Source organism: Papio anubis, chromosome 5, assembly GCF_008728515.1.
Source record: "Papio anubis isolate 15944 chromosome 5, Panubis1.0, whole genome shotgun sequence".
Classification (NCBI taxonomy): Eukaryota; Metazoa; Chordata; class Mammalia; order Primates; family Cercopithecidae; genus Papio; species Papio anubis.
The window spans coordinates 4504512-4648690 of record NC_044980.1 but is presented as its reverse complement, the minus strand read 5'-3'; the positions used below and the strand labels follow the sequence as shown (position 1 = coordinate 4648690).

Below are 144179 nucleotides of genomic sequence, written 5' to 3'. Positions count from 1 at the left end.
ACTATTCACAATAGCAAAGACTTGGAATCAACCCAAATGTTCATCAGTGACAGACTGGTTAAGAAAATGTGGTACATATACACCATGGAATACTATGCAGCCATAAAAAAGGATGAGTTTGTGTCCTTTGTAGGGACATGGATGCAGCTGGAAACCATCATTCTCAGCAAACTATCGCAAGAAGAGAAAACCAAACACTGCATGTTCTCACTCATAGGTAGGAACTGAACAATGAGATCACTTGGACACAGGAAGGGGAACATCACACACTGGGGCCTATTGTGGGGAGGAGGGAGGGGGGAGGGATAGCATTAGGAGATATTCCTAATGTAAATGACGAGTTAATGGGTACAGCACACCAACATGGCACATGTATACATATGTAACAAACCTGCACATTGTGCACATGTACCCTAGAACTTAAAGTATAATAATAAAAAAAAGGAAAAAAAAAAGATATTGCTGTACAGATGAGATCCACCTCTGCTAATATCAGATGAATCCTCCTTGATGTGAACAAGAAGAAAATCTGAGAAAAAATTGTTTAAATGTATTTAAAGGTGTCAGAAAGTTAATACAGTAATAAAAAAATTTACCCAGTCAAGGTTTGAGAGAAAAATAAAACATAGACAGGTGTTTCTGGCATGTGGGCCAATTTTACCCCTAAAAGCTTCTCTTTATTCTGAAATAAGCTGCAGAACAGGTGAAGATGAACAGAGCCCTTGACAGATTCCCAGAGACAGAAACTGGAATTTAAGGTACTTTCAGGTACAGACGGTGGCTCTGGTAAGCACCTATGATTTAGGCTGGGACATCAAAGAGTTATATTACAGAATTAAGAGTAACCAGAAACACACTGACTCTCAGACAAAATCAGCATCCAAGCTTTGAGACATGCCAATCCCTGAGGAGTCAAAATAATCCTGGCCTTCGAACTCCCCTAGCCTAGTTACCCTCTGGAAGTCAATTGAAACCCTGTGTAGAAAGATGGCATCATCCAGAGACTCAAATTAGCTCTACAAGTTTTCAAATACAATGCCTATGCCCAGCCTAAAATTATTATGCATAAGGAGATAAGGAAAAGTTATTTAAAATAAAGAGAAATAGTACACCCATAAGTGAGTCAGATAATGGCATTATCAGATACAGACTTTAAAATAGCAAGGCTTAATACATTTAAGGAAATAAAGGCTACACTGAGAATTCCTGTAGAGAACCAGAAACTATTTATTTTTAAATCCAAGTGGGTGTTCTAGAATTGCAATAACAGCATGTGAATGGATTTAAGAGAAAATTATAAAAAATTAAAGATGAAACTATTAAACTGAGATAGGTCAGAAAGAATTATCCAGACAATGTAATGAGAATTACAGAAAGAACAGAAGAGATGCAGAGATGTGGTAAGAAGGTCTACATTACTTATAACTGAATTTCCAGAAAAACAAGAGAAAAATACAGAGGCAAAAAATAATGATGATTTTCCAAAATTGATGGAAGCTCTCAAGCCACATATTCAAGAAGTTCTACAAACCCCAAACAAGATAAATGCAAAACACCACACCTAGACAAAATCCCTAAAAACAAAAGAAAAGAGAAAAGAAGGAAAAAAAAACAAAAGAAAAAGCAAGCAGAGAAAAAAAAGCAAATTACTTTCAAAATGGTCTCCATAAGACTTAAAACGAATGTCTCACTAGAAATGATATAAAAACCAGAAGAGAATAAAAAGATATCTTCAAATTTAAAAAAAAAACAACAAGATTTTAAATTTATTTAAGCTCAATACAAATATATCTCAAAGACGAAAGTAAAATTAAGACACATTGGGATAAACAAAATTGACAGAATGTGTCAGCATTGGAACCAGACTGAAGAAAATGCTCAAGCAAATGTACTCATCTGCAGGGAAAATGACTCCCACTAAAACCTGAAGAAGGAAGAGAGGTGAAGCTTGAAATATGTGAATAAATCTAAACAGAATTGTTGATTAAAACAATAATACAGAATTAAAATAAATGGCAATAATAATACACAAGGTGGGAGGAAGCTAAATGGAGTTAGGGCAGCCTGAATTTCCTTCACTGAGTGCAAAAGAGTGAACCCACTTATGTATATTTGACTTGGTAGGTCAAGGACACCTGTTATGTTCTCTTAGCAGGATCGCTGGTTTTAGAAGAGTGTATAACGACTGAGTAATGGACTGAATGTCTGTGTCCGAAAAATGTCTATGTTGAAACCTGCACCCCCAGTGATCTCCAATGAGATGGTACTAGGAGGCGGGCCCTCTGACAGGTGATCAGATCAGGAGGGTGGAGCCCTCACGATAAGTGTTCTTATAAGAAGGAGCATGTCTCTCTCTCCCCCGGCCCCCCAGTCTCTCCCTCTGTGAGGGCAGTGCCATGTGAGGGCACTGCAAGAAAGTAGCCACCTGTGAACCTGGAAGAAGACCCTCACCCCAAACCCAATCATGCCAACAGCCTGATCTCAGACCTCCAGGCCCCAGAACCGTGAGAAATAAATGTTTGCTCTTTAAGCCAGCCAGTCAATGATAGGCTTGCTACAGCAGCCCGAACCAACTAAGACTAAGAAATTCGACAATTAGGCCAGGCGCAGTGGCTCACACCTGTAATTCCAGCACTTTGGGAGGCCGAGGAGGGCAGATCATGGGGTCAGGAGTTCGAGACCACCCTGGCCAACATAGTGAAACCCCATCTCCACTAAAAGTACAAAAAATTAGCAAGGTGTGGTGGCGGGTACCTATAATCCCAGCTACTGGGGAGGCTGAAGCAGGAGAATTGTTTGAACCCAGGAGGTGGAAGTTGCAGTGAGTCGAGATAGTGCCATTGCACTCCAGCCCAGGTGACAGTGCGAGATTGTCTAAAAAAAAAGAAGAAGAAGAGGAAGAAGAAGAAGGAGAAGAAGAAGAAGGAGGAGGAGGAGGAGGTGGGGGAGGAGGAGGAGAAGGAGAAGGAGGAGGAGGAGGAGAAGAAGGAGGAGAAGAAGGAGGAGGAGGAGAAGAAATAATGAAATAATTATTATAAAAAAATACTCAATCAATTCAGTAAAAAGGGCAATGTTAAGGAGAAAAACAAGAAAGAAGAACATCTCTTCTCAACATCAAGACTTACTAGACCATAATTAAGACACCTTGATACTGACATAAGGACAAACAATCTTATAAAAATGGAATAACCTCTCTGGAAAACTGGCATTAGCAACTACATACAGTCATTTGCTGCATCACAAAGGTGGTCCTGAAACACAATGAGGATATAATGGTCTCTCCAGTAAATGGCGCTGACACCTATAGGGAAGTAAATGGATCACAGGACATAAAATCAATTCCAGGTGGATTAAAGACCTACCTGTGAAACACAAAGCAAAAAGAGTTCTAGAGAATGACATAGAATATCTTCATGACCTTGGAAAAGATATAAATGAAAAGACTAACAGAGCTGTGTTAAATTTAAGAAAGTGTGTTCATCAAAAAAGACACTAATAAGGGAGTGATAAGGCAAGCCTCAGAGTAACAAAAGATCTTCACATCACAGACAACCTCCAAAGGACTAGCATCCAGAAACTCCAGAAATCAACAAGAAAAAGACAACCCTGAGAGAAAAGCAGGCAAGAGATTTGGTGGGAGAACAGAATATGGACCCCAATATATGAAGAGTTGTGGACCTGAAGGTGATTAAGAAGAAGCAGAAACAGAGAAGTTCTCTGCACTCTATCTGCCTAAAAGCCAGACATAGATTTACAAAGACAAAGGGGATCCTGCCCACCCCTTCTACCAGGAAGAAACAAAGTTACCCACTGACAACAAGTAGGCCCTTATCTGCCTGGAGATGGCCCCAGAGGAATCTCGTGAGCAAGCCTCACCAGCTCGCCTTGATCTGACAGTTATCTGCCATCCTCTAAGTTGCGGTCTCTGGAGACCGATGGACTGTTTCTTTGTCTTGTCACTGCTCTAAAAATTTACTGTCCTTTATTGCAGATGCCACATAAGCTGGAATTCAAAGTCACATCTTTGAGATCTACTGATTCCCTGGGTACTTCCCAGGTACATGTGAAATGCACTTTTGTTTGTGTTTCTCTTTTGAATCTGCCTTTTGTTACAGGGTCCATTCCAACTAAGCACCTATGGGATTTATTCTTCCCCTACAGCTTGAAGTGGTATTTCACAAAAGAGCACATTTAAATAAATGGCTAATGAACACATAAAATATGTTTAATTTTTTTTAGGCATCCAGGGAAATATTTTATTAAGACCACAATAGAATACCATGACACATCATTCAAAATGGATAAATTGAAAGATTGAGGGTAGCAAGCAATAGCACAACTGCTTTGAAAATTGTTTGATATTATCTACTGATTTTGAATGAATGCCTACCTTGTGACCCAAAAATTAAACTCTTTGGTCTATACCCAAAGGAAATGCATGCACAGATTCACCAAGAGACATGGATGAGAATATTTGTGGCAGCATTATTCAAAATAGCCAACAGCTGAAAACAATTATAATGTTCATCCATAGCAGAATGTGAAATAAATGGTAGAAAACTAACACAACTGTCATGAAGCAATGAAAATGAATAGACCATAACTATGGGTTATGACATGGCTGAATCTCACAAGTGGAGCTGAATGAAAAAAAACCACTAATGAGGGAATTATACTACATGATTCCACCTATGCAAAACTCAAAACGAGCAAAGCTGATTTAAGATGTTGGAAGTCACATGGCGGGTCACAATGACTGGGGGCAGCCTGAGCCGCACTCTGGGGTCCTGACAATGTTCTGTACCTTGGTCTAAGTAGTGCTAATAAGGATATTCAAGTGCCAGCAGTTGATTGGCTATAACTAGTGATTTGTGCACTTTTGTGTACCTGTATTATATTTCACCCTGAAAAGGAAAAATAGTGTACTTTTAAATGTCAAACTTGAAAGCATAATAACTGTAAAATTTGGTAGCTGAAGTTGGAAATAAGTTTCCTGAGAACCTCGAACTTAGCTTCTGGGCCAGATTTTGATATGCTTGGTTAAAATAGATTCTGTTTATGGTACCTGTGCTTGGTGTTCTAAAAGATATAAAAGTGTATGAAATAAATAAATGGAACTTTGAGCATAAAAAAGAATACTGCTATTCTATGGGAGTAAGGGCAGGCCAACTGTGAAGAAAGAGGCCCTTCTTGAAGTCATTCACTAAGGGCCTGCCACATATTAATCATAGACCAGGTATGTCTTTTGGCCCAGAAACCAGCACCTGATAAGAGAATCCCAGGTACTTAAAAAGGCAGACTCTTGACCTCTGCCAGAGAAGGACTATGTTGAAGTACATATAAAGGCAGTTCTCAAGAAGTAGAAAAAATAACATGGAATTTAAAGTCAAAATATCTATAGTTTAGACCCAGGTCAACCATTAAACTATGTTGTTTTAGCAGATATTTTAATCTGGAAGATAAAATATAGACTATTTTATCATTCTTAAAAGCATAAAATATTAGAGTTATAGAGTTTTATTTATATAAATTTTAAATAAAATGTACATGGTTGTATGTGCAGAACTCCCATTGGGAATGGAAGTGGAAGAACCACAGAAAAACAGGTATCTGATGAGAAATCAGGTGGTTCACCCACTTTCTTAGAAGATATCCAACATTCGGCATTTCTGAGATCTTGAGTAACTGAGGATGTCTTCAGAGAGGTGACATAAGGAGACAGAATGCATCTCATGGCTCTAGGCTGAGAGCAAATATGTAGCACTGGGTCTGCTGAGGTCTTCTGGAGAATCACTGACCTGAGCATGTGCTTCTTTCTTTCTTTTTAGCCTGTCAGTAGAAGCTCTGCCCAGTTCAGAAAACAGTACAATTATGATCAGCAATATTCTTGCATCAGTCTTCACCAGTAACTCTGAGAATGCCCATTTACTTTGGTTACATAAGGCACTATCATGCTTCTGGCAAAGGCTGGGACATTAAGCCCTTTTTTTGAAAATATCTGCTCTCACCCACTTCTAAACATTTTTGTCTTCGCTCTCTACTTCTGTACCTCATGGGATCATATGACTTGGATGGAGTCCTGAGTTTATCACTACACATGCAAGGAGAGGAACATGGCAGACCCTTCCAAGAGGCCATATAATGGCTTTACCAAAAGAACTGTCCCAAACAAGAAGAGTGAGACTCCACCAAGGAGAGTTCTCAGGTCTTCAAATCATGCTAATAATAGTAAGTGCACCCCAGGACTTCAGGCTTACATTACATTAAATAAGAGGGAGGCATCCAAAACAGAGTAAACTCTATAAATGATAGTTATAGCTGTCACCATTACCATTATCATCATCATCGTCATCATCATCACTATCATCACCATCATCATTACCATCATTGTATTACCGTCACCATCATTCTCTTCATCATCATCACCGTCATCATCATCATTATCATCACCATCATCATCACCATCACTGTCTTCACTACCATAATCATCATCACCTGCACCATCATCATCCTCCTCCTCTCCACCACCACTGCCAATACTGTCATCACCAGCAACACCAACATTATCATCACCACCACCATTAACAACATCATTCTGGAATGGGTAGGTTGCTTCTGTCTTCTTTTTAAAAAAAATTTAACTCCCACACCTCTGAGTGTTCCACCTGAGACCTTTGGAACAGAATGCACCTAACCATGCCCATCATAGAGGTTCTGGTAAAGCGGCATGTTCTCTCTCTCTGACCACGTGAAATGGCAGGCATGCGTGTCAACAGCAACTGAGCACTGCGTGATCCAGACCCACCATGGACAAGCCTGGATGCGTGGCTATATGCTCAAGGGATACAGAGCAGGAGGGCCCCCTCGCCCCAGGAGGCCGTCCGACCAGATGGCTGAGAATAAAGATGTTAAGAAACTGGCTGCCTGTGATCTTGAGCGTGCAACCCACTCGCACCCCACAGGGAGCCTTTTTGAGACTCTTTTGCCTTGATGTTTTGAATGAAGCTCATTGTGATGCATGCCTGTTCCGCTCATTGATAGTGATGAGTGAGATGAAACCCAGGTGAATTATTTGGCAGCAGGGAATGCTGCTGTTTTTAATCAAAGCAAATAAAAAGACAATCTTTTTATTGAAAAGATGTATCCTCAAGGCCTTTTACAGACTGCAGATGTGTGTACCTTAATATTACATTCCTTTGAAAAGAGAACATTCTTGAAAAGCAAGCTATATGTTCCTAATTTCACAATAAAATACTTGAATAGTTCTGTTTTTTTTGAATCAGTACAGAAAAGAAAGGCAAGGACAAAGCCTGCTGGGATGCAAGAACTGCCACTGTCACACAGCCCCTGGAAGGCGATGCTGGGGGATGCTGAATGCAAGACCACCAAGCTCTAAGGCTGCCAAGAAAAGATTTGGTTCTACATTATAAACACAAGAACATGTCTGTAGGAGAAATATAAACAAAACAATTACTAAAACGTGAAAACACAGCAGGATGAATAGAATAGCGAAACCCAACATCTGCGGAGGTGATATGGTAGGTTTTCCTTCTGTCAGAGAAGACATTCTAGCCACACATAGAGGCTTAAGTGGCCGGCACCTAGTAGATCCAACACGACAGCAATGGATGTTTAAGGCAAATGGATAATGGTGCTTAAGAGACAATAAGGAACATGCCAGCCTCTGTGAGTGCTCTCAGGGAGAAACCTGAAAGACAAATGCCCACAGAGAAACTCCATTCCAGGCAGAAGCAGAGCACAGCCAGCACATCTTTCATACCAAGCAGGGGAGAGAGGTTATGTGTTCAATGAGATTGCTAAGAAAAATCATTCAAGTTCCTAAAATATTCAGATTTCATGACTTTTTTTTTCTCTACTCCTGTGACAGATAAGGTTTCATGACTCTATAAAAGACAGATAATATACAGAAAACGTATATTGTCACTGGGTTTCTAATGTGATTTCTATACCCAATTAGACCCCCAAAAAAACATATTTCCAAGTTACTGATTGCTTATGAATAATTTTATTTTTTCAAAACTGGTTTGTGTGGGTGCAGACATAACTTTGCCATGTCTTTAGCTGTTTTGTCGTTCTCTCTTTTTTTCCTCTTCTAGATATATACTCATATTTTACCATTCTCAAATGACTCTTACGACCAAAGCCATTCATGCCCTAAGGAAGTATTCTTTTTTTTTTTTTTTTTTTTTACGAGTGAAATGCAATTTTTAATTCGGCTTTTGTCCTTGGTAGGAAAGGTGGACATGGAACTGGATAGCACAGAAGAGACCCCTTTTACAAGCCCTATACTAGAGCAGACACTGAAGAAAATCTTAATTGCAAAATGGGCAAATGAGACCAGCAAGGTGAGCAGAGCAGAGGGGTGTCAGGACTCAAGACGTGAACTTGAGAAGTTAAATACTTACGAGGTCTCTTCCAGGCTGAAGAGTGTCTCCCTGAAATTCTTGTCCACCATGAACCTCAGAATATAATCTTGTTTTAAAACAGGGTCTTTGCAGATGTAATTGGTTAAGATGGGGTCATGCTGCATTAGGCTGGGTCCTAACCCAAAGACTGGTGTCCTAATAAAAAGGCAAAACAGACACAGAGACACACAGAGAAGAATGCCACGTGTGGACAGAGACAGAGATTGGAGTGATGTGTCTACAAGCCAAGGAATGTCATGAGCCACCAGCGACCCCCCAAAACAGGAGGAGGCAAGAAGCCCCCGCTTGGAGCCCTCAGAGATAGTATGGCCCTGCCCACACCTTGATTTGGACTTCCAACCTCCAGAACTGTGAGAGAATCCCATTTCCATGGTTTTAAACCATAAAGTTTGTGGCACTTTTTTTGTCAGTCCTAGGAAACTAATTCAAAGCCCCTTAGTCATCTAGAGAATGGATTCCACAGACTCAGCTCCCTTCCAGCAACTCACAATCACAGAGCATCTGAGTACCCTCTGAATCTGTGAATGAAAGAAGCTGTGGCAGTGGATTAAACACCATATCCTCGAGGGAGATCACTGGGGCATCGGAACTGACAGACACTGACTCCTTCTGCCGTGCAGCCGCATGCATTCCGTCACCCTTGGCATGAATGCCTTCCTTTTATTCTCAAAATGACTTCCGGAAAGCCTCATGTCTTTCATCATCAAGCCTGGATTTTCAAAGGCCAGGGATGTCCTTCACTGATGGTAAATGGCATTTAGTGGAGATTCTGGAATTTTCACCTCATATCTCAGGCCACCGCTGCCTCCGTTATCACTTCCATATGTCTCCCTCCTCTACCCATAGCTTCTCTCACCCGCAGCCCTCTCCACTCAGCCTTGAACACAGCCCTGCTGTATATCCCTGTGGGTGAGGCTTCCCAGAACCCCCACACCTTCCTCCTTTCATGCCTTTTCTTTGCCATTCCGAGGTAAATGCATTAGTTCCCTGCTGCTGCTGGAACTAAGTTTCACAAACGGAGAGGCTAAAATTGCAGAAACTTATCTTCTTGCAGCTCTGGAGGCCAGAACTCTGCAATCCAGGTGCTGTCAGGGTCCCCAAAGACTCTGGGAAAGAGTCCTTGGCTCGGGGCTTCCAGTGCTCCTAGCTATCCTGGCCTTCCTTGGCTCACGGCTGCATTCTGCAGATTGCTGCCCCCCGTCCCTTGGCGTTCTCCCTGTGCCTCCTGCTCCCTTTGCGTCTCTCCTTATGAGGACACCAGTTCTTGGAATAAGGCCCACCCTAATCCAGTATGACCTCGTTTTTAACTCGATCCCGTCTGTGAAGATCTATTTCCAAACAAGGTTGCATTCCAGGCACTGGGAGCTAGGACTTCAATAGATCTTCCTGGGAGACCCGATTCCACTGACAGCACCCACCTGTGGAAGCAGCTTGAGTTGGCCTCCTTGTCCTCCACGGACACCGCCCCAGCTCTATGCCCATCCGCCCACAGTGGTCTGGTGAGTATCACACCTATTTCTCCACCTTCTCCCCCTGTCATACAGCCTGGTCTTGGCTGAGGTCCTGATGGGCTCCTCAGCCTTCCTTCTTTGCTGTCCATTGTCTGTCCTCTGCAATGCAGCTGGAGGGACCTCTCAAAGCAGAGACTCACTCACCTCCCTCACCTGCTCAGGAGCCAAGGCTCCTGCTGCAGCCGGAGAGTCGGAGCCTCTGAGCCTGATTCTCACCGTTCTCCCAAGCCAGGCCCTGCCTACCACCTCTCGCCTCATCTGGAACGACATCCAAAATTACACTAATGATCCGGGACATGTGGAGACCCAAGCCCAGGGCAGCGTGTTTCATTTGGTACGCGTTTGATCCTTTGTCTTTATTTCGAGAGTGAGGGCTAGAATGCTCTTGCTTTCACTCTTCATTCACTGTCATCAGACCACATGCAGGGCTGATTGCAGGAAGCCTCTCGTCGCTCCTGCCCTGACCCAGGCCGGGCCATGTGGCTGCCTCGGAGTTCCCAGAACCAGGACACCTTTCATCATGGCCCACGGCACAGCCAGGTGGAAATGTCTGTCCATCTGCTTCTCCCCTCGGCTATCGGCACCTGCAGAGTTTCTGCCGCATCTTGGCACTCCTAGCTGCTAACAAGACCCTCACACTGACCGTGCACGGAGCACAAAGGTGTGTGAATGGCAGCATCTCTTCCCCTGCCTGGCCCTCCACCCTGACACGTCATCACAAGGGTCAGTGACCAAACAATTTCACAAAGGAGGCAATGTTTGTACGTTTCGAGGCTGAGATTCTCAGAGAAAAGTGTCTACTGTTTCTGACGGCACATTTTGTTTTTCCAAGTGAGAAGATTGACTATCCAGAACAGACAAGAAACCCCAGCCAGTCCTGGCCACATACTCTCAGCTCCTTTCCCCTCGGAACACAGAGGTGCCCCTCTGCACCTGGAGCTTCTGAGTCCTCAGGTCAGGGTTCCCTGGAGCCCTCAGACTGTGGTGCCACAGAGCGGCTAAAGGAGATTCTGCCACAGGCTAAACAGCCCCTGGCTTTAGACTTCTGGGAGGAACAAATCTACATTTCAAAACAAAATAGTCATTTAAGATGCAGGACCTCCCTCAGGGGGAGCTGTGCCAATGCAGGCTATGTCCTGGCCATGCCTGCCCCACCTCCCCCAGTCAGTGCCCACCACAGCCTCCGCCTCCAGTGAGTGCGGACAGGGGAGGGAGGCCCCTGGCCCCTCAGAGATCTTCACAAAGGAAGTAGACTTAGCCTGGGATGAACAGCGTTAGTCTGAGTGAAGCCATGGGTGACTCCTTCATGCACTCTACTCAAGGGATGACGTCCTCCATCAGCTTCCACAGCCCCCAGCCTCCCTGACTCCCACCATCCCCGTCTCCCATCATCCTGAAGAAGGCATCTCCAGGCTCAGACACAAGACTGCCCCCGAGGCTGCCCCTGTGCACAGCCCAAATTTTGTACAGTATTCAGATGATCATACAACATAGACAGTCATCCAGGACAAACCCTGTTTGCTCCTTTGTGAATCGGGAAGGCCGCCCACCTCTCTCTTTTCTCTTTTCCCCCAGTTTGTGCTTCTAGGCTAAGAACAGATTCTATTCAGTGCTGCTGCAACTGGGGAAAGGAGACTTCAATATGGAGCTGAGCTCCGCTCCAAATACAAAACGAGGTGGGGCTCTGCGGCCAAGGGGCTCAGTTGGTCCATGGAAATTAGAGGAGACATCAAGGTAGGGATTACCTGCTAAGCCAGCTTACCTAGATCCTTGTTGAATGCAGGGGGGTGTGGGAGGGATCAGGTATCACTGTGGGGGCTGGCTTAGCAGGGTCCTTTGTTAAGACTGGCAAGGCAGCCTGAAGACAGGGTTGGTGGAAAAGAATGCTCAGAGGCACCTGTCTAAAGTTTGGTCAAGCAGAGAGTCTTTGCCAATGTGCAATAGTAGATACTAAAATCAGCTTCCAGTGATTAAGTGTTCATGACTGCAGGGTAATGTCACAACGTCACAAAGACCTGAGCACACACCTTGGTCAGACTAGTGAAACCTCACGACAGCCCGGAGGTGGGCCTGTCATCCCCTGTGGCAAATGAGAAAACTGTGACTGAGCAAGGTGGAGTGACACCCTCAGGTGCACGATGAGGAAGTCAAGGGCAGAGCCGAGGTCTGCAGCCAACTGTTTGACCTTGCAATATTCACGCAATGCCTTCTACACCTGAATCCCCTAAACATGGCCAGCTTTGGGCACTTCCCATCAGCATTGTTTCTAACAGTCACAATATCCAGTTACTAACAGAGCTGCCATTTCAGCTGCAAATCCCTCTCCTCTCCCTGCACATGGTGCACACGTGCTGGCCAAGCGTTCTCTAAGGCAGGAAAGGCTGCTGCAGAAGCCGGCGCTGATGGTGGGAGTTGGATCCAGCCTGCCCTGGAGCTGCAGGTGGGGCCTCAGGACCACAGCTGGAGCTCCTGGATAGCTGGGCTGCCCACTGGTTGCTTGCCCCAGGTGCCGGTGACCATGTGGTCTCAGCACGCTGAGCCTCAAACCTGCCAGTTCAGGTGGGGTGGGGAGGCTGCTCCCGTGGCAGGTGCAGTGGTGCTGGAGTTGCCATTGGCTTCCCGAGGAGCTGCATCTCACACCACCCACACTGCATGCACCTGCTTTCTAGAAAGATCAGGGAGACAGCCAGCAGCAGCACCCTAAGGACATGGCAAAGGCAGTCAGTTGCTCAGGCACTAAAACCAAGCTCTATGGGTCCTCCTAGCCCTGGGGACCTTGTCACCTTTCTAGGCCTCAGTTTCCTGCAACGTGAAATGAAAAGACTACACTGTGTTTAATTGTGGGACCTTGAGGCTTTATTAAATTTTTAACTAGAAAATGTCTATGTAGACCAAAGCAGGCTTTGCTTCCAATGCGAACAAAGGCCCACAGTGTGCAGGGGTCAAGGGGTCAGCTGTAATCCTGGGCATAGAGTGGAGGAAGGATTTTCTCCTGCAGAGGGCACCGGCCCATGCCCAAGGCTCACATCAGGTGGGTTCCATGGCCCCAACCACTCTGATGTTTCTCGAGGTAAGCCCTCGACGTCACAGCCCAAGTCACCGCCTTGGGTGAGCAGAACGGTTCTGGCAGTGAGGAGCCCCTGCTCAACAGCCTGAGGGAAACACGTTTCATTTCTCAGTTTGCCAATTTGGCCATTAGAGTCCCGGCTGGGCCACTGAGGGTCTGCTGACACTGTGCCACCGACCTCCCCACAGAGCCACTGCTGCCATGACACAGAGTGGACACTGGTGCTCGCCATACTTCCTGCTGGGGTAGGGGTGGAAGAAGCGCTAAGAGTCAGGACCATCAGTCACTGTAGCCCAGCATACTCAGCTCCCATGGATGTGCTGTGAGGAGGAATGGAGAGCGGAGAGGAGGGAACCCATAGGTGCCTTCTATGGCTAGGACTTTGCAGCCACCCTTCATCCCTCAACACACACTTCCCAAGCAGCTGCTGTGTGCTGCCCTCTCCCTGGAATTCCAGCCTGCAGCCAACCAGAGGAAATGCCCACCCTGATGAAGTTCTTGTTCTAGCAGGACAGGGGAGACGATAAAGAACGTAAATTTAAACCTCCATCCTGTGTTACCTGGTGAAGATGGGCAGGAGAAAAGTAAAGCAGGGAAAGAGAACGAGTAGGCAGGGAAGTATCACTGGGAGGGGAGGCCAAGTGGAGACGGAAGGAGAAGCGGGTGGAGGCGGCCGTGATGCTATCTGGGGAGGCATCCCAGGCAGATGGGAGAGTGGAGCCCAGGTCCGAAGGCACAAGCAGAGCTGGAAGGGCTGAGGACCAGCAGGGAGACTCAGGGCCGGAGAAGCTGGAGCAGAGTCAGGCAGGGAAGGGTCACAGAGGATGAGGTCAGGGAGGGCATAGGTACTGCAGAGCATCGTGGTTCAACTTGAAAACGTCTGTGTTCATTCCAAGTGAGACAGGAAATGCAGAGGTTCAGCAGCCAAGGGCGGGCGTGACCTGGGTTATGTTTTAACGCTCTCCTGGCTGCTGGACTGAAATGGGTGAGGAGTAGGGGGCAGTAGGAAAACCAGGCAGGAGCTGCACAAGCCTGAGTGACAGAAATGCTTGCTCAGCCCAGGGCCGTGGAGGTGGGCCTGGGGAAGTGTGGCTGGATTTGGGATACGGGTGAGGGGTACAGCTCTCAGGATATACTGAGAACCAGGATACAGAGGGCAAGAGAAAGCACTGAGCAATCTCCATGTTCTTGACCCTGGGCGCTTGGAAGGATGGAGCTGCCATTTACTGTGATAACAAGAGCAAGGTGAACAGGTTGCAGAAGGATGATCAGGAGTTATATTCCAGACATAGCAAATTTTAGATCGAACATAGCAAATTTCAGACACCTCTTAGGCTTATAAGTGAAGATGCTGCATGGGAAGTTAGATACAGTGTCTGGAGTTCAGGATGCTGATCGTGGCTAGATATGTAAATTGAGAAGCAACAGCAAACCTAGGATATTTAAAACCAAGAGGCTTTAAGCGTGGATAGAGAAAGGAAGACATTCAAGGATAGAACCTGAGGTGTATCAAGGTTTAAAGAAAACAGAGAAGGAACCCTGCAAAGGAAACCAAAGGGGAATCCAGGGAGGTGGGAGAAAAGCCAGTTGTGTGCTCTGGAAGCCAAGTAAAGAGGATGCTTCACAAGAAAGGAGGACCAGCTATGGGCAGTGCTGCTGGGGGAAGGAGGAACACTTAGAATTAACCCCTGGATATAACCTTGGGCCTATCACCTGTGACCTTGACCAGAGATCCCAGGAGTGGTAGGAACAAAGGCCTAATCTGAGTCACTTTGAGAGCAAAACGAGGGCAGCTGCTGCAAGGAAAAATGGAAAGAAAGGAAGGTCATTTTGTAACATGGAAGGAAATAATGGCATGTTCATTTCCTGATGGAAATGACCCAAGGGAGGGGGAAATTGATCACGAAGGAGAGAGGAGGGAATTACCCAAGTGATGTCCTTGAGAAGCTGAAAGGGGATAGGATTTATCCTTAGTAACAGGAGAGGAAACGGAGGAGTCGACACAGCTGGGGGAGGTGGGTGGATGACGGGGAGGGAGCTGGTGACAATTCTTTTCTGATCACTCTGATTTCCTCCATGAAACTAAAGAAGCAAACAAATCAGCTGATATAAGGATGAAGGAAGAGTTGACGCGGGTTTCGAGAGAGGAGAAGGTGTGAGACAGTGATCTATACATGCAACGTGATGACTAGGCAGCTCTCAGGGCCCATTTGTGATCAGTGGCCATAAATTTAACAAGAGCAGAGTCAGCACAATGGTGTTCTTCTGTCCAGCCTCCCGCTGCACAGGAGAAGGGGCAGCATGGCCAGAGGACTGGGGCCTTGCCAAGGAAGTGAGATGCAGACAGAGAGGAAAAACGGAGTTCGGTTTATTGATTGAGAAGTAGTATTCTTTCTTTAAGACAAGAAAATGAGTTAAGTTACTTGCCCAAGGTCACAGAGCTAGTGAGATACCTACTTGGGATTTAAATCTCAATCTAGCTGACTTGAAAGCCATTAATCTTTCCATCACTTGATAAGGAATTGCATTTTAGGCCAGGCACTGTGGCTCATGCCTGTAATCCCAGTAATTTGGGAGGCAAAAGCTGGGAGATTACCTGAGGCCAGGAGTTCAAAACAAGACTGCTCAACAGAGCAAGAACCTCATCTCTACAAAATTTAAAAAAAAAAAAAATTAGCCAGACATGGTGGCACATGCCTGTCTGTAGTCCCAGCTGCTCTGGAGGCTGAGGCAGAGGATTGCTTAAGTCCAGGAATTTGAGGCTGCAGTGAGCCATGATTGTACCACTGCACTCCATCCTGGATGATGGAGCAAGACCCTGTCTCAAAAAGAAAAAAAAAAAAATGGATTTGACATATAGCCATTATATCTTACAACTGCCCTAGAGTTTCTATGCCATTGTATCACGCATACCACTTTGAATCACTTTGTTTTTACTATTCACCATTGGTTCTTTCTTTTTCCAGTGCCTTGCAGTTGTTTATTTTTAATAATTTATTATGGCATGACCTACATATAGGAAAATCAGAGTTGAGGGGTATACAGCTTGATAAATATCACAAAGTGATCATTGCTAAGGAGCTTCTTGTGTCTGGGAATTGATGTCTTGCATTGGTTTTAGAAAATTCTCAGCCATTTTTCAATAACCAAGACAGCATGGTACTGGTACAAAAAAAGAAACATAGCCCGAGGGAACAGAATAAAGAGCCCAGAAATAAGGTCCCACACCTGCAACCATCTGATCTTCAACAAAGTTGGCATAAACAAGCAATGGAGAAAGGACTCCCTATTCAATAAATGGTGCTGGAAAAACTGGTTAGCCATATGCAGAAGATTGAAACTAGACCCCTTCCTTACACGATATACAAAAATTAACTCAAGATGGATTAAAGACTTAAGTGTAAAATCTAAAACCATAAAAGCCCTGAAAGACAACCTAAGCAGTACCATTCTGGATACAGGAATTGGCAAAGATTTCATGATGAAGGCACCAAAAGCAATTGCAACAAAAGCAAAAATTGACAAATGGGATCTAATTAAACTTAAAAGCTTCTTGCACAGCAAAAGAAACTATCAAAAAAGTAAACAGACAACCTACAGGATGGGAGGAAATATTTGCAAACTATGCATCTGACAAAAGTCTAATATCTAGCACCTATAAGGAACTCAAAACAAATTTACATGAAAAAAAACGCATTAAAAAGTGGGCAAAGAACACGAACGGATACTTTTCAAAAGAAGACATATGTGCAATTAACAAGCATATAAAAAAAAAACCCAACATCACTGATCATTAGAGAAATGCAAATCAAAACCACAATGAGATAATTATCTCATACCGGTCAGAATGGTTATTATTAAAAAGTCAAGGCCGGGCATGGTGGCTCACGCCTGTAATCCCAGCACTTTGGGAGGCCCAGGCGGGCAGATCACGAGGTCAGGAGATTGAGACCATCCTGACTAGCACAGTGAAACCCCATCTCTATGAAAAATACAAAAAATTAGCTGGGTGTGGTGGCAGGCGCCTGTAGTCCCAACTGCTTGGGAGACTGAGGCAGGAGAATGTCACGAACCTGGGAGGCGGAGCTTGCAGTAAGCCGAGACTGCGCCACCGCACTCCAGCCTGGGTGACAGAGCTAGACTCCATCTCAAAAAAAATAAAAAGTAAAAAAATAAAAAATAATTTAAAAAATCAAAAAATAACAAATGCTGGTGAGGTTGTGGGGAGAAAAGGGACTACTTATACACTGTTGGTAAGAGTGCAAATTATTTCAACTATTGTGAAAAGCAGTATGGCGATTCCTCAAAGAGTGAAAAACAGAACTGTTATTTGACCCAGCAATCCTATTACTGGGTATATACTGAAAGGAATACAAATAGTTCTCATAAAGACACAGGCACACATATGTTCATCACAGCACTATTCTACATAGCAAAGACATGAAAGCAACCAAAATGCCCATCAATGGCAGACTGGATAAAGAAAATGTGGTATATATATACCATGGAATACTATGCAGTAATACTATATAGGAATACTATAAAAAAGAACAAGATCATGTCCTTTGCGGGACCATGGTTGGAGCTGGAGGCCATTATCCTTAGCAAACTAATTCAGGAACAGAAAACCAAATATTGCATGTTCTCACTTATAAATGGGAGATAAATGATGAGAACACATGGACAGAAATAAGGGAGCAACACACACTGGGGCTTACCTAAGAGTAGAGGGGCTTACCTAAGAGGGAAGAGGGAGAGGCTCAGAAAAAATAATTCTTGGGTACTAGGCTTAGTGCCTTGATGATGAAAGAATCTGTACAACAAACCCCCATGAAATGAGTTCACCTATATAACAAAACTGCACATGTACCCTTGAACTTAAAATAAAAGTTTTTAAAATGAAATAAAATAAAATAAAATAAAATAAACATGTGGGTGAATATTTTTTAAAAAGAAAATCTTTAGCCATGATCCCTTTTAAGACTGCCATTGACTCTGTTTTCTCACCTTTGGGGACTCAATTCTATGAATGTTAGATCTTTCATTTTTGTCAATATTTCTCTTTATTCTTTGCCACATTTTTCATCATTTATGTTTTTCTACGATTCATTCTTTTTATTTTCTTTTACCCATTCTCTGGTTCTCTGGTGAAATTCTCCAACTTGACTTTTAATTCTTAAGCATATTAATCATAGTTACTTTAAAGTCTGTTTCTGATAATTTTGATATCTGGATTTCCTGTGCTTCTGTTCCTGATGTCTAGTATTTTCTCTTTGATTTTGGTCTATTCTTATCTGTTTTTATCTGTTATTTTTAACTTTATTTAGGACATTATGTATGGAAAATTAGAAACCATGTGAGGGACTGATCTATGCTATCATTCCCTAGAGAACACTTATTTTTGCTTTAGAAGGGGAGTCAGGGTAGGGCAAGATGACCTTAATCCAAAAGAGGACTGAGCTGATTCCCAGCTGGGCTTCAGTCTCTCTGGGGCCTGATCCATCTACGGTTAATCCTTAGTCTTACATGTTATTCTACAAGATTTCCAATTGAAAGCATGGCGTATTTCCCAGAACCTCTTTTTCACAGTGGTCTCTGGTATCTGATATTTGTTTTTTCAGGTCTGGGAGCCTGCTGAGAGCTCTGTTCAGATTCTCAAAATTTGGTTGCAACAAATGCCCTGAAGGAAAAAGTGGCACCTAATGTCAGGGTTTCTTCATTGCAATCACCTTCCCAGAAACTTGGTGTATTAGTCCATTCTCACACTTCTGTGAAGAAATACCCAAGATTGGGCAATTTATAAAGGAAAGAGGTTCAATTGGCTCCAGTTCTGCAAAGCTGGGGAGGCCTCAGGAAACTTACAATCATGGTGGAAGGGGAAGCAAACACGTTCTTGCCGGCAGCAAGAAGAGACAAGTGAAAGGGGAGAAAGCCCCTTATAAAACCATCAGATCTCATGAAAACTCACTCGCTATCATGAGAACAACATGAGAGTAACTGCCCCCAGGATTAAATTACCTCCCACCGGGTCCCTCCCGTGACACACGGGGATTATGGGAACTACAATTCAAGGTGAGATTTGGGTGGGGACACAGAGCTAAACCATATCATTCCACCCTGGTCCCACCCAAATCTCATGTTCTCACATTTCAAAGCACAATCATTCCTTTCCAAAAGTCCCCCAAAGTCTTAACTCATTCCAGCATTAACCCAAAAGTCCAAGTCCAAAGTCTCATCTGAGACAAGGCAAATCCCTTCTGCCTATGAGCATGTAAAATCAAAAGCAAGTTCATTACTTCCTAGATGCAATGGGCGTACAGACATTAGGTAAATACATCCATTCCAAATGGGAGAAATTGGCCAAAACAAAGGGGCTACAGACCCCATCAAGTCTGAAATACAGTGGGGCAGCCAAATCTTAAAGCTCCAAAATGAACTCCTTTGATTCCTTGTCACATCCAGACCATGCTGATGCAAGTGGTGGGCTCCCATAACCTTTAGTAGCTCCAGCCCTGTTGCTTTGCAGGGTATACCCCTACTCCTGTCTGCCTCCTCAGGTTGGTGTTGAATGCTTACAGTTTTTCCAGGTGCACGGTGCAAGCTTTTGGTGGATCTACCATTCTGAGTTCTGAAAGACAGTGGCCCTCTTCTCACAGCTCCACTAGGCAGTGCCTCAGTGAGGACTCTGAGTGGGGCCTCCAACCCGACATTTCCCTTCTGCACTGTGCTAACAGAGGTTTTCCATGAGGGCTCTGTCCCTGCAGCAGACTTCTGCCTAGATATCCAGGCATTGCCATACATCCTCTGAAATCCAGGCAGAGGTTCCCAAACCTCAATTCTTGACTTCCACACACCTACAGGCTCAACAACACATGGAAGCTGCCAAGGCTTGGGGTTTGCACCCTCTGAAACCATGGCCTGAACTGTACCTTGGTCACCTGTTAGCCATGGCTGGAGCTGCTGAGATGCAGGGCACTAAGTCCCCAGGCGGCACACAGCAGAGGGGGCCCTGGGTCCAGCCCACAAAACCATTTTTTCCTCATAGGCCTCCAGGTTTCTGATGGGAGGATCTGCTGCAAAGATCTCTGACATGCCCTGAAGACATTTTCTCCAGTGTCTCAGTGATTAACATTTGATTCCTTATTACTTATGCAAATTTCTATAGTTGGCTTGAATTTCTCTCCAGAAAAATTGGTTTTTCTTTTCTATCACATCATCAGGCTGCAAATTTTCAAAACTTCTAAGCTCTGCTTCCTCTTACATGCTTTGCTGCTTAGAAATTCCTTGTGCCAGATACCCTAGATCATCTCTCTCAAGTTCAAAGTTTCACAGATCTCTAGGGCAGGGGCAAAATGCTGCCAGTCTCTTTGCTAAAACATAGCCAGAGTCGCCTTTATTCCAGTTCCCAACAAGTTCCTCATCTCCATCTGAGCCCACCTCAGATGGGCTTTACTGCTGAAATCACTGTCAGTATTTTGGTCAAAGCCATTCAACAAATTTCTAGGAAGCTTCAAACTTTTCTTCTGAGTCCTCCAAATTGTTCCAACCTCTGCCTGTTACCCAGTTCCAAAGTCGCTTCCTCATTTTTGGCTATCTTTACAGCAGCACCCCACCACCTCAGTACCAATTTACTGTATTAGTATGTTCTCACACAGCTAAGAAGAAATATCTGAGACTAGGCAAGTTATAAAGGAAAGAGGTTTAATGGACTCCAGTTCTGCAGAGCTGGGGAAGCCTCAGGAAACTTACAACCTCGATGGAAGTGGAAACAAACATGTCCTTCTTCACATGGTGGCAGCAAGAAATGCCAAGCAAAAGGAGGAGAAGCTCCTTATAAAACCATCAGATCTCATGAGAATTCACTCAACATCATGAGAATGCATGAGGGTAACTGCCCCCATGATTAAATTACCTCCCACTGGGTCCTTCCCATGACACATGGGTATTATGAGAACTACAATTCAAGGTGAGATTTGGGTGGGGACATAGCACCAAACCATATCAGCCGGCCTTCGAGTTCTTGCTGTCTTGGAAGTTCTCCAAAGTTTTAAACAGATAGGTAAGCTTTTTTTTTTTTTTTTTTTTTTAATGTTGTGTTCAGTTTTTCTAATTGCTCTTGGTAGGAAGACTGGTCTTCATTATCTAGTCTCCTGTTAACAGAATTAGAAGTCTCTTCTTAATTGCTTACAACAATTTTGCAGAGATTCTCTTATTTGCTTCCAAAGCCCAGCAGTCTGTGGCAGACACCTGAAAAGACACAGGAGAAAGACTCATTTCACTGGGCAAACGGCAAATGACTTAGTGCAAAGTGTTAGTATGTTCTCTCAAGAATGTTACTCTTGCGTTAATCTCCTTAACAAACTTTTCTTTGGTTTTGAAATTACTACCTCTTTCTGGCCAGACATGGTGGCTCATGTCTGTAATCCCAGCACTTCGGGAGGCCGAGGTGGGTGGATCACCTGAGGTCAGGAGTTCAAGACCAGTCTGGCCAACATGGAGAAACCCCGTCTTTATTAAAAACACAAAATTAGCCGAATGTGGTGGCGCATGCCTGTAATCCCAGCTACTCGGGAGGCTGAGGCAGGAGAATCGCTTGAACCCAGGAGGTGGAGGTTGTGGTGAGCCAGGATTGTGCCATTGCACTCCAGCCTGGGCAACAAGCGAGAAACTCCATCTCAAAAAAAAAAAAAAAAAAATTCTACCTCTTTCTGTCAGAGAGGGCCTATAGAGTTATTTTTTTTTTTTTTAACTAGGAAATCTCTCTCAAGATACATCCACCAACACATTTTGTTCTTACAAAATTTCCATTTCTCATGAAAGCATGCCAGGTTACTTAATTATAAGTTTTCAAGTAGTGGTTGGGGCAGAATAAAGGGTTTCAAGATGTACAACCTAACCACAAATGTAATAATGTGTTTTTAGGGGGAAAAAAAAGAACTTTAATTTAAAAAACAAAATGGCAGATTAGAAAAATGTAATCAAGCAAGTCAATCTTACAGAGACTTATTTATAACCCATTTCCTCTGGAGATTCAGCTAGGAGCATGAGTAGGAGATGAAACCTTGTTTAGAAGCCACCTGTGCATGCTCCTTCCGACCCCAGGCTGTGTCTGTGCTCTGGACTCCATCAATGAGCCTGAGAGGGAAGGTTGGGTCTCAGGGCAGGGAGAAAGGGCAAGAAGGGGAAGCCTTTTGTAAAAACCAAACAGTGAGGCTGAGGGACTGGCCTCTGTGTGAGTGAACAGAGATGTGCTCGTAGACGTGTGTGGGCAAGGGCAGGGAAGAAGCCAGGGAGCCCTCTGCATAGAGTATTCCAGCTCAATCACATTGGACATCTCTTGGGTCGCCTAAAACATGTTCTCTAAAGCAAATTTACCTCCTGTGCAAAATTTAATCTCTTGGCACTGTGTTGAGAAAGCTGAGGCTGAATCAAGGTCCAGGAGAAGGTCACTGTGAGGAGTGGGGTCAGCCACAGCCACAAAACAGGGCTTGTGTGTTTGCCACTTCTCTCCTTAGAGGAAGCACGTAATCATAATCATTCCAGAATGTGCTAGGGCATGTCAAAGTACGTCGTTACTTTTTCACTTTTTCCCAAAACAACTTCATGATGTAGATAAGACATATAAATCCCATTTTACAGGTGAGAAAGTGGCAGCAGGGAATGTAACAGGATTTGTCCACATCATCCACAGGTCCTCAGTGACCATGTTACAGGAAAGGGTTTCCAATCCAGACCACAAGAGAGGGTTCTTGGATCTCACACAAGAAAGAATTCAGGGACTCCACAGTGCAAAGTCAAAGCAAGTTTATTAGGAAAGTAAAGTGGTGAAAGGACAGCTACTCCATAGAGAGAGTAGGCTGTTCCTGAAAGTAAGAGGAGGACGCGTCCACCCTAGGTACAATGCTTGTATCTATGGGGAGATGTGCTCTGCTACAAGGGTTTGTGATAAAGGATTAATTTTCTTAACTACTATATTTTGCAAGATTCAATACTATTATCTTTAAAGCAAAATTAGGAATGCCTTTGTTGTCCAGATATCAGACAACACTTAGTAAACATTATTAATTTGTCCCCTTAACCTTAAACATATAGAGCCTCGGAATGCCTAACTTTCTGAGAATGCAGCCCAGCAAGTCTCAGTTTCATTTTCCAGCACTCACTCAAAATAGAGTCCAGTTTCATTTTCCAGCCCTCACTCTAAATGGAGTCTCAGTTTCATTTTCCAGCCCTCATTCAAAATGGAGTCTCAGTTTCATTTTCCTACTCGTCACTCAAAATGGAGTCTCAGTTTCATTTTCCTAGCCCTCACTCAAAACGAAGTCACTCTTGTTCTAACACCTATGATGCCTTCATGATTGAAAACTTTAGCTGCTAATCATTGTGCCTGTCTAAAAAGAAGGCAGGAAAAAGGGAGCTTAATTCAGTTAAACAAACATTTACTCGAGCCCTATCCTAAGTGTGCAGAATACCATTGAAGCATATTTGAGCTAGCATACAATGAGTTAGATAAGTGGACAAAAACAATAATCCAAGACAGGATATGATACATGCTATTGGGAAAACTCAATATTGAAACTGCCTTTCCAAAATTATAATTGGCAAGAAGGTTGTGACAATGGGGGAGATCTGATCTAGCTCAACCCAGCTCCTAGCTTTAGTCTCCTCACCCACCCAGCTGCCTTTGATTATTCCTGGGTTCGCTTTGGGAGACTTTTAGTTCATAGTTTAAATGATAATAGCCCTCCCCACCAAACTCAACCGTCTTTGCAGAGCTAATGAAAGGCTGCCAGGCTAGAAGGAGCAGAGGAACCTGAACCCTGCTAGGGTGCAGACAGAAATGATTGTCAGCCACGTACAACTGACCTAACTGCTCCTGCAAGTAGTATCAGTATCCTAGAACCTAAGATGGCCTTTTGAGATATCTTTTCAGGTTTTTTGCATGTCTGACACCCATGGCTCCACCTGGACCCACCAACCCCACTCCTGTGGCCCCACCCAGAAGCAATTCAGCCTGCAGGAGGACAGCTTCCATTCTCTATGATTTCATCTCTGCCCCAACCAATCAGCAGCAAGCACCTGTTACCTGGCCACTCCAACCTATTGTCCCAAACTGCCTTTGAAAATCCCCTAAGCTAGGAGCTTTGAGAGACTGATTGAGTAATAATAAAACTTCCATCTCCCAAACAGCTGGCTCTGTATGAATTACTCTTTCTCTATTGGTTTTCTGTCCTTGCATCTGCTTAGGATTATGGCCCCCTCTCTTGATAAATCAGCTCTGTCTAGGCAGCGGGCAAGGTGAACCCACTGGGCAGTTAACAATATCATGGGAGAACATGGAATCAAGAGATTTGGAAATAAACATTCTGGATGATTACTGAATGAGCATGGATTTCGTTTCTAAAATACTTATAATTTGCTCTCAAATTCAAAAAGGCAAAAAAGGGAGAAATAATTCTTTCAAAATTTCATGTATTGACTGATCCTTTATATTATTTTTTTTCCTGGAATCCTCAGATAGATACCAACAATGTCTATAATATATGCAGGTCCATTTCCTGGACCCTTTCTGGGATTGTATATAATGAGCAGTCAATGGTAAAAACAATTCGTCTCAAGAATTGTGGCATGGATTTTAATTTCTGGTTATAAATCTTCAAAGACTAAGAAAAGAGAAAATGACTTCTATGAGTGAATCACAGAAACCAAGAATCTGATGCAAATTCATCCAACTTTAAGTGGAAATATTTTCAGACTATCCAAGATGGACTGTTTTACTCAATAGCTGTCCTGGAATCAAGGTCTTGTTTTTCCCAAAATTAAAATGTTTCTTTTCATTGTTTATTTATTTTCTATGTTGTAACCTTTACTTAGGTTCAGGGGTACATGTACTGGTTTGTTATACAGGTAAATTGTGTATCACGAGGGTTTGGTGTAGAGATTATTTCATCATCCAGGTACTCAGCCTAGTACCCAAAGGTAGTTTTTCAATCCTCTTCCTCCTCTCACCCTGCACCCTCCAGGAGGGCCCAGTGTCTGTTGTTCACTTCTTTGTGTCCATGTGGACTCAGTGTTTAGCTCCTATTTATAAGTGAGAACATGTGGTATTTGGTTTTCTGTTCCTGCGTCTACCTAGGATTATGGTCTCCAGCTCCATCCATGTTGCTGCAAAAAGGACATGATCTCGTTCTGTTTTACACCTGCATAGTATTCCATGGTGTGTATGTAACATATTTTCTTTATTCAGTCTACTGTTGCTAGGCATTCCAGTTGATTCCATATATTTGCTATTGTAAATAGTACTGCAGTGAACACATGCGTGCATGTGTCTCTGTGGTAGAAAAATGTATATTCCTTGGGATGTACAGCTAGTAATGAGACTGCTGGGTCAAATGGTATTTCTGTTTTAAGTTCTTTGAGAAATCGCCACACTACTTTCCATGGTGACTGAACTGATTTACACTCCCACCAAGAGTGTATAAGTGTTCCCTTTTCACCAAACAATAGTAGATGCTGGTGAGGTTGGGGAGAAATGTAATGCAGATCTGAGAGTGCATTGCATCAAGCATTTGACATTAAAGCCCTTTGTGTCGTGAGCTCTCCTCTGACTGAACACATGGGCACTGGGCAGAGGAAAAGAGACTTTAGCTCCATGATGAATTTCTAAAGTTTCCTAAACCACGGGCACTTTCATGGGTGACATCTCCTCCATCCACCTGGGCCTTGGTGTTTAGGTCTTCATAAATAAAAGCCAAATTGAATGTTACCTCTTTCCTAATGTGGGGCTTCAAATAAAAAAGTCACAACTTCTTTAACACTCGTCCCTTCAAGGGACTGGGTCAGTGTCCCCTCCCCTTAAATCAATCAAGCAATGCGGTAGATGGAGGTGATGATGCCCCAGGGCTCCTGAAGTGAGACCGTACACAGCCACGCAGTCTCCATGTGGCCTCCAGCAGCGCTGGCTTTTGAATCGCTCCTTCTCGAGACCCAGCCCAGGTCAGTTGGAGATGCCATGTGCTCACACTTGCTCAGCCATGGGCGTGGAGGCTGGTACCGAGCCATCCCAGCCCAGGCACCACACAGCTGAGTGAAAAAGCTTCCAGATGGTTCCAGGGCCCAGTCTCAGGTCACTCCAGCCATTCGTCTTTCGGAATGAGGTCCCTGTGCTCCCGCTGTGCTCTGTATAATTTCCTGGCCCACACGGTTTGGGAGCATAATAAGACCCCTGCTGCCCTGCACCACTCAGGCTCGGGCCAGTTCTGCAGCACTTGGTAACCACAACCCTCTACACCACGGCCAGCCACATCCCATGAACTTGTCCAGAGCCCCACCTCTCCGTCCATTTCCAGACAGACCCCTCAATCCCAAGTAAGCCCTTACACAAGTCTTCCATTTTACCAGTCACTCAATTTCACACAAATGTTTTTCTCATTATAATATTTTGGTTTATTTACTGCCATTTTAAAGATTATTTCACTATTACAGGACATATTACTATTATGGGATGTTCAGATTATTTTCCATTTGGGACAATTATGGATAATGCTATTATCAATATCTTTGCGTGTGATTTTGTGCTCGAGTTGGAGATTTGTTTTATACGAGAGATTTTCAGAAGTTCAATTCCAGGATTAAAGAGGATTAATGACTTAAGGCCCTTGAGGCATATTGCCAAAGCTCTTTTAAAAAGTTATAACAACTCATGGTGACCACCAATAATATATGCGCCTGCTTGTATCACTGTACTCTCTCCAGCTAAACTTAATCAGATAATTAAGAAAAATATTGACTTGAAGTATAAACCTCATAGCTTTATTTATCTCACAAACTCAGGTAGATGTGGACTGACAAGAAGGGTGGCTGGAATAATAGGTTCATCATAGCACCAGATACAAAAACAGATACATTATTCCTTAGAAGAAGAAAGAAATGCAAAGGAATGGTCGTCAAGCCTTGGGGAGGGAAAGAGTGAGGCAGCGCAAAAGAGAGATGGAGCAATGTTGGGAATGGGAGACGCAGAGCCAGTGGTGAGGCTCACATGCATGAAGGCAGGGAGGACAGCCAAAAGCAGAGGAGAAACTCCAAGCAAATGCACAGATCTCAGAATTAGACCAAGGTATTGGAAAGACAAGACAAGAGTAATCAAGAAAGAGAAAAAACAGGCCAGGCATGGCGGTTCACACCTGTAATCACAGCACTTTGGGAGGCCAAGGTGGGCGGATCACCTGAGGTCAAGAGTTCAAGACCAGCCTGGCCAACATGGTGAAATCCCGTCTGTACTAAAAGTACAAAAATTAGCCGTGTGTGGTGGTGTGCGCCTGTAGTCCCAGCCACTCAGGAGGCTGAGACAGGACAATTGCTTGAACCCAGGAGGCAGAGGTTGCAGTGAGTCACTGCACTCCAGCCTGGGCAACAGACTGAGACTCTGCTCCCACCCGCTAAGAAAAGAAAATTTTTTAAAAAAGAAAGTGAGAAAAACAGTCTTGACCAGTGGCATCAATATGATGAAATTCCAACTTGTTTTTCACCCATGTTTCCCTCAGAGGATGGCTGGAGGTTAGAACACAAGCTTTAGATCAATAACATTAGAAAAAAAAATTATAAAAAATCTGGAATAAGAATGAATTTGGCCAAACAGACTCAAATATCCTTACCATTACTTTCCAAAATAACTAACATTTCTACTTTTTTAGGCAAATGTAGCTCCTAAAACTAATAAATTTATGGGAATATTCAAAACAACATTATAAAGATCATTTTCCTTGAAATTTCCTCTTAATGGCCAGCAAGCTGTACTGTCCTTTTTTTCCCCAGATACCAAAGGCTCGTGATAAAAACATCTGGTTTATGTGAGCCTTGGTTTTGGCACGAGCACATTAATGTAAGTAAATATCTGATTAAAAATGCATCACACGGTTGAAACTGATATCATCAGCTACTTGGTTTTTCCAAGAACAATGCAAGATAAACCACCAATTAAGTCTTCTAAACAAGAGGAACAGAGAATAACAGATGATAAAATAGTTCATTTCATTCGGGCTGTCTTCCGCACTGGCATTGAGAACCTATGTCATTCAGGGTTCTTGAAGTTACCGGACTTGCAGAAAGAAATCCAATCTGCCCCCATCTCACATTCAAGTACTTGCTACTTAAGTCTCGCAATTTTATGTTCTGCTTGGCCAGGAAATGGACACATTGAGTATTCTAAGTTTATAGAATAATCATCATCGATACCTCGGGTGTGGTTTCTCCATTACCCAGACTTACTTCTGTCTACTGATCTGCCATGTGCATGGTGATTTCCTATGTGTTATTCTACTTCATTAGCACAACAATATGATAAAAAGTGATTCATCTCTCCACTTTCAAAGCACTGGCCCTGGTTAAATCCAGCCACTCACGAGGGTAGCCTGATGTGGAGAGAAGTCACACAAATGCCACAAGATGCTGTTTCAAACCAGTGTTCTCCCACAGCCGCTGGCCCTCAGCCCACGGGGTCCATGCCCTGCCTCACCTCCTGTGTCCCTCCTGCTCTCCAGGATTCCGTGCAGAGCTCAGGGCAGCCAGAGTGCCAGCTACAGGCCTGCCGCCCGGGACCATCGCTTCCTTACAACTATCATGTGTCCCTCTGTGAATCCTTCCACCTTCAGTTCTCACAGTAAATCTAACTGAGTCATGTGAAAAATATAACATTTTGTAAGATCTCGGGGAATCTGGGGACAACCTTCCGCATCATTTTCTGAAGAATTCTCTTGTTTACACAGAGACTGCAAAGGAACAGAAAGTGACCTCTCATGTCCATGTGCCCTTTGAAAAGATTGCAGGTGTTTTCCAACGGGCTTTCTTTCCACAGAGACAAACACTCTCCATTTGGAAAGCCCTGGTTTCTGTTGAGGGCCCTTGAAAACAACTGAAAACACCACGGTGTCTTTTAATACCATTTGGCTGGAAAGGGTCTGCCTGGTGCAGGGGTCCTGGGCTGACCCCACAAGGGACCTAAGTAGTAGGTCCCACTCTGCAGCTCGGCAGATGTTTGCCCTTAAGAGTGGGACATGTGATTAGGTCGAGAAGCGGGCAGTTCAAGCAGAGGACAGAGCAGCAAAGTCAGGGTTTAATTCCAGGGCCCCCACTTGGAGCTGGGCAGCCTTGCCCAGGCTTTGCTCACTGGGGAGTGCAGGATGGGTTGCAAGCACTCAGGTCTATCTCAGGGGCTTGTTGTAAGAATTAAGCATAGAGAACCCAGCATTTATTGCCCATTTCCTGTATCCTTGATATTGTGCTGTGCACTTTTACATTCAATATCTCCAATTCTTCATCCACTTGTGAGGGTGGTTCTGTTGTCCTCCTGGTTTCACAGAAGAGGAGAGGGAGGCAGAGACTTGAAGAGGTTTCTCTTCAAGGTCAAATTATGGGTGAGCCCCTAAGGGGCTGCAGCGGTTTCATACTCAGGGACCTGGCCCCAGGACAACCTTCCTTTCCTAACTACGACCCTGCACAATCCATCAGGTCACGAGAACAGAGCCAGCACAGGCAAGTGGTTAATAGACGGTGGCTTCCCTTGCTCTCCATCTGTGTTTACAATCATGATACAATATTGGCATTTTAAATGTCAACATAATTTTGTAACATGTGATCCTCCCAAAATGTATGTTTATAGCTGCAGAGGGAATCTTTCCACGCCAGCACCTGCGAGCACTTTGCCACGTGTGGAATGGAGGCTCAGGAACAGCAAAATGAATGAACTGTAGACCAAACGCCACTAAATTATTCCACAAGATCCCTAAACATGCGTAAGTGCCCATCCTGATAAATAGCAATTCTTGAAAGCTGCTGTTGCTTCTGAAATTACTTGCAACATACTGATTTTATTCTAGTACTGAAAAGTTCTTCCGTTTTATTATATTTGATTTTTTTTTTTTTTTTTTTTTTTTTACCTACCCGTATTGCAAGCAACTTCCTGATCTCAGGAAAACAGATAGCAATTACCGTCCATGCTGACTGAACTGAGCCACACTTCAGCCCTGAGTCTTTCCTCATTTCCCCCTCAGCTCAGGGCCATGCATCTGTGGCCTCTCACACATCTATGCTTGGCACTTCCCTTTCAGCCACAGAGAAGGATATTATTGTTCATAAGAAGTTAGCCATGGTTTGCAATTTTCAGATAATTTGGAATTGTTATTGGAGAAACTGCCATTCACTATTTTGTGTGGTTTTTGGAAAGTTCTTAGGCAAAAGCCCAGTCCAGAAGGGTCCACGTGATAGCCCGCTGGAAGGAGCAGAAGTCAATGAAGGAAGTGTGTAGGCTCTTCACACAGAACTGAGGGGCACAGCACCTGCCTGGGTAGAGGTGGAAGGCAGACAGCGAGCCTCCCTAGAACGGGCGAGAGGAAAGCTGAAAAGAGGGGCAGGCCCCAGACTGTGTGGGGAAAGCTCAGTGCTTATCCAAGAGAAAGAGGAGAAGGGAATCCCTGGCTCTGGAATGTCTGCAAAGTCTTGGGGGTGGAGCAGCAAGGGTGTGCCGAGAGGCCCTGCACCCAGTGGGGGTACCCACAGGCAGAGTTGGAGAGTGGGGGGTGTCTTCCTCAAGGGCCCTGCCAAACAGGCAACCCAGAGCAATGGGTAAAATCCAGGTGGTCATTTGCTTTGTAGAGACAGTGACATAAACGCACGCCCCATCAGGTCAGCAGAGGACATGGATTCGCGGCTAGCATGAGATTGCAGGTTTGTGTGGTGCCAGAGCTGAGAGTGAGGGCTGTCAGGAGATGGATGAGCCTTCCTGGCCCCACCCAGACCCCTCATCTCTCTGTGACTTTGAAAAGGAGGGAAAAAGAGACAAGGGGAGTGGAAAAAGCAGAGGCAAAGTGATGGAGGACAGAGGAAGGTGAGTTCACCACAGTTCACAGCAGGACAATTAAACGTCCCTGAGAAGAATGAGAGAGCTGCTTCTCCCGCCCTCTTCCCCCTCAAGCCCCACTCTGATGTCTCTTCTGTTCCAGGAGCTGTGGCCTGTCCCAGTTTGGATGCGATTCTCTTCATTCAGCCCCATGGTCTGACACACTGAGGGTGGCCGGTCTGACACACTGAGGGTGGCCGGTCTGACCCACTGAGGGTGGCGGGTCAGACCCACTGAGGGTGGCCAGTCTGACCCACTGAGGGTGGCCGGTCTGACCCACTGAGGGTGGCCGGGCTGACCCACTGAGGGTGGCCGGGCTGACGCACTGAGGGTGGCTGCGGCTGCAGCTGGAGCCACGTGGGGTTCTGCAACCAGTCCCGCACTTTCCTTCAAAAAAGGAGGACAGGGACCTTAGAAGAGGCCATGGTAGGACTACTGAGAGGGATTTCTGATTTGGGGACACAGAAGCAAGGGCTTAATAAGTCCTGGGGAGAAGGGAGGAGCAGCCCTGAGTGTGAGTGGGGCCATGAGCTTGGGTTTGTGTTGCGGTGGACTAAGCCCTCCTACCACAGTTCACTCTGGGCTTCCAGTCACAACCAAGGAATTAATCCGAATATGACTTTGGGAACTTGACCTTCCCTCACTGCTGAGCTCACACTGGAGTAATCAACAACATAATTGCCGTTGGAAAGAAAGAGGGTCCGTATGATTAAAAAGCCCACAAACCCTGAGATGGAGAGAGATTGCAGTTTCACAATTTTGCAGCCAACCACTATTTTTCATCGAGAAAATAATGAACAGGTACATCATGAAGAGTTATGTGATGAGCAATACAGCATCCCATTTTAGGGCATCTGGACTCAGAACTATGAATGCCCCTGTCCCCAAATGTGCCAGCTGAAAGGCACACTCATCAATTACTTCAGGAATATTTCCTTTCAGATAAATGACCTTTCACACTGGGCCACCTGCTTCCTCCAAATCGGGATGCTGCGTGGGTGCAGAGGAAAACAGAACTGGCGTGTGCTAGTCACGGTTCTCCAGTGACACAGAGCCAGGAGGATGGATCCCCACGTGGGTTCGGTGGGTCTGTGTCTCTGAAGAACCCTGATTAATACAATACAGATGATGGATGTATGTACGGATGGATGGATAGACAGACAGAGACAGAGAGAGATAAGAGAGAGAAATGTTATGGAACTGTCTTACATATTTGTGGAGATTGGCAAGTCTGAAATCCATAGGGCAGGCATCAGAATCTGGAAATTTAGGGAAAAGTTGATATTGCTGTCTTGAGTTCAAATTCCACAGGGCAGCAGGCTAGTAACTCAATCAAGTTTCCATATTGCAGTCTTCAGGCAGAATTTCTTCTTCTTTGGGAAACCTCCATCTTTCAGCTTCTGGCCTTCCACTGACTGGATGGGGCTCACCCACATCATTGAGGGTCATCTCAGTTACAGTGAACTGATTACAGATGTTAATCACATCTGGACAAGACCTTCAGAGCAACATGTAAACTGGTGTTGGACCGAACTACCATACACCAAAGGCCAGGCAAGTGGATACATAAAATTAATCACGCCAGCTGGCATAGATTGCCTTCTTTCTAGAACTTCCACAGGGCAAGAACAGTGATCTTTCCCCAGAAAGCAGCCAGTCCTCAGGGTCCATCAGCTGCTGTCCTGGAACCACAAGAGCTCCCAGCACAGGGAACTGCAGATGGAAGAGGGAGGGACAGACAGCACTGGTGGTTCTTGCACTGCTCTCAGATTCTGCCCTTTTTCCTCCTAGATGGTTTTGTTGAGGAATCTCCAAGGACCACGGTAGTTCCTGCCATGCTCTCTCAGCCTCGGGGATGAGATAATTATGCAAATGCACCTAAGGGAAACTTTAATTTTCGTGCAATTTATACATGGAAGTGCTCAGATCTCAAGTGTACCTTACAATCCCTGTCAAGACACAGAGCATCTTCCGTGTCCCAGAAAGGCACCTAATTCTCCTTCCCTTGAGTCCTCCACTGCAAAAGCCTGTACTGATCAGATTTCTGTCACCCTCAGTCTCTCTTGCTGATTTCTACAAGTTTGTATGGATTCGATCACCTGGGGTGTACACTTCTGTGTTTGCCGTACTCCTCTCAGCCTGTTACTCTTGAGACTCATGCACATTGTGTAGGGGCGTTTCATTCCTTTTTACTGCTGAGTGCTCTCCAAGTGCATAAGCAAAGCATACTTTACCCACGTGTTGATTAAACAATACAGGTTTGACTATTATAACGGTCTTTTTTGTAAAGGAACTTTTATGGATATATTGCATTTATTTTTTATAAATGCCTGGGAATGAAATCACTAGGTCATAGGATAGAAGTACATTATTTTAGGAGAGGACAGACAGTTTGCCAAAGTGGCTGTACCATTTTCCACCCCTGCCAGCAGCAGACAAGCATGCCAGGGCTCCGCATTTCTCCCAGCACCCATTGCAGTCGGCCTTGTGCATTGCGGGTCTTCAAGGGCAGCATGAGGTAGGAGCTCTTTGGGTGTCTAATGTGCATTTTCTTGATGGTTGATTAAGTTGAGCAGGTTTTCATGTGCTTATTTGCTATTTTCACATCTTCTTTTGTGAACAGCCTCTTTGCCTTTTTCTCTTTTTAATTGTGTTCTGTCTTATTATCATTGAGTTTCAGAAGCTCTTCATGTAATTTGGATACAATCCTCTTTCTTATGAATACATTCTCACAGTCTGTGACTTACATGTTTATTCTGTTGATATTGTTTTGTGATGAAGATTTTATTTTTTTTGAGACAGAGTCTCATTCTGGCACCCATGCTGGAGTGCAGTGGTATGATCTTGACTTACTGCAACCTCTGCTTTCTGGGCTCAAGCGATCCTCCCACCTCAATCCCCCAAGTAGTTGAGAGTACAGGAGCGATCCACATGCCTGGCTAATTTTTGTATTTTTTGAGCTCAAGCGATCCACCCACCCCCGACTCCCAAAGTGCTAAGATTACAGGCATGAGCCACTGCGCCTCCAGTGTTCTATCTTGTTCTATCTTGAAGTATAATTAATCATTTTTTAATTTTATCAATATGTTTTTTGTCTCCTAAAAAACCTTTGCTTGCCCTAAGATCACAGATATAGTCTTCCGTGTTTTCTTCTAGAAGTTTTATGATTGTTTTAGCTTTTACATTTGGGTCCATAATTCATCTCAAATTGATTCTGTATGCAGTATATTAGTGATCAAGTTCTTTCTTTCTTTTTTTCTTTTGAGACGGAGTCTCACTCTGTGGCCCAGGCTGGAGTGCAGTGGCAGATCTCGGCTCACTGCAAGCTCCGCCTCCCGGGTTCAAGCCATTCTCCTGCCTCAGCCTCCTGAGTAGCTGGGACTACAGGCGCCTGCCTCCACGCCAGGCTAATTTTTGGTATTTTTAGTAGAGACGGGGTTTCACCGTGTTAGCCAGGATGGTCTCGATCTCTTGATCTCGTGATCCGCCCGCCTTGGCCTCCCAAAGTGCTGGGATTACAGGCGTGAGCCACTGCGCCCGGCCAAGTTCTTTTTTTAAATGGATCTCACATAAGGCACATTTTAAAATATGAATTACAAAATATTGATTACAGTTGACTCTTGAACATTGAACAATGTGGGGTCAAGGGCACCAACCCTCTACACAGTCCAAAATTTTTTGACTCCCTCCAAATTTAGCTCCTAATAGCCTGTTGACTGAAAGACTTACCAATAACAGAGTTAATTAATGCATGTTTTTTATATTGTGTGTATTATATACTGTATTGTTACAATAAAGTAACCTAGAAAACAGAAAATGTTACTAAGAAAATCATAAGGAGGAGAAAATGCATTTACTCTTCATTAAGTGGAAGGAGATCTTCACAAAGGTCTTCATCCTGGTTGTCTTTTGTTGAGTATGCTGAGGAGGAAGAGGGAGAAGATAAGTTGTTCTCCTTGCCTCAGGGGTGGCAGAGGCAAAAGAACGTCTGCGGGGTTCAAACCCATGTTGTTTAGGGCTCAATTGTAATACAGTGGCAATATACACTTGCTTCCATTTGTCTATTAACACCGGTTTGGAAAACTGGCTTTAGTATACCTGAGAGAGTTAGAGAAACTCATGTAATTCACCGCCTCCTCTTGCTTTTCCACTTCCTCTACATGGGACTACTTTGACTTACTAACCACATTTATTTATCACTGTCGGTTTCCTTGCTGTCAAAATAGAAGTTTATTTTCATCCCCCCTGTGTGTAGCACAGCACATGTGACAGACGTTCTCCAGATGGTATTGCCTCACTTGATATTTTTCTCTCTTTCCTTTTTTTAAATTATGAAATTTACCATTCATGGATATATATGCACAGTTCAAAGAATAAATATACTCTCTTTTTCTCCCTCATACACAAATTTATAAGGTTTTTTATATTTATACAAATATGTACCCTTTTTTGGGTGCTTTTCATTGCTTCTTACAGGTTCAGGGTTAAATCTGTTATAATTTTTCTTCAGCCTGAGACAATTATCATAGTATTTCTTTTTTTTTTTTTTTTTCCTTTTGAGACAGGGTCTCCCTCTGTCACTCAGGCTGGAATGCAGTGGCATGATCGTGACTCACTGCAGCCTCTGCCTCCTGGGTTCAGGTGATTCTCATGCCTCAGCCTCCCGAGTAGCTGGGACTACAGCTACACACCACCATGCCCAGCTAATTTTTGTATTTTTTTGTGGAGACATGGTTTCACCATGTTGGCCAGGCTGATCTTGAACTCCTGACCTCAAGTGATCTGCCTGCCTCAGCCTCCCAAAGTGCTGAGATTACAGGCATGAGCCACTGCACACAGCCAATTGTAGTATTTCTTAAAGAGAAGGTCTGATGGAGAGAAATTCTCTTAGCTTTTATCTCTTGAAAATGTATTTCTTTTCCCTTCATTTTAAAATTAATCTTCTTTGTGAGATAATAGTAGATTCACATACAATTATAAGAAATGCAGGGAGATCCCATATATTTTTTACTGAGTCTCCTCCAATGATGACATCTTACAAAATTATAGTGTAATATCATAATCAGGTATAGACATTGATACAGGCAAGATATAGAACAGTTCCATCACCTCAAGGATCTCTCATGTTGCCCTTTCTTTAGAAACACTTAACTGTCTCCTCCCTACATCCATTCATGACCCCTGGTAACCATGAATCTGTCTTCTCTTTTCTATAATTTTCTCATTTCAACAATGAATTATACAGTATTTGATATTTTGAGATTGGCTTATCTTCATTTTGGAAGGCTATTTCTGCAAGATGTGGAACTCTAGGTTGGTAGTTATTTGTACACATGTGTGGGCATGCATGCTGTCATGTATCCTTTCAGCACTTTGAGGATATCTGTCTGTTGTTTCTGGCCACTATTAAGTCTGGTGAGAAGTAAGTGACTGCATTTATCATTGTTCTCCTGTACATAATGTGCATATTTTATCTGGCTTATTTTAAAAATCTGCTCTTTAGTTTTGGTGGTCACCAATTAGCTATGATGTGCTTAGGTACTTTATATTTTTCCTGATTGGTGTTTTCTCATTGTTTTAAACTTGTGAGTGTTTATGTCTTTTATCAGTTTTAGACCATTCTCAGCAAATATCTTATTAAATATTCTTCTTCATTTTCTGTTCTCCTTCTTGGATCCCAATTATATGTACGTTGGGTCATTTGATATTGTCTCACAAAGAAAGACATCATCACCTATTCTGGGTTTTGTGGGTTTTTTTTTTTTTTTTTTTTGGTCTTTTTATGTTTATTTTTTATTTGTCATTTTTTAACATAGTATTTCAGCTTTGATACTTTCTAATAACTTGTCCTCAAGTTCACTGATTATTTCCTCTGCTAAGTCACTCTATTATTAAATCCAATGACGTACTTATTTCTGATACTGTATTTCTCATGTGTAGCACTTCCGTTGCATTATCTTTCATAGCTTCCTTATCTCTGGTGATATTTGGCATCTCTTCCGACATGCTGTACACTTTTTCCAAAATATTATTTAGCACACTTTTAGTTAAAGCCCCTATCAAATAATTTCAGCATCTGGCCCATCTGTATGTCTAGCTGTTAACTGTTCCATTCTCTATTGTAAGACATCAGAACAGCAGAGCCCAAAGTGCACACGATTTTCCTTCATGTGTCAGGCACTGGCTTCATGTCACTGAATAGATGTATTTTGCAGTTAAGCTGTGTCTGAGCTATTTGGCACATTAAGCTTGCTAAGGTTTACTACTAGGTTCAAATATTTTGAAAGTAAGCTCAGAATTTTCCATTCTGCAGTGTGTGGGTTTCTGAGCACTAGCAAAATTCCCTAATTTTTTTCATGTCACCCAAATCACCAGTTTTTCAAATCATGAGAGATCTCTCTCTGTTTACAACTCAAATGATGGTTTGTATGTTGTTGGAGAATCTCCTTTGCTCTCCTGTCCAGCCCAGGCTTTTGGATCCACATGGAGATCTTGCTCTGCTTGGAATGCCCTGGAGGAGTGTCTTTCATCTTTTCTGCCCCACCTGTAGCTATTGTCAGTTGAAAGTCTGAGGGTTTTTTGTTTTTGCTTTTTAAGAGAGGAGGATTCTCTCAGGTCTCTTATTATGCCAGGCTCTTGGGAATTGAAAATGGAGGGTGCCTTGGGTTGGTTTATCACAGATCTCATGCTCTGCTTCTCTCCTCCTGTAGTAGGTGTTGCCTTGGTCTGGGAGAAGGTGCCTTGGACTGTAAGGGAATCTCCAGGTCTCTATCTGGTCTCCACCGCAGGCTCTGGTATATTATATTAGTCAGGGTTCTCCAGAGGGACAGAACTAATAGGATATGTACACATAAAAGGGAGTGTTTTGTTTGTTTTTTTTTTTTTCTTTTTGGGAGAATTGGCTCACACTATCACAGGGCAAAGTCCCACAATAGGCCATCTGCAAGCTGGGGAAGAGAGAAGCTGGTAGTGGCTCAGTCCAAGTCCTAAAGCCTCAAAACCAGGAAAGCCAACAGCGCAGCCTTCAGTCAGTGTGTGAGGGTCTGAGAGTCCCTACCAAGCCACTGGTGCAAGTCCCAGAGTCCAAAGGCTGAAGAATCTGGAGTCTGATGTCAAAGGGCAGGAGGAGCAGAAGGAAGCATTCAGCACAGGAAAAAGAAGGAAACCAGAACACCCAGCAAGCCAGCCTATCCCACCTTTCTCCTCCTGCTTGGTTCCAGCCATGCTGGCAGCCAATTAGATGGTGCCCACCCACCTGGAGGGAGGGTCTTCCTCTCCCAGTCCAGTGACTTAAATGTCAGTCTCCTCTGGCAACACTCTCACAGACACACCCAGATACAACACTTTACCCGCCATCTAGGCATCCTTCAATCCAGTCAAGTTGATACCTAGCATTAACCATCACACGTACTGTTCCCAAGCATTTGAGGAAAGCCTGTCCGGGAGGCATACTCTATTATCGAGGAGCCTCAGAATTCTAATCTGTCAGCCATATATGCCATTGCACGTTTACTAAAGTTCATCCTAATTCATCCTTATCCCTATCTGTGGCAGATTTCTTTTTCTCTTGTGTTTACATCAAGAATGAGAATCTCTTCTCTTCTCAGAAAAAAAAAGAGATTTTAATTTACGCCATTGGATACTTCATGAGGACACTGGAATCAGCAGGCAGGTTTAGAGAATCTACTCAGTGCTTTTCACAAGTCCATATTTTCACTGATATTAAGGTCACTTAGCCTGCCTGTGCCTCTCAGTTTTAGAAGCAGATATAATGATAATAATATCTGATTTTCAAGCATGCTGTAAGGAAGACAGAGATAAAATCTCTCTGTATTCTCTGCTATTTTCTAGAATTTAATTCATGTATGAGTTTTTTTTTTTTTAATCTTCAGCTTTTTGGTTAGTTTAGAAAGACTATGATTTTGTGACTTCTTACCTCTTGCTTGAGTTATTACATTAAAATAATAGTCTCTTGTTATTTTCTACATTCCAAACATAAGAGAAATCTTCCATGCCTCTTACTTTCTGTTGTCTATCACTGCGTCTCCCTGTGCTGTTTTCTGGGTGTTTTCAGAGAAATCTTACATAAGTTATCTCATCATTTGCAACTAATCTGCTTTTATCCTTGTTTCCTGGCTTTATACTTTGAAATATTTATGTGTGTGTGTATGTTCTTGTTGTTAAAACTCCATTTTGTTCTTGTTCAAACTTGGTAAATTTTTGTAATCTCTTATCCTTTTGTCATCCTTTTACATTCCTCTCTTATTTCTTAAACATATTAAACACACACATTTTAGACATTCTAAATGTGATAAATAAAATATACACAAATTCTGTAAGTCTGACACTAAGCACAGTTTGTTGTTCCTGGAAATTCTCTCATGATGTTTTATTTGTTCTTTTATTTCTCATCTGCTTAGGATTTTGTGGGTATGAGTATGAATTAATGATCCTTGGAACTTCATGTGTGGGGATCTTTTAAGGACTGGAATCAAAATAACTTTCCTCTAGTGAGGACTTGCAACTGCCTTTGCAGGTCCTCGATGGTACTTCTAACCTGGCATCACTGAAAACATGTTTGGGGGGAATTGAGCCCACAAGTGGTATATATTCCTGCCCCAAATTCAAGTACAGGCCTTTGGGTAGAAATTCTTCTGGGAGATACTGTTGTTTGTGTGTGCTTTTTTCTCTGATCCACCCAGTTAGGTTGAAGGTAAGTTAGCATCCCTACCTCTTCCTTCTTTGGGGCTTCTTTTTTTTTTTTTTTTTTTTTTGGCTTAGCCCCAAGATATATCCCTCTGTGTGACTTGGCTTTTTGTGGTGTTGGGGGGTGGGGTTTGTCACCGATATGACATCCCCTAATTCTGGCCCCAGACCTTGTCTCCATTGCCCATCCATGTGGCCTGTAACCTTCCATCTGCATCCCAGCCAAGACTGTCTACACCCTACCCTGTTCAAATCTAGGGCAAATGGCTTCAGTGCTTTCTCCTGTGGAGTTAAGCTTTCTTGTTCTTTCTCACTTTGAAGAGATTCCCTTACTTATTGCTAGCTCAACTGTGCATTAAAAATATTTTAGTACATGCCTATAATCCCAGCACTTTGGGAGGCCAAGGGGGGGCAGATCACAAGGTCTGGAGTTTGAGACCAGCCTGGCCAATATGGTGAAACCCCATTTCTACTAAAAAATACAAAAATTAGCTAAGCATGGTGGCAGGCACCTGTCGTCCCAGCTACTGGGAAGACCAAGGCAGGGGAATCGCTTGAACCCAGGAGGCGGAGGTTGCAGTGAGCTGAGATCGCAGCACTGCACTCCAGCCTGGGCAACAGAGTGAGACTTCATCTCAAAAAATAAAAGTTAAAAATATATATATTTTTTAGTCAGCATCTAAATTGTGTTATTAGTCTACAATTCTGCAGAAACACCCTCTTTATTTTTGACTTTTACTGGGCTCTACTGACAATGAGTGGGCAGGTTTGTGGTTTCCAGGAGCACTCAGGGATTATAGATTTAAAGCACATTTCAGGCTTCATCTCAGCTAGGTGAAGATGTTTGCCCTTCTTAGACAAGGGAGCCAGGCAGTCCTCTGGAGGTCTACCTTGCAGAGCCAACAGGGAAAGCCTGCTCCTTCCTCAGGACCCTGGTCCATTGCAACTGTAAAAATATTCTGCTTTAAAAATATTCTGTTAAAATGATTTTTATTTTAATCTTTATTTTGGACACTGTAAATGTTGACTTGAATATGGATATGACTAAATTTAAAAGTAAATGTATCATTCCTGCAAACTGCCTTCTACCCAAATTAAATTTCAAACTGATCCTAATAATTTTCTTTGTTGGGGTCTGCATGTTTCCTAAACAAAGAAATGAACACACAAGACAACACAAGACAAGACAAACATGGCGGCCACCCCGAATGGCGTGCTCTGCTTTATTTTATACAGTCGTTTGTGGAATGTTGCCAAGTCACAAGACACATTGTTGTTTTTCTGACCTTTCCCTGACTTTCTAGATTTTCAAGATGTTTACACATAAACAAGCCCCCAGGGTCTGCTGTTTGCAGCTGGCTCCTTTGTCCTCCCTGTTTGCAGGGAAGGAACGCCTTGCTTCGTTTGCAAGAGCAGGACTTATTGGGAACATCTCGTTTGTGAGCACGTAGTCCTCTACATTTCTTAAAATGCTTAGCAATTATTTCTAATTTTAAATGAATCAATAGGTTGAAATATATATATATATATATAATTATTACATGATCACTAGAAACTGTGTGTGTTAACACAATTTCTGTGTGTGTGAGGTTTTTGTGAGAAAATATTTTGGTTGACTAATTCATGCAAATTTCAGAACTGAGAAGGGAAGTGTTTAATCAAATCTGGAATTATATAAAAAGGTTGTGAATTTATCTGGGGTAAAATCTATTTAATAAGGTGGATAGAATCTTAAAATTCTTAATATGTTTTGTTCTTTTTTCTTGCAGACAAAGAAGAACCTTACATGTGGATGCATACAATATGGCAGTGAGAAGGTCCAATACGCCCAGGAAAAAGGCAGGCTCCAGAGAACAGGCAGAGAGACCTAGTTTGCAACTTCTGTCTGCCACTCACCAGCTCTTGCAGCATGGCTCTTATGCCATAGACTGTGCATGGTGAAATCTGCCTTGGAATGGCTGCTCTGAGCACTGTGCCTGGTGCCCAGGTCCCCAGGCAGCCGAAAACACAGTGCTTTTGATTTCCCTGCACAAATCTGCCTCGTGTGCTCAATTTTTGGGTCCCATTCTACAGGCCCAATGCAACCAGCATCTTTCTTCTTCCTAGAGATGATGGAAGTGGCTGTAAACCAAGTCTGATCTTTCTGCCACCTTTTGTCATTTCTTTCCCCAGCTTAAAATGGTGAAAACACAGGGTCTGGGAGACAGGAAACACATTTTATCTTAGGCCATTGGATCCTTCATGAGGAGACTGGAATCAGCAGGCAGGTTTAGAGAATCTACTCAGTGCTTTTCACAAGTCCATATTTTCATTGATGTTAAGGTCACTTAGCCTGCCTGTGCCTCAGTTTTAGAAGCAGATATAATGATAATAATATCTGATTTTCAAGCATGTTCTGAGGAAGATAGAGATTGAATATTCCTTGGTTTAAAAGAAAAACCAAGTTAGTTCTGAAAAACTCTTTATCAAGCAAAGATTTTTTTAATTAGTTAAAATTAGTGGCATGGCATTACTTCAATAATTAACAAATAATAGTGTAATATCTATGTTTAAACTTGAAAATTTCATGTAAATCCCTGCCCATTTCAACCCCCGTAAAACAAAATGACAATAAAAGATAAAGGCAAAAGAAAGCAATCAAAATTATTTCTTCTCAAAAGTGAAAGACTGCTAATTCTATAAACTAACAAACCGCCAGGACCTTGCCAGAATAACAAAATGCAGTGTGGTTTTGTTAATGAAGAGAAATGTCGTTTCTCTCTGTGTGTGTGGTTTTTTGGTTTGTTTTGTTTTGTTTTGTTTTTGTTTCTGTTTTTGAGAGAGTCTTGCTGTGTTGCCCAGGCTGGAGTGCAGTGGTGTGATCTTGGCTCACTGCAAACTCTACCTCCCAGGTTCAAGCAATTCTCTTGCTTCAGCCCCCTGAGTAGCTGAGATTACAGGCATGCACCACCACGCCTGGCTAATTTTTCGTATTTTTAGTAGAGACGGGTTTCACCAGGTTGGTCAGGCTGGTCTCAAACTCCTGACCTCAGGTGCCTCAGCCTCCCAAAGTGCTGGGATTACGGGTGTGAGCCGCTGTACTCGGTCCAAGAAATGTCTTTTGAGTGGAAATGACTTGTGAGGTCAAATTCTCATTATCTGAATGGGCATTTCTTGGGGGTGCTGTATTTTCTATAGAAAAAAAGTTTTAAGCTCTACCAAAAATTTGGGGATGACTTTTATAAAAATATGACTTATGATACACTTGTCTTGTTTCATCATTGCTACACCAAGACAAAAGACAAGTATCAGGAGTGCAAGGAACCCCAAGGAGCCATGAGAAAATATAGGTGCTCCCCTTTCCACCTCAATCTGAGAGACATGCAAGTATTCCTGGCCCTTTTCAACAACAGCAATTCCAGGCAAGTTATATTGTGATTTTTTTTAACGGAAGTGTCTAATTTCTCAATGCTATCTTTATTGAAAGTCCCCTCCCAAGCACTTTAGAAGCATTGCCGCCACTGGCTCATGCAGCCTTTGCTTCTGTGGAAACGGCCCCTTTAAAATATATACGAGGAACATGTTTGAAAAAGGGTGGCATTGGGCGGATTTGAAAAACACCTTTTGTTTCTTTTCTTTCCTAAGCCTGTGCTTGGTTTGCAAAAGGAGGGCTTCCATATGAAAGAACCGTTTTGAGAGCCAGGGTTCATGATCAAAGTGCAGAGCTCTCCCTGCTGGGGAGGACAGGCAGCTGCAGCCCTCGCGTGTGGACCAGAGCCGGGGAACTGAATCAACATTATTTCCCACTAAAAACACTTGTATGGGATTGGTAATAATAGTAACCAAAAAGTCAACGTGGGGAGCCAGGCATAGCATGCTTGTTTGTTTTAGTTTTAAGATTTCGGTCTCCCTGACTCCTTTCTCTCTGCTCACTCAGGCATATTGTGGAATTTAAATGAAAAGAATTGTCAGGTGAAAGACAAAATAAAGCTCAATTTGTGAACAACAACAGCAAAAAACCTTCACAATTGCATCACTTTTTTCTTAAGTGCGTTAAAAAATAGGTACATAGAGCCCAAGAAAGCCAGAAAAAAAAGCAAAGTAAGCTTACAGTAAGCTTATAGTTCCTAGAATTATATTGTTACTTTAGTTTCTCCAATGCCAGTGCTTCTATTTAGAAATTAACATGCTGCACTTCAAAACTGCATCAAAATCCAGGAAACTTCCTTTCTCATCACCAAGCAAGTTTTACAAACACAAAGATGCATTTAAAATATTATTCCGGATGACTGCCAGTGTGATAGGGGTTAAGTTTCTGTCTCTTAAAAAATATGAAATAGAAAAGGTCAGGAGAGATTGTTTAAAAATTCTATTTTCTGCTCCACTGCAGACTTAACAAACACATTTTCAATATGCAAATAAAGAACGGCCCTCAGTTACAGAAATTCAGAACAAAAGTTGTTGGCACCCTCTGCTTAGACTGTAAGTGACAGTTTTCCTCGTTCCAGGAAGGTGCAGCAACCACAATGCAGATGGCTCTCCTGGACAACAGAATACGTTTCCCGTTTCTCAAGCAGGAATAATAAGTATATAATTGGCATTCTGAAGAATAACCTGCAAGAGAAGCTCATTATGTTTCATAAAGCACTTTCTCATTTTAAGGTAGGGGCAGGGTCCTGTTTGGTTTTCTCCTCCTTGGCGAACACATGTCTCCTGGAACACAGTGACACAGTTCTAAAGAGCATCGCTGCTGCCAGGGCATTGTGAGCTCTATTCTGCATTTATAGATGTGTTTCCACACTAACAAGGCCGTGGATTAAGTAAACATCCTACAATTTGTAGGTTCTTCCCGCCTTCTAGACCATTTCCCCTTCTTCCCAGGACACCAGGGGTGATTTGAAAGCAGAAGCTCATGAACAGCCTCTGAGTGACTAATGGGAGCGTCCTGGAATGTCAGCGGTGGCTCAGGATCACGTGCTCGATAGGGTCAGGACCCTGGAGCCTTCCCCATCCACCTTTTTTACGTCTGAGGCAGCTGTAGGGTTGACAGAGAACCTAATTTAGCAGAAGACACTCCTGTAAGCTAAGTGCCTTCTAATAAAGGACTCTATCATCTTCCTCCAGAGACTTTTTTTTTTTTCTTCAACAAACAAAAAGTAGTGGTCTGAAAAACACAGGGAAACAGGCCAGGAAGGGCTTTCTCCTCACAGCTGCACACTTTCACATGCACAGCCAAGCCTTCCTGCGCAGGGGGTGCGCGGGGCTCTCCTTGCTAGAGGTCAGATCTGGGTTGTCCAAACATTTGCAAATGTGACTGTGGTTTTCCATTAAGATACAGTGAATTTTAGATTATCTGCGAGTGGTCGGAGTGGGAGCAGGTTCCTTGGCAGCTGGGAGAGGTGCCCTGAGGTGGGCAGAGCGCTGGGCATGTGCAGTTTGGCCATCCCACAGGGTCGGTGACTCGGTGGGACACAGCAGGATGCGAAGACACAGATACTCGGGTTACCTCATCACAAACATGGTTTTGCCTCTGAACTCCAACTCCTGAAACATTTCTAGTTGTTATTTTCTTACAAAACTGTTGCAACATTCTAAATTTGACTATGATTCAAAAATCAAAACGTTTACTTTATTTGAGGTTTCGCTACATTTTTATCAAGGATAGTTTTAAGAATCTCGCTGGTGTTGGCTTGGACTTGGGGATCCCGGCACACACGTCCAGCAAGGGTGCGTTTCCAGCACAGCTGCCGTGGGGGAGCTGGGGCCCACGGGCCTCAGGCCGGACAGCGCCCGGTCATTGGCGGCGAACGAGGTCACTGTGCCGCACCGGGCTGCAGGTGAGGCACCGGCGGGCAGGGCTGCGGGGCGGGGCTGCAGAGACGGAGGCGTGGCTGCGGGGACGGGGCGGCGGAGGCGGGGCTGCGGGGACGGGGCTGCAGAGACGGAGGCGGGGCTGGGGGGCGGGGGGGCGGGGGCGGGGGGGGGGGGGCGGGGGGGGGGGGGCGGGGCTACGAAGGCGGGGTCCCCAGTCCTGAGACCTCCACCTGCCCAGGCATCTCTGCGAGGGCAGCCAAAAACCCGCCAGTCAGTGCAACTCCGGGAAAACAGGGCCTGGGCGACAGGGAGAGGACATTCCAGGGTCGACCCGTTTCAGTGTTTAATTTGCTATATGCATACAATAATACACAGGTAGCAGGAGACTATTCAAGAATAGTACATATTGCATTACAAGTGAAACTATTAAAATGGATATAGTATAACAATAATTAACACAGAAAAACAATACCTAGGAGGGTCCGTTTATGGCTGTGGAACGTCTGGTAGTTCCGGGTTTACATTCTCAGCTCCTCGCCTTCCCTTTTGAGTTTGTGTTTCAATTGTGTACTCCTAATTTAGGGTGAGGTTATCTCAGAGCAGCAATTGATGACTGTTAAGGAAAAAGTAATATTCATAAAGACTATGGGAGAAATTAAAAACAAAACCAGTTAGGGACTGGATTCAGTTCAAGGTGGTGGAAGGCAGTGAACAGCTTACCTTCTCCTCTTTCCAAAATTCCATGGAAATGGATCAAGAGGTGGGACAGTGGGGAAAGCCATCTAGAGACTGGAGCTGTGACCCTCTGAAGACAGAAAGCAGCTGAGAAGGCAGAGGCCGCTCAGGCAGGGGGAGGGTGGGCAGACCTCGGGAGCAGAACAGAGTAGGCTGCAATGCTCAGGGCACTTACTGGACAGTGTCTACCCAACTGCTGGGGGCATCCGTGTCACCTGGAGGCAACCCTGGAGTTTCAAACTCGGGGGTTTTGGGTGAAGCTCTAGAATCTCCAGTCTTAAGAAGCCAGGTGTGATTTAGGCTCCCCACTGCCGACAGGCCCCGTGGAAGGTGCAATTAGAGGATGGCGGGTGAGGGCTGGGCTCCAGTGTGAACGCTGGCACCTTGACACCCTGATGAGACCCATCTTGTGTGCGCTTTTGGAAAGCAAGATGGCCTGAGCCAAAGCATTCCAAGGTACTAACGTCCTTCACAAAAACACAAAGTTCTTCATGAAAGGAAGGAAAAGCATTCATTTTCATAAAAAACTGAATTCTATCAGTTTTATGGCTCTTCACTCACACTTCTGTTTTTGCCTCTATCATCAGAACCTATTTAATTGTGCAAAACAAACTGACTGCAATACAGTGAGGGCTCTTTAATTCCTCAAAATTCCCCTTAGAGGGGCAAGAAAATGAAATTCTTGTTTCACAGTTACACACTCTGAATTTCTTTGAGAAAGTGTCAGGTAGATGGAAGTAAGCAAGAGAGGAAAACATATACAAGGTTATAGATCTGACTTTTTCAATTTTCTCCTAAATTTTTAAAACACCCCTCATGGAAACATTGTTACATCCTAAATCTTAATGAGGGCGGTTGATTAGATTTACAGGTATGAGCTCTATTTGCACTACAAATTCTTTGTAATATGGTTCTACGCAAGATAATGTGTCAGGGATGTTTGAAAAAAGTAGGCTGGGCGCGGTGGCTCACGCCTGTAATCCCAACACTTTAGGAGGCTGAGGCGGGCGGATCACTTGAGGTCGGGAGTTCAAGACCAGCCTAACCAACATGGAGAAACCCTGTCTCTACTAAAAATACAAAATTAGCCGGGCATGGTGACCCATGCCTGTAATCCCAGCTATTTGGGAGGCTGAGGCAGAAGACTCGCTTGAACCTGGGAGGCGGAGGTTGCGGTGAGCCGTGATGGAGCCATTACATTCCAGTCTGGGCAACCAGAGCGAAACTCTTGTCTCAAAAAAAAAAAAAAAAAAAAGTAATGTTCAATGTAATTGACTAGTTTCTTTGCCCGTCATTTCATCAGAGGAGAGTGACACAACCTGCCCATTCACTTCACTGCCACTACCAACTACTCACCTGGCCACTTGCTTCTCTCTCTCTCTCTCTCTCTCCCCCCCCCCTTCCTCCCTCCCTCCCTTTTCTTCTTCTTTCTTCCTTCTTTCCTTTCCGTTTTTTTTTTTTTTTTTTTATCAAAGCTCTTAAATACTTGCTTTTTCTTTATTGAAATCTGCTCTTAAACATGAATTTTACATGTTATTCTATCCAAACATTATCCCCATTTACTTACTGATAGCCCTAGGAAGTACAAGGAACACCCCAAACATAAATGGAAATGTTTCCCTGATAGAAAGGCTCTCAGTGCACAAAATTCTGCACCCAGACAACCTCTCCAGTTAAGGTTCCCTTTCTCTTCCGGATGGTTTGTTCATGAGTGAGTCTACAGTGCCCTCTAATGGCTACAGTGCGGTTCTTTCCATGACCAGGTATGAATTTATTTCTATTTCATGTTCCTTAAATATTGAACTTGCTGAATTATACTGCTACATCCCATTTTAAAAAACGAATTAAACAATGTAACGGAGTACTTTCTCTGTGGAAAATGACACTCTGAAGTGTGTAATCATCTTGCGCTCTGTCCAAACTCTGTTGACCACCCTCAGTCTCTTCACGGCTGCCCTGTCTTCCCGCGCAATTACCATCATGTGCGGACGCTTGGAGAATCTCTGCCGTTGCCTGGCGCAGCCTGCTTCAGTGTCTCCTGCTTAGCTCTGCACTGAAAGGCTTACCAAGCTGCAGGGGAACCAGCTTGAACCGCCCACCACCAGTGTGGTTGAAAGCCTCACCCAACTCCAGGCTGAAAAGTGTTCATTTACTTTTGTGTTTACAGTTTTGTTTTTTGGTTCAAGTAATAAAACCTTACAACAATGTTCTGCTAGAAATTAATAACAGCTTAAAACTAGAAATTAATAACAGCTTAAAACCTTTCCACTCTCTGGGGGTAACACAGTACCATGGGCAACTTCAAGCCTATTTATTATCATCAGTTCATATGGAGTGGATGCTGCCAAGTAAACTCAAGGAACAAGTATGGCACCGGTGCTGATTAACGACAGTGCACCTCTTCTCTACTCATTACAAACACATACTTCTGCTGAGGTTTAGCATGCTTGAACCACCTGACAAATCCACCCATGAAGCACAATTTCCACAAGCTCAGTGGACCACGCCCTGCTCTTCTCTCTTCCATGTTTCCCACTCACTGTGCCACCCATTCCAAGCCTTTCACTCTGTGGGAGATACTCACCAAGGTCACTCACCTCACCTGACCTTGCAGCTTCTAGCCACATAGGAAGCCAAGTGTCTGGACAGTGAATGATCGACAAGGTTCCTCCTACACCACCTCCTGCCCTGTCTTTTGTCTTCTCCCTCTCCCATGGCACTTTAAATTATAGGAGGGACTAGGGGGAAGTTATTTGTCTCCCTGGGTGAACGCAGAAATACACAGAGCTTTAAGTAGTCTCCATATGCTATCAGCTTCCAAAACTGCCACATCCCTTCTGTAGAGTTTTTCCCGTAAAGGCTCCCTGCCACCTCCACTTGGAGGTCTTATGGTTCCCATGTCCCAAATGGAAAGCTCGAGAGTCATGATTCCTACCACCTGTAATTCCTAAACCTGGGCATCTATCCCCAATTCCGCGTGCTGAACTCAGTAACCTGGGAGTCTTCCCTGATTCTTCCCCGGGACTTCATGAACACAGCATCAATTCCACCTTGACAGATGTGAAGTCCATCTGCCCTTTACCGTCTGCACCCTCACCGTCAGCTCCCAGCTCCACCTGTTGCAGTCGCCTCCTAACAGGTCTCTCCACTTCACCTCTTGCCCTTCTCACATCCCTTTTCCTCAGAACAGCCCCGGTGAACTATTGCATGTGACACGTCTGCTCAATCTCCCTGGAGCCTCGGCTGCCACTCAGCATGAAAGTGCTCCCAGCTGTCTTGAGTGACTGGCAGTTTCTTATCTAACCTGATCTCATGGGCACCTGACAGGAGTTTTGGCTCCAGCAGACTCCTTCTGGCACTCACGGGATTGTTACCTTTCAGGGTTGCCATCCCCCCGACCCCCAACCCCGCCATCCAATCCTCCAATCCGGCAGGGACATTTCTCTTGCCTGCTTTCAAGGCTGGGTCCCTCCATCCAGGTCTTTGTAATGTTACCTCCTCAGAGAGACCCTCTTTGTCCACCACATGGAAAGAGGCGTTTACCCTGCTACTCTATATGCAAAGCTCCAGGTTTTCTTTGCTGCTGTTTCCCCTGTTTATGATTGTTGTATACACTGGGTGATCACTCGTTTAGGATTTTCCTTTACCCAAATGCCATGTGACTAGCTCCTCCTAGCAAGGCACCTGGCAGAGAGAATATGCTCAACATATTGGTAGGAAGAATGACTGGTATCAACACAAAGCTTCCAAAAGGGCAACCAAGTGATTTAAAAATTTCAGTTATGCCTGTTATAGTTACTTAAGGAGTAACAAAACTGTTGCCAAATGCAATTGTTAAAGGGCAACAATTGTAATGAAAAAAAAAAAAAATCCAATCATGAGGGCCTGCAAGCACTTAATTATCTGGCATCTGGTATCACTGAAGAGCATCTCCGTAAATACTCAAAGCCGGGCAAGTACTGACAATGCAATGTTTATATCCCCAGAAGGTAAGTCTCCCTAGGAACGACCATTTTCTTCTTTGATTAGATGTCTTCTTCACCCTTGGTAGAACAGAAGTAACACCCAGTTTCATTCTAATAATCAGAACACTAATATCCATCGCTTACTTTTATTTTTTATTATAAAAACACATACAAGAGTTTTAAGAAATAACGAATATAAGACAAATCAAAACCATGGTGAGTTATTAAACCCATTTTCTATATACAAATACTAAAATTCCGAAAGTGGAATATCATCAAATGTGAGACACATCATAGCACGGTCCATATGTACACGGCACACAGAGCTCTGCCTGCGCTCATCTGTGAGTTGCTCATTTACATGTCACTGATAAAAAAATCTGCAAGGGAACTTCTACTCTTCAGTTCTCCTCTTCCTGATACATTGTCACGTATTTTTAAGGAACGTTAAGGATATGAAGAAAATGCATTAAAGTGGGTTTCTGCTAAGGGCTCTCCATGTTTTGCTCTGATCAATTACGCACTACATCTTGAGAAAAACTTTTGCAGCTCATTTCCAGCTAAGATAGCAGAAAACTCTAAGTTTTTGCCAATTTATTTTTTCCTAGTCACTCATTGGAGCACAAGTCCAACAATAGCTCAGGAACCAAATCATGTTTTTATATTGGTAAGTTTATTATAAAATGCCACTCAATTTTAAAAAGCCACTAAAAGGACACTTTCTGCAGCAAAAAAAGGGCTAAGTTCAAGTTTTTGTTGTTTGACAAAGACACAATAATATAACCCATATGTCACAGATCACAACAGCCTTAAGTGAAATGTATGAGATTTAGGGAAAAACGACTATGCGTCTGCTTGTTTCTCCTGTCTCCTTGCCAAACAATAAGGAGAGCCTCTGATCTGTTTTATCTATTTTATGTCTTTCGTTTTTAAACCTCCCTTTGTGTTCTCAAAGCTGATCAAACTATTTGTGTTCAAAATGTGTCAAGGCACTTCTCAAGCCTCAGTGGCATCCCGCGTCAGCCAAGCTCCTCTGTGCTCAGGGCACTGACTTCCTCTAAGCAGCTGACAATCGCAGACGGAACGCTTTTGGAGGCCTCTCTCCGCCAAGCTTCCAGGATCTTCGAAATTTCTGCTGGATTGCTGGGACTCAAGTCACAAAGAGCATACACAGCTGCTAACTGTATACCCCATGGTATATCTGAAAAGAAATTTCAGATCAGTCATAAGACAAGAAAGTATCTGTTATCCAAAATTTTAGTGATGTAACCTACTGGAATACTATTCAAATAACAGAATGCTTTCTGCTAGCAATGAAAATTAAATATTTTTAAAAACCCACAATAAAAAAATTCATTTAAGACCTGTCCAGAAATAAAAAATAAAAAAAGCCTGACAGTAGCTGTCTGTGGTTTCCTGGCCCCAGCAGTGTCCTGAGGACTGCTGGTGTGTTTGTAAAAGGGAGAGGGCCTCAAAGATCCCAGTAACCCATGGCCACCACTAAGCTTCCCAAAACAGTTCTGGAAGGATCACACTCTCATATTTAAGTTTTAATAAAATGTGATCCTAAAACATTCATTAAACACATGACTCTATGAGATATCCACAGGAAGTATTTATAAATGGACTTTGGAAATGAAAAACCATAATAAAATGAGCTCTAATGAAAAGCTTTTTTTTTTTTTTTTTTTTTTTTTTTACCATACCATACTTTCAAAAACTACAGTATAGTGTATGATTCTAAATTATAGCTAGGTTATACATTACAGTATATTATCACAGTTCTCTTTTAAGGTAAGTTTATTTCAGAGTTATTAAAATTTAATTTAGTTAAAATTTAATGTATTTAAATAATTTAGGTTAAACAATTTAGGAGTTAAAGTTTATTAACTATATATAGGTCATGTGTTCCTACTCCAAAAATCTGAAATCCAAAATGCTCCAAAGCTGAAACTTTTGGAGCACCAACATGACCAACAAAGGAAATACTGGAGCATTTTGATTTTCTGATTAGGGATGCTCAACTCGTAAATATAAATACTCCAAAATTTAAGAAAATCTGAAGTCTAAAACACTTCTGGTCCCAAACATTTCAAATAAGATATACTCAATGTGTATCTCAGTTTTCTCCAAAAGGGCAAACTAGCACCATTTCAAACAATACAAAAGCCCACACATTCAAACATTAATGCTGAAAATGCAGGCAGAACTGCAGCTCTGAAAATTACTTCCTCCGCCATAAACGACAAGCAACGAGAAAGCATAGAGCACGGGGTACGCTGTAAGGCCATGACTCAAACAAATAAAAAAGTTTAACAGTAAGAGCAACACAAGAGGTTAAAAAGAATTTTAATAAATAAAACGTGGCAATATTTAAAGAGCTAGCTCTGGAGAGGGACAGACCTGGGCAAACAGCAGGGATGGCACTTCCTAGCCTCACCTTCAGCAAATCACTCTTCTCTCTGAGCTTTGGTTTCCTCCTGTATATAAGAAGGACAATGCCATCCATGCAGATGGCTGTCTTAGGGATTAGGCTGTGGGGCAGTGCCATGCACAGGGTCTAATCTATAGCAGGTCCCAACATCAGCTCCTCCTTCTCCCTCATGGGGACGAGGATTACCACAGCTTCGAGCCCACCCTAGGAGCAAAGTTAATCTGCATCTGTTGGCTAGACAACCCATCAGCCATTATTCTGGCTACTTTCTCTTATGTCAATATACAACCTGAATTGTAAAATAGAACACTGTTATATGGAAGAAATGTGCACCACTTCAGCAGCTATCCTAAAGTGAAAGAAAGTATTTCAGAGAAAGCAGCTTAATGAGAAACGCTGTTCTCATGAAGTTCAATATCCAGTCTTCCACTGAAAGCTGAAGACAAAGAACCTACCAGGTTAAGATCATCTTGGGTGTTATACAGTATTGAAAATGTCACTTTGTGCATTTCTGATGTGATACTGCTTAACTGTATTATTCCTTGATTCTACAATATTCAAAACAAAAACTAGATTCATCCCTTATGAGAGTGACTTTAAGCTTCTCCCACAAAAGACATAAAATCACATGCTATGCAATATGTAAATGATAACAGAAATCCCCACTAGGAAGCCTTGCTCACAAGGTTTCCAGGTTTCCAAGCTCTCTCCCGATGATGCTAAGTACTCTGTGATACCTGTGCATCACTGATTTCATTCCATCAAGACACAGCTCCACCCAGGAGGCCTCGCAGAGAGCCCAGGTTAAGTCACTTGTCAGGGATCACACAGTACAGAGTTTTAGAGGCAGAATGTTAGCTGCAGGAAAAGAGAGTTTCTTCCTCCTTAGGGAAGTAGCGCCCAACAGGGCAAACGACTTTCATTTAAGTAAACAAACACCACCACAAAATCCACACACACATTCCAATATTAATGCTGGAATGTTTTGCAAATATTCCCTAATCTATGAGGTAGGAAGTGAAGCACAGAGCACAACATACAGTAAGGACCCCAAAAAAGGTTTAACTATGAGAAACACAAGTTACTTGAAAGTAATTTTACTAGATGTAAGTTTTACCTTCATCGTGAGCATGCTGTATAAACATACCGATAACCGAACTAATATTTTTCACAGCAGATGGAAATCCTTCTTTCAAACCCAACTGGCCTAAACGACCTAGGGGAAACAAAACAAAATGGAAATAGTCCAGTTAAATGTTGATTAACTTCTCCTCAGAATTTAAAGGTTCATTTCTCTTACAGGAGGTGATCAAATGCCTCATCATTTCTTCTTGCATTCACCTATGCAGATGATATACAATGTGCTGCTTTCCAAGTTACAATGGAATAAACAGAAGTTAGAAGAAAGAATGGTTTCACTAGGACCAATGTGAAACGCCTGACTTCTATTAAGTTAACAGATCCAAGATAAGACTATGGTACCACCAAAATATGTATTTTTGGTCTGACTTTTGGCAACTGCTATTATACCACAGAGCAGTAATTCTCAAATGTAGTCTGCAGAAACCTTAGAGTCCTCTAAGTCAAACTACTTCACAACAATGCTAAGAAGTTCTGTGCCTTCCTCCCAGTGCTGACATGTGGTCTGATGGTGGAAAAGCCATAGCAGATGAAACTACTGGACTCTGAGTGCAAGTCCAGACAGTGGCACCTCGCCAAGTGGGAGTTACTCCCCATTGCCAGGTGCTCACAGTCAAAAAGCCAAGTTCACTTAGTCGCAACTACTGTCACTAAACCTGGACCCCTAAACACAGAACTCTGTACCATGCTGTAGACGGCACAGGAAGTACTCCCCCGTACACTGAGTGCACTGGCTGTTGTGAAGAAATGCACTTATCCAACTGTTTGTGTTGTGAATGAAATCAGGCACCTTTTTTCTCATAGGACACCACTTTTGATTCAAAGAACTGACAAACTATGGCTAACTGGAACAAGGTAGATTTTTTTCAACAATAAACAAAGTGAACCTATGACTTAAAGGAACTTTATCCTCGTAGTCAACAACATTTGAGCTTTTAAGCAAAATTAAGTTTGGAACAATTTTCATCAGCTACCCTGAGCTTGACACCTTTACAATATTTAAGACTTTTCTGTGATGAGACTGGTGACATTAAACGTGTTTTTTGGGTATTGTTGGCATTTGGAATATCTATGTCAATCAATTATTTTCCAAGTGAATAATGCAGGTTACAAAATCATAACTGGGCAAAAGGATCCCTTCGACATTTAAGCTAGCTCAGTGGATTCTAGTATAACAAGGTACAAAAAGTTCACTGCAGCATTTCAGATTTCACACTTCAAGTAACCTTTAAGAAATTACTACTTGTTGAGTTTTATTGTAGTATCAAAAAAGAATATCCATATTTGAAAAGGCTAATAAAAGATTCTGCCATCAACGACATACTTGTATGAGAATGGGTTTTCTTCATATATTCAGTCTTATGTATATGAAAAACACATGAGACTGAATGCAGAACAGATGATGAAAAATCAGCCACCTTCTATCAAACCAGACAGTACAAAGGTCTGCAACAAGGCAATGAGATTCCCATTATTTTTTGTTTTGGAAATATAGTTCTTTTCATTAAAAATGTCGTTTATGGGTTCATTACTGTTCATTTTAAATGAATAACTAAATAAACAATTTCTCAGTGTTTAATTACTAACACAGTGAATACAGATAGATATAACCTGGAGTAACGACAAGTTCTTTGAGGGTTCTCCATGATAACTGACAGGTATGAGGACCAAAGATCCAGAGATTGAGATCACAGGGCAACCAAATTCATTAAAGGCTAAAGCAAGCAGAATGGCATCATCCCCCCATTCCTCTACACTTGGAGCCTTCTCTTACTCCAGGAGCTCTCCTATGGATGAGAACTTGATTCAAAGTGGAATCCTGTTCCCTCCATCCAGGCAAGTCCTCATCTTCTTTTGACTCTTAAGTAGGAGGATTGTGAAACATATCTTGGATGTGCTTTTACAACAATATCATATTGTATGCTCAGCGTTCTGTGTTCACATTCTCTCTCAATACTACAAACGTCCCACAGGTCTATATGTGAATCCAGTATGAGAGTTTCATCTCTATTTTAAATGTGGAGAAACTGATGCATGGGGCACTTAAGTAATTTGTATTACTCTGTAACCTCTACAGGAACTAGCTTAGTGCTAGGTATGTGCAGCCTGAATATTGTGATACATAGCAGATGCTCAGTAAATAATTACTAATCAAAGAATATCAGGATAACTCCCAATTTAAGATGACACTGTAAATATCTGAATAATTTCTAGGGAGCCTAGGAAATTGAGAAGCAATTTACTTCAGAAATCAGAAATTTCAGGTTACTGACCACTTTCAAATATCTCTTTGCAATTAGATTAAACTGCTAACAGCATACCACTGGATCTGTCCTCTGAAACAATCTACCAGGGATATTAAATGTAGGACTAACAGCAGAGAAAGGGATGTGCATCCAACACAGCTATGGCATTATTCAATCATGGGATGTGCATGCGTTTCCAGGAAACATATAATCATGTTATAATGGATCCCTTTCTTTCAATTAAAAGCGCTTAATGAAATTCAGTTTTATAAGCGATTTAAATTAATGGAGCTAAGGAGTAAAATAAGAGGAAATCATGAGTCTAGTAGATGATTTGGGGAAAAAGACTCAATATACGATGATGCAACACAGATGACAGATTGGCTACGATGGAGGAAGAGCTCCCCACAGAAGGTATGTGAGGATGCCCAGGGCCATCCAGCTGTATTAGAATACAAATAAGAAATGTGGAGCGAATCTCAACGTCCACGACAATGCAATCCCCAGCACTGTCAAGGGAGCTGGAGGAGAGCTGAGGCCTGCACACAAAGTAAGTCTACAGGACAGACCCTTCCAATAAACACTAATTAGAAGATAAAGACAGCAGGGTTTTCATTTAAAATTTTGGATGCAAGTTTGCAAAGGAATGGTGAGCTGACACAATTTCGAAGGAAAGCTAACAGATTTGCCAAGAGAACGGATAGAAATCACTGAATAATGGCTACTTCAGTCTGACTTGCAGAAACCTGACATGTGACACAGTCTTCTTCTAGCTCTAGGTTCCAGTTAATACCAGGAGGGGCAAATTATTCAGGATTGTAAAAGCTCTTTGGGGCAGAAAGATGGTATTCCACAACTTTACACTCCACTGAATCCAGTGGTAGGCAAATTTCTATCCCAACTTTGCTACTTTTCCACTGTATGGCCTCAGACAAGGACTTAATCTTTCCAGGCCTCAGCTCTGCCAAGAACTAAGCACTGCAGTGAGATGAGTTTCTGTTCTCCACCACATTTCTGTGACTCTAGAGCAATTTGAACATTCCACAAAATGCTTTTTTAACAGTTTAGCATTAAGGTAGGTTGGAGTTAAACCCCATGTACTAATCCTGTGGCCATTTGCCGTTAGCAATGCTCACACCTGAATCCAACATTAGAAAACGCAAGTCTCACTGATATACAACTTTTTTTATTGTCCATGGAGTAAAAATCTCATTAATAGGATGTGCAGATTTTGAATTAAGAACAGACAGAGGCCGGGTATGGTGGCTTACACCTGTAATCCCAGCACTTTGGCAGGCCAAGGCAGGCGGACCACCTGAGACCGGGAGTTCGAGACCAGCCTGACCAACATGGAGAAACTCTGTCGCCACTTAAAAAAAACTACAAAAAGTTAGCCGGGCGTGCTGGCGCATGCCTGTAATCCCAGCTACTTGGGAGGCTGAGGCAAGAGAATCGCTTGAACCTGGGAGGCAGAGGTTGTGGTGAGCCGAGATGGCGCCATTGCACTCAAGCCTGGGCAACAAGAGCAAAACTCCGTCTCAAAAAACAACAAAAAAAAGAATAAAGACAATTCCTTTATTTTATGAAGATTAGTGTATGACTTAAGTTAATATATCACTTTTACTCAATTTTTAAGTCAAGGTCAGATTCAGAAATGGCAAGAAAGTTCACTAACAGTTTCTCCTTAGGAACAATTCAAACTCCCAATCCAGATGACTGTGTTTTTGTGTGTATGTGTGTGTGTTGGGGGGTGGGGGTATTAATGTCACTTCTGAGAAATCTGCCCGGCCTAAACAGCAGGCCTCACTCACTTTCACCCCTTGCCCTCAGCCCACACCACTATCCTTGTCACCCAGCAGCTGCCTGGTTCTGAGTCCCATCTCCTGCATATAGTGCCACGGCACCAAAAGGACAGGCAGCACCAGGCTCTGCTGCTCCTCTCCTGTGCTGGCACACCTGTGCACACGTGGCGGCCCGCTAGGTTGTGCTCCAGCCTCCCCACATCCATCTGGCTCATGCACACGACTTCATCAGCAGACCTGAGAAGGGCTTATTCTTCCTGACTTTGCTCTTATTTCGACATTACGCTAATTATCCATCCTCTGAACTGCTTTTATATGTTTATAAGCATTTTAATACATGGTATTGTCAATTATATATTATGTTAATTACACATTATTCTTATTCTCTATAACATATAATTGTATTGTATATCACTCTTAATTGTACAAGTATGCATATATTACTCTAAATAATACATATTATTAAAGTCATAAATTATTTGGCTCTCAACAGCCAGAATTTTAAAGATTCAAAGAATAAACTAGACTTGATTTGAATAAAATGACAAGCCATATTTTCTCCTTACAATTACACATCCTTCTTTATAAATAAACTATTAACATGTTCTTAATTCACATATTTCAAGGTACATATTTGAAAGTATATAATCTTAAATAGTTTTCTTTAAAAGAGTTTTGTGACATCTAAATGAAAGGTAAAGTACAGTCACAGGTTGCTTAGCCAGGAGATCACATTTTAAGAAATTCACCTTTTAGGACATCGTGTCCTTGGACAAACATTATCCTAGAGTACACTTGCACAAACGCAGATGGAGTAGCCTACTACACACCTAGGCTATATGGTGCAGCCTATTCATAGGCTACAAATCTGTACAGCATGTTCCTGTACCGAATACTGGAGGCTTTTGTAACACTTTGGTAAGCATTTGTGTATCTAAACATAGAAAGGGTGCAGGAAAACAAGGTATTATCATCTTCTGAGATCACCTTCTGGTATGTGCTCCACTGCTGATGAAAACATTGTTATGCAGTGAATGACTGTGTATACTATTTTATTTATGGCAATCATTCTCTTTTCCAAACCCATTATTTCATGAGCATGCCTACAGAGCTTTGCAGACACAACCCTAACACTATCAGACCCTCGGAAGATGGAGCCTGAGAATCTGTGGTTTTTAAAAAGCTTCTCAGGCAATTTGGATGGCCAGCCAAATCTGGTAACCCCAGAAGATAAACACTAATTAGAAGAGACACTGGAGAAAACACCAAGATAAATCACATGTCCAGCTGACCCTCCTCTAAAACGCAAACAGGCTGCTTCCGCTGTTGTATGAGGCTGTTGAGCACAAAAAACATAATCTTCACTCATTTCCTCTCAAGATTAACCAATACAGAAACACAACCGCTAAAACAAGAACCAAAAAATCACCATATTTTAAAGCGTAACTTAAAAAAATATCCTATTGCTTTGAAAATTCCACAGATTATCTAGGGTAACATATATATTTACACCTTAAAACATCTCTTCTGATTTTTTTTAACCCTCAAAAAGATTTCACAATTTAGAATGAGTCAAAAGCATGAGCATTTTTTCCTGAATTCGTAAGAGAAGCTGCTGCTGAAATCAGCATTTCCAGATACACGGCTGTCACCTAACTGCTGGGAATGCCATCACTGACCCTCCTGTGTTCCCTAGTGCTCCACAGCTAGAATGGAAATTGTTGTTGAGGGTTATCTTGAACTGAGGAATTCAGCAAAAGTTTTGAACCTGTGCACCACGTGGCATAGTTTCTTCATTTCCACTTCTGTGCCTCTGTTTATCTTCTGATATATCTCTTCTGAATTCCCAGTCTTTGGCAATCATTTGGTTCTCCTATCCTCTTGTTTGGTAACTTATCTCCAAGTGTATTCTTGGTTATTTCCAGTGAAATTTGGTGTCTACTTTGTAACCAAGTTTTTGTCTAGAACAATTTTATTTACTTAGGGCAATGTTGCTATAAGTGCATGCAAAGTACACACAGAGGAGGAATGCAAATTTGCCGATACAGTAACAAAATTCACAGGGTATTTCCTACTGTGATCTATTTTTAGACTCACTTATATAACGTATTCTCAAATACTAACCTTATTTCAAATGATGCTATCTGTGAGTTTTAATTAAGAAAAATCCAAAGATACTTAAAAGTCATAACTGTCTTCAAAGTATCTAAGGGCTATAATGCAGAAATTGGATGAAGCTTGTTTCATATTCCCCAGGGGCAAAGAATACATGCTGCAGATACAGAAGTCAGGGCAAAAGTAAGAGAGCTTTCTTTTTAAAAGTTCTAGGATACACGTGCAGAACCTACAGGTTTGTTACATAGGTACACATGTGCCATGATGGTTTGCTGCACCTATCAACCCATCAGCTAGGTTTTAAGTCCCACAGGTATTTGTCCTAATGCTCTCCCTCCCCTTACCCCCCACGCCCTGACAAGCCCCAGTGTGTGATGTTCCCGTGTCCATGTGTTCTCACTATTCAACTCCCACTTACAAGTGAGAACATGAAGTGTTTGGTTTTCTGTTCCTGTGTTAGTTTGCTGAGAATGATGGCTTCTGGCTTCATTCATGTCCCTGTAAAGGACATACACTCATTTTTATGGCTGCATAGTATTCCATGGTATATTATATGCCACATTTTCTTTATCCAGTCTATCACTGATGGACATTTGGGTTAGTTCCAAGTCTTTGCTATTGTAAACAGTGCTGCAATAAAGATACATGTGCATGTGTCTTTATAGTAGAATGATTTATAATCCTTTGGCTATATACCCACTAGTGAGACTGCTGGGTCAAATGTTATTTCTGGTTCTAGATCCTTGAGAAATCACCACACTGTCTTCCACAATGTTTGAACTAATTCACACTCCCACCAACAGTGTTAAAGTGTTCCTATTTCTCCATAGCCTCACCCGCATCTGTTGTCTCCCGACTTTTTAATGATCACCATCCTAACTGACATGAGATGGTACCTCATAGTGGTTTTGATTTGCGCTTCTCTAATGATGAGCTTTTTTTCATGTTTGTTGGCTGCATAAATGTCTTCTTTAGAGAAGTGTCTATTCATATCCTTTGCCCACTTTTTGATAGGGTTGCTTTTTTTCTTGTAAATTTGTTTACATTCCTTGTAGATTCTGGATATTGGACCTTTTTCAGATGGATAGATTGCAAAAAATTTCTCCCATTCTGTAGGTTGCCTGTTCATTCTGATGGTAGTTTCTTTTGCTGTGCAGAAACTCTTTAGTTTAATTAGATCCCATTTGTCAATTCTGGCTTTTGTTGCAATTGTTTTTGGCATTTTAGTCATGAAGTTTGCCCATGCCTATGTCCTGAATGGTATCGCCTAGGTTTTCTTTTAGAGTTTTTATGGTTTTGGGTTTTACCTTTAAGTCTTCAATCCATCTTGAGTTAATTTTTGTATAAGGTGTAAGGAAAGGTTCCAATTTCAGTTTTGTGCATATGGCTAGCCAGTTTTCCCAGCATCATTTATTAAATAGGGAATCCTTTCCCCATTGCTTGTTTTTATCAGGTTTGTCGAAGATCAGATGGTTGTAGATGTATGGTGTTATTTCTGAGGTCTCTGTTCTGTTCCATTAGTCTATATGTCTGTTTTGGTACCATGCTGCTTTGGTTACTGTAGCCTTTTAGAATAGTTTGAAGTCTAGTGTGACACTTCCAGCTTTGTTCTTTTTGCTTACGACTGTCTTGGCTATATGAGCTTTTCTTTGGTTCCATATGAAATTTAAAGTAGTTTTTTTTCTAATTCTGCAAAGAAAGTCAGTGGTAGCTTGATGGAAATAGCATTGAATCTATAAATTACTTTGGGCAGTGTGGCCATTTTCACGATATTGATTCTTCCTATCCATGAGCATGGAATGTTTTTCCACTTGTGTCCTTTTTACTCGAGCAGTGGTTTGTAGTTCTCCTTGAAAAGTTCCTTCACATCCCTCGTAAGTTGTATTCCTAGGTATTTTATTCTCTTTGTAGCAACTGTGAATGGGAGTTCACTCATGATTTGGCTCTATGCTTGTCTATTATTGGTATATAGGAATGGCTGTGATTTTTGTACACTGATTTTGTATCCTGAGACTCTGCTGAAGTTGCTTATCTGCTTAAAGAGTTTTTGGGCTGAGACAATGGAGTTTTCTAAATATACAATCATGTCATCTGCAAACAGACAATTTGACTTCCTCTCTTCCTATGTGAATACCCTTTATTTTTTCTCTTGCCCGACTGGCCTGGCCAGAACTTCCAATACTATGTTGAATAGGAGTGGTGAGAGAGGGCATCCTTGCCTTGTGCTGATTTTCAAAGGGAATGCTTCCAACTTTTGCCCATTCAAAATGATACTAGCTGTGGATATGTCATAAATAGCTCTAATTACATTATGTTCCATCAATACCTAGTTTGAGAGTTTTTAGCATAAAGGGATGTTGAAATTTTATTGAAGGCCGTTTTTGGCATCTATTGAGATAATCATGTGGTGTTTGTCATTGGTTCTGTTTATGGGATGGATTACGTTTATTGATTTGCATATGTTGAACCAGCCTTGCATCCCAGGGATAAAGCTGACTTGATCATGGTGGATAAGCTTTTTGATGTGCTGCTGGATTTGGTTTGTCAGTATTTTATTGAGGATTTTCACATCGATGTTCATTGGAGACGTTGGTCTGAAATTTTCTTTTTCTGTTTCGTTTCTGCCAGGTTTTGGTACCAGGATGATGCTGGCCTCCTAAAATAAGTTAAGGAGGATTCTTTCTTTCTCTATTGTTTGGAATAGTTTCAGAAGGAATGGTACCAGCTCCTCTTTGCACCTCTGGTAAAATTTGGCTGTGAATCCTGTGGTCCTGGGCTTTTTTGGTTTGTAGGCTAGTAATCACTGCCTCAATTTCAGAACTTGTTCTGAAACAGTCTATTCAGAGATTCTACTTCTTTCTGGTTTAGTCTTGGTAAGGGTGCATGTGTCCAGGAATTTATCCATTTCTTCTAGATTTTCTAGTTTATTTGCATAGAGGTGTTTACAGTATTCTCTGATGGCAGTTTATATTTCTGTGGAATCAGTGGTGATATCCCCTTTATCATTTTTTATTGTGTGTACTTGATTCTTGTCTCTTTTCTTCTTTATTAGTCTGGCTAGTGGTCTATTTTGTTAATCTTTTCAAAAACCCAGCTCCTGGATTCACTGATTTTTTTGAAGGGTTTTTTGTATCAAAGACATCTTTCTAATTAATAGATCTTATCACTGATAATTCTGCAGGGCCTTGACAGCAGCTTGTTGAAGACGAGATAGAACAAAAAAATAAGTAAAAATAAAAATAAAGATTCGTAGAAGATAAGTAAAAACAAAAACTAACAATTCGTAGGAAATAAGGAGAACCAAATGGCCATTGAGGTCCTCTTTAAATATGAGATTAAGAAGGATCCATGTCTCATTTAAAATATTTTTAAACAATCATTTAACTTCTGTAATTCATTTAAGTGACCCTTAACAGGCAAGTATGAAAACATTGGGGCAGGTGGTGTGAAGATATCCTGGATATAGTTTGTGTATCTGTCCCCACCCAAATCTCACATTGAACTGTAATCCCCAGTACTGAAGTTGGGGCCTGGTGGGAGGTGTCTGGATCATGGGAGTGGATCCCTCATGAATGCCTTGGGCCATGCCTGTGGTGAGCAAGCTCTTGCTCTTGAGTTCACAGGAGATCTGGTCATTTAAAAGTGTGTGACACCTCCCCACTACCCCTCATTTGCTCCTGCTTTACATATGTGATGTGTCTGCTCCCCTATCACCTTCAACCATGATTGAAAGCTCCCTAAGAATGCCCCAGAAGCCAAGCAGGTGCCAGCACTCTACTTCCTATAAAGCCTGCAGAACTGTGAGCCAATGAAACCTCTTTATAAATTATCCCATCTCAGGTAGTATTTTATAGCAATGCAAGAATGGCTTAATATAATCCTTATTTTAGAAACCAAATGAAACTACAATATAATTTATAGTAACTTATATATCCTAGTGTTTATGTGTATTAGTATTAGCATCTAAAAAGAGCTCAATTATAACTAAAATATACTAACATGAAAAATCTTAACCTCTGAAAAAGATGAATAAAACATTATAAGAAAAGAGAAAGAAGACTGACTTAAAAGCACAAAAGTATCTACTCTGATGGTTCTAAAATCAGTCATTACGGAAAATTTTCAAAGTCAACATATATTATTATACAGTTACCCCCCGCCCCTTGCACGAAGATGTCATCAATAACAAGAAAAAAAAAAAAATAAAACAGATAACTTACCAATCAGCCTCAGTATTGAGGCTATAATAATATCAGGAGTATATGCAATGTTCGCATGTCCTTTTCTGTATTTTATCCACTTATCCATTACAGGCCACAGCTCCTTACTATAAAACAGCAACATGAAAAGATGTATGCTCATCATCACTCAAATAATATTAATAACTTATCTTATAAATGATCCTTAAGCAATCAGTGAAAGAGGGTAATTGCTAAGGATCTAACATTGTAAGTTCAAGTGAGAACAGATACTGGATGCTCACATCTTCTCCAACAGCATGGCTGTGCCCACGCTAGCTTTAACATGGCTGGAAATTCAGTGCTTGCATCTTATTCTAACTCTTCTGAACAAGGCTTTGGACAGAGAAACTGAACAGCAACCCCAATGTCCCAGAACTAGGAAGTGGCAGAGCCTCAGTTTTCACTTGGACTCTCCAGGTGCAAAAGCAGCCCCTGTGTTTTAAAAGCCAAGTTACCTGGAAGGATCACAGACAAATAAAGCTGTGCATGTAAAAAGGAGCTAAGCCAGAGGAAAATGGTAACTTCAGTAATCAAGTAACACTTTAGATGGATAAAAGAAACTTTCCACTGACTGAAAACAGTGCCAATTCCTCTTTGTCTTCTATTTTTTCAAAAATGTATCTAATTCTTTCATGGCATTCATAAAGTATCACTAGTAAAGTTTATTAGACAAAAGAAAAATGATAATTAAAAGCACTCCAAACTCAGTCTCAGATCATTATTACTCTTCTAATTCTGTCTTTTCTTCTAGATACTCCCCACTCTCCATGGATGTAAACAACCTGTAGAGAGCCACCAGCGCTGAGGAAGGGAGCAGGGTCTGTAGTTGCTCAGGTGGAGATCCTCATGTTTGCTGACATCTTCACCATGAGTGCAGGGATCGTGGACCAAGTATCTCTGACAGGCACCAGCCCCAGCCTCTTCAAGCGTAAGAGGGGCCAACAGGGCCCCTGCCTCGTGGGTTCCCATGAGGATTCAGAAAGCTGAGGCCCACAGTAGGCCCTGACACATCATTATACAGACTGGCACTGGACAGACTGTTCTGTCATTTTCTTATTTAGTAACAGACTGGGAAATACTTTTCCATGTCAATACATAGTAATCCATTCATAGCTATGTGTTTTAATATAGCTATCATCTCATAGAGGAGTGCCATGATTTGATTCCTTACTGTCTGACATTCAGATGTCTAATCTTCCCTTAGTGTCAAGATGATGAACAAGAGTAACACACATCCTTGGACACACATAGATCCTTGGACAAGGTAATTTCCACAGCTTCAAGTATCTCAAAGATATGGATTATAAAACCTTTGATGCATCCTTTTTAATGTCACCAACTCCCTTAAACCAGCCTTTCTCGACCAGGGTTCCACAAGAAAATTAAGACCTACAGAAAAATTATTTGAGTGACCATTTTCTCCATTCTCCTAGAGATGGTACAAAGCTATTGCCAGAATTATAAATGCACAGAGAAAAGTTAATTTACTACATATAATGAATGCCTGGGAGCTTAATTTTCTCCCAGGTGGGAGGAGCTGCTAATTTATAATTCTGAATATTTCTCTTCCCTTTAGGTTTTGTGAGTATCTGTATGTTACGATAATGATAATTCCATTCAACATACACTGGCCAGGTGCTCCCCTTGTGTGGGCACTGTTCCACATGCTGGGGATACGCCACGACCCAAACAAGGCCACCCTCTGCCCCTCCAGAGTCATTTCTATTGGGGAGAGATGATAACAGCAGAATTGAACAAAAAGTAGTGACAGGTACTAAAGGAAAATAAAGCAAGAAAATGTGATAGTGATAAAGGTAGCTTCTTTTATTTTTTCGAGATGGAGTCTTGCTCTCTCGCCCAGGTTGGAGTGCAGTGGCACGATCTCAGTTCACTGCAAGCTCCACCTCCAGGGTTCACGCCATTCTCCTGCCTCAGCCTCCCAAGTAGCTGGGACTACAGGCACCCGCCACCACGTCCAGCTAATTTTTGGTATTTTTAGTAGAGACGGGGTTTCACCGTGTTAGCCAGGATGGTCTCGATCTCCTGACCTCGTGATCCACCCACCTCGGCCTCCCAAAATGCTGGGATTACAGGCGTGAGCCACCATGCCCGGCCATGATGAAGGTATCTTAAGGGTAGTTTTATTAACTCTTACAAAATAAAAGCAGCATCATTTGTAAATGTTTCATCTGCCTTACATGCTTAAACAACAAAAATTATTCAAACCACAATTCAGCATTCAACAACTCAACCTCACAATAACACATCTTTATTTAAGTTAGTAAAATAACTAACCTTATAATGTTATCATGTGTCCAGATCCATTTCTGATGGCAGCAGAGCAGATCAATGGCAAATATGTATTCCCAAGTGTTATCACTTAGGTCTTCACCAAATTTTTCACTAGATTGAAATTCTGTTTTCGGACATAACTGTATGGTCAAAAGCAGCTTAGAAACCATGAAGCCAACATCTACCGGGGCATTCTAGCAAATGAAAAGAAATAAAATAAAATCTGGAGTTTCAAATATAATGCATCTTACCTTAGTTACCTGAAAGACTATAATAAGCATTCGATGACTAATCATTTAATCAGAAACAGCTTTTCAAAACAGTTTGATCATGTTTATCTTAGTCATAGAATGATGACACAACAGGAGTTGGATGAGCCAGATTAAAAAGCTATATAGGCAGGATGCAGGATCCAATCAGGCAGAAAAGAGCTTACCTGTAATCCAGATAGGAAAGCACAGTTTCATCAACTCGAGAATTAAAGTTAGGAAGCTAGTTGTAATTTCAAAAATAAACCTCTAAAAATTATTTAAATTCTATTATTTTTCTGACATTGAGTATCAGTCTGCCTTTTCAAGAAATTCATAAAACTGAATCAGACGGTAACGGATCCTTACTTCTGGCTTTTTTCACACCTGTGTATAATGTGTTGTGATATTTATCCATAGTGCTACATGAAAGATAGTTTGAACACTTTTTACTGCTGAATAGTAACCAATTATATGGATATACTACTGTTTATCAATTCACTTTTGACTACTGTTAATGTTGCTATGAATATTCATGTACAAGCCTTTGTGAGGATGTAAATTTCACTTCTCTTGAAAATACCTAAGAGTGGAACTCCTGGGCCTTTGGCTAAGAAATGGTTTAACTTTATAAGAAGGTGCCCAACGATTTTGCAAAGTAGTCATGCTTTTTCATGTTTCCACCAGCACTGCTTGAGAGTTTTATTATAAAAACAATACACATATAATACTCAATATACGTAATACAAGAAAAGGCTTGGGCTTGGAAATTTGCTTTATTACTAGAAGGACTCAATAAGTGAACCTTTCAGAACCTGTATCCTGAAAGGTTCTAAGTCTCAAGGTTTCTGTAAGATAATCCATAGCCAAATCATGGTTCAAAGTAATATTCCTGATAACCAAAACTCAGCCAGAATGGTAAATATTTCCCACTGAGAAAAATCAGTGACTTTCAACCTGAGCAGATGCAAAAATAAATTTTGACATGAAAGAAATCAAATCCATATATTCACTTTTTTGAGTATCTATTTTACATTTTGCAGTAATTGTGAACATGGGATAATCGGCATGTATACAATACATGCCCCGTAAAAGTGCTGAGAGTCTCCTGTGTTTCAGGTGTGGCTGTAATTGGAAGTATTTGGTATTAGAATCATAATTTTAATTAGACATGTTTAACAGAATGTAATTAAGTTTGTAAACATTGTTTGAATATTTATTACAACTCACATTCTACATTCTCAATTTGACTTTTTATATTCAAGAGTTGCTTAAGTGCTTAGGAAGATTATGCTTATTAGATTTGAAGGCCTACTTTAAGTGTTTTTGAAGAATATATCTTAAGTTTATGAATATGTTTAAAGTTTTAAGATAATTAACGTACTGAAATTTGTAAATAAGATAATTTAGGAAATGTTAATCTGTTAAATACATGAGTTAACTAACATTAATCAATGGCCAAAGTGAACACATTCTTACTTTGTTAACAATTAATTGATTTATAAATGAAACAAGACTCACAAGTTTAAAGGTTTTTTAAAAAGGTTTATAAATTTACAACTTTAAAATTCAGCAGTAATTTAAACCAAGAAGTCACTTCTACACATAGAGCATCCTTAAAGATTTTATCAACTGCACCAGAAAAACTTGCAGGAGGAACCACCTTGAAGAACCCAACACAGGGAAATACTTCCCACCATGGTTACAGCAGGAATCGCTAACTCATGATTTTAAAAACTGAAATAATTTCAAAATTTACACTGAAGATAATACTACTTTGTTAACTAGCAGTATTATATTTAATAAGTTGCCTTCTATTTCCTAGTCTAGGAATAATCCCATGGGGGTTTCTTCTTTAATTTAGTAATGTATTGATTTTCTGATTCTGAATTCTCCTTGTTTTATCAGGATAAACTCTATTTAGTTATAAAGTATTATTCTTTGAATACATTACTGAAATCTCCTGTTTAGTGACACTTCTTACATCTAAGTGACTCACTAAAAACTGGCTTTTTCCTTCTTATAGCATTTTAAATTGGGTTTTATTATTAGAAATGAACAGAAGGCTTTCAGTTTTTCCTCATGCTTAAAATAGATTACAGTTACTTGGTTCTTTATAGATTAAAACTCAGGTGGAATCTATACATGTCTTTGTACAGAAAAGTTTTATCTTTTTAACCACTCTTTTCAAGTTTTCTACCCCAAAGCCAATTTTGATCATTTGTATTTTGCTAGGAAATCACCGTTTCCAAATCTACTGCAGATAGTCGTCTTCTCATTCTGTGTCCTATGTGTCCACTTTCCCATTTCAAATCTTCACTATTTCTGTTTCTGCTGATCTGCATTGTCAGCTAAAAAGCAGTATTTTTATCTTCTATGTGTTTCTGTTTCTTTTCCACTTCATTACTACTATCTCCTAAAATTTATTCTTTTTCTCTGGTTCCCTTATTATATTTCTAATGTTGAAGATGAGTAGCAGTTAACTTCATTTATTTTCTGCTAAACAACTAAGACATTTAAGATACTTTAATGAGTACATGTTTTCCAAAAAAGCTAGAGATCTTTGATTCTGAGTTTACTTTTTCATTGACTTTTAAGACTGTGATTTTACTTTTCGTATTTTATTTGTTCCCAGATTGTCTACAAATGTATGTCTCAATTTCAAAGTAAATGTAAATATTTTGAAATTTTTTTCTGTTAAATTTTACTGAATTATTACCAGGGAATTTTGAGTGTGAAATCTTTACTTTTTAGAAACTAATGTTTTCATGTGGTCAATTCATCATTCATTTGTGTAAATGTGTCACAGATATATAAAAAATATTCTTCATACACATTTACTTTTAAATTAATGAATTGTACTATGTCCTCATTTTTGTTTACTAGATGTTTAATTCTGTAAGCAAGCATTTGAAAATCCTCTAATATAATGGGGTTTTATTCCCCAAGTATTTCTCCCTTTCTTAAAGCTTTGACTATGTATTTTTATTTGACACAATACTTAGCAAATACATTTACTAAAATGGTATGTTCTTCATAAGTAATGTCTTTTTAACCATACCCTGCTTGATTCCGAACAGGTGAAAGGAGATGGGCTCTAGTGTGCAAGCGGAAAGACCAAGTGACAGCAGGAGCAGCCTGGGCAGATAACATTCTGAAGGCAGCTAACCCTCTAGAGGCAAGTACTCTCCAGAAACAGGTAACTCTCTAGGAACAGGTAACCCCCTGGAGGCAGGTAACCCTCTGGGAACAGGTAACTCTGGAGGCAGGTAACTCTCTGGGAACAGGTAACCCTCTGGAGGCAGGTAACCCTCTGGGAACAGGTAACTCTGGAGGCAGGTAACTCTCTGGGAACAGGTAACCCTCTGGAGGCAGGTAACCCTCTGGGAACAGGTAACTCTGGAGGCAGGTAACTCTCTGGGAACAGGTAACCCCTCTGAGCGGGTAACTCTCTGAACAGGTAACTCTGGAGGCAGGTAACTCTCTGGGAACAGGTAACTCTGGAGGCAGGCAACTCTCTGCGAACAAGGTAACCCTCTGGAGGCAGTAACCCTCGAAGCAGGTAATTCTCTGGAGGCAGGTAACCTTCCAGAAGCAGGTAACTCAGAGGCTAGTATCCCTCTGGAGCAGAATATATATGTGGTTGCTGGTATCCATCAGTAGGAGGCGGGATGTCTCTCCTGACACAAAATGACAGACTAGAATTTATGACAATACCTCACATGAATGTACTCTGTTGTGTCTAGATAGATTGATGAAGAGATCATTACAAACTTGCTTTTTAATATTTACCTAACTTTTGACCACCAAAAGCTCTTTCCGTTTTATAAAAAATAAAAGCCTAACAAATACTAACTTCAAAAGTAATAATAAAAAAAGGCAAAACAGCATATAAAATTCTGCTCCACACATAAACCAAGGGGAGTTTTTAGTAGAGGAAATACATGCTCATTAAAAACAAAATAAAATTAAAAAATCATTATCACTGGCTTCAGTACCTCTTCTTGAAGTCTGCTACTGGTAGTTAGATTCTCATTAGATAAAATGAACGAATGAAATAAAATGAGGAAAGAACACCCATCTAGACACACTTACTTTAACATATCAATAACTAAAAATAATAAAAGATAACACGGGAACAAAGTAGTTAGCACAAAAACAAATTCCATCAACTAGAAAGAAAAATAAAGCATATTAGATTTTTAAAAGTCCTAATAGGAAAAAACTGAAATACATAATTTTGTTTTACCTAAGTATCTATTGAAGAACTGAATCATTCTGTAGCTTCTCTGAGACTTTTAAACATATATACCTACGTGTGGGTTTCATCAGTCACAAATTAGTGTACAAAACAAACTGTTAATTAACACAATCCTTTGGTCTACAATTCTTCCTTGAATGTCTCATGCATACTTAATGAACAAAATGAATAAGCTTAGGTTAAACTGATTAAATTTTAAAAGATTTAGAAAGAAGAAAATGCCTATGAACTAATATAAAACTAAATACACAACAAAATAGTAACATCTATATAATATCTAAAAGTAAGGTACTGTAAGAAATAGAAGTAAAGCTCACCTTTTCCCAATTAAGAAAAGCTCTCAAGCAGTTCAGAACCTCTCCTTTAGCACGTTGCCTGGCAACTAACTGCATTGCTTTATTAATCACCGATTGAGAGAGAAATATATCATGCCACATGTTTGCAATAAACAAAGTTAATTTTTCAGACTCTGGAAAATCTATGAGAAATAAAATACAATAAATCTTTTATGTATGATCAAGTGAATAAATTGCAAATTAAGAATATATTGTATTAATTTCACTGGTGCCTTGCAAGGCATCCTGCAATGGAGGAAGCTGTAAATGGGGAGCCCAGATGAGGCTCCAGTCACAGTCATTTCAAAAATCCGTTCTCGGCTGGGCGCGGTGGCTCACGCCTGTAATCCCAGCACTTTGGGAGGCCGAGGCGGGGAGATCAGGAGGACAGGAGATCAAGACCATCCTGGCTAACACGGTGAAACCCCGTCTCTACTAAAAATACAAAAAATTAGCCAGGGGTGGTGATGGGCGCCTGTAGTCCCGCTACTCAGGAGGCTGAGGCAGGAGAATGGCGTGAACCCGGGAGGTGGAGCTTGCAGTGAGCCGAGATCCCGCCACTGCACTCCAGTCTGGGTGACAGAGCGAGACTCTGTCTCAAAAAAAAAAAAGAAAAATCCATTCTCCAACTTCCTTGTTCTCAGAATTATTCCATTTGTTATGTGTCATTATAGGCAATTTTTATGTATTACATAGGTTGTGCATTATATTACATAGGTTTTTATGCATTACATTTACTCATTGAACACATAAAGCTTCTGATTTGAAGAATTTTTTAAATAAATTCTAGGTGACAATTCTTTTGTTGTAAACACTTTCTCCTACATTCTGACTTTGTCTCTTTTTAAAAAATTAATTGAAGTGTAGTCTACAGACAATAAAATATACTCTTTTAAAGTTCAATGAATTTTGACAAATGATTAAATCCACGAAACCACCACAACAGTCAATAGCATCATCCCAAAAGTTCTCTCGTTCTCGTGCTCTGCAGTGAATCACCTCACCCCAGATACAGAGAAGTCATGATCTATTGTCACTCTACATTAGTTTGCCTTTTCTCAAATATTTATTAATGGATTTGTGTAGTATGCACTCTCTTCTGTCCGGCTTCCCTACTCAGCATGTTGGTCTCAACATTCATCCATGTTGATGCATACATTGGTAGTCTATTCCTTTGTATAGCCAAGTAGTATTTAATTGCTTGCTTGATATATCAAAATGTTTTCCATTCACTGGCTGATGGACATTTGTTTCCAGTTATGGGCTCCTATGAGTCAAGACGTTATATCCGTGTGCTAGTTTATGTAATGATGTAATGATCTAACTCTGTGTTTCTGCTGCATAAGTGCCTATGAGTAGAATTTATGGGCCACAGGATAAATGAATGTTTTAATTTCATAAGAAGCTGTCAAGAGCCTTCCAAAGTAAAGATTTTTATCCTGTTTGCTGTACAATCACATCTTTTTAGTTTTCTTTGTCCTGCTTTCTCTATCACTGACACACTTAAGAATAGGTAGCTCAAAGCATAAACTCACTGCACTAAACTTGATCTGTTAATTTCTGAATCCTATGTTTATCTGGTGACACTTCAGAGTAGAAACAAGACAAATAAATTATCTCCTTACAGAGTATACAAGCTAGAGGAGCAGAGAGACAGCAAACAAAATATTTAATCTTTAAGAAGTGGTAAGTGCCATGAAGGCAAATAAAGAAAAATAAGGGATCCAGGATGACTAGGAAAGTATGTGAAAATGGAGTGAAACACAAGAGTTGAGGGAAACAGCAAGAAAGCTGTCAGCACAAAAGCTAGAGCTACGAATGGGCCTGTTGTGGTTGAGGAAGAATAAGAAATCCATTGTGGTCTTGGCCGAGCCCACACCCTGTTCCGTCCCACCACCCGCCAACTGCTGAACTTCATGTGTGTTTTTGTGATGTGACAATGGCCTGTCAGTCCCCCGGACAACTGTACCTCCATATGAATGTAATCACCACAGAAATCCTAACATTCACTCCATAATGATTTGTTGAATAAATGACTGAAAAAGTAAACAAAGAAATGAAGTGGGTGAATGAAACACTTAGCAGCTTCATTCACAACAGTAAAAGTGATGGATATACTCAATTATCCTGATTGATAAGCCCCATAAACATGGTAGTCAGAGACTGTAAATGTTTAACACTGAGATAAGACTGATATGGTATTAGGTTTCATATGTATATCATCTGATTTAAAAATACTGATGATTTCATACAGCAAAGAATGATTTCCAATCTGATCCACTAGTAGGGATGGAAGAAACAGTAAAGAGAAAAGAGAATTACAGGACAACCCTCATATCACCATCTCCTTTCAGCTTTCTGTCATCTACTTCTTTTCATCAATTTCATCTTAAAGTTGCTACCCTTTCCACCTAGTGGTACAGCAGTTTGGCTTGTCACTTAAAGTATCCCTCCCATATTTTACAGCAACTATATCTAATTCTAAAGCAGCTGCCCAGGGCACAGAACAAATACACAGTAATGAGAAATACTCATTTATTTATAAGTGGAAATATATGTGCTGATATAAGTAAGCCCTACTAAAGACCAGGTGCAGCTGGGTATAGCTAAAGCTATTCAATGGACAAAACATAACATTATTTTAAAAGACACACAGTAATCACAGAGCTGAAAATATAGACTCCAGTATAAGGGAAAAAGGCAATCATATATTTTCAATACAAAATTGTCACAATCTAAGCATACCTTCTTTAAGTAGGCTGTAGCAAAACAAGCGAGCTCTTTCCAAGTCTCCAAGTTGCCGACAAATACCCACATACACCCTGCAGAGGGCATGAATGTAATTGTGGTCCATAGATATCTTCTGAATTTTTAGTTCTGAGAGAATAGAGTGAAGCAAGCACTCTGCTAAATGCTGGATTGAAAAAAAAATTAAAATGGCAATGTACACTCATATTTATCTTTAGCCTACCAAAGATTATCTAAAAGTTACAAAACTTAAGTATCTATTGAAAAAATAAAACTTGCACTACATCAGAAGGTAGAGCACAGTAGTAACTGGTAAGAACTTACCTAGCATGTAAGTCACGAGAATCGAGGTCGGGGACATTGAAGAGATCCCCACACCTGTCTGTTTCCTATGGTTGGTAATGCTACAGATGCCAGAATGCAAGTCTCAAAAGACCTAGCTGCACACTGTCACTACCTCTAGTCAAATAAATCGTAATTTCTTGGGTTTTGCCTATGTAATCTGTGTATGTGACTGCATGAAATACAGTATATAATTTTACTGTCATTCTTGTTTTCTAAACTCTAATTTACTCTACATACTGTTTAAATTTAAAATACTAAGTAACATTTTTTGTCCTAAGAGGAGCATTAAATAATTTGATATATGCATTCATTTCCTTTCAAAGTGACTTACAGAGCTCCTTATGCTTTCTGCAAGTAAGCAATCTAAAAAAATAAATATTTATGCCAAAATAACTCCAAGTAAATGCAGATAAGCACTAAGTGTGATCCATCTAGCACTAGAAGTCATCCATAAAAGGTTCCAGTGGATATTTAGAAAATATAGAACTATAAAAGTCCTAATAAACTACATATTTAAATTTAAACCATCCCTTTTTTCCCTCTCTTGACACTAAGCATTTGTTCCTGTTTGATCTGTAACAAACACTCAAGGAAAAGAAAAATTATGTGATAAGTTGAAGCTTTGAAGAAAATAATTTTAAGCCTCTAAACATGCCAGGATCAAGTGGATATATGCAATTTTAGTCCCGACAGATACTTTAAAAAAAAATGTTAAGTAATTTGATGAAGAGAAATGACCAAATCTCCAGTCTTTTATCGTATTTTAAATTTGTAAAATGCTGGCTAGAAATAAAGTAATCATAATGTTTACATGGACAGCTCTCATCCTTGCAGTAAAACCTTTGTCCACGGTCATCTACACATTTTGCTGACAGTAAACAGCATCTGTCTTTGAGGACATGTAGTCCTTAATGCACTCAGAAAAGAGCAGCTACATACCTTTTTTGTTGTGCTAAATTCATAAACAACTTCTTTCTCTTGATCTCTCATTACAGGCTTTTTGGAGATATTTCCCACATATACATGACTACGAATGACAGGTAACAGATCAAAAGAAAACTCTGCAATTTTCTTCAGGGCATTAGCTATGGCTTTATCATGGGACTCCACAGTTTCTTTCGGGTTTAAAGGCAACTGTGAAACTGCACTGATGGCTGGACTAGAACAACTTCTTTCTGCATCTGTTGTTGCAATTTCAGCTGGAGGGAGGTTCCCTGGGAGGTTCTTGTGGATTCCTTCTGCAGTGACTCCCCTGGTTTCTGGTTCTGGGGACCCAGTGTCCAGGCGCAGTCTTTTAGCACTTCTCAGTGTAGACGCTGACAATGTTCTTTTCCCACCTGAATCCTGCTGAGTCCCCAAATCTCTTGACTTGTCTTGGTTACAGTCACCACCAGAGCTGCTCCCAGTTTTGACAAAAGCAGTTGCTGCTGAAGTGATAGTTTTGAATCCTATCATAGCACTGGCAGGTCCTGGTAAATTCTTACAGTCAGCAGATGGACCTCGTGTGAGTTGAATATTCCCTTTGAGGATGTTGAGGGTCCGGGCCCTGGCAGATAACTCTGGGTACATGGTGTCAAGGATTTTCACAGAATTCTCCTGAGGCCCTCCCACAGCAGCATGGCCAGATGCACAGGGTGGGAGTCGGCCAGGCACAGGAAGTGCGTGCTTCGGTGTGGCCGCACAGAACTGCAGAGGAGACGACACTACCCTCTCACTGGCTGACACAGCAGATGGAGATGGAGAAGGATCTGGAGGAGAGGCACGTCTGGGGTCCTCTGGCCATGGAGACATGACAGGAGGCACTGGGGTTTCACATAAGGGAGAAATCTGGCCGACGGGAGAGGTTGGTGAGGAAGGACTAGAACTCGATATCAGTGGAGACAGTGGCTGTGAAGTCCTTGGAGGTGTAGCTATCAGAGGAGCAAGCAGAGGTGGCAAAGGAGGCCCCACCTCTTGCCGTATTTTACTCAGAGTGTCAGGAGAGCAATCTGTAGGAGTGGATGTATCAGCATTTGCTAAAATGGTCTGAGTTTGGCTTCTTTGAGTTTTTGTATTAGCTTTTTCCCCTGAAAATGACTGAGCAACTTCACTCTGATGAGTTTCAACTCTGCTTGATGCTGAAGTTTTTACTGGCTTGTTTGACTGATCTTTGTTTGAAATCTTTGATCGATTCTTATTTTTGCCAGATGGCTCTAGTTTTGAGTTATAATATGTGTGATCAGACGCAACAATCTGAGTCTCAAAGTTTTGATCATATATTTGAGAACTAATCCATATACTAGGCTTAACGGGTCTATTTCGCAAACGACTTTTATCAAAGTTGGTGCTCTGACCAGTGCTTGAAACATCCTCTTGGGGACATGAAAGATTATTGCCACATGGAACCTCCTGAAATGCGGGGCCAGTGTGACTGGCTTCTGGGGACTTCTCAGCAGAAGTCACTGGGATGCAACTGGCTTCCAGCTCTCCTTGAGCCTGAGAAATAGGGATGTCTCCAGGAAAGTCACACAGTGTGACCTGGTCCACATGTGGCAGGACAGCTACGCCGCTGATAATTGTCCAGTTGTCCCCCTTTTCAATGACTAGATTCTGATCCTTATTTATAAGTACATTTATAACTTCTGAGGTCACTGTTGCTATCTGACACTGAAATGTTGTTTCGGCCTCGCAGTTAGAACTCTGCTCTGTCGATGGCGCTGTTACAGAGTCAGAGCACAAGGCTGACGGCTCCACAGGTTCTGGCAGGACTTCTTTCCCACCATCGGTTTGCCCGCCTGCATCTGAACTGGCCTCTGGTCTGCTCTCAGTGTTTTCATTCTGAGGCCTACCGCCGATGGGAGAGCTGCCCACAGTGTCCAAGGCAGCTGTTTGTGGGGCTGGCTCTGAAGCATGTGATGAGGAGCCAGTTGTTTCCCGAAATGGACTTTTCTCTCTTAAATTCTCAGTGGTCATGTTGTTATTTATATTTAAGAGCAATAAACTGCCAGTGTCTTTACCACTGCAATCTTCAGCATTTGTTTGAAGTTCTTGCCTAATCTTGGTCAGAACCTCAGACAGAGTTTCCAAAGAACACTGAGTGAGCTGACTTGTATTTTTTAACACATAATCATCTTCCTCTGATTCAATCCACTCTTCACAGGTTCCAAGTGTTTCCTCCTCACAGGGTTGTTTTCTGTATTTTTCTCCTGCTATTTCACTTGGCTTTAATTCTTTGTTCATTTCTTTATTTAGGGTTCCTTTACTAGAACATTCAGAAACAGAGTCCCCTGAACTATAATCCCCTAATTGACAGCTCTCAAGAAACATCACAACCTCTGATGTGGAAAGTCTATCTAGCTCAGAAAAAGTACTTATGTTAAAATCTTGCAGAGCTGACGTCAAATAACCTACCTCTAAGGAAGGTCTCATCTCAGCTACACCAGCATCTGTATCTCCTGAATTTTTCTGCGAGTCATCAGGAGCATCTTGCTGTTCGCTCCCCTCACTGCAGCTAAATGCCTCACTCTCCTCTACCTCAGTGTCGTCTCCCACTTCTCGAATGCCTGTGTAACAATGTAAGGTACCAGGCAGGCTACTTTGGGAGGTATCCTGTGTCTCTCCTTCTTTTCGGCAAAATGCTGAAGAAAAAGTAGTGTCTGCAGTGCCAAAACATTCAAGCAAAGCACCACCGGGAGTCGTAGATTTCAACTTCCAAAGTCCATTAGCATTTTGTGATGTGCCAGTAGAATCATTTGCAACAGCCAGGGCCTCACCACCAGATCTCCCTGTGTCTCCACAGCTGGTTTTTTCAACAGAAAAATCTCCTGACATGGTCACTTCTGTGGCTGGAAGCACCTCACTGCCATCTGTCCCACTGGAGTCCAGATCTGTGGCCTGAGGCTGCCTTTGCTTTTGCCTATCTCCCTGCACTGCAGCTTCTCTCACAATGTCTTGGTTTTGGACAAGGATGTTTTCAGAAGAGAAAGATACTCTGCTATTTGTGGAACAATCAGAATTTTCTACTGGTGAAGAACCACCTGCACAATTGAAATCTAATTTTCTCCTAGAGGCAGAAACTTCTGGTGAAATGCTTTTCACAGCAGCCACCTCCCTGATATTTTGTGTTGTATCATCTCCTTCCCCAGCACATTCTGCCATAGTTGACATACCAGTTTTGTTGCCATTATTTTCTGTTACTAAGGTAGGCTCGTTCCTATGTGGCCTCAAGTGTTCCAGTTTGGCACTCTGAACCTTTTCAGTTCTTGTCTGTTTTGTGATAACTGATACTTGATTAGGTAACACCGATGCAGTGGTCTTGAATTCTACAGGATTGTTATTCTCTTTAAGAAGATTAGGCTTGGGTGTTGGTCCTCTATTTTGTAGGGATGGCACTGCCTTTTGTAACTGGCTAGTCTTTTGTTCATGTTCTGATTTAGCTCTCAGACTTTCTTCGCCACCTTTCCTTAATAAATCACTATGGTGCCATGAAGTACTTTTAACAAAACCCAAACCACTCTTGATCAAGGCAGCCTGAGAACCTATTAATGATGTGAAATCTGGCTTATTTAGTGTGAGCTCAATTCTTGGATCTTGACTTTCACATTGCCCATCTTTTGTAGCTTTCATAAATACTGACCGAGGAAGTGAATGTATTTTGGTTAAGTCTTTTACTACTTTTGCATATTCTATACCACTGCTCTTCTGATCATTAAAATTAGATGCTCCCAATTCAGGGCTCAAGGCACGCAGGCTATTCTCCAAGGTGTTTCTTCCTATAGAACACTCCGGTGGCTCAGACTGCAGATGTAATGTGTTTAAAGTTTTAGTTTGTAATTTATGTTCTGAATGAGGCGGTTCAGTAGAGAAAACTTTAGTAGTAATATCTGGATCATTACCACAGTCTAACCTAGAAGAAGACTGGAGATTACTGCCAACAGACAACGCTACCAAGGTAGAAGACGAGGAAAAACTGGTTTCAAAGTCAAGCCCTGCTACATCCATTGCATCACCTGAGTCGTCATCTTCTGATTCAGGTGATTCTCCTAAAGAGAACCCTTGTGTATCTTCTTTTTCCTTTTCCAATTCTCTAGATAGCCCATGAAAATGGCCAGAAACTGTGATACAGTCTGGTTCAGAAGTGATTTCATTAATTCGTGTCCACTTAGTAAACTCTGATTTGGGTGATCCTATCATTTTGGACAATGGGGTTTTTCCTTCAGATTCCATGAGTTCATTTAATGGCCTTTTGCCAAGGTGAGAACAACACAACTCGGACTTCCTAGGGGCTGCTTCCTTCTCTTGTGCAGGGCTGGCAGACAATCTCTCAATGCACAGACCTCGAGTGAGTTTATGAACGGTCTTCTCAGTTTGCACTGACTTATCCATTTCCCTAACCTCCATTTGTGTCTTTGTCTCGTATAAAATGTCTCTTTTTCTATCACTCATGGATTGAGATGCTGTGGTCCAGTGTTTTTCACCAACTAAGGAGTGTGTGGCAGAAGATTCTCTCAGTGTTGCTGTGAAAGTCTCAAGTCCAGCAGTTGTCACTTTATTTACTTCCCATGTATTCAGAGCTTGGATAGCTTCATGTGATTTGGGCTTTTCCTCCCATGTACCACTTCCTTTATTTTTTCTCAATGAGCCAAAATAATTCTGTGATTCAGCTGTATCATCTTCTGAAACGGACTCAGCAGAATTTCTAAGCTGGACTGAGTCATTATCGCTGGAATCTGCATACTCTCCAAAGAAGGTTTCCTTAAAAAATATGAATTATACTTGTCAAACACTAATTCAACAGATTAACATGACTATCAATTACATGCATTATTTTTTAAAAGTACATGTTTCCTGAAGAATCTTTATAATCACATTTGAGCAGGGGCAGGCTAGAGCCTGGAATCTCTGTGGTGAGTGGGGAGTTCTCCAGCTTTGGTCCAACACTGTTCTGCTCTCTCCTTAAGGGTGCCCAGCAACCCACAGAGACACCTCCCCCAATAACAGACATGCTTCCAAGCGCCACACCCCACTCTACACAGGGTTATGTTTCTTCTCTTAACTTTCGAACATTCCTACTTGCACACTGTTACTTCCCCATCATCTAGTAACAAAGGCTCTGACCCAGGTTGCTGGTCTCTGGCTTCATAGCTCTCTATTTCTTCTCCCTCTGGTGTATCTGACTTGTGCCCGGTACAGCCTTGTGCAGGGGGGGAGGGGCGTTGTCTTGTGGGTATCTCCCACCACATATCTCCTCCCCAACATGTCCTCACGGAGTGCTGCAGTCTGACTGATGTCATCAACCACACCTGTGCTACCCTTACAACGCTCTCTCCCTCCCAGCCCGTTCTCTGGACACCTCTGCTCCAGAACCTTTTCCTGACCCCCAACTCGTCCCCTCCTGAGTTAACTGCCTAGAGCATGTGGCCCACTTGGCTTGCGCTGACACCATCAACCACCTTGTCTCTATTCTGTTAGAGAACAGTGGACTGGTGAAGATTAACAGCTGCTGACATCAACTTGCTCCTACTGAAAGAATTCTTTCCTCTTTTGAACTCCAGAGTACCACCATCTCCTGGATTTCGTCTATTCTGCCCTTGTTTTCAATCTCCTTTCCTCAAACTTCTTCTACTTGTCACTTACATAGGGACGGCTCCCCAGGGTCCTGACTGGGAGTCCATCTTCTCCTCCTCTACACTCTTACTGGATGATATCACAGCTGCATGACTTCCGCTGCACTCAAACGCTGGCAGGTCCTGAACGTCTGTGCACCACCACAGCCTCCCTCCAGTACCTCGCTTGTGTATATGCATACCTCATATCTAACGTTCTATACATTATTCTCCCAAACAGGGTCTCTTCTTATATTTGCTGTTTTTCAATATCTTGGACTCCTCCATCTCCCCTAACTGCCACATTTAAAATGTCACCAAATGCTGCTCATCTGACCTCATAACATTTTTCAAACCAGTTCCCACCTCTTTAACACCAATGCCACAACTTAGGTTCAGGTATCAAGAATTAAGTGAGCTGCGGCTGGGCACAGTGGCTCATGCCTGTACTCCCAGCACTATGGGAGGCTGAGGTAGGCATATCACAAGGTCAGGAGATCGAGACCATCCTGGCTAACACCATGAAACCACATCTCTACTGAAAATACAAAAAAAACTAGCTGGGCATGGTGGCAGGCACCTGTAGTCCCAGCTACTTGGGAGGCTGAGGCAGGAGAATGGTGTGAACCTGGGAGGCGGAGCTTGCAGTGAGCCAAGATCGCGCCACTGTGCTCCAGTCTGGGCAACACAGTGAGACTCTGTCTCAAAAAAAAAAAAAATTTACTTGAGCTGCTTATTAAGCCACTACCTTGCCTGTGGTCTTGTCTATTTTCTGACTATCCCCCCCCCTCCCTACTCATTCATACTGAAATGAAACTTTCAAATAACTATCTATCTTTCAGTTTACGTCTTTGGATTCATCAAAGATTTCCCCCTTCAGGATAAAGTGGGAACTCCTTGGGAGGATGCACATGGCCTTTCCCAGTCTCACCTGCATGAATCTGCCACATACAGTGCTTACCCTTGCTTCTGCACTGTTGTGAGAACAGCTCCTCCACCTGAAGCACCCCCACTCACTCCTTAAAACTCAGCGTGGGGACCGAATCTTCAGAAGAATCCTGCCTGCCCCCCGACCTGCCCCGGCTTCCATTCAGGACTGAGCTGCTTTTCTTTATCCTCCTGAGGAGCGTGTTTTCCACCACTGCAGGGCTCTACACAGCAATGCATCTGTTTGCTCCTTTACTGCTCCCACCTCCACACAATGAATCCCACTAAGAGGCAATGGCATCTTTCGTCACCTCTGCACACCCAGTGTCTAGCCTGGTCCCTGGAACATAACAGGTACACATGGTGCTTTCGTAAAGAAAGAAATTGATTCCAGGAGCAAAACATGTATCTGCTCCTTAAGCCAAAATATATATATATCTGCTTCATAAAGACTAACTTCCTAAGAAACTACTATAAACCATTCAGCAAACACACAAGAAGATGATGAATTCATCAAATAAAGGTAGAGAACTCGGCTACACTAGGTTAAGGGGCATGGAATCTGTATACATGGATTTTCCTATCACTATATAACTCCATATATACAAATATGTCTTTAATTCAGTTATTTCACATCAACAGATAAAAACAATTAAGACATAGTCTTCCTATAGAAAACTTGTAATTTGGTTGTGGAGAAAGACTAACAAAAATGCAACCCTAATACAAAGTGAAAAAATTCATATTATATATGTTGATCCAAAGGGTAGTGGCATGCTTTTTAAAATCCTCATGTTACCCCCTAACAAAATTGGCTAAAATGAATGGTCTTTGCAAGAATATCACTAAATCCTTTGAGCATCAACGACATATTAGGATAGACAATGTACCCACTTGGTAATTCAAACTCAGAGAGCAAAACTCACAGGTGCAAATGAAGAAGGTAAGGAACTCGGGTGTGGTGATGCCATCGGAGGGGGTGAGGGCACTGGTGACAGAAGAGGAGGGGGAAGTTTGAAGAAGTCAATTGCAGCTTGAAGATCGTCATCAAAAAAATGATCATGGTCAACAAATTCAGTGCTGCCACTGTCATGATGACTTTGTACTAAAACCTCAAGATTTCCATTCTCATTAAAAACATGGTCAGAACTACAATTTGTTCCACTGGAGCTCTGTTTTTCCACATTTTGACATAAAAAGTCCTCCTTTATCTCCATGGACAGTTTTGTGAGGCATGTCTGCACATTTGAGGTCCTGAGAGGGCTGCCTTGTGTTGGAGGTAGCGTACCATCTTCCCCAGGCACTCTGGAGCTGGTGATTGCTTTGGCAGGTTTTTCTGTGTCGGGGAACAAAAATAGGTATCAGGTATTTACAATATCAAGAAAACTTAAAAACAAAACAAAACAAAACAAAAAAGCACACCTTATTACAACAGTTCAAAATGCTTGAAATACTAATTCCAAGTAAGCAGAAACATTTTTTAAAAGGCAACCAGCTGCTTTCTAAACATTATCCTAGAAAATCAATACATTTCATACAAGTATGCTAGTCTTGCAGTAAGAAAAGTGAGACAGACAGGTGAGACGGACTGGTGGGTGGATGGCTGACACAGCTGGAAAGACATCCACGTTCATGAAAACGGGCCTTGCTGGCTCACTCGGTCTCTGCATGAATCTTCCCGTACAAACAGCAGAATGTGGCAGAGAAACAACTTTGTGCCCATAGGTTGATAAAGAACACTATTTTCTGTCCAAAAAGTGATTTGAAATCAACTAATATCAAGCCTACCCATGTCCATATCTGTACAATGCTCTCTGAGAGATCTGATGAGGTCTATGAATACTCAGTATGATAATGCAACAGCAAAGTTCCTATAAAAACCTAATCCTTTCAGGGTCTTGATTTTCGTGAACTTCAGTGGTACTAATTATTAACAAAAACATTTGATTCCATAACCATTTATTACATTTGCAAGCTTTAAAAATAAGTTTTATAGAGGATCCAAGGCTCCTTGGATAAGCGGTTGATTATAGGGCTGGGGAGGGAAAAATCCGAGATTGAAATATCTTGCGGTACCAGAAGTAAACAACTAAAAAAAAAAAAAAATGGAGTATTTATGAAGGGCCCAGAAGCCAATCTAAAGAAGCTCCCACCAAAGCTAAAAGGATAGCACTGAATAAAGCAGCAATTATAGCAGGCAAGATCCACTGCTGGAGGCTAAAATCAGCAGGTGACAATCGGAAAGAAACAGAATATTTGCACAACGTTAAAGAACCTTTCTCAAGTTGATTCATTAGGAAAAAAAGAGTAACTTTACAACATAAAAACCTGCAGATACCACCTTAACCAAGTGATCAAGGTTAGAGCCCAGTGATAATACATATCCATATCACCTATCCCTAGAACAACTCCCTGAGCAAAGAGAAACATCACCACTGTGACGCTCTTGCCTTAAATTATTTACACAACCTCAGTAAAACATGAGAAAACATCAGATAAGCCAAAGCAATGGGCTTTCTACAAAATAATATTCTCCCAAAGTGTAAAAGACAAGAGAGATTTAAAAAAAAAACAAAACAAAAACAAAACAGGAACTTTTGGACTGGAGGAGGTGAAAGCAAGATGACTACTGAAGGCTTCCTGTACGGCATCCTGGAAGGAAAGGAGGATCCCTGGGGAAAACTGTGAAATTCACAGTTTAGTTAATAGGGTTGTACCAAATGTCCTGGTTTTGATCACTGGTAACTGAAAATGTTAAAAATCCTGCAATCTGCTAAGGGATCCATGGGGACTCTCTAAACTACTTTTGTAACCATCCTCATATGAAAATAAAAAGCTAAAACAAAAGAATATGTCTTATGGTATAAGAAGATTCCAAAGATGCCATGTTTTCCCTTCTACTTTGGAAAAATTAACGAAATATATTTACCCCTCAAAAGCATATTTTTAAATACAAACATTAGATTATGAAATGAAGAATAGCTCTTTTAATAACAGCTTGACAACATAAAATCAAATGCTTAAAATAGAATGCTGATTGATATAGAAAGCCAAAAAGCATCCCCCGGTTGCTTCTGCCTAAACAGATGAATTGATAAATTATAAACTGAGGGGACTAATTTAGGAGTTGCGGGCACCATGTGGTTAATACCAGTGGATACCTAGTAGGTGAACTGAGGGAAACATCTACTTAACGAAACCCCATATGCCTCTGTACACTCGACAAGTTCTGAGTCCACCATAAGTAAGAATCAGTAACTTGTCCCTTAACGTTTTTTTCCAAGGAAACTGTCTTTAGAAGCCTGAGAGGAAAATAAGGTGCAGGTTTCCATAGACTAAGAACCTCAGTGACCCATGAATTTACAGCAGCTAATCATAAGAAATTAGTAAAATGACAAAAAGCTAAATAAGTAGCACTTTTGTCTTATACAAGACAGCTATCTTCTCCCCTTCCACTCAGGATAGCTAAATCAACTATAACTGTGAATGTGCTAGAATGCCTCCATGATACTCTGAAAATCAAGATGTTCAACCAAAGGAACTGATAAACTACATTAAAAATAAACGAAGCTAAAGTGCTCACGGATTGATCAAATTCACGAAATGATTCTGAAGAAACTGTGCATCCTTCAAGTCTCCCCTCTCCACCTGCCAGTATGCCTCTGCTACTCGACCGTCTAATGTTTTTGAAGGTTCTCTGATGAAAGCTAAATGTATTCACTTGGATTAAAATTCACACTGAAGGGAAATGAGTTTTGTATAATAAAAAGTACTCATTCATGTTTATTTCATTCTTTCAATGTCAGAATCAGGAGCTATTAAAAACTAACGGCTGCAATGCCTATGGTAAACCTCTCTACTTCCACATATGAAATCCATTTCTGTAAGCTTCTCTCTCACCTGGGATACATCTGCTGCCTTCACCAGGTAGTCTGTGTGTTGTGTTTACACAGAGCCAGAGTTCCTTCAGAAGCAGTTTTACTTTTCCTGTGAAACACAGTAAAGCATTAAAGTCACGTCATTTGGCTCACCGTACACAAGGCCAAATCATACTTCTGTGAAAACAGGGTTTATTAGGGACTTAGAAAATTAGGTAACTTAAACATCTTCCCCAAACTCAACTACTGTGCACAATACAGTTATTGATAAAAAGGTCTGCAATACTTTAGCTAAAAATTGAAGGCTGAAGGTACATTTGTTTGCTTATTTTTAAATAAATTTGGTGGCAGAGACAAGGGATTCAAAAGACCATGTGTACTTGTTGTTAAAGGGTTTTATTACCCCTTTATGTATGCATGGGACAAATGAATCTTTGGCCCACATATTTTCACCAGAGACTGCTTTGAGATGGGGGAAGGAAACACAGTTAATAACTGATAAGGGATCTGGGCTCTATGTATTCTATAAGGAGTAGAGAAGCATCCCTCAGTTATAAGAGGTTATCAGAAAAGTCATTAGACTTCACCATGCTGTAATTAACCTGGGGAGTTCAAGGATTACAGATAATCCATCAATGGACTTGAGGGGAGACGGTATGGGAAATGTGTGTGTATGAACATATGAATAGAAACCGATCATCACACACACAAGCAGACAGAGAAGCACATACTTTTATAAGGAAAGTAAAACCTTTGGAATTTTTATACATTTTCAAAGAGATGTAAATTCCTAAAATAGTTAACAACCAGTAATTCAAATTGAAAGGCCAAGGGATGCTGTAACTAAGACAGCCCTAATGCGATACATGTAACATTAAGAATATTATACTCTGGTTTTAAAGCTTTTCTACATTAATAGAAATTTCAAAACCTTCTAAAGCAAAAAGCGTTTATGAAAATATAATTATGAATAGCTTGTGGTGAAATGTGCATAAAAAAGACAACCCATACTAATTAAAATTCAACTAAAAGTAGCTTAAGTGTATGTAACTCTCAGGCCACCTTAAAAGTTCTATTAGAGTTTCCTTGAACTTAAGTTTTTAAATTAACCTTAAGCATTTACTGAAATTAGTGAAATATTTAATACAGTTCAAGAGAAGCTTAAAGACCAACCTTTAAAAACCAAAATGTCTCAGGGAATCACAGATTTTGTAAGAGATTAGCTCTACTTAAGCTGGCACACTGCTCGCTCCAAAAAATGAAGTCCACAGAAAGGGGACACAAAAAATGAAGTCCACAGAAGTCCACAGAAAGGACAACTGTGGAGGACAGCTCAAGTAAGTGTGAAAGGCTGGACACTGCCAACTCTCCTGAGCCAAAACCACCTTCTGATTGCCACTGTGTGTGAGCTACATCCATTTTTCAGTTCCAAAATTCTGTGATCGAATAGCTTATCTACATTGTGATATAACCTACCCAAAAGCCTGCTTCCAAACACTGTAATCCCCTTTGCTTAAATGACCTGACCAGGATCCCTGCTTATTACGTATACCCAAAGCAGCAAACAAGGAACCTTAAAAAAAAAGAAAAAAAGTTACTTTTCCATTCTTATGGAGGCTATCATCCAGAGCTATGCCTTTTCTAACTGAGCATTCCAACTGCTAATCTGACCCCAAAAAATAAACGAAAGCACTCTACTCCTAAATAAAGCAGAAAAAAAATCTTCAGCGTTAACTTTATACTTAGTGAATTGCACAACTTCCTCTAATCCTTTAAAATTCTTCCTTTATCAAACTCTAAGGCATGTATGAATATTTAAGGATTTACATATTCATTTATGAAATTTCTTTCCTACTTCATTGCTTTGTCATCTTCTGTATCCATATCACACTTCTTTAATCAGGGTAGGCTACTGAATATCCGTTAGAGCATAGTCCTTACTCTGTTTTTTCCTTTTGAAAAACTGTATTCTTCTGAACATACACTCTTCCCTATAAACCATCTGCTTGTCCTCTTCCACAGAAAACCTCTATGGGACTTTGAATGTTTCTGTATATTTATAAATATATTTGGGGAAATTTTACATCTTTATACTTTGTATCTTCTCATCCAGGAACATAATGTTTATGTACTCAGGTCTTCCTTAATGCTTTTAAGGAATGTTTCAGTTTTCCTCAGAAACACTGTATACTGATTTCAGGTCTTTTCTTAGACATCTGCTGGTTCAGGTACCACTTGAGAATGGGTTGTTCTTATTCCATTCCTTTTCTAACAGGTTAATAACGGAACAATGTATATGCTCATTGTATATGCCAGCACTTTACCAAGCTCTATTACTTCTAATTCCAACTGTAGTTGAGTCTTTTGAATTCTCTACATTAGTAATATCATCTGAAATAATGACAATTTCTACTTTCCTTTATTAGTATTCACAGCTCCCACTCCTCTGCATTTATTCTGTTGCACTGGTTCAGGCCTCCAGTACAAAGAAAAAAAAAAATGGAACTAACAAAAAGCATGCTTGCCTTGTTTTTGACAGTAATAACTATATTTTGAATGTTCCACCTTTGTCAAGTTAAATTTTTTTTTCTAGTACCTCATCAATTTTTTGAAATTGGGACTAGGTGCTGAATTGAGATGATCCCAACATTCTCTGACCCAGATGTAGTATTCCTGAGATAAATCTTCAAGCATAATTTGTCTGTACTCTAAATTCTGTGTGGGATTTAATTTCTTAAAATTTTATTTAGTATTTTTGCAGCTATACTAACAACAGAAGAGTCCTGAGTCTTGAGAATATGTGTGCATGCTATCTGCTTTTGGTACAGCATTATGCTAGTCTAAGAGAATAAAATGGAAACATTCCTTATTTTCTAAGTTCTGAAACAAAAAAATTAATAATAGAGACACTAGTTTTTCAATTAATGTTTACAAAGCTCACCTATAAACTATCTGGATTTATTATGCTGTTAGATCTTTAACTATTCTTAAAAATTTCTTCCCGGTTATTTTAAGTTTGCAGCAATTGTTCTGAATCAATTTGAGCATGTTTTCCTAGAAAATGGACCATTCTACTTATATTTTCACATCTGAATATGAACTTGTGAATTAAAAAATTTCTCTACTGTAGTTTTAATGCTTTCTCAATCCTGGTGCTGCTATTTTTTTGTTTGTTTAATCAAAGTTTACCAAAGAGATGTTGGTTTCATCAGCATTACAAAGAACCAGCTATCAGATTTAATTCTACTAAATCAATTGCTTTGTATCCTATTTCATTAAGTTTGCATTTTCATCATTTTTTTCCTTCATTTAAACAGTTCATTCTCTGTATTTATTTTCTAAAGTGACAATGTATCACGTAAGGCCATAACAGATTCCTTTGAACAGTGAAGGACTGCCCTACTGTTTACTTTCAGAACAGTTTAGTATTTCAGTTCTAGTCTTCTCTGTTACCCAAGAGAGGTTTTTTTGTGTGTGTTTATGTGAGTTGAGTTACTAGGTAAGTTTTGCAGGTTTTGTTTTTGCAGGGGGAGGGGGATTTTTATTAAAAGCTCATATTAAATTGTCGGTATTTTTTGTTGTTTACTTACTAGTCAACTTTTATACATGTTTGAAAAGTATTTTAACGAACTCCAGGTGTGTGGTTTACAAAGAGTTGTATATAAATTATCCACTTGGAACTGTGATTCCAATTCCATCCCTTGTCTGCTTTTGCTCTCTCTTTCTAAAAAACATATTGAAGTCTCTCATGACAAAAATAGATGTGGCCAGTCCCCCTAGATTTCCAAGAGTATTGCTTGACATCGTTTCACACTCTTAGGTACATACTAGCGGTATCTTCTTGGCAAACTATACTTTTAATCAACATTTCAATCATGTAAATTCATTTCTAAGCTTTTATTTTTTTTTTGCCTTATATGACTGCTTTAATGTCAGCATTGCTTGGAAAATTTTTATCCATCCCTCTAATATTCAGTCAGTTTCATCTAATTTTAGGTATTTCTTATGAAAGTGTCAGAGATGGAGACTGCATACAAAAATCATGCTCAACACTTGGTGGCCCCTATGAATATGAATATTCCATTTGTTTTCTGCTCAGGAAAGTTTCCTTCTGTCATGTCTTGATCACCTTCTCTCCTTATGGTTCTGTTCTCCCCTCTGAGAAGTCCTAGCAGATGCATATTGAGACATCTGGCTTTGTCCTCCAAATCTTATTTTCTCTAGTATCTTTCATTTGTTTGTCCCTTTGTACGATGTTCTCAACTGCCTAGGATTCAGTCTCTAGGATCAACTTAATTGATATTTTATTTGTCCATCCAGTATTTCCACCTTTCTACTGGGTTTATTTTATTTATGCAATTGGATTTTTAATTTTCAAGATCCACAGCTGGTTCAATTTCATAGCAGCAGCCTATGGACATGTTCTTAGACTTTCTCTAAAGGAAATTCAATCAGTTTTCAGCACTTCCTTCTCATTCATAATTAAAGAGTTTCTCTCAGTCTTCTCGCATCTGTTGCTTTTCTCTTTTTTCTCACTGCTTTTTCTCTAAGTTTTAGATAAGCGTTTAGGCAGAACATCTTTGGCAGACAAAGTATATTTCTTCAGCCTACATTTTTAGTGCTATTCCTTTAGCAGTAAATGTAGATTCTCATTTCATAAATCTGTGGGACCCTGCCTTGCAGAGGAAGCAGTGGAAAGTGGATGCAGTTGTGAGGGTTTACATGGAGTATATAAACACCTTATTTTCTGGGAATAGGAGGAGCTAGCCCTTAAAGCAGCCATAATTACCCGATTTTCTGATATCCACACCCACTCTGAGGAGCTCCAATGTCATAGCTAAAACTTTAGAAAACTAAACTGGGGCCACAGTTCATGAGCAAAGGCCAGAAACAATTTTTGAAAACCAGAAGGGTGGCATTCTTTTCACCCTTTAATCAATTACCTGGCAAAATGCTAATGTCCTGCTCCTTCTCCCACTCCCTGCCACCTCTGATTTGGGAAAACTCGCAGCTTCTGCAATGAAAACTTACTTTGTGAGAGCTGCTATTTTCTCTGCAATTGCGGGTTTCATCACCAATTGATACTATCTGCTGTGCATCTTCCTCATTTCTTCTACTGATGGTAATCTTTGTAACTATCCAGGAGCTGCTGCTGTTTGGTTTTTTTTTTTTTTTTTTTTTTTCTGGTTGAAAATTTTTGTTGGAATTTGAAAGAAAAGAAAGGCAAAGTGGCACTCAGATAGCCTTTTTTCATAAAGTGAAGTCAATCTAATAGTCTGGTGCTTGCTTTGCAAATCTTTTCCATAAGTCAAGTATTAGTGTTAACAATACACTTAAGAAGTAAGGATAAACCCATCAAGGTCCACAGCTAAATAACCAGCAGATTCCCAAAAACTGTATGTATTTGGGAAAAGTAAAATACACAACAGACACTATCCCTGCCCTGATTAGGAGGGTAGATAGAAACAAAGTGTAAGACAATTTTACTTGAGGTAGTAGTAAGTGATTTGAAACAAATACAACAGAACGCAGGGACAGAGCAGCTACAGAAGGAGGACGGAAGGGTTCTGCTTTGGATAGTAAGGCTGGGGAAGAGCTGAACTGTAAACAAATCTGTCAGTCCAAAAACGAAGATAATTCCATTCAACCGCTGACTACTGAACAGGAAAGCGAATGTTGTCAAGTCTTCTATTTCTTTCAGCAATAATTATTACTTAAAGTCTCATTTTCCATACACAAGAGAACAAGAATCTAGTCAAAAGCTCATGGAATCATATCTAGTGATAGTGGTAGGTGAGCAATCAATGCCCAGAGAGCTGAAAGGCGGGAACTGTTAAAGCCTTACACCAAGGAAAACATGAACTTGTACTATGAATTTTTTAAAAAATTAAAGAAAAAAAGGTAAAGGTGACTTCTAAGAGACACCACATACCTGCACACAATTTAAATGTTTTTAATCGTTTCCACTTGGAGAAAAAAATTACACATTAGTGAGATGAAATACCATTATTTACTAATTAAACATTTTAAATGCATCCCCACAAAAAACCTCTGAGGTAGAGCAGAAATTCAAATTCCTATTTCCATTTTTAAAAGGAAAATGAAAATACAAAAACGGAAAGTAAATGGCAGAGTCACACAACAAATGGAAGGACTGAAGTGAAAATTCTCATTTCTCACCTCTAGAGTTATGCTTCTCACCTATGAGACGTGGCAGTAAGCAATGCAGTGTGTCCACATTTGTATTACATTCCCTTGTTCCATGACCACCACTTTTCTTTGCAATTGTGGGCCTTCCCTAAACTTTTCTGTCTATACTATAGGGCTTTACTATATAATATACTATAAGGCTTGAACTCTACAGTTTTCCTGCCTGACTTTAACATTTTCTTATATAATTGGTACCTAGGAAATTTAATAAATTTAATAAATTATAATCCAGAGAGAAAATCTGTATTCATTAATCGAAAAGAGCAGATATTATATCTCCAACTAGTTTTCCTATCCCAAACAATATTGATTTTTGACTCTTTTATTCACTGTATTATTTTATAAGACAATAAGCTGATTATATATGGATCTAATGAAGACACAGTAATACATGACTTCTACTAAAACGAAACATCTACTAAGCCCTGGCACTTTCACAATTATATGTAGGAGCAAAACACAGCCTCACAACCCACTAAGAGTAATACACAATACTAAAACAAAAGTTGCAATATACTCACTTTTATCTATGCTTCCATATGAATCACTTGAAATTTGTGTTCCGATATGTCTCAACTCTAAAAACATGGAGAAAAAATGGTTAATAAAATACTACATATCAAAAAGAAATTTATGTAAGCATTAACTGAATACTCACCCTTTTCATTTTTCTGTTTAGAAAATTCGTCAAGCCTTTCCTGTGAAAACAAAACATTAATAGTGTTTATGCTGAACAAGAAGTGCAGCCATTCCAGACCAAATGTAAAACAGGTGCAACTTAACAGGCAGCTGGGACTGTTTTTGCCAGGGGGCCTCGTGTCTGACTCCTACGTGAGTTACAACACAGAGACACTACAGAGGCCCTGGAACCACATATTTAAGGTGTGTGTACGCTGCTTTCATCTAGTACCTGTGTCTTCTTAAATTCCTTTTCAAGTATTTTCTTTTCATTTCTCAGTTGCTTGAAGTCCTGAGTTTGCTTGACAGCAGCCTCTTTATTTAAGTCCAATGAAGCAACAGGGAGAGAAAAATAATTTACTAACTTTACTACTGTGGTTAATGAAATACTCAAAATTTTATCTATTACAAGTTTTTCTCATTTCTTAAAACTTTGAAATAAATTTTGTAAAAAGCCATTGCTCCTTCAGTATTTTATCATCGGGGCTGAATGCAATACACATTTTTCTTTAACTGTCATTTAAACCACAGAACTAGCATGGGCCTTAAGAATCCTTTCCAAACCAGGCACAGCAATCCCAATCCCCAGTTAGGGAAGAATTCAAGGCATAAAAGGGAGTTGCCCTCCCATTTCAATTACTGGCAACCCTGAAGTCTTAGAAATTTTAGAAATGCGATTTTATCTCAGAATATAGTGTCTTTATTAGGGAGGGGAGAGGCGATCTTCTCAATGCTTATTACAGATATGGTTATTCTTCCCTGGAATTCCCTTCAACAAGTTAGCTAAACATAATCCCTAGGACCTTTATTAGAGATCCATTTTTAGGTAATAGATCTCTTTATTAGAGATCTATTTTAGGTAATCCTTCATTCTGACTTCTGGTTCTGAAGCCTCAAATGGTCCAGACATACTATTAAGAATCTGACCAGTATTGACTTTACATAAATACGCTCATATACAATTACTAACTAAAATCCCATGAAACACTTCACTAACAATCCTCTCCTGACTCCTCTAACAAGTATGGGTATTTTTACTCAGTAATCTTTATTAAGTCACATTGATAATTTTTACTAGAAAAAAATATTATACACGAAAAATAAAGGTGACATTTTGCTTCACAGAAAGCCTGTTCTAAAACCTGCATATATAGTCTTATTGGCACTTCAGATTTCTTTAAAAACATTTCCTTGCAGTGGCTCACAACTATGATACCAGCTCTTTGGGAGGCTGAGCAGGTCTCTGGAGCCCAGGAGTTCAAGACCAGCCTGGGCAACACAGTGAAACTCTGTCTCTACAAAAAATTAGTCGGATGTGGTGGTGCACACCTGTAGTTCCCAGCTACTCAGGAGATGGAATAATCACCTGAGTCTGGGAGGCTGAGACTACAGTAAGCCATGACTGTGCCACTGTACTCCGGCTTAGGTGACAGAGTGAGACCCTGTCCCAGAAAAATAATAATAATTTCCTTGGCTGGGCACAGTGGCTCACGCCTGTAATATCAGCACTTTGGGAGGCTGAGGCAGGAGAAGCACTCAAGCCAAGGAGTTCAAGACCAGCCTGGGCAACCCTATCTCTACAAAAAATTTTAAAATTAGCCAGGTGTGGTAGCACACACTTACAGTCCCATCACTCTGGAGGCTGAGGCTGGAGGATCGCTTTAAGGCAGAACTACAGTGAGCTATGATTTTGCCACTGCACTCCAGTCTAGGCAACAGTGAGACCTGTCTCTAAAAACCACAAGAAGTGGGCCAGGCACGTTGGCTCAACATGGTGAAACCCCATGTCTACCACAAATATAAAAAAATTAGCCGGATGTGGTGGCACATGCCCCATAGGCCTAGCTACTCAGGAGGCTGAGGCAGGAGAATCGCTTGAACCCAGGAGGCAGAGGTTATAGACAGCCGAGATCACCCCACTGCACTCCACTCTAGGAGACAGAGCGAGATTTCGTCTCAAAAAAAATTTCTTTTTAAATAAAAAATGTGGCTGGGTGCAGTGGTTCACACATGTAATCCCAGCACTTTGGGAAGCTGAGGCGGGCAGATCCCTTGAAGTCAGGAGTTCAAGACCAGTCTGGCCAACATGGTGAAAGCCCATCTGTATCAAAAAATACAAAAATTAGCTAGGTTTGGTGGTGCGTGCCTGTAATCCCAGATGCTCAGGAGGCTGAGGTGGGAGAAACTCTTAAACCCGGAAGGCAGAGGTTGCAGTAAGCCGAGATCGCACCACCTGGACGATCGCACCACCTGTCCAGCCTGGGCAACAGAGGGAGACCCTATCTCAAAAAATAAAATAAAATAAATAAAAAATTTAAAAAGTTTAAAAATTTAAGAAAAAAAAATTGTTTAAATACAATAGACACTTATCTCCACATTCTTACAAGAGATGTCAACACTTAGAACACAAAATATCATTCATACTGCCAAACTGTCAATGTTAGTGCAATAATCAAATCAGAGGAAAAATTGTTACCAAAATATTCATAGAGTTTAAGTCCAAAAAATTTGGTTCAATCAAGATAAATTAGTGACTAGAAATACTTTCAGCAACTATTATTATATGTGCCCTGATGCAACTAAATTCAAATTCTTACTTCACACCCTAAATGAAAATAAATCATCTCTGAAGTAGAGCACTAGCAAGGCAATGGGTCAGAAACCCACAGCAGCTAAGATGCCCCATCTGGCAAAGCCCCTTTGTCTCTACTTGGTATTAGGTCTGTGTCCTAACCACACAATGAAGGGAGGAAAAAGCAAATAAAAAGATCTTGAGTTCAATTCCTACCAATTCCTGAAAGGTTATTAGCTGAAATGTCAGCACTTAGATTCTCACATAGTCCCTCTGCATTCGTACCTACTCACTGTAGGCTAGAACCAACAAGAGGGTAGGGCATGGGAGAGGATCAGGTACAAACCGGACAATCCCTAATGTACAAAATGCCATGGAAATCTCTGTATGTGTGTTATAACTATCTAAACACACCAGTTTCTTGGTACTAAAAGTAGCCACCCTTTCTACCAGGCACTTATTTCATTAAGAAAAAATGAAAAAGCCCTATGAGATTCAACTTTCCAAATTAAATTTTCATTAACTACTGCTTTTTGTAGCAAAAGTATGGCCTGCTATTATTTTGAGTGCAGTAACATTTCAGAGGTTTGCCACATTCCATCTCTACGTTACGATATGGTAATTGAGAGTAGTATTCACACTTCTCTGTAACAGACCCCTTGATGCAGTCATCCATGGATGTACCATCCAAAACCACAACAATTCAACTATTTGATCAAGAAGTACCTTCTCATACAGTTACCAATGATTTTTTGTACTGACCGAAAACTTCAGGTAACAATAGTGCCACTTACCTTGCAGCTTCTTCACTTTAGCTTCTAGTTTCTTCTTCCTAATAATGAAATTGTATAAGTTAAATGCCAAGAAACAGTGGAAGAGGAAAAAATACGCTCTTATAATTTGTGGCACATATTTTTTAAATTACTAATATTTGTACAACAAATTTTCAGTCTGAACTAGTATCCTAAGAGAGAATAATATACTATTTAGTGTGAAATATCTTTACAGTGGATTAAAAACTTCTGTCCTTTCCACCAGAAACACATGCCATGGGCCTGTCGAGTTTCTGCCATGAGTACATCTGGGACCTTTCCTGAACCGCAGTGACAACATTCATGAGCCTAGCTGAAGTGTCTAAGTGTTCTCTAAGAGTCAGTCCAGAGTCTAATGAGTTAAGGTTACTCTTCAGGAGCATGCATGGTGTTAACAGTGGTCACAGCACCACTGTATGGGAAGCAGTGGCTGGAGAGCTGCACTTGTTTTAAGATGGATTTCTGAGAGTCCGAGAAGGTGGGTAACTCTCTAGAGTCACTGCTTCATTACATCTACATTCAATTGCTTTATGTATAGCTCACATTTGTTGTGAATAAACCTGACTACAGTATGAACCTCAACGATCAATGGGATGTTTTTGGACAGCCCTTTTTATGAACAAAGACACCCATTCCACGTGCTATCGGTTAAAGCACTGGTACAAAGCAAGGGGTGGGTCACTATGTTCTGACACACAGACACGTTGTGAATGCATATACAATGCATTATATACATAAACACCTTTAGACACACACAGACACATGTGCATGCATCTATAATGCATATACATAGAGACAAACACCTTTATGGAGTTCTTTCTTTGTGCAGCCCTTTAACATATGACTATTTATTTAATGTTCCTTATGACCCTTCAAAGTAGATATAACTTCCCGTTTACACATGTGGAAACCAAGGTTGAGAGACTAACTAGTTCAAGACCATGCAGCTAATTATGGCCAAGAAATCCAAAGACTGTTAAAAAAAAAAAAAAAAAAACACTATTGACGTAAGAATTATGTATTTTCAAAAATGAAACCCTATTTCTGTAGTAATTTAATAACTACTTACTGAGCATCACTCTTCAAGCATTCTTCCTTTACACGAGCATATTCCTGATGAGTTTCCTGATACAACTTTAAAGAACTCTTAAAAAAAAAAAAAACAGATATTGTCAAAATGAAAGTCACTGACCATTGGTCATAACTTGCTTTGACTCTGATAAGCTATTAACCAAATAAACAGATATCAGGCAGAAAACCAAAGTACAATTCACTGAATATTTTAATAGAGGTAACCAGATTCTTAACAGATGACATATGACTAACAATACAATCAAAAGGTATAACACTTAAAAACAATATACTAATTTTATTGTAATTCTAAATCTTCATAATTGGTTTAAATATCAAACAGCTAATATTTTTGCCTCAACTAATTAAAATTCAATATTATCCTGAAGAAACATTAGAGCATAATAAATTTAGCTAATGGTATTGCTACAGAAAAATATAAAACAAATAATTATACTTAAAGATAGCTGGGGAAAATGTGTGAATACTGATACATACACCCTGACAGCTACTATAAAATGGTAAAGACACTGCTATTGAGAGTTCTAGTGGGGTATGATATGTATACATTTCTTCAATCTCAACAGCTCTCAGAGATTTCTTTAATCTCAACAGCTTCATTATTCCTTTTTTACAAACGAGGAATCTGAGGGTTTGACAGGCTGACTTATTCTTCCAAAGACAGTGACTGAACGACTAATGAGGGTTATTATTAAGGTGTGACTCCAATGTTCATGCTTCTTTTCAAATAAGGCTGAAAAGATTATATAACCAGAATAGAGATCATTGAACACTGTGATTGTTTCTGTTTAACTTTGACAGCATAGTTACACATATAGTAAGAATTTCTATATAAAGAGAAAAATAAGTATGTACTATTAAAGCACATAAGACCTCAGACAGCTACATGTCACCATTAAAATAGCACAATTTGAGGAACACTCTCTAGAGGTACCAACACCACTGTGAGAAGTGCCTAGAGAGAAGAGGTTAAGAAGTGACGATCATTCCAGGTGGCTGCTACTTGGCTCATGCCACTTAAATCTATGGACTTTAATGTTTTTATCTGTAAAACCTATGAATTCTAAGATTTGTGTAGGGAGTAAACAACAATTTACATAGAAAAGTGAGTTTATAGCATTTTTAACAAACTGTTTTACTGCAACCTGACTTTGAAAAGAAGAAGAGTGTCCATGAAAGGATATATGTATCAGATTTTTGTTTCCGAAGTGGGCATCTTCTCCCAATGCTCCATCTCAGCTTAATAAGTATCACCCAAAGAAATCAAATACGCCCTCAAAGAAGTAACCCCTACCCTGAAGCTTACTTATAAAAGCATTATTGAAAGACTCATTTTTGTGTACCTCTCACAATGACAAACCACAAGAGACTACACATGATTGTCAAAAAAAAGAAGTAAGAGATTTTTTTAAAAAGGACCAAGCAAAGCTGTTAAGGTTACAGAAGTATACAGACGTTGCTTAAAATACTGACTAGTTTATGAATTATGAGAGTAGGTTCTTTAAAGGACACCTTAATTCATACCACAGCAGAAGCCCTACACACTTCATTCACCACTGGGCTCTCCAGAGCTAGGCCAGAGCTACTTAAGAAATAAAATTATCTTGGGCTCCCTCTCTCTTATATACAACAATTCCTCTACATTTCAAGTTTGAATTTTTGCATGTTATTTTACATTTAAGCAAAAAACAAAGGTATACAAATCAATTAATGCAGAACACATAAAACCACACAAATTCACAGCTAGAAGTGTCCTCTGATGAACCTCTCAAAAAGCATAAGCAACTAACACAGTATTGCAGAGCTAATAATCACTATAAAGACTAAGCTACTAAGCAGTTAGTTCAGTGTTCTCTAAAGCTGGTAACACACTGACTCCTGACTAGCCTTTTTCTCCTTGAACACATCAAAGCCCCCTTGTCCCAATTACACTGAATAAGCCGATCCTAATTCATTGACCATAAATCTTTACAGAAAATTATTATTGGTACCTTTTTCTCTTCTAGCTCTGCTTTTAAAGATCCCAGCTCTTCCTGACATTTCTGCAGGGGAGAAATTTTTTGAAGCATCTCTTCCACTTGGTGATGCAGAGTACTATTCTCTCTAAAGACAATGAATTAACATTATTACAGAAAAGTATCTATAAGGAACTATTAAATATATGTGCTTATAATTTCAGATTTCTAACTTGGAACAAGAAAAAAGGATGAAAAAATCTTTTTAAATGCACTCCTCTCTACACCAACATGATCTTCACATTGCCTTTATTTCTTAGGCATAGTATTTTTTTTTTCTTTTCTTTTTGTTAGTCAGGGTCTCACTCTGTTGCCTGGGCTGGAATATAATGGCTGGAGTATAGTATGTACTATTAGTATGTACTATATTAGTATACAGTATGTACTATATAGTATGTACTATAGTATGTACATACATACACGGCTCACTGCAGCCTCGACCTCCCAGGCTTAAATGATATTCCTGCCTCAGCCTCTGAAGTAGCTGGGACTACAGGTATGTGCCACCACACCTGGCTAATTAAAAAAAAAATTTTTTTAATAGTAAAAAAATTTTACCATTAAGTAGTACTATTTACTATTTGAGGGCCACCACACCTGGCTAATTAAAAAAAAATTAATAGTATAAAAATTTTACTATTAAATAGTACTATTTACTATTTAATATATACTATTAAATAGTACTATTACTATTCTTATAATTTGGCCTCCCAAAGGGGTAGGATTATGGGCATGAGCTACTGCGTCCAGCCTAGTAATCTATTTTTGATAAAAGTCTACCAAAAAGCCCTGTGAGAAACAAGTAAAATAGATTCTTAATTTGCTTAAGAATACTTTACAGTAAAATCACCCAAACAACCTGGCTGAGAGTCTGGCCATTCCAATCTTGAGTCTTGAGTTAATACCCCTATATTCAACTTAAGTGACAGGCAATTTTATGTCTTAGTTTATAACCACGTTTCATCTTCTACTGGGTGATGAATCCAAGCAGAGAATGAAACATTACCAAAATTTTGTGTAGGCCTATTTTCAATTGTTTAAAGTAACAGAAGATAAACAACCACATTAAATAGTGCGAACCAGGTAAACAACAGTTAATTTGACAGCAATAAGCTTCACTTCAATGGCAACGCAGTCAGTAAAAGTTACTGAAAAGTGAAGCACCAAGTTGTAATTTAAGACCTTAGAACAAATTCATTTGAAAAATGTAATAGTAGGAAAACTCAAGTCTTCTTTTATTGTGAGCATCAAAGCAGCATTCTACATTATGAGTCCATCCGATGTACATTTTGCTCAAAGCTGCTTAAAAATCTGCTCTAATAAATGTCTATCTCAGATCAACTACTCAAATAGGTGGTATCATAAACGATGAAAACAGGTTGGCTCACCTTCTTGCAAACTGCAGCTGTAAAACTTATTAAAGAAAACTCTGAGAATTTTATCTTCTGATTCTTGTCTGGAGATAAAACTCATTTTACAATTATTTTTAATAATTTGTGTTCAACATATATACAGGCAAGATCATAAATACTAGAAAACTATATTCAAAATGCGATCTATAACACAGCGGTAAGTCATCTTACTGAGTTACTTCCATTTACCATAATAACATGTATCAAAAGTAAAAATATGTTTCTCTAAACAGAGTTCTGTGAATAAATGTATGATTAGAATTAAAAGAATAAAGACAAAGCAATATGCAACTAACAGAAAATACCATGATTTCTCTATATAGCGGAATCCCCAAACCTGTCCTTCATTTTTCAAATAGTGCAGAGAATAATTTCAGCAAAAAGTTATGTGCTTACAAAAACCATACATAACCATACTTTTTAATTAGAAAACAGATCATAAAATCTACATAAACTCTCATTTTTTACAATTTATGTAATTTGATAACCTTATTTTACCATCTCATAAAGCCAGTAAAATATTCTAAGATAGCAAAAAACAATTCCTTTTTGTTTCATCTCCTAGGAATTCCTGTATTTATATCACAATATAGCACATGTATGTTCATAAAAACATGTCTGCATCCTACTCTATTAGAATGTAAGGTTCTGAAGGTTTCTGAAGGTCAAGAACTATATTTTATTCATCCTAAATTACAGTAATCTTTTCAAAACAGGAAAATTTTAAAAAATACCTGATGAAATAAAATACATTTCTTGCCATTTAGAAAGAGGTGATAATAAAGTAGTAAGAATTACACAAAAGAGCTGAAATACTGAATTATCATAGTGCAGTTATTGAAGAAATAACTTTCCTACCTTGAAAAAAATGGGAAAATGTACTGCTACTTTAGTAGCAAAAGGAACCAAATTATATCTTTAAAAGCCATGTTAAATCTATGACATTGGTACTTCAAGTTGCAGAGCAAACAACTGCATATTTGAGGTACAACAAATGCATATGGAGCAAATGTGAAACTTTTTTTGAAGTTATGTATCTATCTGTAGCTGACAATGAAGCCAAATATCATATCACAGAATGAACCTCTGAAATCCAGGAATAATTAAAAGTTTTATCCATTAAAAAAGAATTCTCATAATTTCTGTTTAAAAATATTTCTGGTAAAACTCTAGAAAAGTAAAACAATTATTTCTCTGCTAGGTTTCATGTGTAAGTTACCTCAAAGAGTGTGCGTATTTTTTCCAAGAATGATATAATCAACACATACTCTCCTAATACTGGAACTGCCCATCTATTTCCCTATTTAGCTATCTAAAAGTTGTAATAATTGTTTCCATACACCTTTACTAACAATTGAAGGTATTATTCCTGCCATAATATGCATGTATAGGTAAATGGACTGATGGTTTTAACAAATAAGGCACGTGAGATTTCCAATGACCTTTATTTTTTAATGTAAAAATTCAGATACTAAAAATAAATCTAAAGGATATCTCTTAATTTTACGATTTTCACACAAATTAGAAATGATGATGATATGGTCTGGCTGTGTCCCCAACCAAAATCTCATCTTGAATTGTAAACCGAGTTGTGATCCCCAGGTGCTGGGGTGGAACTTTGTGGGAGGTGATTAGATCATGGGGGCAGTCCCCACCGTGCTGTTCTCCTGATAATGAGGGAGTTCTCATGAGAGCTGATGGTTTTATAAGGGGCTTTTCCGCACTTCACTCTACACTTCTCTCTCCTGCCACCATGTGAAGAAGGATGTGTTTGCTTCCCCTTCTGCCATGATTGTAAGTTTCCTGAGGCCTCCCAGCCATGCAGAACTCTTGAGTCAAATCTCTTTCCTTTACACATTACCCAGTCTCGGGCAGTCCTTTATAGCAGCATGAGAATCAACTAGTACAGATGGTACCAACACAAATAAATAAATAACTGGTGATGACATGTAAGTTCAGGTATGACAGAAATAATATTGAAGCAGGCCTCAAGTTATTGCCAAAGCTGAACAGCTGAATCTGTCCTGACATCAAATATAAAGCTAAATTTCAGGGACTCCCTAAAGGAATACATATGTTAACTTTTATGAGAGAAACTTTACGTTTTTACAGGAAATATTTAAATCAAGGTGTCACCACTGCAAGACATGGAAGGATCAATTACACACATCTTTTTCCCACTGCTAAAAAACAGCTGACCAGATGCTAACTCCACAACTGAGCTCATTAAATGGCTATTGAACAAATGGTGACTATAAGGCCAAGAATTGTCTTCTGACTGCCCAAGAGCATTCATGAATATACAGCAACACTATTTCTAAATGATTTTGGAGAGATATATATATTTACACACATTTCCCTGTAAATCACAAAAATAATTGATACAAGTCAATTGCCCAACATTTTGAATTTCCCATACTGTACTTCTTGCAGATTCAAAAGTAACATTCAGAAAGTATCACATTCAATTTCACATTATTCGTACACCTAAAAAACATGCTACATTCTCAGTACAAATTAAGAGAAACCCACCCACTAAAAAGCTTATGAGACGTTAAGAAAATCAGAGTCAACAAGAAAAATAATCTACTCATTTTTAAAACTCATCATTAAACGTGGATTAAGAATAAAAGGACTATCTGTTTACTGTGCTTGTGAGACATGCTCCCTACTGAAACCTGTTAAGTACTATCTTCCAACAGGCCTATGACGAACAATTCTCACATCTCTTTCAGGAATTATACATAAGTTAGTTCCAAAATTCAACGAAAGAAGCCAGTAAAAGGATATCATCACATTTCTTCTGATATTCTGTTAACAAATTACTGCAACAAAGAAAAGAAAAATTACGTTACTTTTTAACTTAGAAAATATACTATGTTAAAATTATGTTTCAAACCATGCAAGGTACCCTCTAGACTTCCTAGATTTCCTGAAACAAATGTATCCTAAATTAATGACTATATCACCTCAAATTTCTCAAAAGCATCATGTTGATATATAAGCCTTTTATTTAAAATCCTTTTGATCTGCGTAGTATCTTGGCTCATACATTCATGAGACTATTACAAAGCTGAAAACAAAAACATAGGAAATCTCACACCACGGCTATAAAATACTGTTAGGAGGTTTGAGGCCCAGCAGTAAAGCTAAGAAGGTTTCGAAGATAGAAAACAGATTTTTTTTAAAAGTCCAGTTTGGTAAAAATAACTTCCTACTAACCCATGAGCTTTGTTTTAAAGGCCTGTGAACCTCTAACAAAAGGTTCAAGTCCCAAAGCTCACGGGGAATTTTATTATAATCAGCACCATGTAGGCCTCCAAAGGAGAAACTCTAGTGTTCAGTCCAGCCCTGGGGGCCTAAAAGCATGGCCTGCTTCAGCCAGTTTGTCAGGTTTACAAAGTTCTGCCAAACAACATGCAAATATACTTACTCTGTATTGATAATTTTTTGTTTCAAAGTAATTAATGCTTCAACATATTCATTCAAATTCTGAAAGAAAAAAAAGCCACAGTCAGTTGTTTGTTTTTATCACATGCAATTACTTTAAATGTAATTATTGTCTGTAACATTATTTATCAAATCTAATAATTTTAATAATTACATAAACATAGAAATGTTAATGTATTACTTATATTGTGTAGAGCACAATCTGAGCCCATGCTGCCTCTCTCTAAACATGTTTCTTTATCTGAATGACAGTACTCCTTTAACAGCAAGGCAGTTAGTTGTAAATATGCTTTTACTTTGTACAATTCGTGACAAAGCTCAACAAATATTAACTATTTTTAGTTTGCTATTAATTATCAATCTTTACCCTGTATTGTTTCTAAGAGGATTTAAGGCTACCCCAAAAGATACATAAATTATAAAAAATACAACAACAACAAAAAAAACATGGGGGAGATGAATAGAAATATTAAAATGGACTAAGATTAAGTGAAAAAATATATAAGGATCTAGGCCGGGCACAGTGGCTCATGCCTGTAATCCCAGCACTTTGGGAGGCCGAGGCAGGCGGATTATCTGAGGTCAGTAGTTCGAGACCAGCCTGGCCAACATGGTGAAACCCTGTCTCTACTAAAAATACAAAAATTAGCCAGGTGTGGTGGCGAGCACCTGTAATCCTAGCGATTCAGGAGGCTGAGGCAGGAGAATCACTTGATCCTGAGCGGCGGAGGTTGCAATGAGCTGAGATTGTGCCACTACAGATCTCACCAGTGACAGAGTGAGATTCCGTCTCAAAAAATACATATATGTGTGTGTGTGTATATATATGTGTGTGTGTGTGTGTATATGCATCTATATTACATTTTAGGGACCAACCACAAATTTGGCTCTAAATTATTGCTATCAACCCAAAAGGAAAACATCCCTCATTACACTGTTGAAATAAATGTACCTAAGATTTTAAAATAAGCTAATTTTTTCTTTTCATTAGCTTCTTTCCTTTAATGTCTCCTTTTTCCACCACTAAATACTTCAGAAATAAGGACTTACTTTTTCCATCACTAAATACTTCAGAAATAAGGACTTACTTTTAAACATAACCACAGCAGCCTTTCACAAGTAATAATTACACCAAGTAATAATTTGAAATTATCCAAACTATGTTCAATTTTAACTGATTATCCCAATAGTTTTCTAGATAATCCAAATGATTTTCATATTTACAGTAATATTTCCCTTGATAATATCTGCCTTTTCTTCTTAGTTGTGTTATGTATCTGTTAAAACATCTACACATTAAAATAAAGTCAAATATATAGTTTCTCTTGTAATCTCACCATCTGTCAAAAATCACTTAGTGTGTTTTTAACTTTCAACTGTCAGAACTGCCACCGCATATATAAAATATATTTTTGGATGTACTCCATCTATCAAATTGCCGTTGAGGGAGGTTTAGGTCATTTTCCAGTCTTTACAGACAGCATGCCATGAATTTCCTTGCCCACTTCTTTGTCAGACAGTTCTATTTTTCCTGAGAATAAAGTCCAAATACTGGTTGGTACTGCTCAACCGACTTACATATTTCAGAGGTTTACACTGAAAAAGGTAAAGGATATAAACTGTCAATTCTCAGATTAAGAATCTGGAATAGACAACATTTTTTTTAAAAAGGTATTCCACCATTTTCATATCAGGAAATGCAAACTAAAACAACAAAAATTTACTTTTCGTCCACTAGGCTAGACTGAAATAAACATATTGGTAAGGATTTAAGGAAAATAAAATTCATACTATGGGTGGTAGTATTTGAAGAGCATTTTGGCTGCATATGATAAAATCAAAACACGTACAGTGATAATTTTTTCTATTTTTCCTCTATGCATTCCTGAAGGATGTTTTCTACATCCTGGTTGGCTTTTATACCCAAGGTTAATTTGTTTTTACCACTAGCATGAGTACTACATTTATGTTGTTGTTTTTGCTATATTACATTTCCTAACTGGTTCTTGTGGATAATTACTAATTTTTGTTTGTTGATTACAGTAAGACCTGCTCATTTTATAGCAATGTCACTTATAAACATATACACAAAAGATCTAAATACGACATATGCAAAGTAAACCCAGCAGTGCTGTAGATTCTCTTGGATGTGTTATGTGACTAGTTGCAACATTCACTGATAATTTTATCCTACCTTTACTCATGCTTACACTTCATTTGCCCTCTTTCCTGAACTAAGGTTTCAGCACAACATTGAATAGTAGGAGTAATAACAGGTGTTTTTGTCTTAAAAGTTGGAATTAGTTAATTAAATTTGCTCTGTTCCAGGTTATTGGTTGATATCCTTTAATCATGTTATGAAACTTCTACACACGGTCTGCTAAAAGATTTTCATGTATAGGTATCAAACTTCATCAAATAAATTCCTGCATCTATTTAGTTTCAATATGTATTTTTCTCCCTTTATTTATTAATTTCAGTGAACTACAATAGACTTTCTAATGATAAAGCAGCCTTACATTCCTGGGGATAAAAGTAATCGAATACTATGTTAACACTATTTAAACACAATGAGGATTCCATTCCCCAATATCCTACTTAGGTTTTTTTTTTTTTCATCTATGTTCATAAGTGATATGCCTATACCATTTTTGCACTAAAATGAGTAGGATGCATTTCCCTTGCTAAAAACTGTAAGGAGGCAGTAAACTAGGAACACCTCTCATACACGAACAACACTTTGCCAGGTACAGAATTGTTGGGTCACCATCTGTTAAGCGTTAAATCATGACCTGCACCACAAAAGACATGCTGAAGTCCTAACTCGCAGTATCTCAGAATGACCTTATTTAGCAATAGGGTCTTTACAGATATGATCAGGTTAAGATGAAGTCATACTGGACTAGACTGGGCCCTAATCCAGATTTGTGGTCAGAGAGAGGGGATGCATGCGTTTGCTTTTATTTCTCTCCCTAAAACCAGCTAAAACTACAGTCAAAAAAATTTTTTTTTTCAAAAGGCAAAACCAACAAGGATGACAAGAGGATACAAGACAAACGGAAACTAGAAAGCAGACTCAAGAGTGCTGATTTAGCACCCAAGAAAGCCAGCAGTGGGGAAAAGTGAGAACCAACTCCATTTACACTGCAAAACTTCAACAAGCTTGAGAATCAGTAACATGGGTTCTTTTGAGACGAAGGTGAATGGGGATGGAACTAAAACAAGCACTAGTTGCAAACTTTCTCATGAGCATTTAATCCCAATCCCCAACCATCCACCATGCCTCAGAGAAATCGCTCCCCCGCAGCCAGCAGAAGGAGGTTTGCTTTTTGAAGGCCTCTGTAACACCACGGCCCCTTGGGGCAGGTGTACTATGTCAAAAGAACAGGGATTAAATAAACCTAAGCACAGTGGTCTAAGATTGGCTGCCTGTCTCTCTCCATTCGGCTTCCAAACAGTGTAGTCCTTCTGTCTTCTACGAAGAAGAATGGAAATACCTTCTTAGAGATAAGATCTAAAGGTAATGACACTGGATATTCTTCAATCAATAAATGGCCCAACCAGACTAGCCTGCCTTGACATTCAGGCAGAAGCTCCACATCCTCGGTGTATCCGCTACTCACTCTTTGCAAGGATTTCCGAACATGAGACAGACCTGCAATGTGAAAGAGGTTAAAACAAGCAAAAGCAACCCGAAGTAAACAAAAACTGAAAAGAAAATTTAAAAAATGTTTATTAAAAGGATAAGATAAATAATATATTTGTGAAACAAGTTATTTTTGAAAGGAATATTCAGAGCTCTTAAAATTGAAAAAAAACTTAAAAATTAAAAATGAACACTCTAGAACAACTAAAACTAAAAGACAATAACAAGTGTTGCTGATGATGTGGAGAAACTGAATACATTCCTCATACATTGCTGGTGGGAACATAAAATGGGGCAGCTGCTGCAGAAACTAGTTTTGCAGCTCCTCAAAATGTTAAATAGTTACCCAACGATCCAACAGTCCCATTCCTAGGTATACACCCAAGAGAACTGAAAACAGAGTCCATGGCAAACTTACACACTGATATTTATAGCAGCACTATTCACACTAGCCAAAAAGTGAACATAAACTAAATGTCCATCAAAGGATGAATTGATTCACAAAATGTCACATATCCATACAACAGGAATTATTTGACAATGACAACAAACGAACGATACATGCTACAACATGGACCAACCTTGAAACATTATGTTAAGTGAAAAAAGCCAGTTACAAAAGTCCATGTATATTCTAGAATCTATTCATATGAATTTTCTGTAACAGAAACAAAAGTAATCCAGTGGTTGCCAGAGACTGGAAGAAGAGTGGAAAGACAGGAAATTACTAGTAATTAGTACAAGGTTTCTTTGGGGAAGGTGGGGGATGAAAATGTTTTAGGACTATGTAGTGGTGATATGAATTGCACTGAATTGCATACAATAAAAGGTTGAATTTTATATGTAAATTATATTTCAATAATGCTGTTATAGCTAAATGAAAACCAGGACAGCAAAAATGACAAAGACTCAAAATATTTGACCATAAAGTTAAAAAAAAAAGGACCCAGAAAATAAAATAAAAACCCAGACATAAGAAAGAAGGAAAATAAATAAAAGCAAATAGGGTATCAACAAAAGAGGCCCCACATACCCAACAACAAGAGTTCCACATAAAGAATAAGGCGAAGATGGAGACCTAATAAAAAAAAAAAAAAAAATACTGGTATTCAAGAAAAGTTCCCAGAAGCAAACCTAGAAATTTCTAATTGAAATGGCCTGGAATATGGACTCCGACAGGATTCAAACCATGAAACAAGAACAAAAAATGTCAGACCACTGGAGACAAAGCAAAGACCCTACAAGAATCCCAAGAGCAAAATAAAATGAATCAGGTGATACACAAAGAATCTGGAGCCAGAATGGCTTCAGACTTCAATAGCAACACTAAAAACTAGAGACCTAGAAAGCAAGCCTTTGAAATGACAAAGGGCAAGTAATTCCAAGATAAAATTCTATACAATAAATATTTTCAAATCTGCAAAGTCTCTACAAACTTACTTCCCAGACATCCTTTCTCAGGGGGTACTGAAAGATGTGAACATGGTCCTTCAGAATGGAGATGAAGGTGAAGAGAGCCCTCAGAATGCTGCTGTGTACCAGAGGAGAGCAGGCCCCAAAGCTCGAAGGGAGAAGAAAATCAAAGACTGAAAACCGAGTATTTATGCCAAACTGGAAGAGACTTGCAAGGGAAAGGAGTTATTTTTCAACATGCATTTAAACTATTATTTTTTCTAAAATAAAAGTGATTCTTCCTCCTTTTTCCTCCCATTCTCTTTTGAGTTCTTTGGTATCCTAGCTCATCTTTCCCATGAGGCTTCCAGATGTCACTTTGACTTGTCAAGTACTTAGGGAGAGACACCAAAGAAACCTCAGGCTCCAGAGTCACAGCATCAGATTCACATTCCTATTCCACCACCACTTTCTGCTGAGTGACCTTGGGCACATTTATTTAACCTCTCCCTTGCCTTGAAACTATTTCATCAGTTTCAGATGGAGAAACTGAAGCACAAAGAGTTTAAATAACTGGCATACTATCAGGATTAAATAGGATGCACCATATAAAGTGTTCAACCCAGTCCCTGGCATAGTAGTAAGCACTCACTAATATCTTCAGGATGAAAAACTGAATTAAAGATACAATCATTACCAGGGAAAACAAGAAACCATGCAGAAAACACCACAGCTTAGCTTCAAATAACACAGTCATAAAAATGTCAACTTCAAATACTGATCTCATTGAAATCATAACTATACTGAACAAATGGAGAGAGAAGAGAGATGCTTAGGTATGGTGGAGTATGGGGCAGTAAGACAGCTGAATCCTCACCTCCCAAAGTCAGCAATGAGAGTCCACTATTTAACGACAGGCAAGTTCATTGTAAAACACACAGTGGAAGCAATTAAAAATGGTTCTCTCTTGGAAAGCAGGGATGAGTGGGACTGGGGGCTGCAGACTGTCTTAACAACTCTTGTATATCTATCTAGTTGCCTTTTTATATTTAACTGTGATAATAAAAAAAATCAGAAAACACCATTATAATGGGAAAACAAAAGATTTCTGTTATCCATAGCATTCTAGTCTCTGACTAACATTATTTCCCAAGGCCCTGCTGCATACCAGCTCAAATTTGGTCAGATACTGTATTATCTGTGGTCAGATATTGAAAAACTCTAATAAAACATTATTTTTTCCTCCTGTCAGATTCAAATGTCATTTATGTCGGCTGAAACCAAGGCCTCTAAATAATGAACCTCTCAATTGTGAGAGTGAGCAGGGTATGCCTGGGTGAAGGGCGCTCAGGCTCTTCTGATCCACATTCATTCCTGCACAGGTCCAGCTACTATGGAAGAAATGAGGTTCAAGGTGTTCTTCCTCTCCAGGAGACACTAAGGGTTGTTTCCTTGATTATCGCTTTCTCCTAGCAGCCCTGCTCTCCCCTTCTAGAGCTTCTATTACACAGTCTATTGGAAAGTTCAGGCTTATTTTCAATTCTCTCCTCTTTTCTCTCATAACTACCATCTTTTGTTATGCTTTGCCTTCTGGCTGATTTTCTTAAGCTATACTTATTCACTAACACAATTCCCATAGCAGCCCACTCCCTTACTCAAGACTTTTTGATCCCCATTTACTTCTCCCCTCTAGCAGACAATTTTAACTTGATCCATACAATACCCTCCTGAACTGTTACTATGAATGTTGATGCCCATGCTTCCTTCCTTTCTTGGGAAAGTACAGTCACGCCTGGCTGAGCACTCAGGGCAAGGAGCAAGCTAGCAGGCCTACTGGCTGCGAGGACATGACAGAAGACATGGCCAATGTAGCCGGGAAAATGGTTATGCTAAGGCAGTAAATATATAGATAATATAGCAAACAAATAAATACAGATGATAACGGGATATGTAGTCTGCTCAAACACATCAGTAAATATGTAAGAGAGGACAGTTTCTTAACTTCAGCACTGCTGACATCTTGGGCTAAAAGGAAGACAGCATGTTCGGCAGAATCCCTGGCCTCTACCAGCTGGCTATAGCACTCCCCAAGCCCCAAGGTGTGTGTGTGGCAAACAATTAACACAGCAGGCCTGAAAACATGATCCTTAGCAAGACCTGCTTGCAAGGCGGGCCACTGGCTGTCACCCGGGGACTCGGATTTCTGGAGGGTTCCTTCCCATCATTCCCCGAACTGATGGAAGTGGCTCATTATATGTGGTTTATGCTCAACACCTGCTTTCCTTGTGGGAGTCTGGAATCTTGGTGCTTGCTAGGCAGAGGGTGCCTACAGGACCAGACCCCAATAAAAAACTCTGGCACTAGGTCCCTAATGAGATTCCCTAGCAGACAACCCTTCACAAGTACGGTTACAACACGATACTGGAGCACTTAGGCATGTCCTGTGTGACTCCACTGGGAAACACTCTCAGAAGCTTGTGCCTGATTTCCCCAGACTTTGCCCCCTATGCCTTTTCCCTTTACTGATTTCACTCTGTATCGTTGCCCTATAAGAAACCACAGCCATGAGTATATCTATATGCTAAGTCCTGTGAGTACTGAACCTGAGTATGGTCCTAGGGACTCCAACACTGACAACCCAAAATGTCTTCAGAAGTTGTAAAAACGTTCGCTGAGGAATGCAAGGCTCTGCTGCTTAAACTTTCACAAACATGAAAGACAAAGACTAAATGAAGAAGGCTGAAGAGACATGACAATAAAATATAACACATACTCCTGACATGACTTTGAATAAGAAAGCAAAAAGCCACTCCCAGGTCAGCAAGCAAAATCTGAATAGGTCTACAGCTGCACCAGTGTTACTATCCTGATTTGAAGGGGTGTAGCGTAATTATGTCAGAAAAAGTTCATATTTGGAGGAAGTATACCTTGGAGCATGTACGGGAGACAAAGTGTATGTGTGCACACAATGATGACGCAAATGCAGTAACATGTTAACAATTTGTGAATTTGAGAACATCAGGGTGATTTGTATCATTCTGGCAACTTTCTTGTAAGTCTGAAATTATTTCAAAATAAATTATTTTTAAAAATCACACTACTCACACTTACTGTTTTGCTGGAAGAGATCTGGCTAATTACTCAGCATGACTCCTCTCTGATAAACCACTTCTTCCTGGTGTGCTTGCTGTTTATTAACTGCTCTTATTTAAAATCAAAGCCTACACTGATCTCTAGCAGAGATGACTGCGTCTTCTCACCAGTTAGAACCTCTGGCACAGTGTGGACTGGAACAGGGCGACAAGGCAGGAATGTCCACCTCTCTCTAACTGTGCCCCAACCACACCCACCCACCAAATCCAAGCAGAGTGGCTTCTGGGTGCTGGGAAGGCAAACCCCAGTCTCTCCAGCCCCACCTCAGTTTATCCCCACCTCTACTCTGTGTTTCATCTATCATTAAGTACTTTCTCCCCTCCAAGCCTCGGCACAACCTGTTCTGTCTACAACACTCTCCCTCCATCTTTTCCCTCTTAGTTAACTGCAAACCATCTTTCGGACCTCAATTTAGATTCACTTTTATGAAGCCTTTAGAGAGGTGGCACAATTCCTATACGGCTATCCCTGCTACATGCTCCCAGAGTACCTCATATGTCCCTTACCATAATATTTATATTACACATAAACTGTGGTTGCTTTTCTACTTAACTGTAACCTCAACTAGAATGAGCTCCATGCCTCTTCTGTTCATGATTATATTCTGAAACACAGCATAGCATCACATATACATCGACGCTCAATAAATGTGTTTGGTAAATGAATGAATTACAATTTTGTGAGCATTCCCTGTAACAGAGCCATTTATAAACCAATAGGTCTGGAATAAAATGTTTCAAGTTCCAAACGACACTTAAATCACTAGCAATTATCAGTGGGAGTCCAGCACAAGTTTATGGATAGGCTCAAATCTGTACCAAGGACAACCATACACCAAACTCACTGAATCTAATCTATATACATGAGATGAACAACATAATCGTGTTTTAAACTCTCATCTGGATCCCCAGGAGAATCCGATGGTTTTGCACTGCAGCGAAGTCAGCAGATACGGGCCTCTCCTTCACCAGAATAAAGTGCCCATGTCAGCTTCACTAGCTTGACTAAAATACACAACTTAAGATTTACTTAATCATACGTAATACATAATATGACCAGAGTGAGGACCCACATTATCTGACTGCCAAAGTTCTGCAACCCACGTGGGCACTGGGCTATGGATCAGCAATGAACTACTGTAATTAATGAGAGTAACAAAACAGATATGAAGTAATTTGTGAGACTACGAACAAAAGACACAGAAACCGCAGTCTATCTGTACACTTCTGAATCAAATAATGATCTCTGCAAATGTACTGTTATTTCTTCAACAACTAAAGAAAAAAAAGGACAGGGCGGATTAAGAAATGAAAGGAAGATTTTCAGTGCAAGCAAACCACTATTCAAGACAGAGGCAAGTTAGCCTAACATTACAGTTCAAAACAAAGTCACAACACCAAAACCATACCTAGTTGCAAACTCTCAATCCATCCTGCATACCACTAACTGTTACTTCTACTACAAGCACTGTCCTAATGTAACTATGCAAAAACCTTCACCATCCCATAATACTGACAGAAATAAGTACTATAATTTATGATAGTTACCATTCAAGGTTCTCCATAAACTGCCAGGAACCTAGTTTTCTAGACTCACTTTGCACAACTCCAGAGACTCCACTCATAACTTTCCCCTAAAAAGGTGATCCAATTCCAGGCCGCAGAAAATCCAAATGCAAGTGTTCTGACCTAGAGAAGAGCTCTGTAAACTAAGGCCCTACGCCAGCGTTTACAAAGTTTCAATGGAACACAGGCATACTCATTTCTTTATGAATTGTCTACAGATGCTTTCACATGAAAATGGCAGCGCTGAGCAGTTCTGAACAAGCCCCCAAAGCCTAAATACTTGTGATCTTGCCCCTTACAGAAAAAGTCTGCAGACCCCTGGATCTAGGATTACCCTTACTGATGTCTTGAGAACCCACAGCGGGAATGTGGCAAGGGTGGAAGAAAGGAGATTCAATCTCGAGGCCATAGATTTGAGTAGTTCACACCACGGTGGAAGCAGTGGAGATGTCAAAAAGCGCGTGAATTATGAAGGTAGAGCAGACAGAATCTGATAAACTGGATACAGGTTGTGAGAAAAAAGAGCTGCACCAAGGATGTCATCTAGTTTCTGGCCTAAGCAACCAGAAGGATACAGTTGCTAAATTTAACCAGAACAGATCCATGACCGAAAAGCACAATTCACATCAGTAGTTCTTCTGCACAAAAGCCTCCAATGACTCACCATTTCCATCAGAGAAACCCAAACCCCAACAATGGTCTACAGGAGCCCACACAATCAGGCCCTCCTCCTACCTTCCTGACTCCCAGCATTCACTCCGCTCCAGCTTCACTGGCTTTCTGGCTCTTCCCAAGCACACCAAGCCAGCTCCTGCTACAATTCTTCACATCTGATGTTTCCACTGTACGGGAGACTTTACTTCCAAGATTTCAACAGAGCTTATTCTCTCAGCTTTGCTCCAATATAAACGTTCCAGGACTCCCTACTTAAATTCCAACAGCCACTGGCCTAGTCCCCACCCATTCATTCCCTTCCCATCTCCGTTCAATTCATCAACAACGTTTTCCTTACCCTCTAACATAACTCATTTGTTTCATTTATCCTGCCACCCTGCTAAAATGGAAGCTCCAAGAGATCAAGAATTTTTGTCTTTTTCTCCCCCAATGCCATAATTGCAGTGTCTAAAATACAGCAGGTGATCAATAAATATTTGTTGAGTGAATTGGCTCAAATAATAAATACAATGTATTAAAGATTCGGGAGAACTGCAATCACGTTCTTGGGGTGGGGGGGGCGGGGCGCGTTATAAGATACCTACACAATGTAGCTCAGTGAAGGCAATGATCTTACTATTAGTTCTCCTTCTACTCACAAAAGCAGCACATTTCCTTCCTCCCCTCCCCTCAACACTTAAAATGTTTGCAATCAGTTCACAGATACTGCACTTTAAATGGAAACCAAGTTTCTCGGCAGGGCCTAAGCCTGCACTCCCTTCTGGTCACATCAACCATCTTCCGTCAGCACTGTGCTCATGCCAACCATACCATGTTCTGCTCATCAAAGACACCCTGCTCTTTCTCACCACAGGAACCTTTCCACCTGTTAATCCCTCTATCCAGAAAGCTCTTCCCACATCTTTTCTGACAGCCTGATCCCTCTCATTATTCAAATATCTAAAAGTTACTGACTCAAAAATACCCTGACTACCCTAGCTGAGAGACAAGACCAATATTCCAACATCCTCCTTTATTTTCTAACACCTAAAATCTTCTAAGGCCTTATTCACACACACGCATATTACTTATGAGAGATCCTATTTTGTTCACCACAATGTCTGTAGTTCCTAGAACACTAGGCAGAGTAGGTGATGAGGTGCTGGTGAGTTCCGTTTTATCACTGAAACCGCGATAGTAGGAAGTTAAAAGAGACCCCCGACATCAGGCAGCTAGGAGTGTCGTGGGAAATGAGGGGGGCTATTTCCCAAGTACCACCCCATAAGATCTGGAGCCATACTCCAGCAATTCTCCCTTATGTCACTATAAAGAAGAGCCCACGCCGCTGTTAGAAACTTCCAGGCTCTGCATGCCTTTAATAAACTACTTTTATCAAACAACTGACAAGCTACTTGGCCAATTACTTGGCTTGCTTTTTAAAATATTAGCCTCGGGATGGCACATCTGATATAAGCTGAAATGCCTCCCTGCACTCTTCGAGTCTAATGACTCAGACAACCCACATGTCACGTAAGATTCTGCCTCCAAACAACAAACACTCAAGATGGGCCAGAAGACCAAAGCGTTATCCTCAGGGAGATGATTGCCCTCGGCGTTTCACCTGTCCCTCACTGACCTAGGGAGTCAGCCCCAGGCCGCGCTGAGGCCGGGTAGGGAAGGTGGGGGCCCTCCAGAACTCGCTCGCTCCACCCCCACCGTTACACCAGCGCATTCCAGTCAATGAACTCTGGGTTTCAAATCCCAAATAACGCAATGGAAGCCGTCCCCAAAACTCATGTAGGAAAAAGGCAGCAGGGAGACGAGCGAGCATGAGCTTGGGTCGGGAAGAGAGAGCAGCGCACTGAGGCACAGTCCGCGCGGCCGGACCCCACATCCCTGCGCTCCAGGCCGGCCGGGCCCATTCGCCCCACGCGCCCGCGGCCCCGGGAGGTGCCACACCTGCTGCAGAGAGGCGCAGCCCTGACATCGCGACAGGTCCGCCGCCGTCCCGGGCGCCGCCGAATGGGTCTCGCCCGGCATCATGGTGCCGCCGCCGGGCCCGGTGGGCACGCACGCCTCAGGGGCCCGCGGCGTCGGCCCCGTCCTGTCTCTGCTGATGCCGCCGAGGCCGCCGCCTGCCAGGCCGCTTCCCGCCAGGTCCGGGCGGGTCCATCCGTGCACAGAGGTCCCCGTGGGGCTAGCGAAAGGCTCTCCGAGCCAGAGCTGCCTCAGGCACTAAAAAGAAACGCTACCCGGCGCGGCCCCCGAGCGCGACGCAGTCCAGTCAGGGCCCCGCCCCGCCCTGGCTCGCCCCGCCCCTCCATGGGGCGCGGGACTGCCTAAGGCGCTGCCTGAGCAACACCGGGAGAGGAGCTGTGCGATGCGGCGGGGGAAACCCCTGCAGCGGAGCAGCCAAGAGGAGTGGAGGGATCGAAGGTGCATTCCTTCCACTGTTAAGGGTCGATCCTTTATTGCCAGCTTGCTGTACGACAGGCTTTCCATAGACACCTAAAGGCCTCCGCTATGTGGGCGGTGACCCGCCCGTGACGTAAGCTCTAGGCGCCTGAGAAGTGGGAGGACCCTGCGTCCAGGACAGGAAAGTGCGTGATTTACAACTAGAGGGACAGGCGCTGTCCCGGGACCCGTCCTGGGCCAGGGAGCAGGAGAGGGAGGGACTACAGTTCCCGACTTGCCGCGGGGCGGGCGGAGATCGTGCACTTTACCAGTGCGCTTCGGCGCCAGTTGCATGGCCTTGGCAGCCAGTGGCGGCTCTCCTCCTGTAACAGTCCCCTTGTCTTCCGACCTCTCGCTCTTCGGTTACGTGTCCTTGCCGGTCGCCGCGGCAGCCCCTAATGCCCGAGCGGCGGGTTCCCAGGCCCAGCTGTGGGCGCCACCGCCCACCATGCGCCAAGCCCAGAGCCTGGTTGAATCCTTCCCCACCCTGTCCACCCATTTGGCCATTATCCTGCCACCTCCAAATCCTGTTTTTGACACCTCTTGGGAGAGAGGGAAAATGGAAAGAAAAAGGAATAAACTCCTCGTGGCCATAGTTAGTGAGTAAATTCAGATCTCGTTTGAACCGAGGTTTTTCAGAGTTGTCTTTTTAGTATTCACAGCTTGTCACCATCAGTACCTTGTTGAGAAGCCTCTCGCAACCTCCATCGTGTGGTTATAAAATCCAAATTCCTTATAAAGTCCAAATTCAAGAGGAGGAGTGCATGTTTAGTTAAGTTACTGTCTAGACCTTACCAGCCAATTTCTATCTCTTCAGTATGGAAATTGCAGCTGAAAACACCCCTTCCAAGAAAAGCAGTCTGCATTTTTCTCTTCTCCAAATTTAGCACCCCTGACCTTGCTTACACACTCTGGATACCACCTGCTGTGGAGTGACGGAGTGGCGGAAGCAGACATCCAGCGATAGTTAGGTTTCCTGTCGTTGACACCCAAGCAAGAAAGGCGTGTACCTAACTGAGGACCTGCCCGTGATAGAAGTCTCAGCTTTTCTCAGAGACAGGTAGGCAGAAAACAAGGGTAAGGTTAAAAAAGAAGAGGGAAGTGAGCAGATCCACAGCGGGACGCAGCTATACAATGGAAGACAGACCATGTGACCCATTAAGGAAAGGGGCTGCAGGTATTAGAGAGAGACCTGTAGGGATCATGATCGTTCTGGTGCTAGCGTCTGATCGCAGACAAATTTATCTTCACCATTACTTCGCTTTTATGTACGGTTACTTAAATGAGTGTTTTTCCAAAGTACCTTACTGGAGAAGACACCAGCTCTCTCTCCCTCTACACCATCCACCCACAGCCATGATGCACTTTTATGATTAGGGGCCCTTGGAATTCTCACTGCTGCCTCCCTGTCCGTGCACCCTTGTGAGTGTTTTCCCTCACCTGGAACACACTTCCTTCCAGCTCTAGGTGTGCAAAGCCTACCTGCTCTTCCAGTTTCTGTGGTTTACCTCCACAACCCCAAGGATCTCCAACCTTTTTTTGCCCTTTAGCACGGAGTAATTTTTAGTAACACCACATTTTGAGTTGGATGAGAGTGATTTTTATGTCTTAGAGATGAGTCTTCCCTTTAAATGCTGCAAAGTGCTGCATAGTAGATGTCAAATGAATGTCAGAAGGAATCAAATTTACCGCAAATAATTGAAGGTAAGAAGTAACAAATATTTCCCTTCAAAAATGTTAAGAAAAGTGTATTTTCTCCTGCCTTTCTCAAAGCCAGTTCTCAAGACATCTAATGAAAACAAGTCTTGTTTATGTAATGCAGGGATAGGCAGACTCTGAAGAGCCACATGGTAAATATTTTAGGCTTTGTAAGTCACCCAGGTCTGTGCCACCTATTTGTCATCTTCTGTTTGTTTAAGAAACTTAAAAATGTAAAAGTCATTCTTAGCATGCAGGTTGTACAAAAACAGGGTGATTATTGGTCATAATGAAAATTTAGTAGGCCGCTAATTGAGGAATGGTCAGAATTACATTTTTTCTCTTTCCTGCATGATGGGCCACACCTGTTTTTTCATCATGATGGAAACAAGCAAATGTCTATACTGCAGCAAGTGGTGAATGATGGCTTCGGAACCACACATCTGTCTTTAAATTCTTAAGCAAATGACCTATTTGTGCTGGTGTTTCCTTACAGAAAAACAACTGTAATTTAAGTGAAAGTGACAAGGATGGGAACCCTGTAGGATTCACCAGACAAAGAGTAGTTATCAATAATTCATTGATGATTATATCCATTTTTGGAAAGGAGATAAATATATCTTCAGCTTACTCATAGGAAAAAGATGGTTTGCTTTTTCTTTAAAAGCATTTTTCCTGTCCAACTTCCAAGATAAACTTGTTGTTTTTCTGCCAGAGAAACTCTAAGACCCCGAGGAATGTCTGCATTCCAGACTGGTCTTGGGATTCCCTGTGCCTGTCGAATCCAGCCAGCTGTTCAGAGGATCCAACTCAAAAAGTCTCAATTCTTACCCCGCACATTCATTACCTCTCAGATACTTGGTATCTGCTTAAAACAAAAGCTCTGGAATTAGCATCATTGCGAGGTAACTGTTGATTTAGTTGATTAACATGTATCTCTGCTGAAATGGCTAATAGATATGGTCTAGAAACCAGGGAGAACTCAAAATGGAAAGCCATCTGTTCTTTGGAAGTTCAAGGCTATGCTTTTATTTGATGCATTTAACCATAAGAAAAATGAACTATATGTTCATTTTTTCTTTTAAAAGCTGGAGAGATGTTTGATGGAATTGTTTGTGACTGACAGTGTGTTATTCAATGATAGGATCTGATTATTAGGTATTAATTTCCAGGCCTGTGATGTAATGCTACCATATGCCCACAAGATGTCTGTCTTTCCCTGTGTGTTTTCCACATAAATAGAATTTCCAACACTATTAGGACATAACCAAACCTTCTTGCCAAGGGGAAAGGCCATCCTCTGGGGCATCCTGGGGGGGAAGGCATCTTGTAGGAACCACCTTAGTATCCACCCACACACATTCCACCAGGCATAGTCCTAAGCTGTCTTTGCTCCAGTTTTTCTCAATATTCCAGGTTATAGTAGTGGGGTTTCGACTTGTCCCCAGGCATCGGCAATTTGCTCACAGCCTCCGCACTTACCCTCAAAGTGATTCGAAGCCAGAGGGTAAACATGTTACTTCTTCCTGAAACACTGATTTTACTTAGAAACCGTACAAAAACAACTTAGTTTTGAAACAATTAGTTTGAAATAGAATGCAAAACTGATAGAATTATAAAAGCAAAATTTTCTTCAACCTGAGAAAGTGGATTGAGAAATGTAAAAAAAAAAAAAAAAAGGTAAAGCGACATTTGAAAGGACTTTCACAACTTTCACGCCGCAGTCGCCCCCTGTAAAGGAGGACAAGCCCGCTCTGCCTTGCGGGTTTGTGAACACCTGGCAGCTGTAACAGTTCAGATTTGAGAACACCTGGCAGCTGTAACAGTTGGTCACATGAGAAGCTTCCTGTAGCTTCCGGGATCGGAGGAAGAAGAAGGCAGATGCTCAGAGGTGACCACATGTGTTGAGGAGGGGATTCTCTGTGGAGCAGTGGGCAGGGGCATGTCCCGCCTACCAGGAGGAATGGGAAAGGGAGGGGCAGGTTTCCCCTTCACCTGAGGCCAGTGAGGGGTCTCCTTGGTTTCTAGACCTCACCTAGTAGCCATTTCAGGGGATGCATATGCTAATAAATTAAATCAACAGCTGCCTCTCGATGGTGCTGTGTTCCAGAGCTTTTGTTTTAAGCAGTGCCCCACGAAGTGGAGCACTCAGAGTCAGACACTACAAGCCCTAGAGTGGTTCCGAGGGAACCGTGGGACAGCTCCAGGAGATGGGTTGGAGGTGACTGAGCTGCATGCTCACCAGCACTGGGATGAGCAGGGGTTCTCGTACTGGGTACGGCGGGCAGTTCAGTGGGAGCTGGGAGGAAAGCAAGGCTGAGGCAAAGGGAGCAGCCAGAAGGGAGCAGCCAGAAATAAAACTTTGCTGTTCTATCCGCCATTCAAAGAACTGTAGCCGGATATCCACAGCTGGAAAGTCCTCCCTTTGAACTGTATCCACACAGCACCAGTGGCAGAAGATGACAGTCGCTCGGCTTGGCATGCAGGTGGCACCCCCTGGCCATCCCAGGCAGTAAATCCAACCAGTTCTCCAAGGTTAATTCAAGTCCAGTTTCTCTGGGAAATGTCCTTGAGAGTGTTTTGAATATCAAACTTTTTTGGTTTTTTTGGTATCATTCTTGGTCCTTCCCTTTTTTACCCTTTGTCTCCTCCCTACATATAAGCAGCATGAGTTCCATTGGTAAGATGGCTGTCTGCCTGTCCCACCACGGCCATCATGGTCACTGCCATCCCTGGCAGTTGGTTCTCTCCTGGGTCCTGTGAGGAGCATCTCCCTGCAGCACACTGCCTGCATGTGCCCCTGTTCTCCCACTTGCTAGGGCTGAAAACTGGGGAGGCTGTCCGACTCCTCTTCACTCCCACACCCTGTCACAGGGTCAGCCAGACATAGTCAGCACATGTGCGACTCCCAGCACCTCTCACTGTGTGCGTCATCCTCCCCAGTGCTTGTGCCCTGACATCTGTCCCAGTGGGCAGAACCCACTCTACTTACTGTCATGTCCCCAACACCCAGACCATGTCACCTACACATCAGTTACCAAGAAATGATTGCTGAATCAGTGAGCTGAGTGAATTAATAAATTAATGTGTTAAACAGCTGATATCTGGATAAAAGTATAACCCAGCGAGGTTAAAATCAAGAGCTGCAGCAATCGTGCTCCTTGGTCTTTACCCAGATGAGCTGAAACTTAACATCACATACAATCCTGCACATGAGTATTTAAGCAGCTTTTTTCAGAATTGTCAAAACGTAAGAAACCAAGATATTCCTTTAGTAGGTGAATGGATAAATCAACTGTGATGCATACAGACTGTATTAGTCTATTCTCACATTCCTGTAAAGAACTGCCCAAGACTGGGTAATTTATAAAGGAAAGAGGTTTAATTGACTCACAGTTCCACGGGGCTGGGGAGGCCTCAGGAAACTTACAACAATGGAGGAAGGGAGCAAACATGCCCTTCTTCACATGGTGGTAGGAAAGAGAAGTGTGGAACAAATAGGAGAAAAGCTCCTTATAAAACCATCAGATCTTGTGTGAACTCACAATCATGAGAACAGCAACATGGGGGTAATCGTCCCCATGATTCAATTACCTCCCGCTGGGTCCTTCCCACAACACATGGGGATTATGTGAGCTACAATTCAAGATGAGGTTTGGGTGGGGACACATTCAAACCATATCACAGACCATAGAATATTATTCAGTTCCAAAAAAATAAATGAACTCTCAAGCCATGAAAAGTCATGGGGAAACCTTAAATGAATGTTACTAAGGGAAAGAAGCCAATCTGAAAAAGGCTATATGCTGTATCATTCCAACTATATGGCATTCTAGAAAAGCGAAAGTGATAGAGACATTAAAAAAAGTGATTTCCTTGGTTTGAGATGGGGAGATGCTGATGAATAGGCAGAAGGATTTTTAGGGCAGTGAAAGTATTCTATATATAGTAGGGGTGGATACATGTCATACATTTGTCAAAATTCCTAAAATGTCCAACACTGAGTGAACCCCAAGGTAAACTATGAACTTTGGTGTGACACACAACAATGTGTCAGTGTAAACTCATCGGTTATAACAGACGTACCACTACGAATGTGGTGTTGATAGTGGAGGAGGCTGTGCATGCATGGGGGCAGGTGGTGTATGAGAACTCTGTCCTTTCTGCTTGATTTTGCTGTGAAAGTAAAACTGCTCTAAAAAATAAAGTCTCTGGAGAAAAAAGCAATGACGAAAACCAAGAGCAAACTCTCAGGCAGTAAGAGTAATGACAGGAAGTCTCCCTATCTGGAGTGAATGTGGCATGTTAAAGCATAGGAAGTCAGCACAGGGAACCCAGACTATAGTGAACAAGGGGCCAGTTGAAATTGATTTACTTGAGAGGAGGGGCTGGACACAGGCCAGATCATATAGGGTCTTGTGAGCCAGGGTAGAAAAGTTTTAGATCTTTGAAGAAGTTTAAGAAATGGAGTGGCATAATCTGATTTACTTTAAACATATTTCATACTACCTCTCATGGGAGATGGACTGGGACAAGGCATCACAGAAGCCGGGACACCAGGGACCAGGCTGTGATCCAGGGCACAGAGGATGGAGGCATGGCTGCAGTCCTGGCAGTGGAGTTAGATGGAAATAGAAGGAGTGAGGATCCCAAATTGTATTCCAAAGAGGTTGTACTACATCCTACCAGCAGTATATATGAGTGTCCCAGTTCCTCCCCTTCTTTGCCAACACTAGATATAATCAGTCTCTTAATTTTAGCCAATTTAATATGAGTGTCGTAGTAATACTTCTTCTGTATTTCCTTAATGCACATTTCCTCAATTTGCTTTTCTTTTTAATTAATTAACTTATTTTATTTTACTTTAAGTTCCAGGATACATGTGTAGAATGTGCAGGTTTGTTACATAGGTATACTTAGGCTATGGCGGTTTGCTGCACCCATCAACCCATCATTTAGATTTTAAGCCCCACATGCATTAGGTGTTTGTTCTAATTGTCTCTGTCCCCTTGCCCCCCACCCCTGGTGTGTGTTGTTCCCCTCCCTGTGTCCATGTAGTCTCATTGTTCAACTCGCACTTAGGAATTAGAACATGTGATATTTGGTTTTCTGTTCCTGTGTTAGTTTGCTGAGGATGATGGCTTCCAACTTCATCCATGTCCCTGCAAAGGACATGAACTCATTCTTTTTTATGGCTGCATAGTATTCCATAGTGTATGTGTACTACATTTTGTTTATCCAATCTGTCATTGATGGGCATTTGGGTTGGTTCTATGCCTTTGCTATTGTAAATAGTGCTGCAATAAACATATGAGTGCATGTGTCTTTATAGTAGAATTATTTATATTCCTTTGGGTATATACCCAGTAATGGGATTGCTGGGTCAAATGGTATTTGTGGTTCTAGATCCTCGAGGAATCACCACACTGTCTTCCACAATGGTTGAACTAATTTACATTCCCACCAACAGTGTAAAAGCATTCCTATTTCTCCACAGCCTCACCAACATCTGTTGTTTCTTGACTATTTAATAATCACCATTCTGACTGGCATGAGATGGTATGTCATAGTGGTTTTGATTTGCATTTCTCTAGTGATCAGTAATGATGAGCTTTTTTCCATATGTTTGTTGGCCGCATAAATGTCTTCTTTTGAGAAGTGTCTGTTCATATCCTTCATCCACTTTTTGATGGGGTTGTTTGGTTTTTTCCTTGTAAATTTGTTTAAGTTCCTTGTAGATTCTGGATATTAGACCTTTGTCAGATGGGTAGATTGCAAAAAAATTTCTCCCTTTCTGTAGATTGCCTGTTCACTATGATGCTAATTTCTTTTGCTGTGCAGAAGCTCTTTAGTTTAATTAGATCCCATTTGTCAATTTTAGCTTTTGTTGCAATTGCTTTCGGTGTTTTCATCATAAAGTCTTTGCCTATGCCTATGTCCAGAATGGTATTGCCTAGATTTTCTTCTAGGGTTTTTATGGTTTGGGGTTTTACATTTAAGTCTTTAATCTATCTTGAGTTAATTTTTGTATGAGGTGTAAGGAAGGGGTCCAGTTTCAGTTTTCTGCATATAGCTAGCCAGTTTACCATTTATTAAATAGGGAATCCTTTCCCCATTGCTTGTTTTTGTCAGATTTGTTGACAATCAGGTGGTTGTAGATGTGTGGTGTTAATTCTGAGGTCTCTGTTCTGTTCTATTGATCTATATGTTTGTCTGGTACCAGTAGCTACTGTTTTGATTACTGTAGTCTTGTAGGATAGTTTGAAGTCAGGTAGCGTGATGCCTCCAGCTTTGTTCTAATTGCTTAGGATTGTCTTCACTATATGGGCTCTTTTTGGGTTCCTTATGAAATTTAAAGCAGTTTTTTTTTTTTCTAATTCTGCGAAGAATGTCAATGGTAGCTTGATGGGAATAGGATTGAATCTATACATTAATTTGGGCATTATGGCCATTTTCACTATATTGATTCTTCCTATTCATGAGGATGGAATGTTTTTCCACTTGTGTGTGTCTTATCTTATTTCCTTGAGCAGTGATTTGTAGTTCTCCTTGAAGGGGTCCTTCATGTCCCTTGTAAGCTGCATTCCTAGGTATTTTGTTCTCTTTGTAGCAAGTGTGAATGGGAGTTCATCCATGATTTTGCTCTCTGCTTGTCTGTTGTTGGTGTATAAGAATACTTGGGAGTTTTGTAAATGTTCGACATACATATATTAAATGATGCAAACATCCCACTTCTACATATTGACCCAGGAGAAATGAACATCTGACTATATAAGACTTGTACTGGCTGGGCATGGTGGCTCATGCCTGTAATCCCGGCACTTTGGGAGGTCAAGGTAGGTGGATCATCAGAGATCAGGAGTTTAAGCCAGCCTGGCTAACATGGGAAAACCTCATCTCTACTAAAAATACAAAAACGAGAGGGGTTTGGTGGTGTGCACATGTAGTCCCATTTACTCTGGAGACTGAGGCAGGAGAACTGCTTGAACCCAGGTGGCAGAAGTTGCAGTGAGCTGAGATCACGCCACTGCACTCCAGCCTGGGTGACAGAGCAAGACTTCATCTCAAAAAAAAAAAAAAAAAAAAAGTATATAAATATTCATGGGAACCTTATTTGTAATAGCCAAAACTTGAAATCAAGCCAAATGTTAACTGGTGAATGGCTAAACAAACTGGTGAATGGCTAAACAAAAAAATGTTAACCGGTAAATGGCTAAGCAAACTGTGACATTCATTTTTTATTGTGGAATTGTATTGCATTCTGTTGATAGTATGCAAAGAATTCCCCAATAAAAAAAGAATGAATTATTGATATATGTTACAAAATTATTGAATCTTATGCTGCATGAAAGGAGACAATAAAAAAGAGTACATACCATATGATTTCATTATGTAAAATTCTAAAAAATGCAAACTAATATGTAGTGACAGGAGGCATATGAGTGGTAGCCTGGGGATAGTAGGGAGAAGCAAGAAAGAGGGGTTACAGAAAGTCCCAAGGAAACTTTTGGGGATGATGATATGTTCATTATCTTAATTGTGGTGCTGATTTCATGGGCATATACATATATCAAAACTTATCGAGCTGTGCGCTTTAAATATGTGCAATTTATTATATGTCAATTATACTTTAATTAAAGATGTTAAATAGAAAGTAAATGCAGGCTAATGACAGGGAATTTCAAATAAAAGAACTGAAAAAAAGAAGAAGAAGAAGGAGTGAGGATTCATGCAGTTATTGCCGGCAAGGCGGTCATGGGGATTACATGTAGAATTAAGGAAAATAATTAGGAGCAACTCCTGAGATTCTAGCTTGAACAACTAGAAAGTAAGAGTACAGAAAGGGTGGGAGGTTGTCATTCCTGAACTGGGAATAAAGAATCAGCTTTGGGCAGGAAATCGAGATGTGTTACTTCAAAGATACCTGTAACTGTAAGGAGATTGTTTGCTTTCTTTCTAGATTTAACAAAGAAAGATCACACAGATCTTACAGACAGGGAGACTTGGAAGTTCAAGGTCTAGGGGCTACATCTGGTGAGGGCCTTCTTGCTGGTAGGGACACTCTGTAGAGTTCCAAGGCAGTGCAGAACGTCACATGGTAGGAACTCATCAGAGATGGCCAACCTGGCTCTTAGTATGGACCTGCTCTTCTGATAACCAACCCATGCCCTCTATAACCCAGTAGTCCAGGACTGGATTAATCCACTCACCTCTTAAAGACTCCACCTCTTTTTCTCTCTTTTTTTTTTTTTTTTTTTTGAGTTGGAGTTTCATTTTTGTCACCCAGGCTGGATTGCATTAGTGCAATCTGGGCTCACTACAACCTCTGCCTCCCAGGTTCAAGTGATTCTCCTGCCTCAGCCTCACGAGTAGGTGGGACTACAGGCACAAACCACTGTGCCCGGCTAATTTTTGTATTTTTTTTTTTTAGTAAAGACAGGGCTTCACCATGTTGGCCAGGATGGTCTTGAACTCCTGACCTCAAGTGATCCACCCACCTCGGCCTCCCAAAGTGCTGGGATTATAGACATGAGCCACTGCGCTGGCCCTTCACCTCTTAGTACTGTGATATTGGGAATTAAGTTTCAACATTGGTTTCAGAGATAATAAACATTTAATAGATAGCAACATGTTTGGCCAGAAATTTTCCTGTGGCCTCATCTTTCAGCCCTGACATAAAGAAAAACAGTGCTACACTTGAACAACACATTCCAGATATGTGCTGAAAGTTTCAAGACTTTTAGACAATTATTCAACTTATACCATAGTGAAAGAGAGTCTTCACAGCAAAAAAAAAAAAAAAAAAAAAAAAAAAGGATAATATAAACCCCAAATATCTCTTGCATATATCCTCTTTATTTATATTATACATTTCTATTAAAAGAAGAGATCTCCTATCTAGTAAGGGACTTTATGAGTGTTGAGAAGAAAACTTAAATGTCTGTTGAAGTACAGGTTGAGACCGCTTTGAAAGTTCAGAAATAAGATATGAGAAGGACTTTTGCAAAGACATGTCATGTCTTAGTCAGACTCTGAAAAGCACGTTGCAGGTTGTCAGATTCATCCTTGCTTTCAAGAACTGGCCAAGAAACTCAAAGGTGTTGGAAAGAAAGAGGAAAGGAAAAATGCGGATGAGGTTTCCTTTTTCCCACCACCAGAAGTATAAACAATCATGGAGACTTTTGATCAGGCAAAGTTATTTGAGATTCTGCCAAAGTCAGGTAGTTCTGTCACTTAGAAATACTTCAGTTGTAAGAAACAGAAAGTTCAACTTCATTTTATATTACGGAAATGTATTGGCTCATGTAACTTGTCAGATCCAGAGTTCAGTGGATCTGACCTTTGGATTCTATTTCAAGGATCAGACAAGCCCCCTTATAGCCACTCCTTGGTCTGCATCCCTCTGGGTTCTCATCCACTAGGAAAGAACATCTATGCCAGCCACTAGCAAACAAAATCCCATGTTTCACTGTGTTTGGCTCAGTTGGGTCAGGTCCTCATACTGGACCTCACACCAGTTCTGCAGCTGAGAGAAGCCTGGGTCTTGGTCCTGTGCCCCGCTTTACTGCAGTGAAGTCAGCTCCCCCTGCCCCACATGGGCTGCACAAACAGGCCAGGGCAGATCCTACATGGGGTCATGCTCAGAGTAAGGTTCCAGCCCCAGGTGAGGGCTGAGGGGAGCAGGTGGATGTGGGGCAGGGAGCTAGAAGAACACTCAACGCTCAAGAGACATCAGGTAGATGAGGCATGCCTTTATTCAGCAACTCCCTCACAGGGTCAGTGTTACTTTTATACATTACACAATAGTGGCTGAGAGCCAGGTGATGAACTTCTCTATGTTATGTCTACATGGCTATGATTATATAAGTCATGGGACTGTGCACCTGCGCCACAAACCCACTGAGTCATCCAGGCTGTTTAACTCAGCCTATGCCTGCTGCCCTATGCCTGATTAGCTGCAGCACAGCCATGTTCCTTACACATAGTATCAGGCATGACTACCATGGAAAGACGCTGGTTACTGGCCATTCCTCATGCAAGTGGCCACTACAGAAGACTCTGTCAGTGATAATGCCACCCACTTTCTAGCCCCACTTAAGAAGGCAGAAACATAGCCTTTTGGGTGGTCAATGCCTACCTTTATTCAAGAGATGACTGACTGTAATAGAGACTTAAATAGTAGGAAACCAGATCTGGGAAGGTAACTATGAAGGCAAACTCCATTAATTTGTCCATTCATTGAACATGTTTTATAGAGCTGCTGGCCTAGCTTCACACAGGCTCTGTTTTATGTGCTGGGATGTGGAGATGAACAAACTCAATGGGCCTCCTCCCCAGGAACTTGCCTACTGGTAGAGATGTAGCAGTGAGCCCCAACTAAGCCACAGCTAAGCCACGAAGGTTCAGACTCTTCTGAGTCTAATTGAGAGTTAGGAGCAAAGTGTGCCTGCCATTGAAGCCACAAAAGAAAGAAACAGAAGCCTTAAGAAACTTAATGATAAAATATCACTGGAAAAATTATTGCTTTAAGTCTGGACAACACAACATTACCTCATCTCTAATTAGCTGGCTGTGGTGATGTGCGTCTGCAGTCCCAGCTACTCAGGAGGCTGAAGCAAGAGGATCACTTGGGCCCAGGAAGTTGAGGCTGCAGGAAGCCGTGATTGCACCATTGAACAGGGTCTTGCCTAGGTAACAGAGAAAAACCCTGTTACATATATAGAGTTTTATATCTGGATATTTATTTAAAGAGCTTTCTGTGGACTGGGCACAGTGGCTCATGCCTATAATCCCAGCACTTTGGGAGGCCGGGGCAGGCAGATCACTTGAGGCCAGGAGTTCAAGACCAGCCTGACCAACATGGAGAAACGCTGTCTCTACTAAAAATACAAAATTAGCTGAGCGTGGTGGTGCATGCCTGTAATCCTAGCTATTCGGGAGGCTGAGGCAGGAGAATTGCTTGAACCTGGGAGGTGGAGGTTGCAGTGAGCCAAGATTGTGCCATTGCACTCCAGCCTGGGCAACAAGAGTGAAACTCCATCTCAAAAAAAAAAAAAAAAAAAAAGCTTTCTGTGAATATCATATAAAAAGCAAAACATTTGACCCTATGAGAGTAGTTACTTTAAAGAAGTGAGCAAAAATACTTGCTCGGCACTCATTTAGTTAACTCCCCAGCTGAAGATTAGTTGTTCGGATTAAGTAGCTATCTCAGGACCCTAAAACTTAAGTAATGGAAATGAAATGAAATTATAGAAAAACAATTAGAAAACAACAAACTTCTCCAGTGGTACTGAGGTTGCAAACAAATGACACATATGATAAATCACAGCCAAGGAAACTGATTACATTAAGTTATGGTAGATATCATCTTAAACGTGGCTTAATGTGGTAGATAGAGGTGGTCGGCAACAGCATCCTTACTCTTCCCTCTTGTAGGTCTTTCGTGGATTGGAGGGTCTGGACAGCTAACAACCCTACATGTTCATAGTAGAGTTTTGGGTGTAAGTTAGAGCCTGCCGATTAGATGCACTCACAAAAGTTGTGGAAGGAAGAAGCAAGGGAAAGACCCACTTCTGCTGCTCTGGCTGTATAGGAGAGCTTGTCCTGCAATCCTCATAGTGTTCCAGGATGTCCTCACTCATCTTGTAGGCATCAAGACCCTTTGCAGCAGAGATGGCTGGAGCTTTCTTGTTTCGCTAGGAAAGGAGGACCTGCAGACATCAAGTGCATCCTCTCCTGAATTTGTGCCTTCCTCACTCAGCAGAGGTAGCAGCCTTTGGTCTACTTTGGCCTGCAGTGCTCTGGGGTCCTTTCTGAAGGCCCAGGCTGGAACCAGTTTTCCAACCCAGTGTACAGCAATATTGTGGACACTCCATTTTAAATTCCTCTCTACTTAAAATGGTTAGCTTAAAAAAATTATATATTTTAAATTAACAAGTGTGTATATTACGGGGTACAATGTACTGTTTTGATTTATAGATACATTGTGGAAAAATTAAATCAAGCAAATTAATATATCCATCCCCTCACCAACTTATTGTTTTGTGTGTGGATTGGAGGGTCTAGACAGCCTTGAAATATGCAATGCATTATGATTAACTGTGGTCATCATGCAATGCAGTAGATCACCAAAACTTACTCCTCTAGTCTAATTGAAATTTTGTATCTTGTTTAAAACATTTGTACAAATTTAGGGGTATAAGTGCAATTTTTTGTTACAAGGATGTATTGTGTGGTGATGACAGGGGCTGGGCTTTTAGTGTAACCATTACTGGAGTAGTGTACAGTATACTCATTAAGTAATTTCTTATCCCTCACCTCTCCCACATTCCCACCCTTCCTAGTCTCCATGTCTATTTTCTGCTCTCTATGTCCATGGGTACACATTGTTTAGCTCCCAACATCTCCCCTTACCCTACTCCTTCAGCCACCATTCTGGTAACTACCTCTCTACACTCTGTTTCTACGAGAACAACTTCTTAAGATTCCGCATGTGAGATCGTGCAGTATTTGTCGTTTTGTGCCTGTTTTTATTTCTTGCAATTTAATGCTTACTAATATGGAATTTGCTAGACAAAGTAGTTGTAGGCAACAGTCCCTCAAGAACAAGACTGTAGAACTGCTTATCAGCCTTGGTTGGATTTGAAGGCAATAAGAACCTAATTACCACTAGTAAATGAGAACTTGGACATATGACATACTGGGAAACAGCTGCTTAAATTATTGCCTGTGGTCCCTGGGAATACAAAGCCTATCGAAGGCAGACGGAGGACCCAGTGACTGCAGCATCATCATAGTGAGAATGAGGACTCTAAGGAGGGTGGGGGCCCGGCTGCTCATGACCAAACTGAAAGGTTCAAAGAAAGAAAATGCCAGCTCGGGGGTTTACATTCTCAGTTCAAGGTATGTCCAGTGACAAGCCTGTAAGTCCTAAATGATTGCTTATCTCTTGTAGCTGCTGGCCTGATGTCGCCAAAAATCCCAAATGGAGACCAATCATGTGCATGACTGAATTACAGTGTAAATTGATTCAGAACTTCATCCACGAGGTCTTCTTTAGCAAATATAGGAATTTTTTGGTTAGGAGTAAGAATAGGAGACAAGGAATGAAGACTTCGGAGCTTCTCCTGCTAACAGAGGCTCCTCCTTTGATGAGGCCAATCTTACCACCACTTAATATAGTTACCTTGAAAGAAAGGACAGTTCTTCCCATACCAACTTCTACCTCCCCAATTGCCTCTACACCTGTACTTATAATCGGATCACTGCATACCCTAGAGGCACAGTATAGAATCTGACTCGGGAAGAAAGGAGTTACTCATCAAAGTAATTATGATGTGTTACAATTTGTTTATACTTATTTACATTAATTTACATTTATTCATATTGAATTACAGAAGAAGCTGGGTAATATGTCTTGTCATATATTACAAAGTTGTTAAACCAGGGTAAAAGGAACATTAGTTTGGGCAAAATGTATCAGATATTCTGGACTCTTGCTAGATACCAGCATTCTTATTCTCTATCACAATTTAACCCTAGGGAACTTGACTACCTTGCCATTCTACAGGGCAGTATATTGGTTCAATTTCTTGATGACATCATACTTATTGAACTAGGTAAGCCAGCAATATCCTGTCAATCACATGTAAGATAGAGTAGGGGAGATAATCCCAATGAAAATTTGCAAGGGCCACCACAACTTTGGAGTTTCTGCTAGTCCAGATGTAACCCAACGATGGGGACTGAAAGTCAATTGTTGGTATTTCACACCCTCTAACTAAAAAATAAACATTAAACTTTCATTCCATCTGATATTGAACTGAAGCTCAATGCTCCTTTTTCATTTAGTTAGGCTTTTTTTTTTTTTTTTTTAATTTTATTTTGGAGGCAGAGTATACCTCCTTTGGGTATGCTGCTCCAACCCACTTATTGAGTACCTTGAAAATATGGTTTTAAGGAGAGCTTGAAGCTAGAGGAGGCAATGAGATCTGCTGTCTGGTATCCCAGCTGATGCAATAGGAAGGACCAGATGCTTCATGGAAACTATTGCAAGCCTAGTGTCTTAGTCCATTCTCATACTGCTATAAAGAACTACCTGAGACTGGGTAGTTTATAAAGAAAAGAGATGTGATTGGCTCATGGTTCCACAGGCTGTATAGGAATCATGGCTGGGGAGGCCTCAGGAAACTTACAATCAAGACAGAAGGCAGCGGGCAAGCAGGCTCATCTTACATGGGCTATAGCAGGAGGGAAAAAGAGAAGGAGAAGGCACTGCACACTCTTAAACAAGCGGATCTTGTGAGAACTCACTATCAGGAGAACAGCAACGGGGACATCCACCCCCATGATCCAGTCACCTCCCACCAGGCCCCTCCTCCAACGTTGGAGATTACCATTTGACATGAGATTTGGCCGGGGGACACAAATCCAAACCATATCACCTAGTAATGCTTTTTTGGAAAATAACTGCAATTTTTTTTTCCCCCCGAAATGGCTCTTTGTTGCTCTTGGGTCCTGGTAGAGACCAGATGCATAACTATGGGACATCAAGATCTAAATAGACCATAAGATCTAAATCGTGAGTCACACAGTTTGACTTTTATAACAGCACGGGGTGGAATGAAAGTGGCATATGTGAGGCTGAGCGTAAGTGTGATCCAGAGACTTATCTCTCAGCACGCCCACCAATGCTGCACAGGTGTCTCTCTTTTAACCAGCCCTCAACTATGGCCTCCCTTGATTGTCTGAGGAAAACAAATGTTGATGCTAGTTTACAGAAGATTCTACATGGTGTGCTGGTAACAGCTCGTGAGAGGTTTCTGCAGCTCTTCTTAGGTTTGCTCTGATAGAAGAGTAGTAAAGGGAATTTCTCCCAAGGAAGGAAATCGAGCAGAATATGAAATGTCTCATTTTTTCTTGGAAGGATACATGTCCAGATGTATAGCTCATAACTGATTCACAGGAAGTCGATGGCAGGTTGGATACTTGAGAATCTGAAAGAAATAACCCTGGAGAATCGGTGACAAAGAGTTCTGTAGAAGAGGCATAAGCACAGAGTATAAGATACTTGTGTTCTCTATGATTCTTAACCACAGGACATCAATTTCAGATAAGTGTTTCAGGAACTAAGTGGGGAGATGACCAGCCTGTGAAGGTCAGCCAGCCTTTTCTTATGCCATCTGTGTTTTCCCAGTGAGCTCAGGAATAAGACAGCCATGGTATCAGGGATGAAGATTAAAGATGAGTTCCACAACATGGACTTTCCCTCCGTGTGGTTGAGTTGGCCCATCCCTGCTGTATGCGCCTCCTATTAAGAGTAGACAACGTTGGGCTGGGTGCGGTGGCTCATGCCTGTAATCCCAGCACTTTGGGAGGCTCAGGTGGGTGGATCATAAGGTCAGGAGATCAAGACCATCCTGGCTAACATGGTGAAATGCAGTCTCTACTAAAAATACAAAAAATTAGCTGGGCATAGTGGTGCGTGCCTGTAGTCCCAGCTTCTTGGAAAGCTGAGAAAGGAGAATCGCTTGAACCCTGGAGGCAGAGGTTGTAGTGAGCCAAGATCACACCACTGCACTCCAGCCTGGGCAACAGAGCAAGACTCCATCTCAAATAAATAAATAAAGTAAAGAAAAGAAAAAAGAGTAGACAACATTAAGTATCATATATGAAGTCATTCTGTTGGGGGCAGACAGACACGCAGGGGAAGGTTCATTACATAAGATCCTTTTCATTGTGAAAAAAACAGTTATCTGTCCTCTATGGAATAGGTATTTTGGGTATGAAATGCTTCTTCCAGTACTACCATCAAAAATAATCCATTAATACGATTACAGTATCCCATAAACCTTGTTTCTGACCTAATAAGTCATATTCTAGCAAGAGAAGTGAAGAAATGGCCTCATTCCTATGGCATTCTGCAATCTTCCTCTTTATCTCAACACGCATGTGCAGCTGGTCTTAACAGATGGGAGAGTGACCTCTTGCATACACAGATAACTTCCATCAGTGGCATCGTGTGAGATTGGGTGATGTCCTATAGTATGCCGTATGCGCTTTGAAAGGATGACCAAGATGTGAGGTTGTTTTCCCAATGGCCAAAATATATGGGCCCCAGATTCCTGGAAGTGAGAATCCACAATCCTTTTTGTTATTACAGCAAATAGCCCACTCACAAATGTTGACTTCCTGTTCCTCTAACTTTGTGCTTTCCTTGATTAAAAGCATCAGTTCTCAGATCAGAAATGCTGAACCCCAGGTTATCATCAGCGACATCAGTAGTGCCAAACCAGTGGCAAAAGTTAACAGAAAACTACAACGATCCAATATAAACAGGACACAAAGGGCTCAAGCCCATGAAGAATGAAGATTTCATTTGCCAGGCAAATAGCCAAAGTGTTTTTTGAGTGGACAAAAAGAAGTCAATTGCAAATAATTATAATTATGATCACTTATAGAAATGAGGCTTTGTGATCGCTGGTAGAAATGAGGACTATACTAACTACAATTTCTTGCTCATTCTGTGAAAGATGCATCAGTCAAGTTCCTTTTTTCTTTTTTCCTTTTCTCTTTAATTTGACAGATGTGTTGGCAGTGATTGACACCTTAATATAGTCTTTCGTTTGCAGAGATTATGATTGTGACCAGCAAGAACATCTCCAGTAATGAAGGTGCTGATGGACAAGACCCTGGATAGCTCTTCTTTTGCAGAGAAGGTGGGGCTGCTTTTCATTTGTATGAAGAATAAATCCATTGTGTTGGGCAGGATCATTTGTTTTCATTCAGTATGGCAGCAGATTCAGTATGGAATGGTGTGTAGATGCTGAGTTACCTAAACAGGTTTCTGTGACACTTTTGGTGGATCGATACTCCATTCTAACCTCTCCTGTAAGCACAGCTTATCAGAAAGGCCTTCCAGAGTTATGCCTGGAGCCGAGGGCACAGAATACTTCTCCAACTTTTTGACCCTGCTGGAAGCGTCTGATTCTCTGCATTAAATCCCTTTCGGTTTAAGATAGCTCGTGATTCCTGCTTCTTGCTTCTTAGCCTGAGTGTGGCTTGGATACTTTCTTCCAGTGCTTTGGAAAAAGACACAAAAACTACATATGACCTCTCGATTTTTCCCAAGCTGGTTTCTCAGTTTATCTTCCTCCTTTGTATCAATGATAGCTCATTCTCCCTGTCAGCTCTCTGCTGTTTTCTTCATGCCTTCTCTGAATTCCTCTTTCTTCTCATCCACACTGCCTCACTCCTAGTGCAGGCAGGCTCCATTACCACACAGGTATACCCAGCATCACCTACTCATCTATGGTATGGCTTCACTCATCTCATTCCACCATCTTTTAGAGCTTTGACACATTCATTTTTTTTTTTTTTTTTTTGAGACGGAGTCTCGCTCTATCGCCCAGGCTGGAGTGCAGTGACGCGATCTCAGTTCACTGCAAGCTCCGCGTCCTGGGTTCACGCCATTCTCCTGCCTCAGCCTCCCGAGTAGCTGGGACCACAGGCGCCCGCTACCACGCCCGGCTAATTTTTTGTATTTTTAGTAGAGACAGGATTTTACCGTGTTAGTCAGGATGGTCTCTATCTCCTGACCTTGTGATCTGCCCGTCTCGGCCTCCCAAAGTGCTGGGATTACAGGCGTGAGCCACCGCGCCCGGCCACATTCATTTTCTTAAAAAAAAAGAAAAGAAAAGAAAATCGAAAAAAAAGGACTGGACACAGTGGCTCACGTCTGTAATCCCAGTGCTTTGGGAAGCTAAGGCAGGAAGATTGCTTGATGCCAGCCTGGAGAACATGGTGAGACCCCATCTCTACAAAAAAATACAAAAAAAAAAAAAAAAAAATCAAGTGGGCCTGGTAGCACACACCTCTAGTCACAGCTATTTGGGAAGCTGAGGCAGGAGGATCACTTGACCCCAGAAGTTTGAGGCTGCAGCAAGCTATGATCATGCCACTCTACTACTGCTTAGGCAAGAGTGAGACCCTGCCTTGAGACAAAGCAAAACAACAAAACAAGAATAAGCGTGTTATTCTCTTGTTTAAAAAACCCAGTCACTAGGGCAACCTACAAGACAAAGCCCCTAACACCATAATATGGAGTTAGCATCCTCCCCCTCCCCTCTGTTTATGTTTCCAATTCACTTATCCAAAGTTTTGCCATTTTTTGTTATTGTTGTTTTTGAGGGGAAACTCCTATATCCCACTAGGTTGATGAAATTCCCATATGTTATAGGAGTAAAGTACATGATTTCCTCATCTAAACATCTTTGAAGCCTTGTTACTGATTGGTACATTACACCAACTCTCGGCCCCCTGGTCATGCAGTGGATCATCCTGGCTCTGCCCTCATTCCAAACATCTCCCTCCTGGAGAGTGCTGACTGGCTTCCTTCATCTGCCCAAACCCTGCCACCTTTGACTTCCTGCTCAAGGCCCACATTTCCCATGATTTGCCCCTAATTTTCTAGCTCAGAATGACCACTCTGTCCTATGAACTCCTACAGGATTTGGTAAACAACTGAGCCAGGCACTCAATCTCACACTGCCTTGTGCTATCTCTTGGATGTTTTTGTTTGTTTTTATGTGTTATTTTGTTTGTTTTTGGTTCGTTATCTCTCAAACTGTTCTACATTCTTTAATGTGTAGGTCATCAATCCTGAGAACCACAGATTATCACTGTGTCATCCACAATGCATATTACAAATTGATTCATAAAGCAGGGCTTACTCCATAATTATTCAACTGAAATGGATATTTGGGAATCATGGAAGGGGAAACAGCTCTCACAATCAACCCTGGAGCGTGATGGTAAATACTGTGTGTTGTAATATCAGCTCAGTTATGCATGTCTTCTGTGCATAAAATGTGTTTTCACTTGTATCTGAGATTTCCTGCCCCCCCAAATGGGGGTAAGTCTATTGACTCATTTATCAGGAGTCCTGTGAAGTACAGCATTGTTTGTAAAGCATCTCTATTCTCTGATATACAGCAACATGAAGAGAACAGTGTAACTTTCCTCATGAAGTATGTTTAAGTCACGGATCTAAAATTTGAGAGAAGCAAAAGAAATCCAATAAATTTTAAACTTGACAAAGGTGACCTCTTGTCCTTGAACCAAGTGGTACTAATTTAGAAAAGAAGAAAAAAATCCTTGTTTCTACCAGAGTTTATGTTTTCAATTCACTTATCCAAAGTTTTGCTATTTTTTGTTATTGTTGATTTTGAGGGGAAACTCCTATATCCCACTAGGTTGATGAAATTCCCATATGTTATAGGAGTAAAGTACATGATTTCCTCATCTAAACATCTTCCCAGAAAAGTAAGCGTTCGTGTTAGAAATCAACACATTCCTATTCAATCCTAATTTACTGAACAAGCTAAACATCTGCTCCAGGCCAGGCATTGCTCTGGGGAAGTAGAGATGGCGAAGATGTACTCCCTGTCCTCAGGGTGTTCACATACTGGCCAGGTGAGCCCCTTGCGAGTTATGATGCTCTCCACTGAGCATAATGACAGAGGCGCAGCCAGGGGCAGCAGCGTCAGGGCAAGACTTTTCACCGGTCATCCAGGCATACTTCGCAGAGGAGGTGGGCCTTGAATTCCGAGCTGGAGGCTAAGACAGGACTTTGCCAAGAACAGAGCCATTAGAGTTAGCGCATTCCCAGGGGAGAGGGAACAATTTTGGCAAGGGCACCTGGCATAAAAATATTGGCTTAAAGAAGAGAGGTGTGTATTAGCATATGGCTGCAAGGAAGGTTGTCTAGGGAGTAATAAGGAAGTATTACGTAAAAGTGGGTTTCGGGGGTCTTTAGGTTGCAGGAAAGGAATTTGGGCAGCAAGAATATTGAGTTTTGTGGGAAGTCAGGGAAGGGCAGGGAAGGGATTTGTATAACCATTTGGACTTCCAAGGAGGGGACCTTTCTAGGGATGGATTTCTTTTTTTCTATGAGACAGAAATAAAACAGACTACAGACTACAGTGGATGATTTATGCCAGTGTGTGGATTTATATGTACATACTGTGCAGACGCAGCACTGTGCAACAGTAAGTGGAGCAGAAGCTGAGGGGCTTGCCTTCTAGAAATACTTGCCTTCTAGAAATTTGCGTGGTGTGAAGCAAAGACGGAGACCCTTAGAACACAACCTCTTACTGTGTGGCCGTGGCCAAATAACCTTTGAAGAGGGTCTTTATTCACACGTCGTAAAATGAGGGCAGTAAGACTTTCCCCCGTGTTGAGGTAATTGGCTATATAATGTATCTGGCTGACAAATTGGTTCCCGGTAAGTGACAGAAGTTAAAATATGAGGTCAAAGTCTCAGTACTTGTTCATTTCTGTCTCCTCTTTTGCTGCAGACTGAACTTTCATTGGAAGTGGATCCACGTGGTTAACAGAATGGCTTCCTTGTTTTTTCAAAGTTTTTTTTTTTTAAAAAAGGCTCACATTGTGCCCACTTTGAAAATTAACCCCAGCGTGCAGTAACTGGCATGCTGTTTCTTCCAGTGTGGAAATGCACTCCTGCATGGCTGGTGGGTGTGCAGGTCAGAATTCTGTGGGCTAATCACTTGCAGCACACGCAGTTGTCCCTTAAGGAATTCTTCTCCATTTCCTTTTGAACACACCCGTGGAAGTCATTCTGGGTGTGGCTGTTGGAAGTCTTGGGAAGAAAATGTCCTGTCCAACAGCTGCCTTCTCTGTAGGTCACCCAGGGTCTCCCCTCCCACCTCACCACTCCTCTCTCAATTTCTTGGGGTGACTTCTGGGTTTTCTATGAAGTGGGGGCTTTCCAGAGGCAACAGCCTCACACTGTGACACGATCTTCTTTTCTCTGATTCACCCAGGCATTTTTGGTGGGCTGAGTGTTGAGAATCAAAACATCTACACCCACATTAGTTTACTGTCTACACTAACGTCCATTTATTCTTCCACTGTCTTAACCAACCTGACATTGCTACTGCAGCTAACTCTTGCCCAGGAAGATTAAACTTATCAAACAACATTTTTGCTAATTTCAATCACTTCTCCAAAATGAACTTAAATCGACATTCAGCTACTCAGTTTACAATGAAGAACATTGGACATTCTCTGTTATACCTTAGGAGAGGTACACACCCCTCCTCAATGAGTGTATCATGAACACTAACTAATCCTAATCACCCTCCCTTTTTGAAAACCTGCCTTAAGCTAGACAATGAAAACCTCATAAATGTCCCTCCTTTGTCCCACCCTTTCCAAGATGAACCTAAGACAATCCAGGTAGTGTTCCCCTGACTGTGGTAAGCAGCAAGCTCATTTTTGCTTTATCACCAGCCTCCTCTGGACTTTTGGGGAGCAGCATTTGGTAGCAGAAATGCCATCATGGCCAGGTCATTGTAGTTGCTTTGGTGTCCTGTGCTCACTGTTGAGTGCACGTCTCTCTGAGGACCGTGCAAGGTAGTTAAAGGTGTCTGCCATGGATCTAGATGCCAACAATGACCAGCAGCATCATCTGGGGTAAGCCCTGTCTCTGTGTCTGCAGGTGGTGAGCTGAATGAATAATGGCTCCAGAGTTACCCACTGCCAGCTCCTTCTACCTTGTATGGCAAAAGGGACTTTGCAGATATAATTAGGCTTAGAGATCCTGGGGTGGAGAGATTGTTCTTGATTATCCAGAAGAACCCTAAATGTAATCACAAGTATCTTTATGAGAGAAGGTAGAGGGAGGTTTGATAGAGAGGAGAGGCAATGTGCAGATAGAAGCAGAGACTGTAGTTCATGCCCTTTGAAGATGGAGGAAGGGGCCACAAGCCAACGAATGCAGGTGGCCAACAGAGGCTGAAAAGGCAAAGAAATGTGTCTCCTCCCAAGCCTCTAGAAGGAGCCAGTCCACACCTTCAGACAGGAATGAGACTAACTTCCGGCTTCTGACCTCCAGAACTGCAGGTCACACCCAATACAGTTGTTTTGTTTCAAGCCAGCAGGTTTGTGGCGATTTGTTACAGTAGAAATTGGAAACAAATTATCTTTTTTTTTACAACTTTAAAGAGCATTATAGACACAGGACCTATCTCCTAGGTTTTGTATGAAGGCTGAATGAGTTAATTTAAGTAAAGAGCTTATATCAGTATCCAAGATATAATAAGCAGACAATAAATACTGAGAATAGTTATTATAGGTCTTATATTATATATATTATATTATATTATATTATATTATATTATATTACTGAGTATTATATTTTGTCTGTGAGGCTGCATATGGGCAGGGTGTCTGTCTGTCCCAACTCTGGGAGGCAGTGGTTGGCACAGTGCTGAGTACCCCACAGGGCTTCCATGAGTATTTGCTGACAGTCAGGTCAATGGATGATGCACAGCTTTCTCTACCATGCCAGATACTCATCCCTTAAAGTGCCTTGTTATTGAAAGAAAGCAATCGAAGAGGTGATTCTAAACAGTACAAAGCCCCGAAGTTATTTGTTTGGCTTTGAAATAAACTATGTAGTGTTAATGGCAGTAGAATTATCTTCCTCATTTTGCCTCAGTCTTACATAATTCATTTTTCCCTTGATAAGCAACCCAAAGTTGGAAGAAATAGCCTGGGTTTGTACTGAGTGGAAGGGGCCAAAGGAAGTGAGGAAGGGAAAGTCAACTATGAACACTTAGCAGAGACAGTGGAACAGTATAGGCACTCAGATACTCTACCCTTAGACAGGAAGCAACCTGCAGGCCCTGTGTTATTCAGGGTTCTCCAGAAAAACAGAGCCAATCGGAGACAGATAGGTGGATACAGAGACAGATAGATTTGTTTGTTTGTTCATTTACTTATTTATTGATTGGAATTTGTTCATATGATCGGAGGGGCTAGTGAGTCCTAAATTTGCAGGGCAGGTGAGAAGTCTGGAAATTCAGGTAAGGGTTGATCTTGCAGCTTTGAGTCCGGGTTCCACAGGGCAGCAGGTTGGCACCTTGGCAGGGTTTCTGTGCTGCAGTCTTGAGGCAGAATTGCTTCCTCTTTGGAACATGTCAGTCTCGGCTTTTGAGGCCTTCAACTGATTGGATGATCCACCCACATTAATTTATGATCACATTTTTAGAATAGCTTCACAGCAGCATTTAGGCTAGGTTTGATCAAACAACTGGGCACCATAGCCCAGCCAAGTTGACACATGAAGTTAACCATCATAAGCTCCAAAATGCCTAAGAGGGAGCTCACGCGTTTTTATATTCATCATTCTTCTGATGGCCCCATGAAAACCCACCATAAAAAAATGAAAGACATAAACTTGGGGAATCCAGATAGAATTTTCTTTTCTTATTTATTTATTTATTATCATTATTTTTAGACAAAGTCTTACTCTGTCGCCCAGGCTGAAGTGCAAATGAGCAATCATGGCTCACTGCACCCTTGACCTCCTGGTCTCAGGAGATCCTCCCACCTCAGCTTCCTGATTAGCTGAGACTACAGGTGCATACCACCACACCCAGCTAATTTTTTGTTTTTGTTTTTGTTTTTTTTTTTTTGTAGAGACAAGGTCTTGCCATGTTGCCCAGGTGGGCCTTGAACTCCTGGCCTCAAGCCATCCTCCTGCCTCGGTCTTCCAGAGTGTCGGGATTGCAGGCATGAGCAACCGTGCCTGGCCAGATTGAACTTCCAAAACAGTTCACCACAAGTTCCCGTTACGTATCTTATAGACAGTCAGCAAGTCCATCTTAAATACGGCCTAATTTATATTTTCAGATTTTTAAGATGTGCCTAAGGATGTCCACATGCTGAATGCAGAGTGGCTGTTCTAAGCCAGCTTTGAGGGCGATATGCACCTGTGCCCCACACATTAGTGAGGCTCACAGCAAGTTAGGTAGATGGGGTCTGAGTCTTGATCGGCCATCAGCATGTGGACAGTGGCTATTTGTAAGGTTATGCTGGGTCAGTCTCAGTGGTTTAGCTGGAATTTTCTGTTCTTACTGTCCTCGTCTGTGTAATATCTGGTTCATCGGTTGTGTCCCAAATGTGTTAATAGTTACAAATAATGTCTAAGCATGCATACAAACATGGGCTTTTCTTCCAGTATTTTTTTTTTTCTGTCAATATTTTCTACTTTATTTCAGGAAAGTTCTCTTCCCGCTCTTTCTTAGTGAGGCATTTCATAAAAATCTCATTTTGATCCTATATATCTTTTCTCAATTTTTGGAAAATTCTGATAGAGTTCCTGAAGATCCAAATTGTGCCAGGCTACAGTGCTTTGCCCTTGTTTCTTAGGATGTCTAATTAAGGAAAGATAGTCCCCAAGGCGGGTTTCCAGAATTCTGCCTTCACACGGTGTTGTAAGGAAATCTATTTCTCCTTTGCACAATAAGAGAAGCTTCCCATGACTGACTGTAATCCCTATAGGAACAGCTAGGAGGCTTGACCAGCATTGTACTAGCCAACTCATCATTGGATATTGTATTACATGATACATATTATGTTGTAGCCCACTTCCATTAAGTCTTAGCAATAGGAGCCGTATTTGCTATTATAGGGGACTTTATTCACTGATTTCCTCTATTTTCAGGCTAAATACTCAACCAGCCTATGCTAAAGCTCATTTTGCTATTGTATTTATAGGCCTCAATTTAACTTTTTTCCCACAACATTTCCTTGGCCTTTCTGGCATGCCTCGACGCTACTCCGATTATCCCGACACGTACACCACATGAAATATTATCTCATCTGTAGGCTCATTTATTTCCCTGGCAGCAGTAATTCTAATAATTTTCATGATCTGAGAAGTCTTCACTTCAAAATGAAAGGTTCTAATAATTGAACAACCATCTACAAACTTAGAATGACCGTATGGCTGTCTCCCACCCTATCACACATTCGAAGAACCAACCTACATGGAAACCTAAATGAAAAAGGAAGGAATCGAACCCCCAAAGACTGGTTTCAAGCCAATCCCATAACCTCTATGACTTTTTTGATATTAGTAAAATTATTTCATAACTTTGTCAAAGTTAAGTTATAGGTTAAGCCCTGTATATCTTACTGGCCCAGTCAGCTCAATTAGGCCTTCAAGATGCCACATCCCCTATTATAGAACTACCTTCCATGACCACACCCTTATAATTATTTTTCTAGTCAGTTCCTTACTTCTATACATTATTTCTCTAATATTCACAAGAAAACTGACTACTAACACCATAGATGCCCAAGAAGTAGAAACCATCTGAACTATCTTCCCTGCCATCATCTTAGTCTTAATCGCCTTCCCATCTCTACGCATCTTATGTATAACAGATGAAATCAAGAACCCTTCTCTCACTATTAAAACAATCGGACATCAATGGTATTGAAGCTACGAATATACAGATTATGAAGAATTAAGCCTTGACTCTTATATACTTCCAACAACAGACGGAGGTGATCCTATGTTATATCAACACTTACTCTGATTCTTTGGTCACCCTAAAGTCTACATCCTCATCCTACCAGGCTTCAAGATAATTTCCCATATTGTAACATATTATTCTGGAAAAAAATAGCCATTTGGATATATGGGCATGGTGTGAGCTATAATATCAATTGGTTTCTTAGGATTTATCTTATGGGCTCACCATATATTTACAGTAGGCATAGATGTATATACACGAGCCTACTTCACCTCTGCTACTATAATTATTGCTATTCCCACTGGCGTCAAAGTTTT

The 144179-nt window shown here is 41.1% G+C and overlaps 1 protein-coding gene and 1 long non-coding RNA gene across 3 annotated transcripts; one reads left to right on the top strand and one right to left on the bottom strand.

The window, feature by feature from the left end:
* Positions 1–50246: 50246 nt before the first annotated feature.
* Positions 50247–116654, bottom strand: ICE1 (interactor of little elongation complex ELL subunit 1). Of its 2 annotated transcripts, none has more exons than XM_003899479.4 (19): positions 116321–116654; positions 103935–103993; positions 103292–103326; positions 100478–100496; positions 99066–99177; positions 97052–97128; positions 95965–96002; positions 92831–92913; positions 92579–92618; positions 92442–92498; positions 85733–85819; positions 82759–83168; positions 75261–80054; positions 73974–74142; positions 71211–71371; positions 66388–66578; positions 64072–64178; positions 53666–53764; positions 50247–51315 (listed from the first exon to the last, which is right to left on the bottom strand). In XM_003899479.4, exons 1-19 carry the CDS (start codon positions 116402–116404, stop codon positions 51134–51136), a joined length of 6804 nt encoding a protein of 2267 aa, XP_003899528.2. In that variant the 5' UTR covers positions 116405–116654; the 3' UTR covers positions 50247–51133. The 2 variants fall into 2 exon arrangements, with proteins under 2 accessions (XP_003899528.2, XP_009206386.2); XM_009208122.3 differs by having other exon boundaries at positions 77712–80054.
* Positions 116655–116694: 40 nt separating this feature from the next.
* Positions 116695–135905, top strand: LOC101001749. The gene is made up of 3 exons (XR_002522424.2): positions 116695–116961; positions 117703–117875; positions 135145–135905. It is a non-coding gene; the product is annotated as an uncharacterized LOC101001749 (long non-coding RNA).
* The last annotated feature ends 8274 nt before the right edge of the window (positions 135906–144179 follow it).

Excerpts from the sequence above, each read along its gene's own strand:
- ICE1 (XM_003899479.4), bottom strand. The coding sequence starts at position 116,404 with ATGATGCCGGGCGAGACCCATTCGGCGGCGCCCGGGACGGCGGCGGAC. Across the intron at positions 66,579-71,210 it reads CTTTTCTTAATTGGGAAAAG|AATGCCCCGGTAGATGTTGG; the intron begins GTGAGCTTTACT and ends TTCATTTGCTAG. Across the intron at positions 64,179-66,387 it reads ACACATGATAACATTATAAG|TAAGGAGCTGTGGCCTGTAA; the intron begins GTTAGTTATTTT and ends GCTGTTTTATAG.